At 44.7% G+C, this 135,960-nt stretch overlaps 2 protein-coding genes and 2 non-coding genes across 4 annotated transcripts in view; 2 read left to right on the top strand and 2 right to left on the bottom strand.

Annotated features, from left to right (window-relative positions):
* The first annotated feature begins 17,133 nt into the window (after nt 1-17,133).
* Nucleotides 17,134-17,205, top strand: Trnak-uuu (transfer RNA lysine (anticodon UUU)). Its single transcript has one exon. It is a non-coding gene; the product is annotated as a tRNA-Lys (tRNA).
* A 9,743-nt stretch (nt 17,206-26,948) lies between these two features.
* On the bottom strand, nt 26,949-85,741 carry LOC144141282 (uncharacterized). Its single transcript, XM_077672859.1, has 7 exons — nt 85,584-85,741; nt 84,138-84,172; nt 82,894-82,980; nt 46,423-46,504; nt 36,306-36,382; nt 28,931-29,014; nt 26,949-27,267 (listed from the first exon to the last, which is right to left on the bottom strand). The coding sequence occupies exons 1-7, from the start codon at nt 85,648-85,650 to the stop codon at nt 27,193-27,195; spliced, it is 507 nt and encodes a 168-aa protein (XP_077528985.1). The 5' UTR covers nt 85,651-85,741; the 3' UTR covers nt 26,949-27,192.
* Nucleotides 58,226-58,298, top strand: Trnat-agu (transfer RNA threonine (anticodon AGU)). The gene has a single exon. It is a non-coding gene; the product is annotated as a tRNA-Thr (tRNA).
* Nucleotides 85,742-114,924: 29,183 nt separating the features above from the next.
* LOC144143394 (uncharacterized) overlaps nt 114,925-135,960 on the bottom strand; it is a 35,654-nt gene continuing 14,618 nt past the window's right edge. The window contains exons 5-7 of the mRNA XM_077675156.1: nt 131,078-131,154; nt 115,684-115,770; nt 114,925-114,999 (exon numbers count right to left, since the gene is read on the bottom strand). Coding sequence (XP_077531282.1) covers nt 114,925-114,999; nt 115,684-115,770; nt 131,078-131,154 — 239 coding nt within the window. The remainder of the gene's footprint in view (nt 115,000-115,683; nt 115,771-131,077; nt 131,155-135,960) is intronic.

Genomic DNA, 135,960 nt, shown 5'->3' with positions numbered 1-135,960 from the left:
GCTGCTCACGTGCCTTAAACGAGGAAGCCATCAATAACTTTCACAACTTCTATACTCTTGCACAATAATTGGGTCTCTCTCTTCGCTTCTGTTTCCGTGTGCTTTTCACCAAAATACTTTTTTTTCACATGATCCCTCATATGTATTGATTTAAGTACTCTATATTGTAATGGCCTTTTCCCGACTGGGCAATGACAACATCAGTGTTTTTTGCAGATAGGGGCACCTATAAATCTTGCCCTTTGAGAACACAGGTCCGTTCCGATGTGTTTTCAACCCAGGTCTTCAGAGCAGCTGCCGGATGTTATACGACTGTGTATTTTGCACTTTTATAAACGTACAAAAAACTTGTGTTCTTCCTATCCACACAAGCACTCTCGGAGATAGGAGCAAAATCGGGCTCTGGAATTAGTTTTTTTTGCGCTTCATTAAATCAACAAAACTACGTATTGTAAACCTATAATTTGTACAATGTTGGGCAAGGCCTCCACCTTAACGTAATGAGGTATCGGAAGAACAGCATACCGCAACTGCAGAACGCACTTTTAATGGAAGCTGTCATGTGTGCCAGTCTTCTTGTTGATGTATATTCGGCTTTATTACAAAACAAATTAAAGTAAAGACAAAGGTGCATGCTCTGTCTAGCAGGCGTACTACCAATCGGTCTATTCCGCATCAAATAAGAAATAAAACCATTGCAGAAGTTTTTATTGGGAATAGCCAGGTTTCCCCGTTCTAGTTACGTAAGCATTTTGGAGTACCCCAAGGTATATTTATTGTTGTGGCACAATACTTAATTGGGCATCCGAACTGGCTCTAGCTTGTTTCTAAACATGGCTTCTTTACTCCCAACACTATTAAAAATTCTCGCGGTTCACCGTATTAACTAACAGGGGTGAATAAAGTAACTTTATTTGGTTTGAGGCGCATATTTAGCGTGTTTCCTGAGGTATCTATATTTTTAAGAATGGTTCACGAGATTCGACAATCACATGCACAGTCCTCTTGTGATTCATTACACTGGTCAACCGCATTTAGCCATCAAAACCACCTGTCAGCTGCGAATCGCCACTTGCCCGAATTAGTTTTGCAAACATGGTTCATGCAAGTGAATTTCTGTCTTTTGTGTTTTATTTGGCGCATGAGATACGACGACATTACCCATCACATCTGCCCGAACATATCAGTCATTGTTTCTTCTCCTAAAGAGTGCTTTTGATAACACATGGAGCGTATTCGCGAAATATGCTAAACTACGCAGTTTGGTCGATGACATTGACGGCGGTTTTCTCTATAGATGTTCTCTGTAATATATGTTTGATATTATGTTCTCTACAATAAAACATTTCAACTAGACATGCTCTTCCCGTGTTTCGGGCAAGATGGCAACAAGAAAAGATGATGAATACTCTTGTTACCTGTAATAAACACTTTGTGCGCGTCTTCTGATATTCACTAAAAAAGCATAAAACTTGCCAGAATTTGCGTATTGTCTTCCTCTATACCTATTTCCGCATTAGCCTACCGAGCCTTAGACTGCTCCTATTGAGGCATTGCGCTGCTGAGCGCGACGTGGCGGGTTCGACTCCCGGCCGCAGCGGCCACTTTTCTGAAGGAGGCGAAAATCGAAAACAGCCGTGTGTACGAGATTTTTTCACACGTTAAAGATCTCCAGGTGGTCAAAATTAATCAGGAGCCCTCCACTACGGCGCGCCTCGTCGCCTGCGTTGCGTCGCGGCGTTGAACCCTAGAGTCAATCAAGACTGCTTCCATCAGATTAGTCGTCGCCTGCGTCAATTATTAACTGCCATAAAAAACATTCCCGTATTGTACCTATCCAGAAATAGGTTAATAATTTTTGAGCAAAAAACAGAAAACTGGTTAGGTTTAAAAGTATTTATCTTACTAGAAAATGCGAAAAACAGCGTAATACGGAGGAGGAGGTGGGCTTACAGAAGTAGCGAAGTAAATTAATTTCTCGATGTACCTTTTAGAGTAAACTTCACCAATCTTTCTCAAGCTGTTCCAGGGGTGCCAACAGTCTAAATCTAGTTATTTTATGCCCCTGGATGGCCACACAGATATATTTGCCCGCCTAGGCCTCAGGCATAAAAACGTAGTCCCAATTATATAGCACCACCTATTTAGGAAAAAGCCCCATTGAAGCAGCTGTTTCCGAAGTGAAAACGGTATCCTTTTTGGTAAGAAATACATAGCTCGCTTAATTTTATTAGACATTTCAAACCATGAACTTGAGCCACTCTTTCACCGCTGATTCGAAACTTCACAAGACTACGACGATTAAACTTAGGAATATATACATATCTACAGCACCCGGTAGAAAAGATTTCGACCACAAAGGTTTTCAAACACTTAAAAAGCCTGCTTAGTGTAAAGAATCACCTGTATATGTGAGCCAAACCAACTGCCATGAAGGTAAATACAGCTGTTTTTCCGAATACGTCAAAATAGACTCGCTGACGCCAAACGCAACCTTCTGCCACAGACGTTTCTAAATGCTCTAATGTAATCTTAAAAAACTTTGGCATGGGGTCTCGAATTTTTAATTCAACCAAATGAACGTTGTAAAATCTGGGGTCAATTGAATCAATTTCCAACACTGCGCTTCAATATTTAATAACCACGTTGCATCGGTTTTCTAGGACTATCATACCATCACTTCTTTGTTAGCATTGCGCTCCTCCTTTCAAACAATGTCTGAAGCTCTAATCATTCCAGAGGGCATAAAAAAATTAACTTTTTCAAGGTCTTGTCCTCCTCCGCGAGTTGCAACCTTATCAATAGCAAGATATTTCAATGTACTAATTTATCGTCTAGTGAAATCTTATGCATAATACCTGATCAGTAATTATAAACGGTGACATCACAAACGACTGAAAAAAGGTGCAAACTATTTGAACCTTCAAATGTATTCGTGCATTTCCATCTATCACTCAATTTACATCCCAAGCATTCTATATCAGTTTCTTGAACACGTAAGAGGTAATAACATTACGTCACATTCAAAATTTCTTATTTTTTGTAAGTGTCAACAATGCTCCTGTAAGCTATTATCATGTGAAACCCAACAAGCAGAGTTCAGTCATGATGTTGTTCATGTAATGAGTAGCAACATTTGTACAACCGGCTTCTCTGAACTTTTTCAAACCATTCAACAGCGCTTTAATTAATGTGCTACTAGCTACGATATCTGTTCTTGGTCTTTTTCCTAACATAATGACTGCAGAAAGCATTTCAAGAAAAAAAGAAAATTAATCAGCATTACCACCAACGGCCAATCAGCGCCTTTTAATGCTTCGTGGCGTACCCTTCAGATGCCTCACTATCCTCATCTTTTATTTCTCATCGTGATAAAGAATCTCCCACATAATACAAACAATTACAGGCTTTTTTCCCAGTACTGTGCTTTTTTTTCAGCCATCAGTAGCCTGGAAGTTTCCGAAGACTTGGAGCGTCAGCCTAATACAATCTTATGCAGGCGCAAATCTTCACTGCTGCCTTCAAAATCTAAGAAAAAGCAAGCTATTGTCAGTTCTGCCCAAAAAGAGTCTTCCGTCTCCCTCTTATATACAAAATTCAGTTTGTGTTGACTGGATATACACTTACAAATACCTCGACGTTCAATGACGTCTTCGCCACCATCGACTATGCAGGTCAATATAATCTGTCCTGACCCCTCGCTCACACTTGGATCCAGAGAAAGAAACCAAAAATACACCTCCGGATATAAAGAAAACTGGCTCATTAAAATTCATCAGACCTCGACTGAAATACGCCTCTTCAATTTCTATTCCTTTACAAGAATGTCTTACGAACAGACAAAAGGCAGTCGATAGCCAAGCTGTCCGCTTTATATCTTGCAAAAATACAAATATCAACGCTATTACCTCAAAGCAACCTCATCCCCTATCTGGCTAGCTTCACGTCGAACTTTCTTTTGTGTGTGCGTACTTCGCCATGTCTTTATAACCTGCTTGAGAGGCATCCTTTTAAATACCACGAACAAAAATATCTTACCGAAAAAAGATTTCCCCCAATAGCATGCTTGCGCTTCAAAGAATAAATACAGCTTTTTCTTTACGTACAGTACATTAAAACACCCTGCCTAACGATATCGCTGCATTTTCAAACCGCACTGCCTTTACCAAAATACTGATTTTCAAATACTATTTTACAAAATTGTTGTTTAAAATGGCATCGTTATCAGTCGTAAATATATTTTTTTCAAGTTCGCTCCACACGGCTTGTCCACACTATGCAATCTATGCATGCGGTGTTTTTAAACACGGTCAGAGTAGGTATGGGTTTTTTAGTATTTAGCGAAATAGCAATGCACGCAGGAAAGAATTGGCAGTAACAGAGACTCCAGGAATTATGGAGCACATTTTCGTAGAATTTTCAAACGAGAGACAATTATTTCAAATATATGTTGATAATTTTAACTCGTGTAAAAACGGGGGAACGTAAACTCACCAGCAAATGTCAGAAAACAAATCACAAAGTAACGAGTACGGCCATTGAGACGAGAAACTGTAAAAAAGCTTGTAAACAATAAACCTTTTCTGATTCATTGATTTACCCCCCGAAAAGACAGTTTCCCGAGCCTGAGGGGCTTCTTTGCGACCAGACTAACCAGCAAGCAACATCTGCGAAAGCTCCCGCTCCAACCATTATTCAAAGCATTGAAATGCGTCCCAAAAATACCGAGAAAAACAGTGCGGCAGAAAACAACCACAGAGCTCCTATGTTGCCCTGCCCTCCCTAAGATTTATTGTTCTGTCATAAAGCCAGGCTATAGAGCATTTGCATTTTCATTTTTTAGGACCCACTAGATTTAGGACATAAAAATTGACAATAGGCTTTTCTATAACAATGTAGCTCCAGATGTTCCTCTCGTAGATGTTAGTTGCAACTTCCTCTATAAACAAACAACAACTCCTGGCCATCTACAATAACGTGAAAGCTGGTGAGAGGCGAAGCATGCAGTGTTTAGGTGTATTTATGGCGCCTTGGCGTTTTTCAAACGAAGATGGAACTGTTGGGGGTAGCGGTATGCAGCTTTGCTTCAAATGTCTCTTGTCTTGCAAACACGGAAGGCTCTAGCGTTAGGCGTAAACAAGTCGCCCGGCATTTTTATTAACCTTTACGAAGCGCTCCAGCGCGAGCCGTAAACGAGTCTCCCGGTGTTTGTTACTACACGTCACCTTCTAGTGTGAGGCCTAAACAAGTTTTCCTATGTTTAGTACCGTGACTACATAGGGCAACGAATAGGACGACGACGACGGCGACGAGAGGATACTCCAACAGCCCCAGCCCCTAATGGGTTTCGCCACTAAAAAATCGCATTTTTTAACAAACCGCCAAAGATCAAGAGAGAAGTGTTCTCTGCCGTTCGTACAGCACAAATACTCAGGCCACCACTTGCCACCCCGTAGTAATGTGAATAACGTGTAAGCAAAAAAACGAGACATTCAAGAGGCTATTCTTCACGCCAGATTTATATTTTAGGGGAAAGACACTGAAACACCAGTGCTGAGAAGATCTCTGTGGAGTTTGCCATTTCAAGTGGTTTGGGTAACCAGCTGTCCTGGAGAGAAAATGCACAATATTATTGCCTTTCTTCCATTATTGTTCATTTGTAAAGGAAGAGTTTAGTCTTAGCAAGGGGGATTTCTCAGGGTAACACAAGGTACATTAGAAATCGGTAATTAAAAACCGAACCAAACATTAGTTTACAAGGAAGCTAGGTCCAGCAGCCTAATTAGAACGAATCCCAGTACTCATCTCGATTACTGTCATTAGGTGTGCATTAGGTTGCGTAAGGCAATAATTGTGCTAAAATTAGCATGGCTGAATAGAAATGTTGATGCTTTTAAATGGTTTTGCGGCAGGTAATCTAAGGCTGTAGTTGTATTGCACATAAAACCAACACGTCTTTTCTGAAGTCGGTGCAGGTAATTGTCATTTTAAATGTAAGCCAGATTTCATTACATGCTTGAAGAAGACGTGCTGTGGCTCAGGCGAATAGTCTCGAACGTGGACTAAATCACGCGTTACATTCTGCAATGCTTAGCTCCGAGGCGACATATAGGTAACTTAGCTTGGTATTATATCCGGCTTTTTGTGTCTGTGAAGAAAGAGCAACGATGGCAGTACCCTGAGTACAAACATAAAGGAATATATGTCGCTAGGGCATAGATTTGGTAACATTTTACACTCCAGCATGCTCACCATTTGGTTTCCTCTCGCTCACGGTCACGCCACATAAACGTAGTCTTTTACTGAAGCAAGCCTGTTCCTTTGCAGAGCTAAGTAACGCTTTGGACAATTTCATTGACTCCCGTCTTTTTTAGGCGTCATGCAGCCTCGTGTGTAGCCGTGAAGTTGTTTTAAATTACGGTTAGGAGATAGGTTCTTATCTAAGGCTGCACAAAACAAGTTCGTTACGTTTACCATTAGTTTCGAGCAACTATAGCAAGCAATGCTGCGAAAAACGCCATATTAGCAATACCCATTACCCTAACAAAGCGATCCTTTTTCTAATCATCATGTTTTTTTGGTAAAAATATCTAATCTACATTTCTTTGAATGTGTGTTAGAGGAGGAAATGTTCTTAATTGTAATTGGATCACCCGCACACACTAGGGCTGCACTTTTGATAAGCTTTTTATATTGTTGTAGTACACAAATGAAAGCTTTTTGTAAACACTTCTGTAACTTGTTTGAAACAATAAACCTGGCCGCAAAGAACTGGAATACACCGTCACCAGGTGTCAGGCTACCTAAAGAAACGTGCACGTACACTGAGATTGGTGCGTTGTCGCTTGTCGCAAAAAAGAGTTATTACTTTAGAACGCTTCCTTCTTTTTAAAAGCGACATAATTGAAAGTCTTTTGTTTATAATAAATTTTAATTTATTGTGCATCATTTAGACAAAAGATTTGTTTCCTTCTGTCATTCCTGAAAAAAAACAGGAGGAAGGTAAAGTTTCTCACCGCACATTTATTTTGTCATTTTGGTATTTTGTTATAAAAACATTTTTTTAAAATATGCCGCACAAATTAGCACGATAGTTTAAAGAACTCGGATTCAGCTCATTCTGCTTGTTCGAACAGATTTGCCGCTGTATGAAAGGACAACCTTTTACGTTTCCAATCGTGCACAAACACATTTTGTTTGATGTTACTTTATCTAGACGCCTAATGTCTGTTGGATTATACAATTTTGCAGGTATCAAAATGTTCATTTGCAGAAGAGGCTGAGCATCACGAAACCAGGAATATAAAAACAACGAGGAGAACGCTGTATTACCTGTATCAAATTTTTATGACGATGTCATTCAGTTGGGCAGTATTTTGTGTTCGCCGTAGCCATGCCCCACTTGTGTTTGGCACTATGGTGGGTACAAGAACAGTAGATAACATTCTATTGAACCTGCACGAATAGTGTTTACATTTAACGACGTTAGAATTGTAGGACAAACATGGTTCTGATTGACTCTACTATAAAAAGGGGGGTAATTTTAACATTCCAATCGTCAAACCTTATGCCATGCTTCAGGATACTGTAAATACGCTGTAAATGCGTGTTGTACTCAATATTTGGCTTCTGTGCTGTGCGCCTAATATTTTTGTTGGGCTTGCCTCATTATTCTAAGATTAAACTGAAATATTTTAGCAGATATTTGAAGGTGTCTTCTCGGTTAGTTGATTGATTGATTGTAGGGTTTAACATGCCCACACACTGCAGCCGAGAAAGCGCGCCGTATTGGAGTGTTCCGCAGTATTTTGACCACTCGGGGATCTCTACGCATGCCGAAATCGCGTACGTTGGGCAGTATCAAAAAATTGGCCCCCGCGGACGGGTAACGGACCCGCGTGCTTGATTGGTTGTGAAGTTTCAGAAATTGAAACATAAGTGTTTCAATCACTTTAAATTGTGCTAATTATTTATCGCTGCCAATTCTGCACGTCAACTGAGCTATGCCAGTAATACGATCTACTTTTGCAGCGCCTACCTATGAGGCAACACACTGAGTACCAATTCATCATTTATCCGGCCTGCAAACTGGTTTTTGGAAAAAAATAAACTGTGCTATAACCTGGTTTATGCAACACATTGGAACGGCTTTCTGTAGAGTACAACTGATGTGAAGATATGGTATACATTGCTTGCTTTTCCTATTTGAGACCACGCATGCGTTGGCCAGATAATGCAATAGTCAACTTTCGTGGTGACTGTATTTTTGTCGAAATATTCCTGGTCAAATTTCATCTTAAAATTTCCAAATAAATGCGAGAAGTCGACTCTCGAAAACCAGGCGTCTGTCAGGGCTACCATATTTGTGGGCTTGGTTTTAGTGCGGTGCTAAACAAGGCTGACAAAATTCGTGTTATCATGAAAAAACAACCTAAAGCTTTCAGGATATGCTTTGGCTGAGTAAAAACGGATGCAGTTACAAAAGAGTCAGTTCTATGCTTCAGGTGCAAAAAATTAAGATGAAGTGTCGAAACGTAAAGTAACCTAAAAAACACTTTTCCCAGGGTTGTTTGTGCGCGAGTGATCAGGTTATAAAAGTAGTGAATAAAAATTGTTTTAAAAAGCGGCGACTATTGGGCGGCTCTGTGGCCCTGCCACAAACAAAATTGTGCAATAAATAAACAGTCAATATCTTTGGTAAAATATCTCGTAAAATAAAATTTATGGCGGGGCTACATGTCGCAAACACTTTATGATAGCATGAAAAATATTTGTTAGCTAGCACGTGACATAATTAGGTGGCCACGCAAGTGTTAGTGAAATGAAGCGACATTCGATAAATTACATGATGCAAGCGAACAATATTAATATTCAAGTCAAGAGTTGTGAACAAGTATCTGTGCACAAATGGTGCACAAATACGTGGTCTTCAGGTATTTCAAGTTTTTTTTTGATGCCATAATAATTTTGGTTTAAAACCAACGGCCTTCATAGAATTTATACACACTATCATATATATTTACCTAATGAGGATGTTACTAAGAGTGACCATACCCAACTCACCTAAGTTTGCTGGCGGCGCTTTCTTTTTTTTTGTGTAAAAATACTGAAGGCCCCAAAACGGTCCAAGCAGGAGGAGGGATGTTACAAGGAATATACACGCGAGCAAATGGGTAACAACACAAAGGTGAAAAATAAGGACATGTATGCAATTGAGTAAAACACAAAATCAAAATCAAACTTCATCAGAATTTTAATACTTTTTACATTTTTTTTATTTCAATACATGGTGGCTGAAGACGAGGTTTGGCGTCTTCAAAGCGCTTTTTCTTCGAACTAACTTAAAAACCTTCATTCTACGGGCACATCAAGATAAACTAATGCATTCACTTTAAGTTCATAGTATACCTAAGACATTTGTTATTAAAATCAATAAAAAGTTCACCTTTAAATACTTAACAGATAACTTACTTTATATTACTTAACATTTTTCTAACTTGCACATGTACGCAATTAAAATGAAGTTTATAGAAATTAGGCACTGTCTCATGTCTACGTGAGCCCAATAGGCGCAATTCTCACATGTCAGGCGTCGACGCGTGCCGTTTCAATCCAACTGACACCAGTACAACGCACTTACTTTGAGAGCGCACCCTCGAAACGCCTTGAAACTGCAGGCATGCCTGCTAGGAGAGGCGTTCTCCAGGTCCCCTGATTCTAAGTACACCCCACACCACCCCGGCTCAAGCTTCAAGCCTAGCTTGAGCACTATCTGTTCTTTAGCAGTCATAGTCATACCTCGGCAAAGTCTGTGTAGCTCACTCGACCTCACTCACAATTTTTTTTTCGTGTCACCACTCACTCAGACTTAGGCCAAATGCTGAGCAGCCCCTCTGCGCTCACTCACACTCGAACTAACAATGAGCGCAAATCTCAGAACTCACTTTGACTCAAAACTCAAAATGTACTCAAACTCCACATCTACTAAAACTCAAAATGAATTCAGTACTTCAAATGTACTCAAACGCAAAATGTACTCAGTACTCATATTCTTCTCAAACTCAAAATACACTCAAAAATAAAAATGTACTCAGTATTAAAAATGTACTCAAACTCAAAATGTACTCCACTCAAAATGTACTCAGTACTCAAAATGTACTCAATACTCAAAATGCACTGAAACTCAAAATTTACTCACTGCTCAAAATGTACTCAAATGCAAAATGTAATCAAAACTCAAAAATGTACTCAAAATAAAAATGTACTCAAACTCAAAATGGACTCAAAACTCAAAATCGACTCAAAACTCAAAATTAACTCAGAAAACCAAATGGGCTGAAAACTTCAAATGAATTCAGAACTCAAATGAACTCTCTCAACTTTCACGTAGTAGAAAGTTCCTCGGGTTCAGATGGACTCTGATTTCATTTGCATTGGGAGTTTTAAAATTCACGCGCGGTAAAAACATTCCAGGAGGAATTCGTGAGCTCAAACTCTTGCATTGGGTGCGAGGTTACACTGTCTCCCTCGAGGTCGGAAACTATTTTCATTGCAGATTGAATACAGCTATACATGCTGGTGGTGATGATTACCGCTAGTTGCAAGCAATTGTACGTATATATTGGATACCAAACTCTCGATGTAGGCCCCGCGTTCGTGTTCATAATAGAGGCGGTCAAGACTCGATGGTGAGCTGGGTCCCCAGGGCGAAACAAACAAGATTGGGCGAGGGGACATGCCCTGACTTCTCAATTCATTTACGTCGAAGGTGATTAGGGTTACGATTCCGTGCATTCGTGCTCTGAATCCTGAAGAAACACCTTGTGTCAAAGCGAACTGTCTCCGCGAATCTGTGAAACGCGAGGCGTTCATGGATATGCCTTTGCATTTAATAGCGTAGCATTCTTTGCCGAGTACCCCATCTGCCTCCCCCGGGCAGAATCGTGTTACGTTCTGCATTTCCACAAAAAATGCAGATATCATGGAAGCTCAACCTGCAATCATTATAAAAGCGTAAATGTAGATAATTCATCAAACGAGTTTTAAAAGATTTTAAAAAATACGAAAAAATATCAAAAATGGTGAACTGTGTAACACGGGAGTCATGAATAGCCACAGATTAGGATAAACTTCAAAGTGATCGGCCGCTAGGGTATGTGGGGTATAAAATTGAAGGTCTCGAGTAGGGAAGTCATGAGGGACAAACAAAAAATGCTTCGTCGTCATTATGACTTAGGTATCGTGAGTTATAATAATAAAGGTTGGACTTCATAATGATGACCCGTAGGCGTATGGGGTCTCAAATTTAATGTTTCGATTACGGAAATAACGTTGGACAAATAGAAAGACATCCTGGTATTAATATTACATAGTCACGGTGAATCATACAATGCTTTAAAATTCATTGGAAAGATCTCGTTGCGGGGTTTCATGTGGCAGAAAAAATTCTTCCTGGTTATAATCGCGACACAGACATGGTAAGTCGTAGATATGCTTAACATTCAAAGTGATGTGCGCTAGGGCATGCGGGGTGAAATATTGAAATACTCATTGAGGGAAATGACGTGAGGCAAATAAAAATTCCTCCTGGCCACATTCATGACAAAATCATGGTGAGTCATCGATTGGGTTAAACATCAACGTGATACCTGCCGTGAGGTAGGAAGTATCAAATTGGAAGTCTTGATGAGGGGAATCACTTGGGACAAATAAAAGTTGCTTCCTCGTTATCCTTATGCGATAGTCATGGTAAGAAATAAATTAGGGTAATAATTAAAAAAAAGTCTTACAGAGTGTGTGGGATATAATTAAAAAGGTTTCGGTGAATAAAATCATAGGGGGAGATAAAAAGGGCATCCTGCTGATCAGTACTAGTTAAGAGTATACTGCAGAAATTCATCGCATATGCTAGGACAGTAGCACAAATGGAATTGTGCCGTCTAAGGGAAGGAGTTTGAAGTAGCAAATTTTAACCGGGCAATGATCGCATCGTAATACGATTATGTGCACTCACTTCATAAGAATATATTAGGAGTTGCGTCGTAAGCTCATTGGGGCTGTACAATTACTGGTTTCCGTGTCGGGATATGCGTGTACCTAAGGCGAACACATGCTACTTAGTAATGACAAGTTCAGTTTTGAAAGACAGCATAATTGTAAGCGCGTAGCTTCGACGCGAGAAAATTTATTTACTTCACTTTCACCTTATCAACATCATGAAACACTTCGAGGAATACTTCGCCTTCTTCTGGACTGATCCTCATCATCGTTGGTTCCTCGACCGGTATTCGTAAACGGCTGTGTCGTAGAATAAACGTCCTACGTCATAAAGTGCCCAAGGACCTAAAGTTCAAAAACCTTCTTCTGGTGCTTCAGAGAGATCAATCGTGCTTGCGGCATTTGACATGACAAACTTTAAAACGGCGCTTAATCGACAACCTGCAGCTCACAATGTCTAGAAAAAAGCCCACGCAGCCACCAAAACAACGCGGTTGAACGGCCACAAGGAAAGATGAACACGAAAATCGAAATTTTTTTTTTAATGTCGGGAAGTGTCAACATATTTTTTTCCTGTGCTTGGGGTGGTAGCCAGCGCCGCTTCGACTTCTCGGGGCGAAAAAAAATTATATTGACATAAATACCCCAGAAACAGGAGGGGAGAATCGCCCTCCGGTAGCGTAGTGGTTATCGCACCAGACCGGTAATCTTGAGGTCGTGGGTTCGGACGCCACCTAGCGGGCATTTTTTCTCCCCTTTCTTTCTTTCCAAATTCTTTGTCTGTTTCAATCACCTACCACATCCTCCCCTTTGCATTCCAAAGTTTTCTTTACTGCCAACCCTTATTTCTGTCTCATTACAACTAGCCCCTCATTACCTATTCTGATTCGCTACATGCATAGCGAGGGCCTCTGTTATGGCAGTCTTGGTGACATAGGGTGCTTAAGAGGGTTCAATCTGGTCGACCACTGTCGACATGTCGTAGACACTCGAGTCACAGTCCGGGGGTTAAAAACAAGGTCCCCTTCACACCGAGAAGTCGGAGCGGCGCTAGCTACCACCGCCAAGCAGAGGAAAAAAATTACATTGACATAAATACCCCAGAAACTGGATGGGAATATCTCCCTCCGGTAGCGTAGTGGTTATAGTACCAGACCGGTATTCTGGAAGTCGTGGGTTGAGATCCCACCTGGCGGGCATTTTTTCTCCACTTTCTTTCCAAATTCTTTATCTGTTTCAATGACCAACCACATCTTCTCCTTTGCTTTCCAAGGTTTTCTTTACTGCCAACCCTTATTTCTGTCTTATTACAACCAGCCCCTCATTGTCTATTCTGATTCGCTATATATATATATATATATATATATATATATATATATATATAGTAAGGAAATGAGGGGCTCGTTGGGAAAATACAGAAAGATAGGTCGGCAGTCTACAACGCCAAAGGAGGCATAGGGGTGTGGTTAGGCTCTTTTTTTTACTACGGTTAATGAGGTTAATAATTTTTTAAATACACGGAAGATAGGAAGAAAAACCCGCGCCCATAGTGGGGACCGAACCCACGCCTTTCGATTAGATCTCGAATGCCTTACCTATTCGGCTATCTGGGCGACTGTGTTCTCCTTCACTTTCTGGGCTATTTATATTTACTAGAAGTGTATCTGATGCTTGAGGGTGGTAGCCAGCGCCACTCAGACTACACGGGGAGAAGGGGACCATCTTTTCAACCCCCGGGGCGTGACTAGAACGTCTACAGCCTGTCATGAGCGGGTAACTGGCGGGAAGCCCTCTTATGCTACCTAGGCATCAAGGCTGCCAGAACCGAGACCCTCGCTAGGCTTTCGCAGAATAATATAGTAAGGAAATGAGGGGCTGGTTGGGGAAATACAGAAAGATAGGTCGGCAGTCTACAACGCCAAAGGAGGCATAGGGGTGTGGTTAGGCTCTTTTTTTTACTTCGGGTAATGAAGTTAATACTTTTTTTAAATACACGGAAGAAAGAAAGAAAAAAAGAAAGATATATATATATATATGTATATATATATATATATATATATATATATATATATATATATATATATATATTAATGAAGATATCATGGCCACTTCCTTAAAGGGGTGTGTGCCGTGCACGTCTCGCGTCCGACGATGTATGTACTTGGATATGGGACAATCCACCACAAGTGGGTATGTGCTTGAATCTAGGCTAGACAGCCCCATCGAGAGCGCTGTGCGCGAGACTGGTGCCCCGACCCGAGAGCTCGCTTGGACGCGTTTGGACTCCGCGATAGTCAGGCCAGGCCTTGCTTTGCCTTCCTGCCAATAAACCCCACTATAACATATATGTATATATATATATATATATATATATATATATATATAAATATATATATATATATATATATATATATATATATATATATATATATATATATATATATATATATATATATATATATATATATAAATATATATATATATATATATATATATATATATATATATATAAATATATATATATATATATATATATCTCTATATATATATATATATATATATATATATATATATATATATATATATACTGGAGAAAATGGTAGACGCACGATTAAAAACAAAAACAGTGGTTTACTGACGTTTCGGCTGTAGGACCAGTCTACAGCTTCAGTAACAAGATGAAGACTGGTCCTCCAGTCGAAACGCCAGTAAACCACTGCTTTAGTTTTTAATCGTGCGTCTACCATTTTCTCAACTATATATATATATATATATTTATATATATATATAATATAGGCCGAGGGAAGATTCCACAGAAGTTGACAGCAGTACCAGCGGTCTTGGTTTTAATCCGCCCGTCAGTGACTCGACAGAACAAGTCACTAAAGACGATGATTATCTACAGATGATTTAATGGGTATGCACTAATGAGATATTGGGCCGTCCAACTGACGGTGATTAGCCACAGTATATATATGGCTCTTACAGCGCAGCAAGTGCTACATAATGTTTAAGGCGCTATGACACGCCCACACTATCTCCCCCTTCAACAGGAAGCGACCTTCTGGTTGCAGTGAGTTACGGTGTGCGCTGGTTGTATCGTTTCATGCGGGAGACGTGAACGATTTCAGTTCCACGTCTTGGGCGTCAGTAGCGGCAGCTGTCGGAGGCCCTGGATAAGTCACCGTAGATTTCTGCTCAACCACAATGTACGTACCAAGATATCGATGTAAGCATTTCTCGCATAGGCCGGGGGAGCGTACGCGAGTCCAATGTAATACTTCTTCGCCAGGGCGAAAGTGAATGAAGTAGTGAGGGGAATCGCAATGAGTTTTGCCTTCTTGCTGGGCGACTTCAGTGTGAAGACGAGACACATGGCGACAGTGGTTGAGGCGAGAGACAAACACACCGGGAAACAAGCCGGCAGGAGAGTTCAGTGCGACAAAGAAATTGGTGTCAATGATGAATGGAGGGGAGCGTCCAAAACTAGGAAAAAGGTGAGAAGCCAGTGGTGCGCTGTATTGCAGTATTTTATCCGAACGTTACAAAATGAAGAATTTGATCCCATTTGCTGCTGTCTGGTCTAATATACATGGACAGCATGTATATTAGAGTTAGATAAATGCGTTCGGTGATGCCGTTGGTTTGAGGATGGCACCCAGTGGTAGTTTTGTGCATATTATTTGCGGCAAAGCAATCCAGCCACAATTTGGGAAAAGAAGGCCCCGTCGCGGTCACTGAAACAGATGCGAGGGGCATCGTGCCGCAAGATAATATTTTGCACCACAAAATCTGCAATTTCCAGAGCCTATATAAATCACAAAGGTGGTGTTTATGCGTACCGGGTCAAATGGACGATCGCTGCCACAACCCAGCAATAGCCGGCATGTCTTCTCGGAAGTGGCCTATACAGAATAATGTCCACTGTATCATACGGCGAAGGTGGACAGGGAGCTGGTTGTAGCGTACCTATTTGGAGAGACGTAGTGCGTTTCCTGTGCTGGCATTTGTCAGAAGATGAAATGTATTTTGCCACGCTGGTCGCCATCCCAGGCCAATTGAAACGACTGCAGATTCTCCCATACATTTTTTCGAAAACAAGCTGATAAGCCGACTCGTCATCTTAGAACGCCTCTAGGATGACTGCCCTGACCTTTCGAGGTTAAGCAGTGACCCATCTTCTGCCTGCAGGATGATAACTCTAGCGGCAGAGTGCTCCATTCACAACTTATATTTCTTCAGCTGTCGGCGTAGGAGGCTGTTTGGAGGTCGTGCGGAGCCTTCAATTCTCTCTATTATTCGACGACAGCAACTGTGGTCACGTTGCAAGGCCGATAGGTTGACTTTGTCTGAAACCATGGCGTGAGGAACGGGGTGAGATGGGCAGAGCAGGCTGGATCGGTGCGGAGGCAAGGGCTCGCGATTTCGACAATGGACAACGTGAAAGGGCGTCAGAATAAAACTGCTTCTTGCAGGACTTGTATGGAACAGTAAAATTGTACTTCTGTAGACGAAAAACCCAACGGCCAAGGCGTCCGGCCAAGCACCCAGTTCGAATGTGACGTGTTGTTCATCGGCCCAAAGAGAGGCATCCACAACCGCTTCTAGCCCTGCGCACCCAGCCTGCTCGTCGATGGGGACCAACACGTGCGCGCCAACAATTGGGTGTGGACATTTTCGTGGGAATTTTGTAATAGCACTGGTATGATGTTATCTTCATGTTGATTTGTGCACCCTACTTTCTAATTTGTGCAGTATATATATGCAGTAAAAAACTATAACTCCACTAACGGACAAAAAATAGTCTAACCAATCCCCTATGCCTTCGTAGGCGTCGTAGACTGCTTACCTTTCTTTCCGCATTTTCTAACGAGCCCCTCATTTCCAAATCATATTATCCTTCGAAAGCTTAGCGAGGGCCTCGGTTCAGGCAGCCTTGATGCCAAGGTAGCATAAGAGGGTTTCCCCCCAGTTGCCCGATCATGACAGGCTGTAGACGTTCGAGTCACGCCCTGGGGTTCGAAAAGAAGGTCCCCTTCTCCCCGTATAGTCCGAGTGGCGCTGGATACCACCCTCAAGCGTCAGATACAGTTGTAGTAAATATAAATACCCGAGAAAGTGAAGGAGAACACAGTCGCCCAGATAGCCGAATTGGTAAGGCATTCGAGATTTAATCGAAAGGCGTGGGTTCGGTCCTCACTCTGGGCGCGAGTTTTTCTTTCTTTCTTTCTTTCTTTCTTTCTTTCTTTCTTTCTTTCTCTCTCTTTCTTTTTTTCTTTCTACCTAAATTAATAAAAACTATAACTTCACTAACGGTCACATAATAGTATACCCATCCCTGATGCCTTCTTTGGCGTCGTAGACTGCCCGCATTTCTTTCTGTATTTCCTAATGAGCCCCTCATTTCCAAATCATATTATCCTGCGAAACCTTAGCGAAGGCCTCGGTTCTGGCAGCCTTGATGCCAAGATAGCATAATAGGGTTTCCCGCCAGTTACCCACTCATGACAGGATGTAGACGCTCGAGTCACGCCCCGGGGTTCGAAAAGAAGGTCCCCTTCTCCCCGTATAGCCTGAGTGGTGCTGGCTACCACCCTGGAGTGTCCGATACAGTTTAGTAAGTATTGCCGCGAATCATGTACGGGTTTGTTTATTTATTGTTTGTTTTTAATGCCCGGCCACGCCCGGATGTGTTATCTGTGTCCCATACGAAGCCTGTGTTCCATTCTTTATTTTTATGCCGCATGGGCTATCTCATTCAGATAAGCAGAGTGTTTCGCCCTAACGACGCTAGCCCAGAGTAATCTTCTGTGATCTACAATGTTCTAGATGTAAATCGACGGTTCCAGAAACTCTCGGGCCGAAGGATAAAAACCTGCACAGTAGACGCCGAAGCATTCGATTCTGCGACGCTCGCCGACGCAAGTGACTTTGTTGACCGCTGCTTTGCCGCCTCTGTATTCTTTTGAGTTGTTAGGGGAGCCCAAGTTCGCTCCAATAAACTTGTTTCTCCTTCAAGACAAGTGTGTCGTCCTTGTCTTCGTGACATCTGGTGATGGTGCGGGGTACTCACCCTTTATGCTCCCCATGACATCTGGAAGCCGCCAAGCCAGTCCAACCAGAGAAAGCCGCAGACTGCAAGGATTGCTACCCGAGTTCGGTCTTATGCCAGAAGGGCCCAAGAGAAAATACGCTGCAACCAACACCATGGTGCAAGAAACAACGTCGCCAATCGTCCTGAAGCAGCCCCGGGAACCGCCATCGTTCTGGGGAGCCCCCTCTGAAGACCCCGAAGAATGGTTGGAGAAGCTGGAGTGCGTGCGGACCTTCAACAGGTGGGAAGATGAAGAAACCTTCCGGCATGTTTTCTTTTACTTGGAGGATATAGCTCGAACATGGTTCGAGAACCACGAGAGCGCCTTGACCGACTGGACGCCATTCAAAAGCGAGTTCCTTGGGACCATTACGACCGTGGTGAGAAAAGAACGAGCTGTGGTTTTACTGGAAACTCAAACGCAACACCCGAACTTAGGATTCGTAATGTTCGTTGAAGAAATGAAGCGACTATTTTGTCGCGCGGACCCGGATATGACGGAAGAAAAGAAACTGAGGTTTCTGATGCTCGAGTAAAGCAAGAACTTTTTGCTTGCCATGTCCGCAACCCCTCCAAATCGGTGGCCGAATTCGCATCCGAGGCAATCGCCATGGGGAAGACGTTGGAAATGCGGACGAAGCAGTACGACCATCCCATGAATGCGATAGTTGCCGACACGATCGATGCCCGGGCTCTTAGCTCCGACATACTACGTGATACAATCCGCGCTATCGTCAGGAAAGAACTGCGGAAACTCTTCCCAAGAACGCCGCAACCCCAAGTCACCTCTATGAGGACGTGATTCGGGAAGAAATTCAACTCGCTTTGGGAACTGCTATGCCTCCCGAAGTGCCACGTGAGCCTCAAGCTATGACCTACTCAGCGGCTGTTCGACGACCCGGCCCTGCTCCAACCCGTCTTCAAGAAGTCCCACCGTAACGCCGTTCGCTGTCGCCCGCCCGACCCCCTGCATGCCAAAACCAGTCGCCGAGGAAGACGGACGTATGGCGAACCGCCGATAATTGTCCGCTGTGCTACCACTGCGGAGAGGCCGATCACACCTACCGTCGCTGCACGTACAGGAGACTCGGACTGCGTGGTTTCTCCGTCGACGACTCGCACCCCCAACCCGGTCAGCGCCCTACTGAGATCGACGAATACCTAATTGTCCAACATTAACCGAGGCCCAGCCCGCTTCAACCGATCGCCGTCACCCTACCCATACCAGTCGCCCAACCGCCGTAGCAGTGCTGATTTCGCACGCGGAAGGTCCCCCAGCCCACGCGGGAAAAAATAAAGCAGCAACTTCTGGAGGTAATGTTGCACGATCGCGGAAAAATGAAAACCCTCCAACGACGCAACGACTCACGGAAGACAGTGATTCACGGCACGCCAACATCCCGACCACCCGACCTAACCCTGACGAGATTAACGAACACGACGACAGCTACAGGGCGCGACGCGTACCCGACCTGTCCGAGACGTCTGCTGAAAAGACGACGACAAGGACGACGCACATTGACCTACCATCAACACACACAAGCCGAGATGCGACGCCCCGACGAACCCGGAACTCGAGGAAGGCGGCATCCGACGTCAAGGTGTCCATCGACGGCTTTGACGTAGTCGCCCTCGTAGACACGGCAGCCGAATACTCAGTAATGAGCGGACCATTTGCGTCTAAGCTGAAGAAAGTTATTACCAGATGGGACGGTCCGCACATACGCACAGCGGGAGGACACCTCGTGACGCCAAGTGGAACATGCACATCCCGCGTCACCATAGACGGCATGACGTACCCTGCCGCGTTCGTCATCTTGCGTAACTGTTCCCGCGACGTAATTCTGGGAATGGACTTTTTGACGGACAACGCCGCAATAATTGATCTGCAGACCAAGTCGATAACTTTTTCATCCGATCACTCCATGACGCCGGAACCGAACCCCGAACACCGTGCAGCTGCAAGGATCGCCGATTATCATGTCACCCTGCCAACCCGCGCAAGTTTGATGATCACCATCTACTGTGAAGGTGCTGCTCCTGACGTTGACGCTATCGTAGAGAGTGACCAAAGGTTGCTTCTCGACCGCGATGTGTCCGTCGCAAGAGGCATTGCGCGGTTTAAGCAGCGCAAATCCCACGTTTTGGTCACCAATTTCACTGAGGAATACCAGTATTTAAACAAGGGGCTTCAATTGCGTTCCTCGAACAAACGCAACAAGAAAGTGACGTGATCGCGTTGCCGAATTTGAACGCGCACCAGAAGATACCTTCAAGCTTCCGAATCCCTTCGACGTGAATCCGACGTTACCGCAAGCAGAACGAAACAAATTATCGGCTTTGCTGCGTCACTGCAGGGAGTGTTTTTCCTCGAACTCAAAACTACGTCAGACACCTCTAGCGAAGCACCGAATAATAACCGAAGATGGTGCCCGACCTACCCGACAGTCACCGTACTGCGTTTCTTCGCACGAGCGGGAAGCCATACGGACTCAAGCCTACGACATGCTCAGCGATAACATTATACAGCCATCGAAAAGCCCCTGGGCTGAGCCGGTTCTACTGGTGAAGAGAAAAGACGGCACATTAAGGTTTTGCGTTGACTACCGGCGACTGAACAAAGTCACCAAAAAGGACGTATACCCCTGCCACGAATCGACGACGCCCTCGACCACCTCTGCCATATGAAGTACTTCTCATCGATGGATCTAAAGACCGGCTACTGGCAAATTGAGGTGGACGAGAGAGACCGAGAAAAGACCGCATTTATAACCCCGGACGGCCTATACGAGTTCAAGGTGATGCCGTTTGGGCTGTGCACGGCGCCAGCAACGTTTCAAAGAGTCATGGACACTGTGCTCGCTGGCCTGAAGTGGCACACCTGCCTCGTATACCTCGACGACGTTGTAGTATTCGCCCGGACTTTCGACGAACACCTTGCAAAGTTTGAATCTGTACACGAGGCCATCCGTTAGTCGGGGTTAACGCTGAAGCCCGAAAAGTGCCGCTTTGCTTCCGAGGAGGTGAAGTTTTTTGACACGTCGTCAACACCGCGGGAGTCCTGCCTCACCCGGCGAAACCATCAGCCATAGCGAACATCCCAAGACCGAAAGACAAAAAAAGCGTGCGAAGATTTCTCGGACTGTGCGCATACTAAAGGGGCTAAGTCGCAAGTTTCGCACGCATCGCAGAGCTACTCACGCGCCTGACAAAAGATAGCACCCCTTTCGCCTGGCAAAACGCACAAGAAAAAGCATTCTGCAAGCTGAAACAACGCCTGCAAAACCCACCCGTGCCCGCTCATTTCCACGACAACGCCGAAACAGAAATGCACACGGATGCCAGCGATATAGGTTTGGGGGCCGTCCTTGTCGAAAAGCAAAGCGGGTGCGAAAAGGCAATCGCCTATGCAAGCCGTTGTCTGTTGAAGGAGGAGAAATACTACTCTGCCTCCGAAAAAGACTGCCTGGCAATCAGATGGGCCATTTCAAAACTTCGCCCATACGTGTATGGTACACCATTCAAGGTTGTGACAGACCACCATGCGCGGTGTTGGCTCGCCAATTTAAAGGACCCCTCTGGCCGTCTTGGGCGGTGGATTTTGCACCTGCAAGAGTTCGACGTTACAATCGTCTACAAATCCGACAGGAAACACTCCCACGCCGACTGCTTGTCCCGCGCCCCTGTCGACCCACCACCACAACACTCCGATGAAGACAGCGCGTTCCTCGGAGTTGTTACGGAGAGCGACCTTGCGGCCCAGCAGCGTGCCGACCCCGACTTGCGCGTAATGATCGACTACCTCGAAAGACGAAACGTCGCCGTGCCAAGAGCGTTCAAGCGGAACTTACCAGCATTCACCATCAAAAACTCCGTCCTCGTGAAGAAGAATTTCTGCCCCGGAACGAGAACGAATTATCTACTTGTCATCCCCACAGACCTTCATGACGAAATTTTGGAAGCGTCCCACGACGACCCGTCTTCCGGACATCTCGGCACAGCTCGCACTATTGCAAAAATTAAGGCGAAGTACTTCTGTCCCCGCCTCACATCTTACGTCACCCACTATGTTCGGAAGTCGCCGTATCTGCCAGCGACAAAAAACGCCGCCGACAAGACCAGCCAGACTTCTGCAACCAATCGCCGTCCCGTCGAGGCCCTTTCAACAGATTGGAATAGACCATCTAGGCCCGTTCCCTACGTCACGATCAGAGAACAAGTGGATTGTCATGCGCGACAGACTACATGACGCGCTACGCAGAGACCGCCGCTCTTCCTAGGGGGACAGCACAAGAAGTCGCCAAGTTCTTTATAAACCAGGTTGTGCTGCGACATGGAGCCACTGAAGTCCTAATCACGGACCGCTGAACGGCCTTTGCCGCGGAGCTGATGGAAGGAATCTTACGCTGCAGCAACACGGATCACCCAAGAATGACGGCGTACCACCCCCAAACGAACGGACTAACGGAACGTCTGAACAAGACGATTGCGGATATGCTGTTCATGTACGTCGACGCTGAACATAATACTTGGAACGAAGTCCTCCCATATGTCACGTTTGCGTACAATACAGCGACGCAGGAAACTACGCAGATGACACCGTACGAGCTTGTCTACGGAAGACGGCCGACTACGATGCTCGACACCATGCTTCCGCATGTCGAAGACGACGACCTCAACGCCGACTTCCAAGGATACCTTCAACGTGCGGAGGAGGCTCGCCAGCTGGCTTGAATTCGTATAACAGACCACCAGCTGGTGGATGCCGGTCGCTACAACCTCCGACTCCGAGACGCAGAGTACCAACAAGGGGATTCTGTGTGGGTTTGGACTCCCATTCGTCGACGCGGACTCAGCTACAAGCTTCTGCGACGGTATTTCGGACTCTACCAGATTCTATGACGTGTTGGCCAATTAACCTACGAAGTGATCCCCAGTGGTGATTACGGCACATCACGACGACGCACGTCGGATCGATGCACGTCGGATCGTCGGATCGACGTCGGATCGATGGCATCGGGTCGATGCACTCTTAGAGGGGTGGTAATGCCGCGAACCATGTACGGGTTTGTTTATTTATTCTTTGTTTTTTATGACCAGCCGCGCCCGGCTCTGTTACCTGTGTCCCAAGCGAAGCCCGTGTTCCATTCTTTAGTTTATGCCGCATGAGCTATCTCATTCAGATAAGCAGAGTGTTTCCCCCTAACGCCGATAGCCCAGAATAATCTTCTGTGATCTACAATATTCTGGATGTGAATCGACGGTTCCAGAAACTCTCGCGCCGAAAGATAAAAGCCTGCACAGCAGACGCCGCGGCATTCGATTCGGCGAAGCTCGCCGACGCAAGTCACTTTGTTGACCGCTGCTTCGCCGCCTCTGTATTCTTTTGAGGTGTTAGGGGTGCACAAGTTCGCTCCAATAAACTTGCTTCTCCCTCAAGACTACTGCGTCGTCCTGGTCTTCGTGACAATATAAATACCCCAAAAAGTGAAGGAGAACACTGTCGCCCAGATAGCCGAATTGGTAAGGCATTCGAGATTTAATCGAAAGGCGTGGGTTCGGTCCCCAATCTGGGCGCGTGTGATTCTTTCTTTCTTTCTACCTTAATTAATAAAAAACTATAACTTCACTAACGGTCAAAAAATATTCGAACCAATCTCCTATGCCTTCCTTGGCGTCGTAGACTGCAGGCATTGCTTTCTGTATTTCTTAACGCGCCCCTCAGTTCCTTTAATATATATTTGTATATACTTATATATATATATATATATATATATATATATATATATATATATCAAGGTTGCAGTCCTAATTGCCGGTGCTGTTCGGCTTTTTTTTTAAATATTTACCAGTGCCGTATGACGTGTGTTTGTCATGTTTCCTTTTCGTTGATACGCAGATGATTAGGCGAAAGTAGAAGTAAAAAAAAAGCCGTTGTTTTTTTTTCCGGAAGCGGGAGTGGAACCCACATGTGAGCATAACGCGTGCGGTGCACTAACCATTGTGCTATTCTTCGACTGCTCCCCTCTTGACATTACCGCGGGGTTTTATAATTAAACTGCTCTGAGGCCTGTCAACAAGCGCGCCACTCGGCCACTGCGGGAAACGTAGAACGTGTTTTTCCCAGGGGAAGCAACGTCTACCGTGGTCGAATATCGGGGTTAGCAATAAGCGTTTCCATACCTCTGTTGCCCTAGCCCTCGTAATGCATGTAGCAGAACAGAAAGATACTGGACTCGGGACTCGTTAAGGACACATATAAAGTTTGCAGTCGTTATCGCCAGTTCTATTCGGCTTTTTTCGAAATATCTATCAGTGCCGAATGACGTGTGTTTGTCATATTCATTTGATACAATAATAAATAATCGAAAATATTAGCCCTGAAAAAATCTGCCGTTTTTTTTTCAGAAGCTGGAGTCGAGCCCACATCTCCGCATAACGCGTGCGGTGCACTAACCATTCCGCTATTCGGCGACGGCTCCTCTCTCGACTTTACCCTGGGGGTTTATATTTAGAACTGCTCTGAGGCCGGTGAACTAGCGCCGGCCCTTGACCACCACGGCAGATGTACAGCGTGTTTTGCCCAGCGGTCGCCACGTAAGACGTGTTCGAATATCAGAGTTAGCAATTGGCATTTCCGGACAGCTGGAGACAGAGCCCTCGTAATGCGTGTAGCAGACCAGAAAGATACCGGACGACGAACCCGTTAAGGACACATATCAAGGTTGCAGTCGTTATTGCCAGTGCTACTCTGCTTTTTTCGAAATACTTAATAGTGCCGAATGACGTGTGTTTGTCATCTTCTATTCATAGAGTGGTAAATAAAAGAAAATAAAAGTCGAGAAAACATCTGCCGGTTTTTCTCCAAAAGCGGAATATATATATATATATATATATATATATATATATATATATATATATATTTATATATATATATATATATATATATATATATATATATTCCGCATACGTTTAACGAACTCCTTTCATGAACACTGTGCCGTCTGGAACCATGCCAAGAAAACCTTGGAAAGCAAAGGGGAGGATATGGAAGGTCATTGGAACAGATAAAGAATTTGGAAAGAAATAAAGTGGAGAAAAAATGCCCGCCAATTTTTCTCCACTTTCTTTCTTTCCAAATTCTTTATCTGTTTTAATGACCTACCTTAACCCCCCTTTCGTTTGCTGAGGTTGTGTTGACTGCCACACCTTATTTCTGTCTTGTTTTCAACGAGCCCCTCATTTCCTATGCTCATTCGCTATATATATATATATATATATATATATATATATATATATATATATATATATATATTTATTTATATATATATACATATAAATATATATATATATATATATTTATATATATATATATATATATATATATGTGTGTGTAACGAAGGAGACATGGCGTCCATGAACCAACACATTTATTGGCAATGTCTTCGTCCACCACTATCGCACCGCACTGTCTCTTGGTGGCTAATCCCATTCCAGCCAACTCCCCTGCACCATCCAGCTGCAGGACGTAACACGCTTCTCCCTCCCCCAGAGAGAGCATTCAGCGTAGGGGTGGATACTATCGGCTTAGCCTCCCCACATGAACAATGTCAGCCTGACGACCACGTGTAGCCACGCGGCGGTCGATTTCGTAGTTTACCGCAGGGAGTTTGCGGAGGACAGTATACGGTGCTTCCATTATGACAGAGTTTGTCGCGTTTGGGATGCCTGGGTGTCTCATATAACACACAGTTTCCCACCTGGAGCTATGACGGAAGAAACTTCTCGCCGTAGATTAGCTTATTCTTCTCGTGATACGTCAGGGAATTGTACTCAGTGCATTGATGTGTGCGTGTCGACCTGGTGGGACGTGGTACAACTTAGCTCGGTTCAAAGCAGCCTCCACTCTAAGCACAGCTGAAAGCCACGCTGCTGGGGTAGATGGAGTAAGGCCAGCAAGAGCAATTTGCATTTCAGCAGGGCGACCATCGATGATCATTTATATAAGGCGCGCGTCCTTAGTCCAGCAAGGCGGTCCAGAAATATTTTTTCATCGTAATACTCCTTGAGGCTCTCGCCTGATTTTACACGGCAATGAATGAACTGACGGACTGAATTTGTGGTGGCACATGTGAACCATTGGGTCATGCATGCAACCTGGTCCTCCCAATCTGCGCCAGTGTCAAATACCTTGATAAGGTACCAGTGAAAGGCCTCACCTTCAAGGTAATCGGAGAAATGGCACTACTTGTCTCGCTCGGTTTATGCAGTGGCTGCAGTCTTCACCTCGAAGAGTCGGAGCCACTTGCCAAAGGGAACATCATCGCTTGCTCCCGAGTACTTGGGGATGGGGATTGTATTCTTGGATGTTGTCATGATGCATGGTTGCACGGTAGATCCTGTCGGCTAGTGTAACGCAGGAAACATGGAGTCCGTGGAACCAACACCTTTGTTCGCAACCTCTCTTCGTCCACCACTATCGCACCGCACCGTCTGTTGGAGGCTAATCTCCTATTCCTGCCAACTACCCTGCACCATCCATCTGCGGGATGTCATATATATACAGTGACTCAAATATGTTTGTAATTTTTTTATTCAGTGACTACTGGCTATGGGCAGCATCAGAAGCAACGACGAGGGTTTTTCATGCAATAAAGCTTATGAACCTTTCCAGAAAATATTTCAGATTTGGCGCAAACCTAAGGCAAGATAAAAAACGCACACCAAAAAGAAGCACATATTTTGATTCCGCATTTTTTAGGGCGTGGCTAAGTTGGATATAAACCAGACAAAGTTAATGACGAGTAATTGCGCCCTGGAGGGAGATAGGTAGGAAAAGAACAAGTCAGCAGCTGGAAGGGTAGTCAGTTGGTCTGGCTTTTATTTACAGAAGTTGTATGCGTATTTGGAAAATTTTTTTCGGGCTTTGTGCATGCTGAATTCTCCCTTATCCGCTCTTCAAACCTGTGCGGAAGAGTTCAGCGCAGTATCAGGAGAAAAAAAGCTTCAGGCAATCAGCGCCGGTCTTTTTGTTTTTACATTTTTACATGTGGTCGGGATGTTTCCACGGCCAAAAAACAATGCTTTATTACATTACTTTTTTATTTCTCACAAAATTCTTTTCGCGTATAACACTTTCCGTAACAGCAGAAACCAACTGGACGTGGACTTGCACCCTGCCAAAAAGATATAACATATGTTTTCTTTTTCGCCAGATATTAGAAATCTTTAGTATCAAACAATGCAACCCTATGTAATTTTCAAATGAGTTACTAACAGTTCAGCCGATAAATCCTTGTAATCGGCACTCAACATATTACTCAAATAGCGATAAATTGACAAGGTTACTTTTGGCGTAAGAACCCCCCATAACAAATAAAACGCAAGGTTTATAGCATATTCGTATTTTCTATTTGTATTAGCAATGACTTGAGGTTTCTGATTATCCACTGGGTAGAAAGACCATTTAATGTAATTTCATTAACAGCAGTTGACACAACAAAACTGGTGGTAGCATGAAGCTGCCTGCTTAGGTGATATGGCGTGGTAGTTAGTTTTTTCCGACATCAACGGTTGCTGTGAGCTTATCATACACAAGAAACGATTTTTTTTCTTTACAAAGATTGCTGGGGGCAATATTTTAGATACTACCTATCAGTGGGTATTTTTAATATTTACTGTGGTGTTGATGTAATCGCCGCTGAGGTGCATAAACTAATATTGTTCTTCCTTGTTATCAAGTATTTTGCAGTTTTGTTACCATTGCAGAAAAAAATTCTGTCCGCTGCTAGCAAGAGATGTCGGCACAATTTTAAAATGCTTATTCGGACTTCAAAGCTACTACACGTGACCATAAAAATATTTATTGCAGTTTTATTTCCAGATAAACCAGGTGGTTTCTTGATTAATATAGGCTCAGCAGGGAACTGCAAATTGCCCTAAAACCAGGTTAACACTCGGCGATGAGCATAAGCAGTGAAATTCAAGCTAACCGCAACTCATTAGAGGATTGATATTACTTTGTTCGTAAGCTTCACTGATCGTCGTACATGTTTCCACAGGTTTTTGGTTGATTTGTTTGAATAGTTTCCACGCATTTATTAAATTAGGGATTTTTCGTGTCCTGTCTGGTAACAGTTGCAAAAAATGCTGCAAAATATATTTTGCAGTTTGTTTTTTGCCAGGCATTATGAAATCAAGTATACTACCTAATTCATTAAAAAGCGCTGAGTATAGAGATTTGGCCGCCAACATGTCAATAGACGTTTTTATAAGTAAAAATCAGTCCAGTATTACACGTTTTCTGGACTTTTCTTGGACTTCGTAAATCAAATTTGCACAGATAACAGCCGCTTTGTTAAGAATAAAAATCAATTGCTGTTAGCACAGCTACCAAAAACAAAAGCCATAAACTACGATCATGAGCAATAATTTAGACAGCCAGGTCCGCATAAATTGAAGGAGAGCACTCCAACCTTTCCCCGTTTATTTGTTAACATGTGTCTGATGCCGATGTGCGCAAATACAGACGTTTGTGGTTGCAGATTTTGGTATTCCAATTTAGGTTGGCAGCGTGCTTTGGAAATTGCTTAGGATTATCATAAATAGTAAGGTACAAGAATAAACAAGCACATGACATAGACAATTTACACATTTCTGTAGGATATATAGCATTCGGTTTAAACCAAGCAGAAAAAAAGACAGGGCTTGAGCTTCTTGACATCCATTTGGGACAATTCCAGATGCAAGGCAAGTACATTTATAACAGTGTGTTCATTTATATTGTAATGTAAATTTAGGATACTAGTTATAACCATACTTCTGAAAACGAATACTCACCACACACCGGGTATTTCTTTTGTACCAACCATAATACCAATACCCATTTCTTCTGCAGTAATAATAGCAACTTTTAACTGGCGGCTAAAAAAAGAAATAAAACATGCTTAATGTAAATGCTGACTTTCTTAGACCATGCTTAACTCAAACTCACAAATAGCAGCACTATAAAGGAGTAATAAAGTACAGCCTTGACATTTGAAATGAAGGAATAGCTTTGATTAGATGAATGTCCATATCTCTTGTTGCACTTGTATTTCAGGTATACTAATTTGCGATCTCACTTTAATACAATGGTGCGCTTCTGCCGTACTTTTTTTTATCAAAGCAAGATTTCTCTAGAGGAAGGACATTTATGTCATCTCAGGCCAAAGAGTCGCAGTTACACTGCCTTGAAGCAAATTGCCGTTGTAAATTATACAATCACTTCTTACCTCACCGCGGCGTTTATATGGTTCACCATATTTAAAACACCCGCTGATTGTCCCCTGTTTCAAGTAGCGCTCAGGTATCGCGTAATAATGACACAGACAAAGCACGGTCGTCTCACAGCTTGAACTATTTTTCTTAGTCAGGCCATTTTGTAATATTGAACTGATCCGCACAAACGGTGATATACATCATTCCTTGCTGACGGGAATTTATGCCAAAAACTTCACCAGTGCCAAGTACAAGCAGAATTGTGTTTCACTGATTGTTTAATTTAGAAACAGTGACGTTACAACCTTTATATTCTATATTTTGTATTCTTCAATCTTTTCTAAAATGTCTGCACCTAATATTTCAACTGCTCTCTTACGTTCATTCCGGTTCTTACCTGGTTCTCACCGGAATGAGCTCAGCAATAAAACAGTCTTGTCAGGTGTTCCGCAAGAAACTGTACTGGAACTCTTTTTTTTAATACTGATCAATGAGATAAGCGAAGGAGTATCGAGCCGTCTCAGAGTGTACGCCGATCCCTGTTGTATTTCCCATGAAATGAATACTTTGAATTAAATTGTACAAATACAAAGTGACCTTCATACAATACTACTGCCGCGCAATACGTGGAAGATGACGATCAATTTTTCTAAATGTAAGATTGTCCAGTTTTCTACAAGACGACATACTTTAGATATACATACTGTCCTAAAGGTGAAAGTCTCACGATTGTATCCATCTACACGTATTTAGGTGTTTTATTTAAAAATCGCCTTTCCTGGAATGACCATATTGATTTTATAGCAGTGAAGTCTAGTCGGGTACTGAACTTCCGAATCAGAAACTTCAAGCAAGCCTCTCCTAAGTTAACGGAAATTCTGTACTTTTGAAATGTGCGCACTATATTGGAATAAGGATGTCTCTCTTGGGAGCCCAGTACACAGACGTGTGTTGCCGAATTGGAGCGGATCTAAATACGTGCAGCACGATTTGTCTCATCGAACTACAGTTTCGCAAAAAGCTTGTTTGACATACGGAACAATCAGGTGTAGCCGCTTTTGCACAAAAGGCGGAAATACATGCGCGTAAAAATATTACAGAAAATTTTATAGTTGCAACAGCCTAAAGGAAAGAAACCTATATGCTATATCATACCTGTAGATCTGCCCGCGTAGACCATTACCTGAAGGTTACAGAATAAAGGTAGGTATCTACATAAACATTATTTTTTTGCGAGGACAATCGATGATTGGAATAGTTTCCAGGAGAAAGTTGTACTGTCATTGCCGACTTCCTTTGATCAAGCCCTTGCATAATTTTTGTTTAGCTAGGTTTTATAGGACATATGCCTAACATTTGAACTTTTGGTAACCATTTGCAACTTCTGTCTTGTTTTGCACTCTGTCTTTGTATAATGTGTTGTTTTGTACTCTGTCTTTTTTTAATAATGTTAATTATGTTTAAAGTGTTATGTCTTAATTTATTTTTATGTTTTGTTGTTTTTTAATGTTCTGCAAACGGTATCCACCTATTAGTGATGTTTTGTGTTGTTTAAAGTTTTATGTATTATGTAGTATGTTTTACTATGTATTATGTATTATGTTTATTTTTAGAGTATTATGTGTTATGTTTAAAGTTTAGAGTAATATTAGAGTCATAATGTTTAGAGTAATATTGTCATCTCTTATTCTTTCATTATGTTTGGTGCCGCTCATGTGGTTTTATACTACCTGTATCTCTGGCTGCTTGTTTCCCCCCCCCCCCAATATTGCCCACTTGGGCGCTGTAGGTATCTGAATAAATAAATAAATAAAATTCTAAAAACACGTCTTATTAGAGACCTTGCTCTAACACTTAGGCATTGTATGGTTTCGCGCTTTATATTATTGGGGCTATCTGCAGGGTAAATGCAGCATAAAGCCCTGTAAAGTAACAAAATTCTGAGTTGTACCATACGCTGTATGTTTCTTTCGCCTCAACACCTCCATTTCTCCTGCAAGAAACATCAACCGAGACTCCCGCCTCATACAAAAAAACGACCCCACCCAACTCCGAACTTAAAGTATAGGAAGCTCCGATGTGGCGCATCTACAAACCCACTCCTTCCAACATCGCACGCAACTAGAGCACTTTGAACCAGACGTCTTCGTCTCTGTCAAGTTTCCGAAATGCCGCAAGCTCGACTCGCCACAGCGCCCCCTCTGTGAGTGCACCACCGAAACTTTCCTCCTCGTCCTGACCCCAGCCCATTGGAAGCAGACCTTCCGAAGCTCTTGCCTCATGGATCAACAGACCCTGACGCAACGGGCGCTATGGGCTGCTTCGGCCATCTGTGCAGAGGCCAGCTCCCCAACCTGAACTTGGGGTCTCACAAATCAAATATTTCTCTCTATTTGTCTCCCACTCAATCTGCAGTCGGGTAATTATTAGCGATTAAAAGAATGCGGAAAAATGAAGACAATAAATTAATAGCAGAAGTTTTTGCAGAAAAACTTTTTATACGGAAGATTTAGCCTATTTTATAAAGGCAATATATACACTTACATACTTTCTTTTGAACTGGAAAAAAATTCTCCAAATGGTAACCGCAGCAATACGAAAAAAAACGTGGCGACCCTTGGCTTCCGTTGTAGACGCTGCGCTCCAGTTATTTTTTTTTTGTGGACGCTAACAAGAAGATCGGCCTAAATTACTGGAAAAAGTTCATAGAGAATACCAACTGCATTGGGTTCGATGAGTTGCAAGACCTATTCCTCCAAACCCTACTATCCCGCTGGAGATGCTTTTGTGACTGCCTAAGGCTGCCGGGAGAGAACGCACTCGATATCCATGTGAACTGTTAAAAATGCCAAGCCGTATACTTTTTTTTTCAACAGCGGCCGCACGTCTGCTCGCTCCTTCCGTACACTCTGGTAGACAGTCTGCGCAATACTCTGGAAACAGGTTAGGAAGCTTTATTAGCGCAGCATGCAATTTGTTGCGAGGCCATCACTCAAACATATATCTGGTAGAATCTAATGTTCTGCGATTTGGTCAACACGTACTACTACAATCACCTTCTGTAAAGTTTACTGCGGATATATACAGTGGCTGATGCTATTCTTTATGCCAATTTGTGTAAGAAAACCAATGCGCTCGCTAAGTAGGTGTCATGAATTTGTCCCTAGTGTTATGCGAAACGACTACGGAGAGCGTAAATATCAATCGATCGCATGTACTTTGCAATAAATATAAAGACTATACACACCTATAGCGCTCCTAGCTCTCTTATCTAAGCTTGACGTTCTTTTCGTTTATGAACGTCTGCTGTACGGGCGCAGCTCATTTTCTTGTCAAGGCCGCACAAGTTTGCTAATTACCTTCGCCAAATGTGGTTTTTAAATGTTTCTCCTAGCACGTGGCTATTGATTGATCCTGTGTTAAAATTCAAAAACAAACGAGGGCTTTGCTGGTTGTAATATTGGCCTGTGAAGCACAGATTGTGACAAAGTTCATTTGCTAATGCATGGGTTTCCAAAGCATCAATCCCCACTGAACATGCGATGGGCCCATAGTAGCCGCTGCTTTGCTCGCATCAACCTTTTGACAGATTTACACTGATAGATCTCAAAATGGCGAGAAAGGTTTAATTGGTATCTTTTCGGAATCTCTACATTGGAGTTTCTCACGAATCCCGGATTACTCACCCATTTTTATGACCGAATTTTGAGCAATAGCTCTCGCTCTATGCAAGGTACGGCAGCATGTATCAAAAATCATCATATTATCTCATTCGCTCGCAGTTAGTTCGGCATTACCTTCCTCTCCAAACTCTACATTGTACCGCACACTATACTTTTTGTCCCTAGGCACGTGAAGGAGGCACGCTTGTCTTGGGTCTCTGGCCATTCGGACATCAGGGGCAATGAGCTAGCGGACCATTTAGCGGACCATTTTAGCGGACCACTTTGTGGGTACGTGCTAAAATCTTTTCGGACATCATCATCACCATCATGAGCATGATCATCACCATGAGCATGAGCATCATCATCATGAGCAAAGGACCCTCCGCAGCACAGCAGCAGGTAACCGCTGGATAGCTGCCAGAGTAAATATCCGTACAAAGTATGGAAAAACACCAGCACTTGGACCTTACAAGCCACGACGCTGCGTCATTTGACGTGTCGCAAACTTTTGCTGCATGACCGTGTGCCCAAAGTCCAATTGATTGAGAGGGCATTGTTCATTTTGCCCCACATGCTACGACCAGTACTTGCCCATACCAACGTTTTTTATAGAAGCTGCAGAGGTATATTTCGAAAACGAATGGGTTTGCAAACGATTCATGAGACGCTTTGAGACAGGCTTTCAATTTGAGCATCTGCTGACCATTCAAATTGGTTCTCATATTAGTGTTTTTGTCCCGTATGCCTCCTGTTTCCTAACCCAGGCTTGGACATCTTCGGGATACTTCCTGCAGTGTGCACATCAGCCTTCTGAAGCTGTTGTCACCTCTTGCCTTACCACTCCGGTAAGGGATGATTTCCGCTTTAGAAAGTATTTAGGATTGTCGAGAAGTGCTACCGACTCACTCGAGCTGTTACTTCTACAAGTAAAAGACGCACAAAGTTTCATCAGGACACTTGTTTGAAACACCTTATTAGGCCACCGGGTTCCATGTATGGCCTACATCATCTACTTGAGTCGAACACACCTTCAGCGATTCTTTATCGCCGTGAGCACGAAGAACACGCGTGCAACGCATTAGACATGCACAAAGCAACCGTTGTCTTGTCAGGTTGATTTTCAAGGATGGTTCAGATACTTTCCAGGGAATGGTTGCAACAAACAGTTGAATGTTTATATGTGGCTTCCGTGGGTCGACGCAAACTTTATATCAGTGGAATGAGAAATTTGACCCTAAATGAGCAAAGCTGCGTAAGGCATAAGCATCAAGAATGCTACGGGTGATCTCGACAGGGGATCTTACCATTTGGACGGAAAGCAAAAATCTCCGCTGTATTTGTTTCTGTCCCTGCCAACAACCCCTGCTACAAATGTGTATTGCTTCGCCTTGGTTCAGATAATTTTAACACGGAGCTTCTGTAAAATTAATTCTTGATAGAGACATACTCCATCGATCTAATATAAAAAATTCCTGGCATTGCATGCCGGTACACTTTTTTTCGCGCACATAATTTATATTGCCTGTTTATTTGCCACAATTGCTGTCCTTTATTGGATACACCACCAACATTCTGGTAAGTCAGCAATGAAGAATCCCGGATATGCTTCTTTCCGAAATAAGCCAACGAAATGGTTTCTGACCTAAGTGTTTTCGTTAATTTATATTATGTTGCTACGCTGTTGCCGTTGCGCTTTCCAACATCTACCAGATGAATTTGAAACCATGAATAAATCCTACATACAAGGATATGTGTCTACCCAAAATGAACAATTTTACTTAAAATATAACTCTTTCACATCTGACAAAAACACGTAAACGTAGACTTTACTCGGTAGCAGGCCTTACAAACACAACAGATTTACAATGCATTTAGACCCACCAATTGTGTATACAAACAATTAAAAAGTCTACATATGAGTGAACAACAAATAAAAAAATCACGCGCATTAGCGTAAGTTGCGATTACTTATAAATCGAATATTACAAACTTGTAGGATCCAACACAAATTTGTCGATCACCCTGTTGACTTGCAATTAATTAATGGTAATCAAAACATTTTCCCCAGAATGAGAAATAAAAAAAACGCGCGAAGCGGAACGCAATGTGTTTATTTTTGGGGTTTTTCTCCACATTTATTAGCAACGCGATAATGAAACTATGTAAAATTATCATTTCTGTTTGAAATGGTTCCAACGTTTTTGTGCGCTCCCTTTTATAGCAGTGAGAGTAGGGTAAAGAAACGAGAAATCTTGGTTGTTCGTTCAACATTCTACCGTATCGCTCTATTCCGGGCTTAAAACGAATCAACAATTAATCCACAACAAAATCCTCGGAATCCTTGACAAACGATGCAGTAAATTGTTTTAAAATGGAGGCATACATAAAATAGATTGCACACTCAAGGGTGAAACAAATATTTATTCTTCAGGTACTTTTTTTGAATTCAACGTACGAAATTTGGAGGCGCGTGAGAAATATAGAAAGGAAAGCATACTGCAGTACACATGTCTATGCATTGTCTGAAATGTTTCCGCTATAGGCAGTTAACGTATAAAAAGGCAGCACCACCAAATCTAATTTATAACCATTGCAATTTAAATTATCTGCATATTAAGAACTCGGGGAAGTTGACGTAATTGTAGGTAGTTAACATACCGCGGTTAGTTATTATGTGTATTGTAGGTTGGCGAACGAGTATTTCACTTGTTGGGTATGGCAAAATAAGGATTTCACAAAAAGTGCAATGAATGCGGCAACCATAAATTCATAGTGTATTCTTTCTTTAGATTCACTAATTGATAAGCTGCTACAAAAGAATCCTGGTTTCAAACATTTTATCGTTGGCCAATAGCGTTTTGTACGGCGTAAACATTAGTATATTTAAAACGGTATATACGAAGACAACACGTACCTTGAACCGACTGCGTTGGTTTTTACAACAGACTTTCTTAATTGGCTTAAGATCATTATAAGTGGTCCAGAACGTATGCAGTAATTCCCGCTACTAAAAACGGACACTTGTTTAAAGCCCCTTTTCGTGCGGTGATCTTTGTTGCATTTTGAGCTACCGACTTCTTTATAACCACGTCCACAGTTCCGCTCGCTAGGGTGCTTCGCAATTTCTTATAATATTGCACTTTATTCCGTTTGTGGGTACACATCCACCGACGGACAATTACGAGTGGCAAAAAGTTACAATTAAACATAACCGTTGTGCTTTTCTACTCAACCACATAAGCATTTTTTAGGAATAACCAGCATATTGGGAGCATGAAGCAGGCACTCACCCAAGTGTGCGGTTTAGCACGACATTTGTGAAGCCAATTTGGAAACGCTTTCTCTTCCACTTGAGGGTCCTTGTGCTCTGTAAGAAAACATGTATGACTCCGCGGTGAGTAATTGTTTAATTTGAAAAAAAAACTTCCCTGCCGTCGACCTGGTAGTCTGTGTGAAACAGGAAAAAAATTCGTACAGACAGATTTTTTGAACCACAATAAATTAGCGAGATGGTGGCACTTAGTGTAATAGGGATAAAAGAAAGAATGTGTAAATAAACTTTTGAGGCAACATATACCTAACACACATATCTAACACCAAATTTCAATATTACCTTTATGGAGTAACCAGACCACAAAATTGATTGAATTCGTAGTTTCTTTTAAGATTTCTGTGAACGTGGGACCACAAAGTGGCTTTGGCCTTGAATGTTCAATTTAGATTCATTGAGAGCAATTGACAATGAAGAAAGCCGCTGCTGTTATAAATATATTGGAAGTGTTTTATCAAGAATAAGTTGAAACGGACTAGCAAAGACAAAGCAGTCATCCCTTTTGTGTTGTGCTTTGATTTCAATACACGTTTAACGCAGGATTACAGCGTGTCAAACAAAAATAACGTTGCTGACGGCCGTAGTGCAAACTCGTCTTTGTGTTCAGCGGGCGGAAAACATTTTTTTTTGTGTGCAATGGGTATTGTGGCGAACCCTGACTAGTTCAGAAAAAGTTTGGCGACGTCTTTATGAAGCCTTTTTCACGCCCGCCACAAACCCTAACCCTTAGGAAAAACATAACTGCACATGAGTGCCCGTGAATACGGAGTGCATATTTCCAGCATTTTTATATATAGCATCGCTGCAATAGAACACTTTTCTACGTGTTCATTTGGTGCAATGTAGGTAACGAAGGTGATGACAATAGCCTGGTCAATTAGGTATGACTATGTGATTTTAAATACAAAACCATGGCGATAGTATTTAGTACTACGCCACATTTCCTTGTTTTCCCGTTCATCTTTGCCATTTGGTAGAAGTTACCGTAAACGGCTCTTTCTCTGCTACACAATGTCGGCGTAGTTTTGTTTTTATTTTCTTAGTGGGTATGCCTAAATTGTGGCAAGAAGGGTATGTGCAAACGGTAAAGCCTCCCCAGAAAAAGGGTTCTGCCGCCCTTTTGTGCACCTGTTTTAGTAAAGGTCCAGCACAATCGGGTATCACGCCGCACCCACGATTCTACATCTTCTGTGCTTTTAACTCACAGTTTTTTTAATTATTTCAAGCGTGAACAACTGTTCCTGAAATATCATGATTGCGGGCTATTTCTACAAAGAAAAAAAAACAACAACCACTTTTGCTTTACACACTGGCAACGCGCTGGGGTAGCTTTGGGCATACCTGGCGTCTCCTTCTATTTGGCATCAAAAAAACAGTGCGGCAGCCGGTTTCAGCGCAAAGTTTTGAATTTTACCACTAGTCTCATTTCAGACAAAAATTTTAAAGGCTGCGTTCTGGGGTATCTGCCCCCTCCCTTGGGGTGAACAAAATTGACGATTATTTAAAAGCGGGATCACTTTAGGCAAAAAACTAAATACTAATCTTTGAATTGTTGTGTTAGGGAGGCATTTTTTTAACCCGTCATCACTCCTACGAACGGGGCACAGGTTTTAAATGGCTGAAAAAATTTTTGAGGGTTGAAGCAGGGTTGTAGTCGGTATTATTAGTAATGTGAATTTGCACACGCAGCAGCAGATAACCAAGAAATAGCGGGGTGATTCTTCCGGACACCCACAAAAAAGTTTTAAAGCCAAATCAACAAATATTTTACTGAATTACGAGCGGCAATCTGCAATTGCAAAATAAATTCTGGAGGTAGAATATGATTGAGCTTCTTTAAGTTATAATAAAACTCATTTTTCGGGCATTTTGCAAGCAGTATGCAAAACGTTTGGAAGCGTACCACGACGATCCTTCTTCTGGACATCTCGTCACTGCTCGCACTATTGGCAGAATAAATCGAGGTACTACTGGCCCCAACTTAGTTCCGACATCACCCTCCACGTCAGGATCTGCCGTGACTACCAGCAACGAAAGTCACCACCGACAAGAACCTCCGGACTTCTGTTGCAGATTGGCGTCCCATCATGTCCTTTTCAACCGATTAGAATAAACCTTCTCGGCCAGGTGATGATCCGAGAACATGTCAATTGTAGCGACAGACTACATGACGCGCTATGCTGAGACTGCCGCTCGTGCGCGGGGGACTGCACGCGGAGTGGGGAACTTCTTCATAAACTGACTTGTGCTGCGCCATGGCCCCTGATGTCCTAATCACGGATCCCGGAACGGCCTTTACCGCGAAGCCTAGGCAAGACATCTTGCGGTACAGCAACACCGACCTGCAAAGAAAGACGGAGTAACACCCCAAACGATTGGACTAACGGGTGTCTCTCTACGTCGACGTTGAACATTAGACTTGGAGCGAAGTCCTTCCGTATGTCACGTTTGCGCACAACACGGCTATTCAGGAAACTATGCAGACGACATCATTCCAGCCCGCCAGCCGACTCGACCTAATACAACAGTCAAGCAGCCGGTGGAGTGAAGGCCGCTATAACCTCCGCAGCCGAGACGCCGAGTACCGTATAGGGCATCGTATGTTGGTTTCGACTCTCTCCCGACGACGTGGGCTTTGTGAAAAGATTCTGCGATGGTAGTTAGCACCCGGCCGGATTCTAGAACGTTTTGGACAAATTACCTGCTTGGTGGCCCCCCATGGTGAATCGGCGACATCATGACAACGCATGCGGCCAGAAGTCGTGCACATGGTTTGCCTGAAACCTTACTACGCAAGATGAGAGATTAATTAGTTGTGTATTATTATTGTCACTTCGTTTTAGCATCGGGTCGATGCACAATTAAATGGGAGCAATTAGACCATCCATTGGGATCGTTTATGATTTTGGGTTTTTTCCGCTCCGCTGCACCGGCCTTTGTTATCTGCGTCGTGATCGAAGTCCGGTTTGTATTGTTTATTACGCCGCATGGAATATTTCGTTTTATAGAGAGAATGTTTCACCCTATCGCCACTAGCTTAGAATTTGTCTTCTTTTATCTACAATATTTTCGACATAATTCCACGGTTTGAGAAACACCCGCTGCGAAAGATAAATGTCTACGTAGAAGACGCCACGGCATTCTATTCACCAATACTCGCTTGCGCATTAAACTTTTTTTACCGCTACTTCACCACCTGTGTATTCTGTCAGTGGTTAGGCGAGCACACCTTCGCTCCAATGAAGTGGTTTTTCCTTCAAGCCAGCTGCGTGGTCTTTGGCTACATGACAATATGATGATTATGGTACAGGTGTTTTGGCACAAGGCCAGCTGGGGCAAATGACGCCAAACAAAAGTACACAAAAGAAAAAAGTTTAAAACGAGTGTGTAAGCCAGAATAACCGTAAAATCGATATAAGGCAATGGTGATGGCTGGGGTATAGGGCCAGTTATGATTATGCATGACAGGAAATGAGGTTTAAAAACTTACCACCAGACAAATATTTAAAAATTCCTTTTACAGAAATAAATGACATTTTAAGCCAAAATAAAAGAACGGGTGCAGTGGATTGTGTTGCCTGTATAGTTTTTTGAAGTGTATGAGTCTTGGTGTGTCGAGTGCCTTGCATGTGAATAAGATGTGGACTACAAATAGCACCTCCCAACACCTGCTACACACGGGTCTTTGAGACCCAGGCAGCAGGTGTAGTGCGTCGCGTGTGTGTGGCCTATCCGTAATTTGGCCAGCGCCACTTCCGAGTGTCTTCTGCGTTTGTCCGTAGTGTGTGGTCCCAAATGTGGTAATATTAGGTGTAACTTGTCTTGGCATTCCAGTCCGGTTGCCGTGTATTGCGTAGGTGCTTTTTGATGCATGGCTTCAGTTCAGTATAGGGTATAGTTGGTACCTGGATAGTATTTCAATGTACAGAAGGAGCCGCCATCCTAACTGCGTTCTCATTACTGGCTATTCCAGAGTGGCCAGGGACCCAACACAGAGTCTGTTCAAGATTTGAGGCATATGCAGAGGTAATAGTCTTTAAGACGAGATTGCTGACATAAATTTTAGATGACTTCGTGCATGACAATGATTGCATTATTCTCAACGAGTCGGTATAAAAAAGAATTAGGGACTATATGTTCAATATTATGTTCAATATTAACATAAAAATGGCGTATGCCTCTGCCCTGAAGATACCGGTGCTTATATGCATAGTTCTATTCGAAGTTAAATTAGGAGCGTGCGCAGCATAGGACAGGATTGAGGATGTTTTGAACGCATCGCTGCAATTATGTGCACAGTGATATTATTCCTGTAAACCAGAAGTGCTGCATACTTGCGCTTCTTGGAACTCAATTTTTCGCAATTTTTATGAATAAAAAAAACGCATAGCACGGGTAGAACTTGCAACGACGGTAAAAGCGTGCTACAGGACGTTTTATAGGTATCTAGCAAGGAGAAAATCAGCTCAGACACCTCCTTTTTGACTGCGACTCCGAAAGGTGCAGAAATAGTTAGGCGATACAAAAAGATTTGGGATGTGGAAGTATCATTAGGAACACGTTTAAAACGATGGTTGTCCGTTGACGAAATTTTAATGGCATATAACAAGTCAAACTACGATTGCTGGGATTACAAGCACCATTTGAAACACTCTTTGTAAAGACTGTGGACGGGGATAGTACGGAATGCGCCAAAAGAGAGGTGAAGCCCCAAGTGAAGAAATGGGTCGAGCATTTTAAGTGCGGTTTTCGTGATTGACCCGTACACAACATTCCCGTAGTCCAAACAAGATCCAAGTCAAGGGATAAAAACACGCAGATGAAGTTGCTTATCGGCCCCGTAGGATTGGTGTGAAAGGACATTAGGAATAATATAGGCATTTATGTGCACGTTGTTTTATGTGTGGAGTGAATGTGACTTCTTCATCTAAGACTAAACTTGAAAATTTGAATTTCTCTTTAATGGGAGTCGAGTCGCCATAGAGCTTAATATCAGGGTGTGCTTGCTTCGCGCGTCTCTTGGAAAATTCAAAACCGCCACAAAATTTTAGAAAAATAAAGTTTAAACCAATTTTGGTCTGCCCATCGAGCAAGTTTCTTAGCCCCAAGCTGGACGTGACGTTCACATAAAGACATGTTACATGATTCAAAAGGTAGTCGAACGCCATCTACATACATCAAGCATGAGATGATTGGTGGCAGTACCTTTCGGAGAGAGTTCATCTTTACTGCAAACCAAGTGCAGCTGAAACCGCCACCTTGAGGCACGCGATTTTTCTGCACGTGAACGTTTGAAAGTGCCGAATGGACTCTGACATAAAATTCTCCTTCAGACAGGCATCTGGAAAGAGTTTTTAGCGTGGTAGCTCATATACCAAAGGATTTCAGATCTCTCAGAATGCCGTCGTGCCGTGCGGAATCGCTTGCCTTTTCAATATCAAGAAAATACTGTCATGCAATATTGGCTATGTATGTAGGCATCTTTAGTGTAGGGCTCCAATGGAACCAACTGATCATTGGTAGATCTCCACACCCTGAATCTTGCCTGGCAGCTCGCAAGAAGACCATTGCCTGCCAAGAAGTAGACCAGCCTCGTGTTTATGATCTTCTCGAGAAGCTTCCGCAGGCAGCTTGTGAGGGCGATCGGTCGATAGCTGGCAGGAGACGATGGGTCAGTGACTGCCTCCAGAAAAGCCACTACAATAACCCTTTCCAAGGACTTGCAATGTTCCCCAAAAGCCATATTTGGTTGCGTAGGTTTAGGAGTTTCGTGAGTGTCTGGGTGTAGGTGTTGTATCATGGTGTCTATATTCTCATTCACGCCTAGAGCTGAAGGTTTAGACGTGCTCAGGGCAGCTCTCGACTCATAGGGTGTGAATACAAAGTTGTAAGAAGTTTTTGTTTTGTCTTTGTCATGTAGGGGCCTTTTTCTCTGCAGATGTTGTGTGTTGCATGAAAATGTTAGCGTTGTGTGCTGAGTGGGACGCCTGTTCGAAGTGTTGTGCGAGTGTGTTAGCCTGGTGTACGAGTGTGTCCCCTGTAGTACCTACAAAGGGCAGGCCGTCTGTCTGCGGTTCTTTAAGTTTTCGTATTCGTGTGCAGATTTTATGTGTGTTTGTGTATCAGTTGATGGAAGTGAGGAAGGCGCGCCAACTCTGACTTTTCACCTCACGACGCACACGCTTCTTAAAAGCCTTCTCCCGTTTAAAATAAATAAGATTACCCGACGTGGGGTACCGGCGAAGGTCACCCCACGTTTTGTTCTAAGCCTCTCACGCTTTCCTACAGTCCTCATACCACCAGATCCTCCTTGGGTTACGCGACGCACTGGACGTCAGGGAATATACTTTCTGGCAGCATCGAGGAAGTGAGCAGTCAGGAGTTGGGCTGCTTCGTTTACGTGTAAGGGTGCTGTGGCTGTGTGCTCTAGTTATGATGTCTCCGTAAATGTATTCTAGTTTGCTCTTGCTTCCTTGAGCCTCTTATGGGAAGATGAACTGCTAGGGCCAGTAGCTATTTATGTTAGTGAAGTGGAGAAATGGTCACTACCACACAGGTCTGTGCCCACAACCCACTCAAGACAAGGAATTAGAACTGCGCAACCAATTGCCAATTCAAGAGTATGTGCTGTGTCCTATGTTATAGTATGTAGGTTGTTTCTTGCTGAAAAGGCATGCCCCTGTTGATATTATCAATTTCTCAATAAGGGTACCCCGGGCATCTGTAGGAACAGAGTACCAAAGAATATTGTACGCATTCAGGTACCCTATTACGATGTATGATTTGGGCAGATGGTCAACCAGCGCCTCGAAGTCGGAGCTCAAAAGTGCAAAATCGGGAGTAATGTAAATAAAGCATACCGTTATCAGCCTATTAAATAATATTGTTTGAATTGCTACAGCCTCTATGAACGTGCTAAAAGTGGTAAGGTGGCATGCTAAGGATTTCCGCGCGATTATTGCCACACCACTAGAAGAGTGTGTGGAGCCAACCCTATCCTTATGAATACTATGTACCTATTTAAGCAATTTATTTGTTTGTAATTGATGCGCCTCATCGCCTGCGTTGCGTCGGCGCGTTAAACCCTACAATCAATCAATCAATGTTTGTAATTGATGCGCGTTTCTTGGACACAAATAACACTTGGCTGATTAGTATGCAGCATCTCATGCATGTACTCAAGACTTTTTAAGAGGCCTCTGCAGTTCCAGTGAATTATGTTTTCGGTTCCGATTATTTAAATTTAAGAATTACATTAGTGTGTGTGTGCATGTGTGTAGTCATGTGTTGTCTTTCGTAGCTGTTCTTCTGGATTTAAACTTTTTGGGCCTTTCTGTTGGATTGAACGTCAGAGGCCGCACCTAGAGCTCCGTAGCAGGCAGTAGCGGTCCGACATTCATCTCCTCATCAGATGTGTGATGGGTTTCCCGACGTACCGGGCCCCTGGACTTTGCGCACTTCGGGGACCTCTCGTTGGAGCCGCCACCGCCGAGGGTGTCGGTGACACCAGAGGGTGTACGGTGGTTCGATGGCAATGAGAGGTTATGCAGCGCCCTCGATTTCCATCCTCTTGGCACCCTCCAACATGCTGAAGGACGGGGAGCATAGGCGGGAGCGGCATTGGTCCCGACTGAGACAGTGGCCACCACACCCGCCGCTGCTTAAGCAAGGGTTGGGCTACCTGAGGCAACCCAGGAGGGGAGGGAGGTGTTGGGGGCTGACGGGAAAAAGTGTGATTCCCGGTACCGAGTCCCTGTCGAAACCAGATATCACTCCGCCCCTCGGTGAGCTGCGTCGGCGCAATTCCCCAGAGGAAAAGAAGACAACCTCTATGACCCCTCTGGGAAGGTGATGCTCTCTGTGACTTTCAAGCTGATGATTTGTTTTTTCCGGTTTGAACGTCTCGCAGACCCTTTAAAATGCTGTATGGGGTCTCTGGCAGTTTACACGTGCGAAGGTTGTGGAGTTCTCGTTCTTTGTAGGGACAGGGGTTCTTTCTTTGCTCTGGTTACCCTGGTAGCGAGATAGAGCAGGAGCACTCTGCCTGGTAGACAGGCACGAAACTCTTCCCCCGGAGCTTGACCTGGGCTCCTACGGCCACGTTTGTGGTTTCTACCCTAAACCTTAGTATACCCATCCCCACGCATCGCTCCGGTTGAGCAAGACGCCGTTTTGTTCGCCAGATGTGCGAGAAAAAAAAACATGCGGTAGCAGGATCTCTTTTTGTGACGCCCATTGGATAATAAACAACCTACTTGCACGGGAATGCCGAAGCCCATGAAGGCAGGAAAGAATGCGAACGCACCAACAACCTTTGCTCCAAAACTGCGATCTTTCCGCTGCACATAAAAAACCTATAGGTTACACCATCACTTGGACCACGCAACTTTGCGATTGTTCTTGTTTAATTAGTGAACAAAAATGGTCTTTCATGGCCGCGTAATTGTAGCGAAAACATTATTTTCTAAAATAAAATATTTTTGTGGTTTTAATGCTTGCTTGATTTCTCTAGAAAGCAGATACACTGCGTAATATTGAGAACTCATTCTCGAAGCCGACTTATACTCCACCATACTAATGTGTCAAAGACAAAACTGTTTTATCAGGTGCAACCTGTATACGCATTCGGCTAGCTGTGAAGACATTTTTCTATATTGCATACGTTCACCATTCACGTTAAAACTTCACTACATTGTAAGGGATTTTGCACATTGGTAGGTAAACATTCAGTAGTGTAATCAACCTAAAATTGTGGATCACTGCTGTGCCCTGTGAAGAGAAGCAGTATTCTTCTGGAACATTTCCCAACGGACACTGAAAAAAGACATACACATCACAATGTATGGTAAACAATTTCCTCCGATTGGCAGAGACAGCGCAGCACCGTTATATCTTTCCCGTTATTTGAGGTTGTTGATTTTGCAGACCAGCCACACGATCGATCATCATGCGGACTTTCTTCGTTCAACGAAATCACGCTTTCAAGTGCAATGTGCCCGTGAAAGAGACGTGTATGCTGCCGCTGCCTGAAGTGAGCCCAATAAATAGCTCTACCATGCTGGTACAAGTGTGCGCCTTAAGAAATTTTAGTTCCAACGTTTCACTTGTTTTAACTTTTACACGTTGATGATTTTTGAACTCTCTCTAGAGTGCGCGTGATAAGCGCATCAAATTGATAATAGTAAAATATAAATAAATGAAAAAGCGTTGGGATGGCACTTACGGTTCGGGATCAGGTTGCTATAGCTGTAAAGAGGGTCCTAATAAACGAGGATCACGCGTGTGTTTTTGTGTTCTTACTGTTTACAACGGCGGCTGTTTTCTGCACAGAAGGACTGAAACGGTGCATTTTCGCCGAATAGGACCCTGAAATATTCCGCCCTAAATACCCAACAGAGCAAAGAGGATGGCTCAGCCAGAAATACGATGTGTTTGGCTATCCCGGTTTGGTAATTTGGTTTATCATCTTTTTAACGTGCCACTTTTCAAGACGTCAAACCAAACTGCTCTTGCAACAATAACCTTCGTCTTACGTAAGCAAAACACGCGCGGAGAGCCTAGCCCGGTTTCACGGCTCAGATAAATATGGGTCGGCAGTGCTCATGAATTGCTACAAAGAGTTTTGAACCAAACACCTAAAGTGTCGCATTGCGAACAGTAGCTCTTTAGCTTCTGTTGTGTTTTCGAATTCGCCAGAGAAGGCACTCTTGGCTAGATACGGTCCAAAGCAGCGCATTAAACTGCAGCGTCCTATTGCCTTCAGTTTTCACGTGATTGGCGGCTAAAACAGGTGTTTTCGTTTCCGAACGAAAGCGTCTATCTCCCCTTGCGCTGTGGTGCGGCTGCTGCGCTACGCGCTGTCCCCTTCTACGTGAATTTATTAGGCACCCAGCAGCGAAAACAAGTCTCCCGCTGACCGCACACCTCGTCTGTTGCATCGCGACTGCCATGCAGCCAACCAAGTGCGTGTCGTAATTCAGCACCATTTAATAAGTTACGTTGAAATGAAAAAAAGGTAAAAAAGCGTTGCGAAAGTGTGGCTCGGTAAACTGCTGCAGACAACAAAAAATACTTACTTAGGTCGTAGTACGGCACACAAATACCGTCCTTACACAGACCAGCATCGTCTTTCGGCTTCGTCTTTATTCTGTTGAGTTTCTGAAATAGCCAAAGTTATTTACCTTTGACGTAATTTCATTGAAGCGAACGTTGGAATCGAGGCTTTCATGCTCAATGTAAGTTTTTGGTAAATCTTTTTCAATGATGACGCACAATAGGTGCACCTGTAAAAACACACACGAGCGTATTTTCTACTATACTGGGCAACAATTCCACCAGGCTCATAAATATGGTAGGGGCCGTAAACAGCAACTTGTAACAGTCCACTTTAAAAAACAGTACTGTCATAAAAAAGTCTAGAGTCATCTGTGGCTTTGGGGTTCTCAAAAGCCAATCGTGGCTACCAGGTCGGACCCCCCCTCCTCCCCCCCCCAGCAACCTGAGGAACGAGGTTTCATTGCTTAAGCGCTCCTGAGACCCGTATAGCATGACTCTGTCTCCTGCCCCCGTCCCGATTCCCGTAATGTTTAGGAACTATGGTTTTGTTCTGTAATTGATGCAGCTTGTTTCTTGTTCCTGAGTGCAAAATTTAGCTTCGTGTGTCATCACGGGCAGTATGCACTGGTTGTAGATTTTTCTTTGTAGTGACAAAGTTAGCTTACTTTACATTATTAGGGTGTGCTTTCGGTGTGCTGCTTCGGCCATGCCTATTCTGCGCCGGATTTTTTTGTCGTTGTTGTTGTCAGCACTACCCGTCTGTTCAATGTAGTTATATTCTGTTGCTTCTTCTTCAGTTCCCTTCTTACGATAAACCAGACGTTCTTGGCTTGCTTATTCCTCAATACTTTAGAATAATGCATTATTGCTCGTAGCCCCACAGCCATGCTTTCTGGTTGTAATTTCTGCAGCATTGTTTGCGTGTGTTCTGCAGTCTCAGTATGGAAATCTATGTCGCCTGCCAACCTCAAATGACTGGAATATTCCTCCTTTATCCTTAATCTTGTCACATTTTATTCACATTTTTAAAGCTTAATCTTGTCACATCCTTGTCCCATTTTTATATACCCCCCACCAGGTGTGCTGTGAATAGGCTTAGAGAGATGGCATCTGCCTGTGTTACTCCCGTTCCGGTCCAAAACATCTCGTTGCTTGTACAGGTTTATCCCGCTCTTAAGTCTCATATATGCCTTCTAGAAGAATTCTGTAGGTTTCTTTTTTCTTGTCTTTTAGCACTCCTGAGACGGCTGCATGGAGTACGATATCCTGCTATTGTGATGTAAGCGGGTTTATTGTGCTATGGAGATTTTGTTATCACTTGGTGGACGACATTGATATCCATAGTTGAGTACCCTTTCCTAAATCCGCCTGCTCTCTAGGGGGATGGAAATACCACATCTCACGTATACGTGTAACTGAAATTTTGGTAAACAGCTTGTAAACGACGTAAGAGTTGGCTGATGGGTCTGTTTCTTGAGGGCCTTGGGGTCTGCCTTCATCTGAATTAGAAAAATGTTGTTCTTTTTAGTGGCGATAGGCTCTTATTGAGTTTTCAAGCATTCCGAAAATAGCACAGCAAACTTCTCCAGTACAATATCTCCTCCCTCCTTCAAACGATTCACGGTTGTGCCGTCGTCACCTGCTGCTTTTACTATTTGATTCCTTCAATAGCCATTCCAAATTCCCATTTACACTAGTGGAACACCGCAAGTTTACCTTGTATTCTCAGTAAAAGCATTCTCAACATCACTGGCATACAGGCTGGTGCAGAAACGTTCTCCCACCCTAAATATCTCGCTCAGGTTGTTCCTAATGTTTTCTTGCTGATCCTTTAGTCTGTAGATACTCTTTGCGAGTGACAAGCTTTCTCTTTGTTGTTTTGAAGCTCCATCCTACTTCGAGCGTACAAATCGATTCGTGCTCAGTAGCCTTAGGCACTGAGTCACCGTGGCGGGTTTTTTGTTAACATAGTAGTGAACGAGGAAACTATAAATCGGCTGAGCTCGAGGAGGCGGATTCCAGTCCTGGCTGAGGCGGCCGCTTTTCTGATGGATTCGAAAAGCAAAAACGCCCGTGTATACGAGATTTCGGCGCACGTTAAGATGCCAGGTCGTTTAAATATTTCCGGAGCACTCCACTACGGCGCGACGCATCGCTTGTGTTGCGTCGGCACGTTACACCCCACAGTGAATCAACCAATGAAGCCATTTTATCCAACACTAGTCTACTTTAATCTTTTCTAGCCCTAGTTCGCCCGAATCTAGAATGTGCATGTGCGATTAGGGATCCCCATCTAATCACTACTCTTAATGAAACACTTCAATACATACAAAATCGCACAACCACAACTCTTTATTCAGTCACCTCCTATCATACCAGCGTCACCGAACTCAAATCTCAAGCTACCATTGTTAACGTAGCATCAAACCGCAAAATTTCGAGGCTATGTTTGCCTCATAAAGATTATTATTGTGCATTGCTCGTAAACCATGTTATAATTCCAGCCCATCGTCTTTCATGCCGCATCAGCCACTCGCAAGCTGTGTATCCGCCCTGTGCGCATTTTACGGCCCATCACTATTCATTTTTTACTAGCATCAATGAAATGAAACGATCTTGCTTGTGCCATCGTGCACCACTCCTGCACCACCGATTTCAAAGAGCCATAAAAAAAATTATCATTTAGCTAACTGTGTACTTGTTAAAGTAACACCCCTCGGATGGGGTCCTTAATAAATTAAAAATAAATAGGATATATTATACTTCAATTCCTTTTGTTTTGTCTCTGTAATCATTTTTCACAGCTGAGATAATTCAACCCGCTCAAGCGTACCCAACACTTTCATGCTCTTACACTTTGCAATTACTTCCTCCGTTTTGTTAGTTAGTTTTGTAGTTTTTCTCTGCATGTTTTTTCTCCCACAGCTATTGCCGACTCACGGAGTACTGAGGTTAGGGTGTCGTTTACCCTGCTTACACTAATCTCGTTCTGCTCTTTCAAAAGCGAGAATTCGTTTTGAAGAGTCATTTTAAACTGGTTCTGTTTGGTATTGTGTGATTCCATGCGGGGGTTTCTATTTTTCACGACATTCCTTCTCTGTCTTCCAAGATTCAGCCTTAGCTTCCACCTATCTCTCCGATCACTGCAGCGCATCTTACCTAGCACACCTACACTTTTCACGATACCCAAGTGTTCACTGAGAATGAAGCCAATTATTTTTGTGTTGTATTTTTGGGGCTGCTCTATGTTTCTTTTCTATTCTTTCGTTTGTAGAAGAATGTATTCATAAGCTTTGGGGTATTTCAGCCTGCAAGTCGCACCAGTGTATACATCGACTATTGTCATTGTGTATTCCGAGTTTTTGCACTAACAGCACTGCAATTTAGTCTTTCCCAACCTTTGCCTTGGTCTCCCATAACAATAGCGAACTGTATTGTCTTATTCATTGCTTAATAGACGTCCTCGTAAAAGCAATCTGCGGCTTCATCTCCATAGCCAGTGGTTGGCAAATGCGCCTGCGCTATCACTAACCTGTATCGCTGGTTTAACTTGATCACAGTAGCCGCGACTGAATCGGTAATGCTGAAAAACTCGTCCCCATTTGCTGCTATTTCTTTTTGGAATAAAACTCCTACAGCTGCCATTTTCTTTTCGTCGTTTCCACTGTAGCACAGAATAGTGGGCTCTATGGAGCTCATAAAGCTCATAGAGCTAGTGAGCTCTATGAAGGCCTCTCTGGTGCTTCGAACTTCATTTAACCCTACAATATCTCGCCTAATTCACGAGAGCTCCTCAAGCAGTACCGATAAATTTCCCTGGGTTGACAGACAGCGTGCGTTGAACGTTGCCAGGATCAATTTTATTGTCGACCGTTCCGGCCCCATAGACACCTAGCACCCTCTGCTGTATCGCCGTACTGACCACCACCGTGGACAGGTGATCTAAAGCTGATCGGGACTGAGAACCGAGTGTTCAGTTTGTTAGTTATATTCCGTGGCGGCCAGTTACTACACCAGGGTGGGCAGATCCTTCACTGGTAAGGGAATGATATTTGTGCCCTTATGCGTCTTCCTAGCATGGTTCAACCTTCGCAATGTAGCCTGCTAAGATGCCCGATGATAATTTCTTTCGGACCTGGCAGCACTCCATACCTCCATAAATTGGACACAGACACCCGCACAAAAAATAGCGACAGAGCGAGAGACGTTTCCCGCCGACCATGATGTTGCGCACGCCTGTAGTGATACTGAGCCAACGTTAGTCGGCTTTACGTTTACACGCGCAGTTCTGAAGGAGTAAGCTGGGAGGGTGGCTTACTGGTGAGATTCACTCCCGTGTGGTAGTAAACAAAGGTAAGCTACTGGCCTGTTCAAGCGTCATCATCATAATTATCATTCTCTATTTCATCACCATCTCCACCACCAGCCTATCTACGCCCACTGCAAGGTCAAGGCATCTCCCAAGGATCTCCATATATTTCGGTCCTGTGCTAACTACGACCAATTTATTCCCCCAAAATTCTTGGGCTCATCTTTCCATCTGACTTTCTTCCGCCTCCTGAAAGGCTTGCCTTTTCTAGGGATAAACTCTGTTCCCCTAATGACTGACAGTTATCTTGCCTCTACTTTACATGCCATGCATTTTTTGTAATTTCTACTAGCATGCCAAAAACACGCGTTTGTTCTCTGACCCACTCCACTTCATTCCTATCTCTTAACGTTACAGCCAAAATCCTCGTTTCATTGCCCCAAAGTCGACCTAAATTTAAGTAGAACCCAAGATTCTGCCCCGTGCGAAGCAACTTTGATGAATTTTTTTCTTGAGAGACAGTGGTAGGCTGTCATTTATTTTCCGAGAATGTCTATCGAATACACTCAAACACAATCTGATCCTTCTAATAATTTCTGCCTCATGGTTGGCATCCGGGGTCACTACTTGTCTTAAGTAATGTATAGTCAAGTAGAGAATTCCTTGATCAAATATTTCCTTGAACCCTTCAAAGATCGTGAGATCAAAGATTTTGATCTTGAACGCTTCAAAGATAGACGAGGAGAGCGGGAAATCTTTGAAGCGTTCAAGATCAAAAAGAAAGGAGGTGCTTGTATTAGTGAGGCATCAGTGTCACTTCTGGAAAAGAAAATGCTGTACCTATCTCGAACTTTAGACTTTGTATCGGTACGTGGCGGTTCATGTTTACGAGATATCGTTTTTTTTTCGATGTGATACCTCCTAGGTCATTATCGGTCCTTCTGTTGTTTTCGTTTTTCTATATATATGTTTTCTGCTGCAATAAAGCACTCAGTTGTTCGTCAGCGCCTGTGGTTTAGTCTTGCCTTTCTTCGTCCCGTCATTTGCGCTGTTTTTCTTAGTTTAGATATATTCGCTTACCACTTCCACTGCCTCGCCATCAATCTCAAACCACTGTGCTGTCCCGAGATAACTGATGATTATTTAGTTTTCAGCATATTAATTTTCAGGCCCACGGTTCTACTCGGTTCGTCTAGTGCGGAAAGCATGCTTTTCAATTCGTCCCCTGAGTTACTTACCAAAGCAACGTAATCAGCAAATCTGAGGTTACTGAGGTATTCTCCATTACCCTTACTCCCACCTGTTCCCAATCCAACGTTCTCAATACTTCCTGTAAACATGCTGTGAATAACATTGGAGAGAACGTGTCTCCTTGTCTGACACCCTTCCTTATAGGTATTTTACAGCTTTCCTTATGGAGGATGATGGTAGCTGTGGACCCATTGCAGATATCGTCTAGTATTCTTACATAATGCTCATCTGCCCCCTGGTTCCGTAATGCCGAATGACTGCTAGGGTTTCGACCGAGTCAAATGCTTTCTCATATTCTATGAAGGCTATATAAAGGGGTTCAGTATACTCAGCGCTCTTCGCTATTACCTGACTGATCGTGTGAATATGGTCCATTGTTGAATAACCTTTACGGAACACTGCTTGTTCTTTAGGTTGACTGAAATTTAAGGTTGGAGAAATTCTGTTAGCGATTACCTTGGTAAGTACCTTGTAGACGACTGCAGTAAGCTGATCGGCCTGTAATTTTTCAAGTGCTTCACGTCGCCTTTCTTGTGGATTAGGATGATGTTGGCGTTCTTCCAAGATTCCGCTACTCTTGCGGTCATAAGGCATTGCGTATACACGTTTGCCAGTTTTTAAAGTACAATTTCTCCGCCATCCTTCAAGAGGTCTACTGTTATCTTATCCTCACCAGGTGCTTTGCCCCCTTTTATTTCTTTCAAAGCCTTCCTTACTTCTTCGGTCGTTACTTGTGGGATGTCGATCTCCCTTGAACTACTGTCTCGTTCGGCATTACCCTCGATGTCCCGGCTTCTGTACAGGTCACTATAGAACTCTTCGGCCACTGTGAATATTTTATCCCGATTTGTGATGACATTTACTTGCTTATCTTTAGGAGCATACATCTGATTTTTCCCCGCGCTAAGACGCCTCTTCACTGCTTTCAGGCTACCTCCGTTCTTTACAGCGTATTCGATCCTCTCCATAATATACTTCCGTATGTCAGCTGTCTTACGCTTATTGATTAACTTCGAAAGCTCCGCTAGTTCTATTCTGTCAGCTGCGGTAGAGATTGTCATGGTTTGCCATTTCCTAATTAGATCTTTCGTCTCCTGTGAAAGTTTGCCAGTATCCTGCACTTCTACATCCTGCACGACGCCAGGGTTATCGCATAATATGAAGTCAATTTCATTTTTATGCTCCCCATTCGGGCTCCTCCAGGTCCACTTCCGACTCTCCCGTTTACAGAAGAAAGTATTCATTATGCGTAGGTGATTCCGTTCTGCAAAGTCAACTAGTAGGTCCCCCCTGCTATTTCTACAGCCCAGACCATAGTTCCCAAGTGCCTTGTCTCCAGCCTGATTCTTGCCTACTTTATCATTTTAGTCCCCCATAACAACGGTATACTGTGTTTTTACTTGAGCCATTACCGATTCCACATCTTCATAGAAACATTCCACTACTTGTCGTCGTGGTTGGATGTGGGCGCGTAGCCCTGCACCACCTTGAGCTTGTACCTCTTATGCAGCCTAATTACAAGACATGCTGCCCTTTCGTTAATGCTATATTATTCTTCTATGTTGCCAGCTATGCTTTTGTCAACTAGAAATCCCACTCCAATTCTCTTCTGTCCTCTAGACCCCGGTTACATAGGACGTGTCCATTTTTCAGCATCGTAAATGCTTCGCCGGCCCTCCTAACCTCGCAGCGATGGCGTAGAGGTAGAGCATCCGCCTCGCGTGCAGATGGACCGTGGTTCGAATCCCGGTGCCAGACACTTCCCACCGGAAAAAAAATCTGCATATTGATGGAATGGCACAAAGGGGCTTGGGGTGCGGCTTGACCCCGGCGACCATTGCTGGTAATCCACTCCCTAACCAGAGCAGGATTGGCCACCCTGGTTTAGTAACGGCCACAACCTCCCATGAATACGTCAATTACCCTCGGCCCTCAGTCCCCAGCGGTTGCGAAGCAACTGACCACGGCGGCGTTGAGACCTGTGACGTAGCAGAGGGCGCTAAGAATCCCTGGTTCTGGATAGGCCGCCAATGGAATCTTAACCTGGCAACGTTTAACGCGAGAACCTTATCTCAGAAAGCGAGTCTAGAGGTGTTGTTCGAAGAACTAGAGGGCATAAAATGGGTTGTAATAGGGCTTAGCCAGGTTAGGAGGGCAGGCATTTACAGTGCTGAAAAAGAAATGTAAACACCTATTTCTGTGTAATTTTCAACGAACCACTCATTTGTTATTCTGATTCGCTGTTCTGGCAATCTTGGTGCCCTAGGAGGCTTAAGAGGGTTCAACGCTGGTCGACCACTCTCCACATGTACACACTCGAGTCACCGCCCGGGGGCTAAAAAGGAGTTCCCCTTTACCCTAGTAGTCCGAGTCGCGCTGGCTACCACCCCCAAGCACAGGAAACAAAAATACCTAAACATAAAATGCCCCAGAAAGTGGAGGGGAAAATCGCCCCACCGGTAGCGCAGTGGTTAATGCACCAGACTGGTATTCTGGAGGTCGTGGGTTCGCATCGCAGCTGGCGGGCATTTTTTCTCCACTTTCTTTCTTTCGTTCCAAATTCTTTTTCTGTTTCAATGACCTACCATATCCTCCCCTTCGCTTGCCGAGGTTTTCTTGACTGCCAACTCCTATTTCCGCGTATTATATATATGTGTGTGTAGTTATACATATATATATATGAGAAGTTCACATAATTCAAACTTCGAATATTTCAATATTTAAGAAAAGAATCCGGGGTTCCTTCGAGATTAAGTTACGGGAAGTCGACTGTGCATATATATATATATATATATATATATATGGTTGGCCGTCAAGAAAACCTCGGAAAGCAAAGGGGAGGTTGTGGTGGGTCATAGAAAGAGATGAAGAATTTTTTTAGTCGAAAAGAAAGTGGTGAAAAAATGCCCGGCGGGTGGGATCCGAACCCACGACCTCCAGAATACCGGTCTGGTGCGATAACCACTACGCTACCAGCGGGGCTGCTTCCCCAGCACTTTCTCAGGTATTTATGTTAAGGTATTTTTGTTTCCTGCACTTGGGTTAAGAAGAAGGTCCCCTTCACCCCGAGTAGTCCGAGTGGCGCTGGCTACCACCCCCAAGTGCAGGAAACAAAAATACCATAACATAAATACCCGAGAAAGTGCTGGGGAAGCAGCCCCGCTGGTAGCGTAGTGGTTATCGCACCAGACCGGTATTCTGGAGGTTGTGGGTTCGGATCCCACCCGGCGGGCATTTTTTCACCACTTTCTTTTCGACTAAACAAATTCTTCATCTCTTTCTATGACCCACCACAACCTCCCCTTTGCTTTCCGAGGTTTTCTTGACTGCCAACCTTATTTTCTGTCTTATTTTCACGGAGCCCCTCATTTCCCGTTTTCCGATTCGCTACATGCTTAGCGAGGGCCTCTGTTCTGGCAGTCTTGGTGCCAAAGGGAGCTTAAGAGGGTTCAACGCTGGTCGACCGCTCTCGACATGTCGTAGACACTTGAGTCACAGCCCGGGGGTTAAGAAGAAGGTCCCCTTCACCCCGAGTAGTCCGAGTGGCGCTGGCTACCACCCCCAAGTGCAGGAAACAAAAATACCTTAACATAAATACCCGAGAAAGGGCTGGGGAAGCAGCCCCGCTGGTAGCGTAGTGGTTATCGCACCAGACCGGTATTCTGGAGGTCGTGGGTTCGGATCCTACCCGGCGGGCATTTTTTCACCACTTTCTTTTCGACTAAACAAATTCTTCATCTCTTTCTATGACCCACCACAACCGAGGTTTTCCGAGGTTTTCTTGACTGCCAAACTTATTTTCTGTCTTATTTTCACGGAGCCCCTCATTTCCCATTTTCTGATTCGCTATATATATATATATATATATATATATATATAACACAGAAATAAGGGTTGGCAGTCGAGAAAACCTCGGAAAGCAAAGGGGAGGATGTGGTAGATCATTGAAACAGATTAAGAATTTGGAAAGAAAGAAAGAAAGTGAAGAAAAAATGCCCGCCAGGTGGGATCCGAACCCACGACCTCCAGAATACCGGTCTGGTGCGATAACCACTACGCTACCGGCGGGGCGATTTTCCCATTCACTTTCTGGGGTATTTATGTTAGGTATGTTTGTTTCCTGTGCTTGGGGGTGGTAGCCAGCGCCATTCAGACTAATCGGGGTGAAGGGGACCTTCTTTTTAACCCCCGGGTCGTGACTCGAGTGTCTACGACATGTCCAGAGTGGTCGACAAGCTTTGAACCCTCTTAAGCTCCCTTTGGCAACAAGACTGCCAGAACAGAGGCCCTCGCTATGCATGTAGCGAATCAGAATAGGAAATGAGGGGCTCGTTGAAAATAACACAGAAATAAGGGTTGGCAGTCGAGAAAACCTCGGAAAGCAAAGGGGAGGATGTGGTAGATCATTGAAACAGATTAAGAATTTGGAAAGAAAGAAAGAAAGTGAAGAAAAAATGCCCGCCAGGTGGGATCCGAACCCACGACCTCCAGAATACCGGTCTGGTGCGATAACCACTACGCTACCGGCGGGGCGATTTTCCCATTCACTTTCTGGGGTATTTATGTTAGGTATGTTTGTTTCCTGTGCTTGGGGGTGGTAGCCAGCGCCATTCAGACTAATCGGGGTGAAGGGGACCTTCTTTTTAACCCCCGGGTCGTGACTCGAGTGTCTACGACATGTCCAGAGTGGTCGACCAGCTTTGAACCCTCTTAAGCTCCCTTTGGCAACAAGACTGCCAGAACAGAGGCCCTCGCTATGCATGTAGCGAATCAGAATAGGAAATGAGGGGCTCGTTGAAAATAACACAGAAATAAGGGTTGGCAGTCGAGAAAACCTCGGAAAGCAAAGGGGAGGATGTGGTAGATCATTGAAACAGATTAAGAATTTGGAAAGAAAGAAAGAAAGTGAAGAAAAAATGCCCGCCAGGTGGGATCCGAACCCACGACCTCCAGAATACCGGTCTGGTGCGATAACCACTACGCTACCGGCGGGGCGATTTTCCCATTCACTTTCTGGGGTATTTATGTTAGGTATGTTTGTTTCCTGTGCTTGGGGGTGGTAGCCAGCGCCATTCAGACTAATCGGGGTGAAGGGGACCTTCTTTTTAACCCCCGGGTCGTGACTCGAGTGTCTACGACATGTCCAGAGTGGTCGACCAGCTTTGAACCCTCTTAAGCTCCCTTTGGCAACAAGACTGCCAGAACAGAGGCCCTCGCTATGCATGTAGCGAATCAGAATAGGAAATGAGGGGCTCGTTGAAAATAACACAGAAATAAGGGTTGGCAGTCAAAAAAACCTCGGAAAGCAAAGGGGAGGATGTGGTAGATCATTGAAACAGATTAAGAATTTGGAAAGAAAGAAAGAAAGTGAAGAAAAAATGCCCGCCAGGTGGGATCCGAACCCACGACCTCCAGAATACCGGTCTGGTGCGATAACCACTACGCTACCGGCGGGGCGATTTTCCCATTCACTTTCTGGGGTATTTATGTTAGGTATGTTTGTTTCCTTTGCTTGGGGGTGGTAGCCAGCGCCATTCAGACTAATCGGGGTGAAGGGGACCTTCTTTTTAACCCCCGGGTCGTGACTCGAGTGTCTACGACATGTCCAGAGTGGTCGACCAGCTTTGAACCCTCTTAAGCTCCCTTTGGCAACAAGACTGCCAGAACAGAGGCCCTCGGTATGCATGTAGCGAATCAGAATAGGAAATGAGGGGCTCGTTGAAAATAACACAGAAATAAGGGTTGGCAGTCGAGAAAACCTCGGAAAGCAAAGGGGAGGATGTGGTAGATCATTGAAACAGATTAAGAATTTGGAAAGAAAGAAAGAAAGTGAAGAAAAAATGCCCGCCAGGTGGGATCCGAACCCACGACCTCCATTTTTTCTTCACTTTCTTTCTTTCTTTCCAAATTCTTAATCTGTTTCAATGATCTACCACATCCTCCCCTTTGCTTTCCGAGGTTTTCTCGACTGCCAACCCTTATTTCTGTGTTATTTTCAACGAGCCCCTCATTTCCTATTCTGATTCGCTACATGCATAGCGAGGGCCTCTGTTCTGGCAGTCTTGTTGCCAAAGGGAGCTTAAGAGGGTTCAAAGCTGGTCGACCACTCTGGACATGTCGTAGACACTCGAGTCACGACCCGGGGGTTAAAAAGAAGGTCCCCTTCACCCCGATTAGTCTGAATGGCGCTGGCTACCACCCCCAAGCACAGGAAACAAACATACCTAACATAAATACCCCAGAAAGTGAATTGGAAAACCGCCCCGCCGGTAGCGTAGTGGTTATCGCACCAGACCAGTATTCTGGAGGTCGTGGGTTCGGATCCCACCTGGCGGGCATTTTTTCTTCACTTTCTTTCTTTCTTTCCAAATTCTTAATCTGTTTCAATGATCTACCACATCCTCCCCTTTGCTTTCCGAGGTTTTCTCGACTGCCAACCCTTATTTCTGTGTTATTTTCAACGAGCCCCTCATTTCCTATTCTGATTCGCTATATATATATATATATATATATATATATATATATATATATATATTTATATATATATATATAATATAATTTTTATATGTATGTGGGTAAGAGAAAAGGTTCCTGGATTTAAGGTTAACTGCACGATAGAAAAGTCACATTAAAAACATAATATTTACTCTAAATTTACGAACGGGGGCCAGTTTTTTTCATGGTAATGACACCAAGAAAGTAACCTTCACACTTGGGGCAATTTTGGAGGTGCATGGCCGAATGATCTGACAGGACGTTCTTTTTGCACCTCAAAAGTGCACCTCTGAGATTGCCCCAAGTGTGAAGCTGACTTCCATGGTGACATTACCATGCATAAAAACAACGATAGGCTGGCGCGCGAAATTATCGAAGCTATGGAAATTGAAGAGGGCGCCGACGATTGTGTCAGTACTACGTCGGTTGCGTTAACCTATAAAGAAAAACTATTTTTGCGCTGTGTTGCTCCGGGATCGCGTGACTAGAGGGTATAACTGTACAAGGCGAGGCGTAATAAAAATTTAGTTGTTAGTGTCAGCGCTTGTGCTTCGTCTGTCGTCATTGTCTGCGTCGCCAGTTAATATTACGCAGACCAGTATTTAATAAATTATGATCCAACTAGCTCAGATTCTGCCTATTCGTTTTATATACCCTGCAAGCTCCCGAGAATGACACTTCCTTTGGTCAGTTTGCACTACGCTCTTGCCTCCAGCAGACAGAGACCATTGCTACATTGGTTCTCATTCATTTCCCCTGTTGCCACACTGAGAGTGATAGTGTTCAATTATCTGGAGGGAAAAATGCGCGAGCGGGTACGAAGTTGATGGTACGTGAAAGAAAAAAAAGGCATGAATTGAATTGACTGTGCAATATCAAAAACGGAGGGTCGAACCATTTCGGCATGAACCCGTGCCCGTTATTTCTTTTTTAGTTTCAGTTCCGGTTCGGGTTCAGCGTGCTCAAAAAATAATTGGAAAAATATCGGTTCCGGAAAAATACCGGTTAAGTTCCGGTTCGACGCCGTTATATCATATAAATATAAATATATATATATATATATATATATATATATATATATATATATATATATATATATATATATATATATATATATATATATATATATATATATATAGGGAGAGAGAGAGCGAGAGAGAGAAAGAAAGAGAGAGAGGGGAGGGAAGAAGGGAGGGAGAGAGGGAGGGAGGGAGAGAACACCGTGGTGTGTGGTGCGCTGCGCGCCGTACATCCGTCTTGTGAACTGAGCCCTGGTATGTCGCAATCCAGGCTGGAAGGGACAAGTGGCGCCATTTCCGTGAGTAGAAGGCCCGGTAGACCCAGGAGGGGCGACAGCTATACCAGCCCTCTTTGTGAATTGTTGCAGGGCTTCAGCCTATGCGGCTGGCTTGGGAGGAGGTGGCTTGAGATCTAGTTCCTCTGGTTCTAGAGCGGCTTGCCTTAATTCCTTTCGAACCGCTTTATTAGGAGATGTGACCGCTGGCGAAGTGCTAGGCTGTTGTGATAAACGGATTCTTCCCGAACAAAAGAGCGAATTAGCTTACGTTGAGCAGCTTGGCTCTGTTACGTATTCGTTGGCTGAATGACCTACGGCTGCCGAAGAAGAGACGACCCACGCTGTGTGAAGACAATCAAGCTTATTCAGTCAGCGTCGCGCTTTTTGTGCGCTATGCAACCTATCAGAGGATGGAAAAATGTAAAAAGAGGCTCACATCCACGCTGTGAAGGTGTTTGGAAAGCAAAGCTATAAACTACACCCACAACAGCTGCCCATGCGACGTCACGTGAATTTACTCGTGACCCTACAAAGATTGAAACCAGAGATTATGCCAGCCATTGCCTGGAAGTGATAAAGTCGGCGTCCCGACCGCAGCAGCAGCATCGGCCACGGCCTGGCTACAACGGCGGACGCCACCCCTTAAGCCCGGCTGTGAGTCGGGAGGAAGAAAACGGGGTCGAGCGTCTTTCGAAAGATGAGATAGTGGAAATTGCCATGCTGATGTGCTAGCTTGGTGCTAGCACATCAGCGCAGACACCGAAACAATTCGACATGTGAGCTTTGTTGTTCCCTTCATTACCGATTGGAACTAATCAGTTTAGTAAGTTTAAAAATTGTGATAGAGTTTAGGGCGCTTTTAAAATTGCTATTTTTAAGAATCAGTTTATTCTTTCCCCTTCAGTAATACCGCCTAAAACACAACCGAATTGGTAATCCCTAATTTAGAAAATGAAGTCCCATTCGCGGCAAGCAGTGCCTTAAAGGTAGCGTTTCCCTAGCTGCTAAATGTCTGTGTGTGGTCTGTACACTTTTTTTTCCACCCTGCCAACCAATCCTTAACGTATGTTTGCCGTACGGCCACCTAATTCCATACGCTGTGGGTTACCCTGCAGATGCTGTAGAAAGAGGTAATAAAGCCGTGCGAAGGCTCCACGCAAGGGACAAGAAGCTGCACCAAAACAGGCCACGAACAGCCGTCGCTAAAGCAGATAAAATGCCGCACCGCAGACACCGCCGCCGTCGAGAAGGAACATCCGCCCGAGGAACACTGGGAAAATTCCCAGTGCCATCTCTAGTGTGCTGCGTGAGTAAAACCCTCCGCCTAACATCCTCCCCGGGCCGCCTCCTCCGACGCGTTGGGAGTTAGTTGTACCACACGCACGAAAGAACCGTTGGCTGGTACAGCTAGAAATCTCTGCTTTAAAAAGTGAAGCAGATATCGCGGCTAGCGGACAATCTTATCGAAAAGCACAAAGAAAGAGCGTGGAAAGCTCCGCGAACGTTACAGCTGGTAACCCAGGCCGCAGAGAGTACATCCTCTTGCGCTCAATTCTGACTGAGGCCACATTCACTGGCGCGCTTTTCCGGGATAGTCTCCATCGTCGTCGCCTTTTCAATAAATTTGGCTGAAGTGTGCGGTGTATTGCGGCAACACCGCCAAATAGCTGTCTTCTTTTATATACACTGTTTTTGATGTAAATCGATGGCTCGAGAAGCAGCCGATCGTAATGATGAATGCCCACAGAGCCGACGCAACGTATATTCGACTCGCCGACGCTAGCCTACACACGCAACTTGGTTGACTGATTGTTTGCCGCCTCTGTATTCTTTGCTTTGTTAGGGAAGCGTAAGGTCTCTCGAAAAAATTGCTTTCCTTGAAGGCAACTGCATCGTCCTTGACATTGAGACTACAAATATAAATATATATATATATATATATATATATATATATATATCTATAAACGTCTATATGTATATATATTTGTATATATACGTTGCCCCGTCGTGGTGAAACCTTCCCAGCTGCCTTGTTAATACAACCCCTTTCTTTTTTGTTGTTGTTGTTTTAACATAGGCATGGACCGACTGCATGCATACTGTCAGTTTCCAAAACTTCTTCCGCTGCATCACACAGTCTTCTGTAAATCTATATGAGAAATGTGTTCTGAATGTTTGTGCCAGCAAAATCATGTAACTGTGCTCTGATGAGCACACCTCAGCAACTCCTTTTGCTGTTACTTAAGTATACCTTTTTGTAATTGTTCTTGCGGTGTATCCGACTCTTTACTTATACTATACACATACACACACACACACACACACACACACATATATATATATATATATATATATATATATATATATATATATATATATATATATATAAATATATATATATATATATATATATGTATATATATATATATATGACGTGCCAACATCCAGAGACAAAACGAAAGGGTCAGGCCGCCCGCCCTAAAAATAAATGTTCAAACGCCCTCCGTAACGCAAATAATATCCTCTAGAAATACTACTACCCCACTTTAGCCAGTAATGACCGACTCAAAAACACCTTCCGGAAACACAAGGGTTACCAATGGGAAAAATAGGAATAGAAATAAAAATAGGAATAGTGCGGGCGTGCGTGTGCGTCTATGTACGCGTGCGTGTGTGTGTGAGAGTGTGTGTGTGTGCGTGCGTCAGCGTATGTGCACGTGCGTGTGTGTGTGTGTGTGTGTGTGTGCGTGTGAGTATGTGTGTGTGTGTGAGTGTGTGTGTGTGTGTGTGCGTGTGTGTGTGTGTGTGTGTGTGCGTGTGTGTGTGTGTGTGTGTGTGTGTTTGTGTGGGTGGGTAGTGGGTGGTTGGTTTTCTGTTCTTCTTTTTTCGTTGACCTAGTTATGTTCCCCCTTCTCTAAGATTTCGCTTGACCTGGTACTTGCAGATAGCTTCTGATGAGGATTCCTCTCACCGCCTGATGTGCTTCCGGTGTTTCTGAGAACCTTTCTGTAGGCCGCGCGGCGGAGCGACAAACACTCTCTCATACTTTCTCTCCAAACATTTCCCTGCATGTCAAGCCACGGCTGACTTCCCTAATACCGACTTCGCTGCTCAAACTATACAACTTCATTTCCCATCAATATTTCCCCCTACATACTTGCCAACCAATCCGTTTTCTCAATTTGACTTCCTTCTCTCCTCTCACCCGGGAACATACCCATATAAAGCTTGCCAGCCAGGCGAAGGTTTACCCTGACGAAGGCAAGTCACTTTGCTGAAACGGTGGCAACTATCGTGTTTTTCATCTTCTTCGAAGTTTTCTTTTCTTGTATATATATATAGTGATTGAGTTTCTGCCACAAAAATGTTCGCTATGAGTGAAACCATTTTAAAAGCCTAAAAAGACGAAAAACTGGTTGTGTCGATAATGAAAAGGTAGGTTCGGAAACACAACACCAAGTCTTTGGGAAACACCGCATCACAAAAAATTCGGCTCATTATTTTAAGGATTTTGTTTTTATTAACATCACCTACTTGGTTATGAACAGGGCAGCCACAGAGCTCATTGGAGATTCCGTAGTATCAATGTATGTTGTCTTGCCCCACGGTGTTGACGTTGAAATCTTTAGTCTGTTTATTACCCTCTCCGAAGCGCAAGCGTGTTAACAAGGTTTAATACACCTGCGACTCATCTCGTGGCCAGAACTGATAGTATCTTGGGGAACAGCGTGAACTAACAGGGACACAAAAAGAAAGAAGTGGACAGGACTAGCGCTGACTTTCAACTCGATTTATTGGAAAAGACGTAACTACCTATACATACACTGAATCCTCCTCCCTCACCACGCCACGTGCCCACACCAGCCAATGACATACTACCACGACCAAAACAATCCACTGTGGACAACCCACCTTTCATAACACTGGAACACCTTATCGCGACGACTGCTCCAAATAACCAAATTCTTTTTCGTGCAGGACAACTGATGTTTACTGATACATTCACTCCCCCACTTTCTGATGTAGTATGATTCCATCAACTCTCTAGAACGCCTGTCTCTATGCTTAAAAAGGATATCAGGCGCGCGGAAAAGCGGATAGCAATGGTGCTTACACGTGCGGCAATGAGTTCGCGCTGTTCCCCAAGATGCAAGTACACCAACTCGCCCAACTCGCCACCCTGCTACAGAACTGATAGATCGATCTACCAACCCTCAGACTTAAGCATGAATATCTGGCTGAATGTCTGGCTGAGAGAAAATTTCTCGACGTAGACTTGATATCCTTGGAATGGATTGCTTTCAATGCGTTGGAACCTACTTCAGTTAAGTTTTGTAAAACGTACAACAGTGAAGTTAGAAAATGGAGCAATTCGCTTTCCCAAGTTTTGGCTCATTTTTCTACCCCGTTGAAATGTTCAACTGATATTTGCTGTCATATGTGACTCGTACAAGTCTCTCAATAATAGAATTACGGCTTTAGCCTCACCAAACTCGTAGCGCAATTTTTGTTGCGGAGTAAATTGGGAGTATTTTACATCCCTTTGTCTTCTGCGGGTTTATTTTCCTGGTGGTTTTGCTTTAACAAATTTAGCCTTACACAAAGAAGTTGAGGTATTTAGTGCTATGGAGACGCTGAGCTCGAGCAGAATTTGCAGTCCCACCCGTGACAAACTCAGACATCTTAACGTGCAATATATACCAAAACCAAACTTCTTGCGGCAGTTTCCTAACAGTATGAAGCGTAACCTTTTTAGCTGTACGTGACTAATGGGGAAGACATTCTTCAATATAACCCCAGTGAGGGGAGAGTTTTCATTTATTTTTCCAAAGCTATTTGTAAACTCACTGACCGGCCAAATCTGGAACTGGTTATTACTTACACAGGTAACCCTTAAACATTTACCAATAGGTTTTGTGTAACCTTCTCTTTCACTATACATTTATTTCTAATTCCGAACCTTATTCAAAATATTTTTTTTCATTTTACCCTTAAAACAATCCCCCGAGATAAATCCAGAATATGGTCCTAGCGAACCTCCAAAAGTTCCTCAGAATTTTTGAAGTTACTCTCATCGATGATGTGAACACGGGAAAGAGGTAATATATAGAGTTTCAACACAGCCATTGGAGCAATCTAAGGCTACGCCAGTGGGTGTGACACTCCCTTGGGCAGGTGCGCATTCGCTCCACTGTGACCGGCCCCCATGCCTCGCTTCGCTCACACGTACGTTCCGGTGGGGGGCGACCACCTCACCGTCACGCGCGCATGAACAGTGGGGCGCCCATTACCCGCCACCGTAGCTTAGCGTTGTTAGCCACTATGTTAAACTCTCTAATATCACCGCAAAGCAAAAAGCGCTCAGCACCTCATTTTGAAATATCCTCAGTAGTTGGAAACTATAGTAAAGGAGCTTGCTTAAGACCACTTTTATTTACGTTACCAGATGAGCACAAAATTTGTCGTCATAGACAGTGGAAACGAGGAGAAAACGTCATATGAGGTGAAAACGTGATAAACGGTGGAAACTTTTATACAGTTCAATGAATTCGAATAAAACACTAAGTAGGTATCTGCCTTTGGTGATGTATCCTTAGAAGTATTTTATGTTGCTATGATACTTCGGAACACGGGAATTTTTTCGCAGTGGAGTAAAAACGAAAGCGTCCACTTCTGTGGGGACTCCTGATGTTTAAATTTGCTTACATACAGTGAGCAGAAGCATAGCTGTGCACACCTTAGAAAGGGGCAATGCTAAGGGGGTCATGGCCACACCGTGGACTATCAGGCAGAGGACGAAATTTGCAGTTATTATTATATAACAAAAATATCTTAGTTGTACCCCTAAGAGCCATGGCTTTCCACTTTGTGTTCAAACGACTGTGCCGATACTGCTCTGAGAGTTGCATATAACAAAAGTGCAACAATCTGTGTTGGGAACATATGTTACTATGCGTAGTATCCAATGTACACTTCACCTGGTACCCATACGTTGTAAAACCCTTTATTTTCACCAGCTCCGCCCTACTACAAAAGCCGCAATTTGAAATATTTCTGTAATTTTGCTGCGCAAAAAAGATTTCTGTGGCTAGGAGAATTATGCTACAAAGTCTCAAGGTATTATGCGCTATACTACAAGGACCGGTTATGGCGTTCAGGCTCTGAACTTTAGCATGCGCTTTCTTGTTCTTTGGTGGTGGAAGGCAACTAGGCTCAAAGAAAATTTTTCTGTTGCATTTTAGCCAGAGGTTGCCGCCAGGGGGCGACACAGGCGTACGCCCTGCGTTTCGACTCCCGCATTTCGTCTTTTATACGCTATCACTCGACGTGCACGCGCTACCCACCACCATCGATCGATTCCTAAGCATCTGAGGAACCGACCGACAGCATGTTTGACCCACTCCGACCATTAGCAGCGACACAAGCCAACCGGGAAGTCTGCCAGCGTCACCGCCGCTGCTGGGCCCACCTTCAGGCCTAGCACGAGCGGTCGCTCTCCAGCCATGCCGCAGCAAGAACTCCTGCTCGCGCCCTCCGTCACGACACCGGAGCACGTGCAACACATGCCAACCACCGCCTCCCCTGAGATGGAAACGGGCTCCGACTCGCATAGTGCGCCTACGCCTGCCGATGCGGGCGTCGAGCTCCCGCCGCCAAGCACCGACCCGCCGTCCGTCACCTCACCCGAAGAAGACGCCACACAACAAATGGCTTATGACCACCTCAGCGGCGAACGTGCCCCCGCCCAAACCCCTGGATGGAGGTCATCTACGCATGCCGAAAGAAGCCGTCAACATCTACGCCTACGCCACCCCCTGCCACCGAGACGCCTCCAAAAGCCACAAGCGGTGTGTACCATACCACCGCCGCGCTTCCCACCGACCCACTTCCTCACTGTCGTCCGCCCATATGACGGCCTTCACGTCGGCGACTGGTCTACCAGCGACCTAGCACCAGGTCTCGCCGCTGCAAGCAACATACCCGACTCGACCTTCCGCACCTTTGTCACCCTGCAAGCGCAACCAAACACCAACCTCATCGTGGCTGGTACATCCGACCCCCACCTGGCTGACCGGCTCTCCAGGATAACCGAACTAACCCTCCGCCAGACCACCTACGCTGTCAACGCCTACATGAAGCCCCCGCCAGGCACTGCACGTGGCGTGATTCATGGAGTCCTTGTAGGCGTCACCCAGGAGCAACTACTAGAACTCACGGCTACGAACCGCCCTTACATCATCCATGCCTGAATTATGGCAAAGCCAGGTCCACACTCCTCACCTTCGCCGGAACCCGCATTCCCTACCTGCACATGTTGCGGCGATATCGGGCACTGCCAAGATGTCTGCCCGCATCCCAACAAGCCACGGTGCCACAGCTGCGGCACTCCCGAACCGACACCGCAACACACCTGCACTCCTAAGCTGCAAGCTGTGCGACGGACCCCACCCAACGGCCCACCGCGACTGCCCCAAGCGCTACCGACCCACTCTTCCCCCATCTAAGAAGCACCCGCTTAACTTGACCAAGATCTCCAGCCGGCCAGCACCGATGCCCACAATTTCCCGCCGCTCCCGCCACCACAGGCATCGCTCACCCAGCATCCTAACTGGCCTCCCCTACCACAGTTGAGCTGCTCAGCTAAATTAATCGCGCCACCCACTGTTCCTACACCACCACCCCCTAACCCGTGTCAGCCCTCCTGTCCACCGGCTCACTCACCGCCGCCCTCGAAAAATTCCAACAACACTTCCACAAACAACTTGACGAACCTAAAGAACAAGTTGACGAACTCGTGCGGCTCCCCCCTCCGCAACCCACCCCTCCCTCCTCTCAGAGGACCGCATCATCGAACGTATAACTAAAATTGCCAGTGCACGCATGGCCACCCAAATTGAAGATGCCGTAGCAAAAGTTTTAAACGCCCAAGCCCAAACCCATGCTCCTGTCGTCAAGAGCTTCTAGCTTCTCGCAGAACGCCAAGCCAAATTCGAACTCGCCCTCCAACGCATCCCGGACGGCCCCTCTCTTTCCTCTGATAGTCCCCCCAAGAAACCCAAGCACAACCTGTATCATGCCTAACATCCCCGTTGACACCATAACTGTCTATCAATGGAACTGCCGCTCGTTCAACAGCAAGCGTCATCAACGTTCCCTGTTCACCCAAAACGAACCCCCTGATGCCATCGCCCTGCAGCGAACCAACGTGTCCACCCCCCGCCTATCACAATACATGGCCTTTACGCAAGATCCCCAATCCCGCAAGGCCATCCTCGTACCACACTTCCGAGCGTATAAATCCTCAACATCTACAGCGCCCCAAACGACCACCTCAAGACCATAGAACTCCTTTTTCAAGAAGCGATACAGATAGCTGGATCCCACCCCCTTCTTGTCCTTGGTGACTTCAGTGCCCCTCACTTGACTTGGGGCTACCGCTACGCCTCGAAGAAGGGTACCGGCCTGCTCCGGGCCCGCCAAAATCATCACCTCGTCCTCAAAAACGACCTAACCGTCCCGACAAGAACCGGCAATAGCGTTAGCCGTGATACGTTACCTGAGCTCACCTATACCAGACACTGCCCTACAGCCCAGTGGCACCGGCTTGACGAAAAATTCCGCAGGGATCACTACCTCATCACTCTCCGCGTACCCTTCGTTCATAAACCCCTCCAAAGAGGCACCGCACGCCTCACGAACTGGCCCAAATTTCGCAAGGATCCCACCTCCTTACCACCTATTGGCGACAACCTGGACGACTGGGCACAAGCCCTAGAACAGAGGGTTTGCGCCCTCACTCAATCTATAGCCCTCACAGACGCCACGCCGGCGGCTGATCCACACCTCCTCCGCATGTGGGATGCCCGTCGGGCCTTTCTAAAAGATGGAAGCGCCAGCGCCACAATCCCACCCTCAGAAAACGTATAGCCCACCTGAACCTACAGATCCAAACGTACTCCAGCCAGCTTCACAACCAAAACTGACGGGATTTCTGCACCCGCCTGCAAGGTACCCTTCACACCCGTAAGACCTGGAACCTCCTCCGCTTCCTCCTGGAGAACCACTCCACTCAACGTCAAGCAATGCACCGCATCCATCAACTCATCCGCAACCATTTGCAACCCCCTCGCGAGCTTCTCCGCACCATCAGGCAGCATCTCTTTGGTGAACCGGTCACTCATCCCCCTGCCCCGAACCTTCAATACAACGGACCCCCCAGCGCCGAGATGGACCTCCCCTTCACCATGACCGAACTCCACGCCATTCGTGCCCGCCTCACCCACAACACCACCCCGGGCAGAGACCGATTTACCCATAGAACTGTCGGCAACCTCCCGGGCGACACTCTTGAAGACCTCCTCAGCTATTACAACAGCAACTGGAAAGGTGGCACGTACGCCTCACAGTGGCACCACTCAGACATCATCCTTATCCCCAAGCGCAACAAACCAGTCTCCGCCACCACCCTCCGACCCATCGCCCTCACCTCCTGCCTCGGCAAGATCTATGAACAGCTAGTTCACCAGTGCCTCTCCACCTACTTTGAAGACCGTAACCTCTACCCCCTTACCATGCTCGGTTTCCGCCAACATCTCTCCACCCAAAACGTCCTAATACATAGAAAAGAGCAGCTCCTCTACCACCTCAGCCATGACACCCCCAAAACACTCCTCACCCTCGATGCCAAAGGGGCCTTCGACAACGTTACGCACCAAGCCATCCTCGATAGCTTCAATAATACCGGTTGCGGCCACCGCGTCTACCAATTCGTCTCTGCGTTCCTGCGCGACCGCATTGCCACCCTCCGGATTGGCCCTCTCCAATCCCCTACCTTCAACACCCCGGCCAAAGGCACACCGCAAGGCTCCGTTATTTCCCCATTACTTTTTACATCGCTCTGCTCCACCCCCAGTCTCCTGAATGCCATCCCCAGTATCCACCATGCGCTTTATGCCGATGACCTCACTATATGGACTACCAGTGGCTCCAGCGGCGCGCAACAAGACGCCCTCCAGCAAGCCATCGACACCACGGTCGCCTACCCCGACCCCAGACGCCTAACGGTCGAACCAAGCAAGTCTGCCTCCTCGTTCTCCGAGCCCGCACCCGCGGCCGCCCCCCACAGCCCACCCCGGACCCACAAGTGACCATCCACGGCTCTCCCATTCCCCAATTCACCATCCTTCGGGTACTCAGCGTTCCTTTTCAATACGACGGCTCCGGCGCAATTCTTCCCCACAGCTCCACAAAACAATCACCCAACTTACGTACCTCATTCGGCGCATCCGCGGCTCCACCTACGGCCTCAAAGAATCCGACACCTGCAAACTCGTTCAAGCACTCCTCACCAGTCACCTTACATACAGCTGCCTTTACGTCAACCTCAAGACACAGGAAGCTAACAAGCTGGACGCTCTGATCCGAAAGACCTACAAAGCAGCCTTAGGGCTCATCGACATACACTTCCAACACACGCCTCCTCCAGCTTGGCCTCCAGAATACCCTCAAAGAAATCTTGGAAGCCCAACGCACTTCCCACCTGCACGGACTCTCCCTCACACCGGTTGGTCGACGGGTACTTTAGGTCATCGGACGCACGGCCCCGCCACCCCACCCGCGCCGCAACGTATTCCCCTCTCCATTCGTCAACGCATCCACGTCCCTCCCGTCCCCAAGCATATGCACCCCATCTATAACCAAGGCCGCCACAACGCCCGCGTCCGATTCCTCGAAAAACGCTACGGCTCCGATCCCAACACCCGCTATACCAGCACAGCGCAGTCCTCAACCCGCCGCAGCACCACCATCGCGGTCCTCAACACGAGGGCCGAATCCCCACCGCGGCCTACTACCGGCACATCCCCACGCTCACCGCCGAGTCCCTCGCCATCGCCCACGCTGCCCTGACCCACTGCCACCAACCCTACCTGAACATAATAACCGACTCGCAGCAAGCCTGCCGCCTTTACCAAGCCGGCCTCGCCCCGCCAGCAGCAATTCACCTCCTTCAACGCCCCCCTGAAGACATTGACCTCTCCATTGGCTGGAACCCTGGCCACTCTGGCCTGGCAGGGAATGAGGCGGCCCGCGCCGCAGCCTGCGCACTCATTACCCGGGCACTTCCCTCCCCTAGCCTCGACCAAATACCTCCCCCACCCCCGACCCAGCTGCCCTGACACCTCTCGACCCCACGTACAGCTCCATTCTCTCCCACCACACTAACTCCCGACGGCGATACCCGCCCCCCACCCTTCCCTCACGGCCCAACAGGCCTACATCCTCCGCCGACTACAGACCGAAACCTACTTTAACAACATCATTCTGTCTCACATTTCCCCTCCTCTCTTTCCACCCGACTGCCCACATTGTCACATCCCTCTCAACACCTACCACCTCGTCTTCTCCTGCCCCCAAAACCCACATCCCCACCCCTCGCGTTCCCCTGAGCAGTGGGAGTCCGAGCTGACCATCTCCGCACCAGTGTGCCAGGTCGCCCTGGTGCGGCGCGCACTGGAGGCAGCCAGGACAAGAGGCCTCCTGGACTTAGGAGGCTAACCACGCTCTTATACCCCTTCCCTTTAAGCTCAATGAACGTTTTGCCACCACCACTACTGCACCATTTTAGCCGGTTCAATGTGTGTCTACCAACCCAGTAATCATAAAATGGATCCTTAAGCTGCGGACCGCAGAGTACATAATTACTTGCAGCCTCGTTTATTTGTTTTGCTGTAGCTTCCACGACACAAACTGCGGGGAGGTCGCCATTACAAGATGGCGCTCTTGACGTCGTGGTTCTCGTCGCCACACTGCCGGACAGGGCGCACGGGATATAGCAAGGGGGCGCGTCCCGTTAGGCCGGGGTAATACGCGTTTGGGCAGGACCACTATATCCCAGAGCAGTGATGGGATACACAAGCCAGAACTAGACGAGCCAATATTAGCCAGAGCTTTGACTACGTGACGGGAGTCCTGACGTCGACACTTTGATGGACGGTGCCACATGCGGCACTGAACGCGCCGTGCGGATGCCAGTGTCGAGCGGTCGCTCGAGCGCCGCAGCCGGCCACGCTGCGAGAAGCGTGCGGGGTTTCGCGGCGGTGTCAGCAAGCAGAAAACAACAGCCGGGCCGTTTCTAGAGAAAGAATATTCTTTCGGCACTTTATTATCCGTATGAAGTTGGAAATTCTATTGAAACACGTTGGAGTCAATAGGTGCAGCGGAAACTTTCTAGGCGGTGACACCAAACACCAAAGAAGCTTTTTACGTATTCATCTCAGCTTAGAAATTTCGTGTCATTACTCTCTAAAATATGTAAAATTGACTATACGCATAGCGCTCGGCGGTCATACGGGATGACAACGCTTGCGGAGCCAATACAGCTTGTAAGCTAACTCACCCCTCTGTTAATGAGAAAGCAATATAATGCAAATATTTTGTGCACAATGCAGAGCATATTCGAAGGGTCACGAAAAAGAGGGCACTCTTATAAAAACTGGCCCTATCTCTTGCTAAAATGTGCCAATAGCTAAAAATACGTAATATATAACAGAACTGCGACTCATCGTACTCAGAATTATATACTAACATACAGCTTGCCATCTTTATGCAGCATTTTGAGAAATGAAGTTCACACGTTTTCAATTGAAGCATCTATTATTCTAGAGTTGCAGCCGATTTCTGAAACCAACGTTCTCAAGAACCACTTGTACTCGCACTAGATTTTATTTTCATTTCTGTACTTATCCTAGTTCAACAAAACTATTCTACCCGCAAATGAACTTCAATATCTAGAATGAAATTGCAGCTATAAGAGTTTGCAACAGTTGGTATGACGCAAACCGTATTCTGCCTACTTTTGTCTCCTAATGACCTACTTGACGAAGTCATCAATAGATGGTGTAAGTGTATAGGTTCGCTGTTAAACACTACAATTTGTTTAGGGGAACCTTTTATCACTTTCACTTACACACAAGCAGACACTAAACTAGTTTAAATAATATATTGCCCACTTGAACATCCGCATACAAATTTTTGATTTGCTTCAAAGGAACAATTTGGGGAAACCGCAATAGGGGTAGAAAAGGTAGACCTTTAAGAAGAATTCCCTAAATTTGCGCCAGGACAGATGACGGGTACCATCCAGGAAGATGGCCATCATTCGAATGACAATTTTTACGAGGCCCCATTGAGACAGCCAGTGGTAAATATGCGCCAGACACTTTTTTTGTGGTCCTCGTCGTTGTCTTCGTCTATCTAGCTGTCCTGATGGCGCTGTGGGAAAAAGCCAGCATGTGTATCGATTTACATGTTATCGGTTGTTAGGTTGCACTTCCCCACAATTGCCGTTTCCTGTGGGTTGGTATGCCAAGCAGAACTGTTTGGCTCATTTAAAATGAAGATTTGTAGGTATGAAATCTTTTCTTTAAAGGAATCATTCATTCAGGCGAGACAAAAAAAATATTTTAGGGAACGACGAATGCAGCTACTTGCCTATGATGCAAATTTGAAACAAAGTAATAACGTTGCGCGTTTGTGCCGCTCTAGAATGGCCATATACTCCCCTATTTAGAGCCCGATATGTGTGGACGTTTTCCAAGCCGCCTGAAGGGGGTTGCAAATGCATTTTTGAACTATTTTAAAATGTTTGTGCCCTAACACTCTCAATAAAACCAAATCAGTAAGACAACCACGACCTCCTCGCCACTTTCCTGGGTGAAACAATGAACTCATCTTTTCACAATGGTGTAATAAATAGTTAAGCATTTTTACAGTCCTGGTGACCACTGCAAGGTCTACTTTTTTCAGGAAATTTATAACTGAGAGGATGTTCTAACAGAATAAACGCAAGTAGAATTATAAAGCTACTTAGATATGTAGATACATCAAGGTACTTTATTTTCAGCATTACGGCCATACGCAACGATACGTGTTACGAATTTTTTAATTGCCTTTTTCAGTTGATCTTCATTGGATTGGAACTCTGCCGTCATAGTTAATGACACTAAGTCAACAATGGTACGTCTTGATGTCAACACACAGGAAGTTATTTCCAGCTTCGTGAGTTCCCGCCTTTGTGCGCGCATTTCTTGGCGTACTCCCTAAGAACGCTTTTGTTCTACAAGCTTCAGGAGCCCAAAGTGAGGCGCTCTAAACTCGAAATTCAGGTGCTAGGAAACGTTAGGTACGCAGACAAACCGAATGTTTTTGAACCACGTGAAACATCAAACGATAAAAGCACGGACGTTGACACACAAACTCTCCGTAGGAGTTATGAGTGCGGGTACTGGTGTGTGCAAAATGGAGTGTCGTGCACGAAAAGATTTTAGGCCCATATTGAGTAAATGATGAAAGGATGAGGAAGGTATTTCCGTCATTGTGTTTGCAGTCTTCAACCTAAGAACCTACATATGCACCATTAAAGACCGTCGTCACCGATATTTTATTACTTCGATAAAAAAGTAGTCTTTTAAAGAAAATTTTCTACGTTGAACTTTTTCATCTTAGTGGAAGGAAACTAAGAATACTTTCCGCCTCTTTCCAAGCCATCCCACCCCGTTGCAAGCACAAGCATTTATATGGAAGAAACATTACTTATTCCGGCTAGTTGTAGGTTGTCATACGGGGGTCTGTAGGATCGGAAACCACAGGGCGTAAATTCGGTCATTACAAAAGCTTTCTGCTACAATTTGAACTGACACATTGAGTTCCCTTACTCCTGTACAGCTCGTGTTATTGTATGAGATATTCATTGACTTGGGCCATCCAAAAAGTGGTCCTGTTGAGGCGAGATTGTTATTTCTTGTCATACACTATACTGCTGACAATTGGCCTTTAGGACAACATCTTCGAGGGCATACCCGTTCAACAAAGGTACGTGACAGTCCTGTCATGACTAACAGCAGTCTTTTAGAGCTGTTTTTTTTCCTCCCAGCAAGAAGCAACAAGGGTTCAAGGTTAGGCTTTACAACCTACTTACGACTAATGCTTCAAACGTTGGCGTAGCATGCCCGTCGTACCAAAGTTCTGATGATCGTCAAAAGAACGCCTGAAGAGAGCTCGGCGCTTTTCTGAGTTTATTTATTTATTTATTTATTTATTTCATACATACTGCAGACCACAGTAGGTCCAAGCAGGACGGGCATTTGGTAGATATACAAGTACAAGAAAAATAACAACTCAAGGGCAACAAGACATGCGATTACTCTAAGGAATGTGCGCAGAATACGGTTCACTTAACGTGTTCCAGTCAGACACGGTCCGTGGGAAAAAGGAATACATAAACGTATCAGTTCTGGCAAAAAACGGGGTTAGTAAGTTAGAATGGAAGTGCCGAGTTGGCCTGGTTGGAAGAAAAGATAAGTACGGGAATGGGTCTACTGACAGTTTTCGGTTCAGCAACAAAAAAAGAAAATCAAGTCGCAAATCACGCCTGCGTGATTCAAGCGTGTGGATGCCGTTATCAAACATTAGCTGGGTTGGGGAATCAGTTCGTGAGTATTTGGAGTAGATAAATCGAATTGCCTTCCTTTGTATACGTTCAACTTTATTAATATTAACCTTCGTGTGCGGGTCCCATACGACACTGGCATATTCTAGTTTAGGCCCTATATATGATAAATAGCACATCAGTTTTACTTCTGAGGGAGAATTACGCAGTTTATGCCTTAAGAAACCAAGTTTACGAAGAGCGGCTGCACATACGTTTTCAATGTGCAAGTTCCAAGAGAGGGTGTTAGTAATCGTTAGTCCTAAGTATTTGTAGCTTGTTACCTCTTTTAAAAAATCACTTTCTAATTTGTATGCATGCTTTAATGGACGTTCCTTACGGGTAAGCTGCATATAGACACATTTATTAGTATTTAGCATCATTCCCCACATACTACACCATTTTGAAATATTTGCAAGGTTGTTATCAAGTTCGGTTTGATCACCAGGACAGTTAATTTCCCTGAATAGAACACAGTCGTCAGCAAACAGTCTAATCTGCACACTAGAATCAATATTATTGACGATGTCATTGATGTAGACAAGGAACAGTATTGGACCCAAGACACTTCCTTGGGGTACACCAGATGTAACATGAAGAGATGCTGATTGGTGATCATTTATAGAAACATATTGTTCCCGGTTACTCAAGAAGTCCGCGATCCAATTAAACAAAACGGATGGAAGGCCAATGCGTTGAAGTTTTATTATTAGTTTATCATGTGGAACCCTATCGAAGGCTTTACTGAAATCTAGAAATATTGCATCAATTTGTCCACTGTTATCAAAGTTTAAGGCAAAAGTGTGAATAACTGTAACTAATTGCGTAACTGTGGAATATCCCTTTCTAAAGCCATGTTGTTTATCAGATAGGATTGAATGTTCACTTAAAAAGTTGAAGAGTTGGTTTGCTATTATATGTTCGATTAGCTTGCAGCATGAAGATGTTATAGAAATAGGACGATAATTTTGAGGTGACAAGCGGTCACCTTTTTTAAATACGTGACAAGCGGTTGAGGTGACAAGCGGTCACCTTTTTTAAATATCTTGCAACACTGCAAGCCAGCCGCACTGTTTTTATATCTGTTTTGTAAGGCCAGGACTGGTTTAGTAATTGCTTCAGCAGTAGTTCACTTGTGGAGGAACGATGAAGAAACAGCCATACCACTCCCGCGTGTACAAGGTAAACAATGGCTCGAAAACGCTGCATCTAGAGCTTTTTCTCAGGAGTAACATCGATTTGCTTCTTCAAGGCACATGCGGGGATAATATATGTGTCATTCGTTCTAGCGAAAACCGGTGCCAGCGTGGTTAGACACAGCAATCTGCGGACACATTTACCCTCCTTCGGTGTTGAAAGTGTCGCCACACCTGGCGTCTGTCGTGAAGTTGGCAGGAGAGCTTCGCAGTACAGGAAGATTGGGAAAAAATGGACTCGTCACGCATTAATTGCAATGTCTTTATTTTCACTTTGACTGTGATGATTGAAATATGTTTTGCTTTGCCTTAAGTATAACAAGGCGTTCATCGATGCCACGCGTAGACAGGAAAATATCGTCAAAGTAAACAAGGCAGATATGAAAGCGTCGGCTAGTTTCCGACGAACGGAGTAGATTCTAACACGTCATGTACGACGCGACAAAAGGAAGAAGGCAAAACATCAATATTTTAGTCACGGCTGTGGTGTTGTCGCCTTCTTTTTGCGCTTGACATTTGCTTTGTTTCCTTTCTCTGACAAACAAGATAGGTCAGCCTTTTGAACTTTTCGACTTGTTATCATAAACAACGCATTAGAAAATTTATTGTCCCTTTGGTCACTGCAAATCTAAGTCCTTGGTTACCTCCTGAGTTCTCCTTGATTTTAACCTAATCCTTCTAACGTTTGTGGGATAAACAACGTTCCTATGCATCGATAGGCCGAGTACGTGCGCAGCTTTATCGCCCACTTGCTCCGGTTTACCTAAAACTTTTCAGACATCGTGTGCCCATTCAAGGACCGGTTCGCGAAGATGCCCTTGTTTTGGTGGGCCCTTACCGGGTCGACACCTTCAATACGCTAAATGCGTTGCTTACCTCCTCACCCGTTCTAGTCCTCTTTGAACCTTCCGCACTAACCTAAGCACGTATAGGAGGTGATGGGCACGGTAAAGGTGCTGTCCTGGCTCAACGTTAATCCGGATCTGATACCGTTATTCCTTACGCGAGGGCCTGCAACGCACATCATAAGCAAGTCTTCCATCCCTGAGCGCTAGTTAACTGCGCTACTTTACGCAATACCAAAGTTTTGTCCACAGCTATATGGCCTCCTTTTCTCAGTCATCACATATCCCCACACTGTGGGATTTCTTCCCTAAGAATGCCCATGGGTAGGCTGGATAGGTGGGCTTTAGGGGTCCACGATTATCCCTCATAAAGCACCCATAATTCGAGTGGTTTGCATCAAGATGCCTAATGCTTATCTCGAAATACGGTCTACCCACGCGACCTTGGTGGAGTTGACTGACTTTTGTGTCCTAGTCATTTCTGACTTACTTAGCGTAGGCCCTGAACAGCGCCGAAACGCTTCACTGTACGAGATTAAAAATCAGAAAAAATTTCCAACCGCAGATACTTTTCTCCACGCCTACGTTTTTCACAGTAGCGTGCTATGGCGCACCAATAATTTCTTCTGGTTCCCGAATATCTGCGTTTTATGGTGCTCGATGAAGTCCGGGACGTGCCCGCCGCTGGTTTCGTGGGATTACGTGCACTTAAGGTCGGAGACGGTGGTTTTTCTATTACGTTACGTCAATTCCTGTGACGCCGCCAGCAATAGAAACAGCCGATCACAGCCCTAGCTCGTATTCTCCAGGCGCTTCATGTACCTCCTGAATGTTTTTTTTTCTTCGGAAAAATTGTCCTTCTTGCTCCTTTTTCTTATTTTGTATCAGAGGATAGCTGCTGCCACGCATTGTGCTACATGGTATAATATTACACCTGCAGTTTTACCGAACCGAGGCACTGAGTTTGCAGATATTATCCTACACGACATAAGTTTCTTCCACGGTTCTCCTCGACCACTACTCCCGGACAGACGCCGCTACGTTTTATTTAAGTTGTAACCGAGACTCCCTTCTACTCTGTTCATAAGAAGCTAAAAACTGCAAACTACTCCCAAACAATTCGTCTCACTTAAAACCTCAACCGGACGCTCACAGACATCCTCTTGTAGTTGTCGGTCAACCACACGATTGGGACAGCGCTTTGGCAATGTATCCTCCGCAGATTTTTTATCTCATGAAGACCACACTTACTTTTCGCTTTTTTCACCCTGCGCAGACGTGATCCAACCTTGTCAGTGGACACCATGTCGTCATCTCTTACTTCACCGAATGAGTACGCAAGCGAGGCTCTATAGCTTGCTGACCATGCACGTCAGATAGCCCGCTCCTCACTGTCTGGTTAAAAAAGGATACAAAAGGCTAGTTATAAACTCCAGCACCATGACGTCGTTTTTAGATGCGAAGCTTGTAATGGTCGGGGCTATGTCCCTCCCTTGTCGTTGTCGTTGTTGCACCGTCCACACCCCACGGCGACTGCTCGACTTGCTGAAGGCCCGGTGCTGTCTTACCCTTCCATGGCCCTGGAGCGACAGTGGTGCCAGTGTTTTCCTGGGCCGGCACGAGACGAGCACGCTTTCCCTTTAAGTTCTCCTGGAGCGACAGTGTTGCTGGTGTCTTCCTGGAACGGTACGAGACGAGCACGCTTCACGGGCCTTCGACGTTTTATAGTCGTCGGCAGCGGCGTGCGTCTGCGAGTCTCGGCGGGCCGTGATGACAAGCAGCCCACAACCATCCGGGGAGCGTGCATCGACCTCATATTTAGCCACTTTATGGTTCATACACTATAACAGCCCTTCACTTTACATATCACAGACCATAAAAGGTGTTCATAATCAACTCATAACGCCAACCACAGCTTGACGTCACCTATGCTGAACAGGGTGGTGATAATGCCTAGACAAACTCACAACAGGGGAACCCTGGGTCGTATGCGAAACAGCCATGGAGTCAACGCAATTTTCCATTTCGTAGTTCCGGTAAGTGAAAAGTGTGGTAGTTTTCATGGAAACCAAACGGTAACTATAACGGTAGCTACGTACCTTAACCTCACCAAAACGACGAACTGAAAACTAACGGGCACTTGAATCACCCCATGCCTGCCTCGCATACTACTCAGGGTTCCCCTAAGGAAAGATGGTGTAATTTTTTAAATTTTTAGTCTGTATTTTTGGTGTAAATACTCTTGCCTTGCTATTGTCCTCGCTCGTCCTGTGGGCCTTTCTGAGAATATTCCCACGCGCACACCAGCTCTTACCGCGTTATCTTACTGACCGCGGCAACTCACATTATTGATGAAATTAGCTTTCCTATCTCTTCTATTTTTCCAAATGCACCTCCAACTGCTGTCGTCCACGTCAACCACCTCAAGCCCCACCACTTCTCCACCAGATCTCCTGATTCTTCGTAGTCACCGGTTGGGTATTTTTTTTACAAGTACTTCAGGCTCTTCTCGGGTCCGTCCAGGAGTAAACACAAAAAATGCACCCCCACAAATATAACGTAAAACTCGGCAAAATATCAATATTTGTTGGGTAATTTTAACACCGAAACAACACATAAGTGAAAGTCCTAAATAGCCAGTATCCACAAACTGTTGCTAAAAAGAAAATGCAATCATAATGCATTCCAATTTTAAACACAACCCTTCAACAAAACTGATTTTATATTACGTTGAGAAAACGCATCTAACGAAACGGAGTTCAATGTTTGTTGAGGTGTTCCAGTAAAACGTTTTCATGGAAACAGAGAGGACGTACTGTATTCAGTAAGAAAATACATAACGAAACAAAGAGAGTGCACAGGAGAACATATGACTGCTAGGTGGCCCTAAAATAATATTGTGATAGGTTCTCGCTAAACGTATGAAATTCTCTTGGACGCAGTATTTTGTGGACGATTTGAAGATTCCGTAGTGACGCTGGTAACGAAATTTTAAGCTAGATATTTCCCTACGCTGCTCGAGTGTTTGAAGGTTTGCCCTATTACCTCATCTAGTTACACTATAGTGACGCAAATAAACAGAATAAATGAAAGGAAAAACTAGATTTTGCGTTGTCTCATGTTTACTGCCCAAGTATTGTTAACAAGTGCTCTAAATATTATCTGCGTACTCAAGCTGTGGTTGTACTAGTGTTTTTTTACTATTTAATTCAACAGCAAAAGGGGTAATACGGAACTTTCCAAAAATGTTCATTTCTGTAGTGCGCGCCGACAGACGCTTTCACTGTGCATTTCCCAAGTGAGGTTACTGGTAAGTGTGACACCTACCTATTTGCATTTTGAGTTCTGTTGATGGTATAAATATTTAAAAGTAAACAAAATCGAGTCGTCTTTTTTGTTGCTGGAAGTAACAGAAACTGCCTTACTTGTGCTTATACTTAATCCCCACTTTGTACACCATGTCTCGATTCAGTGCAATGCATCTTTTTTATTTAGTTCGGTCATCTGAGGTGCTGACAGTTGTGTCTACCAAGCAGTCGTCCGCGAATTGCCTAATGACAATATGGGGTTCAACACCGAGGTAAATATTATTATATTCTAAAAGAAAAAGACGCCCAGGCAAAGTGCCCTGTGAAACACTAGAGTACACATAAAACATGTAGGAGACATTCTTTGACAAATGTAAAGCGTAGCGTCGGTTTCGACATTTGCATTGAGGGTACTCAGTATGTCAGAAGTTATTTCATCTAGTTGGGTAATGGTCGATAAACCAGTTCTGAAGCCATCATGTTTCGAATAAAGCCGAAAATATATGCCAGGTAAGCAGTGATGTTCTTAGGGATAATATGCTTGAATATGCTCGTCAGGATGAATATATTGGTCATCGTGTCCGTCGCGGCATAACGAAAATGGGGAAGTAGGTGAGAAACGGAACCTGATCAGCTATTTCGAGATGTGGTCGGTGAAGGGTTCTGTGGTTTGTGCAAATACACCAGCATTTAGGTTGGCTTTTGTGTAACAATATGATGCAGAAGCTTGGGGTGTCATCAGGTACGTTGAAAAGAAGCTTAGTTGGTCAGAAGGGCAGTCGAAATAAGAATGTCACCGAAACGCATCTGGGTAATGAAAGATATAAATATCAGTAAACTAACGTTGAGTCTGTTCAAGGTTAACTGAGGCTTACGAATTTCGGTTGGGTGTGACATTTAGAGCGAAAAATGACCTACCGGTGGATTACTTCGCTTAATAGAATGATCCACGTAGTATACGGGAGAAAGTATAGAGAAATTAAGACCAAGGTATAAAAATGACAATATTAAGGAAAATGTAACGGTGGAAAAAATTAGCAACATGAATAGTTCAAGGTGTCCGAATGAGACATAATTTTGGTTGCGATCCTGATGGAATATGAGAGCTGGAAATTGAAATTTTAGGTACCCAGCATTTTCACAATTTAGCGATTGCTGACAAGGAATGTATTGTGGCCAAGCTTGCCTTCTACGCTTATTACTAACCATAAAAACTCCTACGTGTTGTCATTGCCACAAAGACAAATGACGCATTTGAATACCTGTGGGCTTTGTTAATAAAGCACCACTCATACCATCTCGTGAGGACCTTAATGTGTTGTGAATAACTAACAAATAAATAAACAAATAAATAAAAAAGAAGATCAACGAATAAATAAATATATAATTGTTTTAACAGTCTCTACATTCCACATTAGGAAATTAGTTTTCATGACACGCTTAATTGCGAATCATTTCTTGTTTCTACCATTTTTTCTGTAGTGTATTATTTAAAATATCCTTGTAGAAAATTATCTATAACACAACGTGATGGTACGTAGAGTACCTATCGGCTTGGTGAGAGATTTAGATGCGAGAGCACTTATATCAAATTGAACTGTGAAACTGCTTTCCTTCAGCATCGACACTCTGGAGGAATTTGTGCCCTTGCGGCGAGAGACGGTAAACACGTATTGCAAACATGGTTGTTTGTTTTGTGCTTAACAGAAAAAGATTTATTAAGACAGCCAAAATTTTTTATCCGCGTATTGAGGTTCCAGTGGTTACAATGACTGTGTCAAAACATTTAGGTGTGGTTCGATCAAGAACATTTTCTACGTGATTTATTTTTTATACGTCCCTCTAAGTGTTTGCATCAGGGGTCTCTCCACCATAACAATATTTGAAAGACACCTTTCATTTCGATACAACTTGTGCATTGAGGTAAAGTTTAATTTTGCTTCTCTAACATTCTTTTTACTAAGAATGAAAAGAATCTACTATTGCCATTTCAGACTTGAGCAACCTAAATGAAACTCCTATTATTATTATAAATTTACGGCATGTATACAACTCCAGGTAATACACACTGGAATGGCGAGTTTCTTTTTTGTACCAACTCCTCGTAACTATATTTTAACCAGAATATCTGGTTGATGTAACCAGGAAATTTACGTAAGATGAAAGTGCAAAACCTAGACTGGTTACTGGCGGCGACATTTTGAGATGCCGAAGTGTTGTCTGTTACATTTCTGATGGCGCTGAGGGGGCACGTTTTTCAAATTGAATTTTGCCCTAAAATGTATTATAGTAACAAAACTTACAAGGGAAGGTGTATTATCTTTGACCTTAGGAGGCCTATTTGGATGATGCCTCGGACATTCATTTCGGCAGGATGTCGCATACCCTTTCTGAAACACAAAAGAGTGAATATCTGGATTTACATCAATATTTAGACCAATTCTTTACACTTTATCAATCTATATGTACGACATCGTTATCAAAACAATTAAGTGTAAATTACCTCTCATCAAGAATCGTATGTTTATTTCTAAAAAATAGGCTTCTTATACTAACAAGAAAACGAGCATACTGACACGTTCTGGAAGGTATGTACAGACACATTTTTTTTGTAATAAGCAATGTAAAAAGGTTTCCACATAACCGTACTGCAATCCTCTTACCCGCCATTGTTATATACTTAGAAATTAGGTGGCAATTAGTCACAAATTCGAAGTAAGATGACCAAGGTGTTGGTCCTACGCACCAGTTATCCGTGAGTTTATGCAAATAAAAATACGGATTGTGAATCTAATTTCAATTTGTAGTATTAAATAGGAAAGAATGAACCGCGGATTTTAAGGTGTACAGGCGTGTAACATTTTATTGAATGGTCATAAGCATTGTTTTCCAGACATGATAACGTACACTAAGCAAATTTTCACATTCAAAGCAACCCCTTCCATTAGGGGATCTGAAATTCGTCGATGCAACGTAGTAAATATGCACCAAACGTTTGAGAGCTTAGTAATGTAAATATGGCAAAGAATAATGAAGTTATAGTGAGCATTTTTATGGCTGTTTTGAAGCCAAATTGTGGTATAACCAAAAAATGATGTTTATACGAAAAATCCAGAAGTCTGATTTAACCATCTTTTATTCTAAAATACTTCGTATTGGGTTGAATTGGGTATTACGTTATTTAAACATGGTATTAGCACAAGTAAACAAAACACAAGAAAAGATACACGGACAAAAGCCCGTTCTTTTCCCATTTCTGTGGTCTGTTTACATTAGCTTGTCCCCACATTTTTATCATTATGTGTTCAGCACCCTAATTTCGCGGCATAAAGACTACGTGATTTGTTACCTTTCATTAGCATGCAGGTATTGCCATCTCAAATTTCTGGAACGCGTAAAACTGCTAGAATCACAAAAATGCCGTTACACCTATGGATTTCATTTGAAAGCACTTCATTTTTATTTGGGGAGTAAAATGTGCTGAAGAATTACGAACACTGCTTCGCAAGAGCCTTTTACTCTACTTTGATTATACAAAACAACTTACTTTGTGGTGCCCGTAATCGCATCGCTCATCTGAACCTGAAATATAAATATTTTAGAATGATGCTTAGAGGTATACCGTGGTCTACCCCAGAACCTGGAGTAGCTGAACGTGAAGCAGCTAGCGGCGAGTATGAATACGTTTTTCTGTAATTTATTTTGCCAGAGGACACTAAGCTTCCGTTCGCCACGTAAATGGCATTCTGGAATAAAACTGTTTACTCACACATATACTAATTTTCTGCGGGAATTGGAGCAATATTAGCAGAATGAGAATATCTATACGATAACTAAATAAGTTTTTGATTGCATTGCGCGTGGGAATCAAACATTCTAAAAGAAATTATTAGCGCTTACTAAAAACTCCTTTGATCGGCTGGTCACAAACACATGTTTTGATTACATGTGGGTTTTGTGTGACAAAGCCACACCTAGGCTATGAGGTGTGCCTTATTGCGGGGCGCGGAATAAAATTTGACCCCTTGCCCAAGTGGAACGTGTGTTATACGTAGAAAAATGGGAATACGGAGTGCATGCGGAGAGTTACACAGCAAGACATAACCAGGGCAGATAATCTCTCCGAAAAAATATTCGAACGAATTATTTTTCATCATAGAAATTATTGGCAAAATTAACGTGTTCCTTTATTATTAAAAGCGCGAAATAAGGCATCATTTGTATTCTGTAGGTTTATCGTAAGAACGGTGAATATGAATGTCCAAGAAACGATATTTTGGCGTTTGTGGTGGTGGTAAAAGTATAAAACCGGTGTCAGAATTGTTTACCATTATTGCCTATCTACAATTGTGAGGCCCGGCCTGCTATCCCTGTTTTTATTCCTGCGGCGTGTCAGGAAAGGTACAAATTTCTCGTTCCCATTTTTCCGTATACACGTCATGTTTCTGCATATTGGAGATAGTTATTTGTGGCGGAATATCAGCTGATGGGCGTTTTCGCTTTTCACCTCTTTCACAAAAGCTACAGCAGCAGTTCAAACACAGGCTCTCAAATACATTAGGTTCGTCTGCACTGGTCAAAATTGCGACAGTTGGTTCAGGCTCGTAAACTTGTTTTCTTTTTATTTACCTGCCAAGAAGATGGGTTAACTCATTGTGCGTTTTACGGAAAACTTTTCGTTGTTTGAACAAAAAAAAAACAAACAGTTCGCTCTTCCATGCACAGCAAAAATGTAAGGCTTGTTTTATCCACAAAACGCCCTAAATAAAGCAAGGTAATATGCTCAAGTATTATTAAGGTAATTGTGATTACACCAGCGCTGATATTTCGCTCAATAGCAATAAACATTACGAAAAATTCGGCAGATACTCTGTGATTGAAAACCTTCTACAGAAATGATGTAAATATTTGGATCATGATACCACTCTTGAAAACCATGTTTATGAATTTTGTTTTGCATTAAAAAGCCAGTATTACCGGGTAGAAAACTCACCAGCAAATGCCACAAAGAAAATCACGAAGTAAGGAATTTTGGTATTCATAATGTGAGCGATAAGCATGGTACGTCCGTTTGAAGCTTCTAATAGTAAGTCATCGCCACTAAAAACAAACACCCGTTTTACCGCCGGCTTCAACCTTGATTCAAAGCTTTCAGAGCTACATGAAAGTACACATAGAACAACAGTCCAAGGAACAACAGCACAAGGACTACCACAGATTTCCCCTGTTCACTTCTACCTTTATTGTTCTGTCAAAAGCCGTTTCAAATAAAGTGTTTGTTTCTATTTTTTGTCTCACTGGTTTTGGGGAAGGGAAGTGGACAATGGGCTCTTCCGCGAAAATGTGCGGCCAGATGTCCCCCCCGTGGTTGTCGGCAGCAGGTTGTAAAAAAAAAACATTACAAATTTTAACAAAATGGCGAAGGTCAAGTCCAAAAAGAACTTTGTTTGCTGTTGAACCCAAATATTAATAAGGCCAGCACTTGCCACAACGGGGCATTTTGGTCAATAACGGGCCGGCTGCGGAAACGAGGATTTGAACTAGAACCAGATCTGGGCAGATTTGCTTACTGAAAAAAAAAAGCTCAAACACCATTACTGCGAAAATCTCGGAATGCGCTTAGTATCACAACTTGGGCTGGTCCACCAGCTTCGGCTGGCGAGTAAATGCTTATTATCGTCTTTTCCAAACAATTGCTCATTTATTTGGTCAGAGTGATGTCTACACAGATTGATTTTTTAGGGTAATACAGGATACATTTCAACTTCATTAGTAGCAACCCAGCAAAATACAGGCTTTCAAGGACACTGCATTCACATAGCTGATTAAATATGATGTTGGCAGAAAAATCAGTTATCGTCAAAATTTCTCTTCGAAGTAATAACTTTGGCTAGATAAGTAAATTGTCCTTATGCTTGTAGTAACGCTGATCAAAAAATATTGATATCGTGTAGACTTTAAGGTTTCTAAGGCTTTCTTCGGTATTAAGCTCGGCATGAACACGGTTTTGTTATATTCTGCGCAGTCTTCAGCATGTGCCATAAACAGTCGTCTGAGATGTGAGCAATATCTTTTGAACATGCTTACGCAACAAGTGTTCTGGTTGAGTCTTAAAACTTCGAACTCCAGCTTTGTCGAATGCAATTTTGTGCCAAGATCAGGACAGAGCTTATATATGTGCATCTTCACTTGGTATTGTGCCCGCATATTAGTGTCTGTAAACAGAGAGGAGAATTTATGTTTTGCTGGCTAGACGTGCAAAGAAAAAATATCTTTTTAATGAATAAAGTACGAACATATAAAACTATGTATACTGCGATGTCACCATTGGGTGTTTTCTTTTAAATGGTCGCACCACATAAAAATAGTCTTGTATCGAAGTATTTCTACCTTGCAGAGAAAACTAACGTCTCGGTTTATATACTTTGGCTGCAATGTTTGTTTTTCTTAGGAGCAGGCAGTGCTCTGCATACCAATGTTATTGTTTTATTTGCAAGCAGAAGATACGCAAATATCCTGCTTCAAAAAACCTGTTAGTTACGTTCTATATTAGTGACGTACATACAAACCACACTGAGAAAATCTGCCATATCGCAGTAACTAGTGTTGCAGTAACTGCAACAAGCCAGACCTTGTAACAATCATCAGGATGTCGTCGCTCGAAAAAACGTGCCTGTTTTCAGTCTTCTTGGTAGTCAGGTCTCATTCACTAACTGCAATAATTCCGCAAAAGAGATTAAGACCATTGCACTTTCGGGAAAGCGCAAATGATAGTTTACGGAGCAATCTTTTTGAATACTGTAAGGACAGCGCGTTCTTGGATCTCCATAGGAGGCGACCACAGGGAAAAAAAGGAAATGCAGCGCAAAACTGCTTGTTGGTTTTGCGGGGTCGGGCACACGTTTACTTCTAACCATGCTCTGAACACCTCAAGAAACGTAATCGTCAAGCAGGGTATTTTGGCCCTAACTCAAATTCGTTACAATGACCCGCCCCGCTCCACCCCCTCCAACGTTCGTAGGTAACATCACGCGCCCTTTGCCCAAGTCTTCGTTCTCGCCGAAGCCTGTTGTAAGTCATAAACCTTAATGGTCTGCTACGTGGTCTGCGCTCGAGAAACCCCCTGGGCTGAGGCGAAAAGGAACCAGAGTGTGCATGTAATTACTCCAGAGGAAGCCAGAATAACGTATCCAACAAGAGAGACAACTCACTTTCTCGCAACCTTAGTCATGGTTTTCTTCTCTTCGCTAATTAGTGAATTGTAAGCTGACGTCGAGGTTGTCGTCGTAGAGTCGGATACAACGATAACTTCAGCGGCTGGCTGCATGCGACGAACCGATGCTGCCGGGAGCAGCGATACGGTCGCAAGGACTCTCTCGCACACCAAGACGTACTATACATACCATAAAAGTAATCTGACCATCGATTACTCTCGAAATGTGCACAAATCAGCGAACAGCGTATAACTCCCGCTGCCTACTTGCCAGCTTGCTAAGCCAGGGCTTCTGCTGTAAACAATAATCGCCCGCAGAATTCAGCCGGATGTTGATATCTCATGCCGTTTGCGAGCAGAACACCTTCACTGCCCAAGCAGAATGCACAATCACAGCAGAAACACAAATCTCCGTTACTTCGACTTTCGAGGGGAAGGAAGCAAAGCGGCGAAAACTGCGCAGCTTCGCAACAACATTTCTGCATCAGCATTTAACTCTCGCAGCAAGTAATATTGCAGGTAGTAACATTTGGATCGTGTGCGTAATTTTGTTATCACGCTGCACCTCGATTATCGCAGCCTAATAGTTGTTACTGAGTCAATAAGATTGATTTTATGAAAAACGTTTTCCCAGTTTTTTTTGTGCACCTTTTCGTAGCCGCTGTAGCGACAGCCCATGAACCTGACCATATTTTAAACGTCTCCAAACCAGTTGTTTAGGGATAAATATTTTTTAAAGGCGCTTCCTCACCGTTGGGAATAGAAAAGTAGTAGTATGTTAATATTCCTATATTGGAAAGGAAGGAAGGACAGGCTTTCAATGTTTACTTTTCTGTAGTGCTGTTAAAACTACCAAACACCCACACACAAGCGCACTTGTGTTGATAAGCACTATTTATTTTTGTACTCAACAAATAAAATTGTTTTGTGTAAATAAACCTGCTTACTTTAACGCGAGGGTTAAATATTGGGTTGGTACTTGTCTAGAACATTCGTTTCCTTGCCGAAAAGTGCGTGTGCAAACTGTCACCAGATGATAGATTACCTATCAGAAAGATAAGCTAAGGCTGAGGAGCTCTGCGACCATAGTCACGGCTTCTTGCAAAAAGATTTAAGATTTCAAAACGCCCCTTCCATTAAGAAGTATCCTCATTTGATTTTGGTGTAAATATAATGGGTTTTGCAATATTTAGGCAAAAAATTTCTCGGCTTTTGGCATTCTTGACAAATTTTCAGAAGAAAAAAATTATCAGGCTCATATTTCTTTTGTAAAAACTGAACATTTTGCTCATTGCGTTAGTTGTCAAAACATCCAGCAAAGTTAGTCTTCAAGCAGAAAATATGTGTATTGTGCTATCGTCACTTGTTAAAACAGGTTCGGGTCACACACTTCTATCTTCTCAATGGCGAGCAAACTCATCTTTAATATTTTAACTTATCCAGAGACAATACGTCGGGAGACGTAAAAAATTTTGGGAAGTTCGAAACTCTTATGCCGTAAAAGGAATGCGATATTACAAATCAAAAAGTAAAAAGACAGTGAGGACAGGGTTCTTTTTCATTTATTTTATCGTAACGACGAAGGCCTATTCAGCTAAGGAGTATTGTATGTACATCTCAGCACTACACAAATGTTTTTTTGCATGTTTTTTAAGACCAGAAACAAAAAAGCCGTTACTACTGAAGCTTTCGAAACACGATTTACAGCTTTACGAGCTTCCCAATGAACGGCACTTATGATTTAGTTCCGCTCGACGTAAATAGTTGTGCAATTTAGGGATTTGATTCGTCATAAAATTATTTATGCTTAGGGGTACTCTACATTTTCTCTGTTTTGGATGTTTTATAGGGTGTTTCGTAACAGTGCAGTGCGTTTATTTGTAGAACTTTTTTTTGCGGCAATGGGAATGCCTTGTACCAATATTACACATTATTAACTCTTGTAGACGTTGTTCTGGTAATTTTGCGCGGTTTAGGTATGTAGTTTTGAGTGAATATTTGATTGCGCTAGGCGGGGGTTATTATCCCTTATTATTGGTTCGCCATTATCTGATGTGCAATGGCAGCTCTTCACTCTATAGCGATTATGCGAAACCTTTGGAGATACCAATACCGCATGTCCAGTAAGCCATGCCAGTACCAGAAACAACTTTTCCAGTGGCTACGAATGAAGCTACATTACCGTTGTTCCTCAACAATACGAGGTATACGAAGTAACTAAAATGAAAGACAGTTCGATGGATAAGAGAGACAGAGTCCCACAATATAAACCGACCGGGCCGTACGATGCACCGCTGTCGCAGGCGATTCGGCTACCTGTAAAGCGTAGCTTCGTCATAGGCCAGGCAGTCTGAGACGATCACGGTGATTCGAGACCCGAGAAAACGTTGGAGACCTCCAGGGCGCGGGTCGCCGATGGTGGTGCACACACGGGCGGAAGCCGTTGTCGCATCACAAGGTCCAAACGTAGCTAATTTGCTTCGGCGGGGATTCTCTTTTTATAATTGCACCGGGGCGGAGAGAGAGGGCCCAACACACAACGCGCCAGCCACCGTCGAGCTCACAACTTCACTATTTCCCCCTTCTGGAATCATTGGCGCGCCTTAGCACTAGAAAAGCTACGCTCGCCCCCTTGAAAGAACTCGAAGCTTCCGTGAAATGTGAGCGGCGGAGCTTTTATTTTGGTATTTTATTTCCGGCGAGCCGACGAGTGGTCAGCGTTACGGCTGCTTTGTTCGAGAGAGTTCCAGTGTTTTGTCGCAGCGAATAGAACCGAACTGTATGAATCGGATGACTGTAACAAAAATTAGGCCCTGCACAGTAATATGAAAAATCTATACGGTACTTTTGGACATTGTACGCTCGAGTTTGTGACATAAACAATTTAGGAACCAAAAAAAATCCATACTACTGTACGTACAGGTATTTCCATGAACGATTGAAATGGTTGATGCGGTCGATTAACAATTTAAGCAACCCGATTCAGCAATAAAAGGGTGAAGAGCGCGACAAACAACCTCGTTGCACCAACCAAACCCGACTGGCCCGATTGACAATAAATTAGGCACTGACAAGGGACACCCAGGAGCCGGAGGGGAACCTCCAGGTAACAATTTCGGAGGGAGGACAACCGTGGGCAAGGCAACATGAAGTGGTCAATTGTTTCCTCCTCTTGACGGAAGCCGCACATGGCTCACGGCGCTATGCGTGCACGGTGTAGATACAAATTCAAATTAAGTGTTCACGCCCTAAGGCGAACAAATAAAAAGATGTTGAAAAAAATACACCATCTTCCTGTGGGGAACCCTGATGAAGATGCGAAGCATCGTGGCGGTTCCGTGTGGTTTCATTGTGTTGCCGTTATGTTGAGTGATCTGGTTTTTACTAGCACCAGAGGGAATTCCGCGTCCGGGTCCACACCGGTGGCAAAGGCACGCAAGTGCTGTTGTGTTACGGTGAGTAGGCGGTGGTTCTCGAGGCGCCGAAACTCGTCCATCATGTTCTTGTCGATGTTGTCTGTGTGGTAGAATCGGTAGTCTCCGTCAGCTTTGGTGAGGTAAAGGTTGTTGACATTGGTGCACCGGCTGAGAGAAATGTACACGCCCTTCTCTTCGCAGCTTTGTCTTCTCGTTCTTCTTCTTCTTCGGCGGTTCCCCTACGGGAAGATGACGACGGTGGTTGAACGCGAACCTATCTCGTGATGGATTCTTTGGTTGGCCAATCCCTAGGAGCATCCTGCACAATCAGCATCAGAGGCGCTGCGGACGGGGCTGGTTGAGCTGCAAGGCGCGTGGCGCTTCGGGCCACAGCTTTCCCACGGGAAATTCAGCATCCCCCTGTGAAGTTTTCAGTTCGTCATTTTCGTTGACGTTCAGCTTCGCGTGCCTTCGTTGTATCAGTAGCTTCTTGACGTAGTTTGAATGAGTCAATGACTTAAGTCACGTTAGTAGCACTTGCTCCTGTCCCGGATGTGTAGCGTAGTGGGAAGAACACCGCGTACCTCCCGTTGCGGCAAGCGAGTCGTGGGATCGAAACCGGGGGCCGCTAAGTATTTTGTTTATATAGTGCATTATCGTTGATCTGTGGGTGTAAAAGGGAGAGTTGCGCATGCGCAGTCAGCGTGTGCACGGTGCCGCCATCAACGACGGAGGACCAGGCGAGCCTAAGAAATGCTCCGCATTTAAAAACGCGTCATAGCAGGAACGAATCAACTCGAATACAAAAATACAAAAAAAAGAAAAGCAACAAAAATGTGCTAATACAATATAACAGTAAAGAACTTGCTAATACCTAATGTTGCGAGGTAGGGCAGACTGCGGACCTGTGACGATCAGAGGGACGTTTATTCTTGCAATATCCTAACGAAGGAGGCCCCAGGCCTTCCGTCGTCCGAACGAGCGTTCCGTGGACAGCCGTTCTCTACCGCTGCTCAAAGACGACTCCCCGTTTCTCTCTCCTCCGGAGGCCTCGAGTCACTCGCACCGCCGCGGCCGCGTGGTTGCGAGAAGCTGGCCTTCGGTCTCCTCTGAAGCCGCGACCCGCTGTTCCCCTGTTTCCGCCGGAGCGCTAACGGGTTCCTATTTTACCGACCGGACACACAGCCGACGGTCTAAAGCGCTGGACACATGTACGACTAGTGCACGCGATTCGCATGCGACTAATCGTTACGATTGTTCTTTAGGACCCGTTTTGGCGTCGATCGGTGGCCGGAGGAGGCTCACGACGTACGACTGGCAAGCCAGATGCAGTCGTGCCATCGTTGAGATCGTCGTGAGGCCACAGCCACTGAGAGCCCGCTGAGCCCGCAACCTGCTTGCGTTGCTCGGGCGCTCCGGCCGGCTCGGATGATGGGAAGTTTAGGCTTAGCATCCTGGCGGATATTTGATCGCCGCTATCTGTGCAGCTGCGAATGACAATCCGTAACATAACTTTTCACCACACTATCATCCCCTTTCTCGCGTGTGGGACGTTATTTAAGCTATACCTGCCGTTTGAGCGATCGGTGACCAAGACCTCTGCGTGGCCTGTTTCGATGCTTCCGCGCAGGTATTGCCATCTCTCGGCCGTTCGGCGCAACGCACGCCGCGGCGACCGGTCAGCGTAGGCTTGCATCGCGGCAGATATCTGATCGCCGCTTTTAAAATAAGCCCTGACAACAATCCCTAGCACAATTTTTCACCACACTAACACCTACTTTCTCGCACGTGGAACTTCATTTTAATGATCAGATTGATTCAGAAGAGCAGCGACAAGCGGTTGCTACCGTGGTCTGCGCCGGCTCGAGCCGCTGAGTGTGCCGAGCTGGCAGGCGCTGCCGGCGTGTGCGCGGACTGTTTCCGAAGGCAGAAAACGCTTCACGATTGCCTGCTTTATTCATTTCTTGCGAACAAATGCGCGGAATCTACACTTTCAGCTTAGCGATCGTCGTAGTTGACCATGGAGCAAAAACAGTGGGCGGAGCGACGCCAACGACTCATCGTATGCGCGCATCGGGTCATGTGTCTCAAATTCACGCGTGCGACTATTCGTGGCGAAAGTCCTAACGCTCAGTCGCATGCAAATCGCGTGTACAAATCGTGCATGTGTCCAGCGCTTAACTCACGTGCTTCTGTTCGGCCTTGGATACACTCCTAAGGTATTTCTGACGCTACGGGAATGCGCAGACGCGACAGGAATACGCAGGCCCGCCAGAGTTAATGGCCGCAGAGGTCCCCTCCAGAGTCTCACATGCAACAATATCGTCAGGCTTTCGCTTTCAAAACACGTAAGCAGACGTAGGTGCCCCGACGAAATTTCGTATCAATAAAAAAAAGGACGGATGTTTTTAAAAGCGCAATACCGAGCAGAAATAATTTTCAATGCCACCCACTTCCATTACCCGCTTTCTTTGTGGCTACTCGGGCTTAGTCCCGTGATTGCATGTGCTGCCACCGATGGCAGAAATGGGCGGAAACTGTTTTTTAGGACACAAAATGTAAAAAAAAAACTTATCTGAACGGCTGAAATAAAAAAAAAAACTTGTGGTGAAATGCAGAATAATAAAATGAAAGTGAAAGAAAGTAAAGTAGCCAGATGTGCTTCCCCCCAGTAGCCATTAGTGCAGCCGTGGAACGAGTGAACGCACTAAAAAATGAGCGACACCCTAGTGGCGCTACCTTGCAGTGCCTTGACCTGGACAACTTACGTCACCTCAATTATCAGCAAATAAGATGAATCGCACGTTAAAGAGTTGCAACACCACCTGGAAATATTATCATTAGCTTCCTATTATCACCACAGCTCGTTTTAGCCCAAGCTTCGCTCAAACGCAAGCTATCTAGAATACTACTCCAGGTTTTGAGCACAAATGTACGCGCTACACCTACGTACAAACACCACCACAGGAATAAAAAAGTGTTACGAGAAAGCGAGGAGGAAAGGGAGAAGAGGTGCCGGGGTACATAGAGCTGCGCAATCCACCCGCCCAAAAGCGCTCAGTTTCTGGTTGTGAGGAAATCGCTACGCGACACGAGGAGGGTACTCTAACAAAGCGTGAGCAAGTAACGTCTGTGAGCCAGAAATTTCAACGGGCCAGCAACCACACTATTGGCGCTCTTATCTGCGCCCTGTTTATTAAGCAGTTAATCCTATAATTTGCTGGTACCTGTTTCTGAAAACCAATATCTACAGAACAAGATCGCGCCGAGTTGATTCCAATACTACACTCCACTTTAATCCAGTCGTCATCGCTCCAACACCGGCATCGCTCTGCTCATTCATTACGGCTTTCCCGTGGAGTTGAGTATAACTGTTCTGACTGTTTTATTTCATCTATGTTTGGTGTTACCCTGGATCATGAAATCCTAATCCCATTACAATGCATATATTGTAAACTTGGATGCATTGAGCAGGACACTTTGGTGTCTAATTGGAATCAACAGCGCAGGCACCCTGCTTGTAGCTTCATTTTTTTTATCCAGATTGGTTATAAGAATCAAAATTCCACAGCATTTTACAGTCGTATGGGCTTGCTGCTGCCTTAGTGACGGAATCCTATTTGTTGGTGTTCAGAGATGCTGTGCTTCTTACCCGGCTTCTTACTGAGCATTGATGTAGAAAGTATTTTCAATCTCACCAAACATGCAACTTGTTCTTTAAAAAACACCGATGGTAGTCTGATCTGGTGTAAACACAATTCCGCTTTGCATATCAAAACCCGGTTTTACTTTCCTCTCATCAAGATAATTCAAGAACTACTGCCACATTTTGCAACTTCTTGAAGCCGGGAAGCAGATGGCTCTGGGTTTCCCCGTTGTAAAAAATCATAAGCTTTCATATTATATTTTCTCGAAACAGGAACTTGCTCGACCGATCTTAAATTCTATTTGCCGAACCTAAGTCTCGGATGATCTGGTAATCATTAACATTCCCAACAAAAATACCCTGGAGACATCTTGTGCACGTTCATGTCGGAAATTCTGACGAAACCTACACACCTCGTATTCATCCTGAAGTGAAAAGCATGACGGTCCATTCGAATTGGAGAGTCATCTTTCTTTCGACTAACTTTGCTGCACAGCTCGGCTTAGGCATCCTTCCTAGTGCTTTCGAACGGCTTGAATCTGCCTTTTAGGGGTTGCGGAGGCACTCGTTTCTACCGCCATGCTAGCCGAGGCTTGACGAAGATAAATAATTTTCCTGCTTCTTTCTCTACAGTATTCTATCTCTGCTGTACTGGCGTGGATAACCACCTCTCCCAAATGCCGTGGCTGAGCTCGTAATACTATTGAACACATCTGACGAGGAAATGCCTCGAAAGCCGCCTTTTTAAAATTGTTAATACTGAAGCCGACAAAAGAAAGCGTTTTTTTTTTTTTGCTTAAGCTTGCTTTGTTGCCCACACAACGCGATGTTGAAAAGTAACGCTTGTGACGCACTGTTTTGGAGATACTGCCGGTTGTTTTTTCCAGTAGGTCACTTCGACTTCAATCAATGATATCGAAAACAGGCATCAACGTAACATCAACGCGCGAATGGAAAAAAAATGTTATTTTGAAAGAAATAATATAACTTATAAGCTAGTGTCAACCGATAAGCTTAATACAAAATACCAGATATGAAATCGCTTTCAAAGTATCGGAAGACCACATGGAGGGCACTTCCCCTTATTGTTAATGAACTGTCGGGTTTTATAAACAAATGACAAATAGATTCGCCAAAATTAAGGGTTATATTTATTTAACATAGGGCTTTCCCGCGAGTGTGCGTATTATTAATAAAAAGCTATTACGCTTCTGCATTTTCAAGTTGACTGGTTGGCTGCTAAAAGTAGCTACGTTGATGCCTGCATTATTAACACGCGCTGCCAGGGGAACGACTGTACCAGCTGCGCTGCTTGCGATCCCGAGTTTGGGTTCCGCGTTTCCTGTGAGCACTGCATCGCAACGAAGAGCAGATGGAACCGAAAAACAGAACGAAACAGTATTTTTGCCCAAAATAAAAACGCGAGCGAAACGTTATTGACTATTTCGTTCAGAAGCTAAACAAAAAAAATGTTTCATATTTCCGTTCAGATAGAAAGTTCGTGTATTTGAGCATTCATTTGAGCTTTCCCACGTCGATGTTCAAGACTGCCGCCCGGTCACAGGCATATAAATCGCCTTTTGTTTCGCTGGCGTCCTCTTCGATTCGGCCGGCTTCCTTTGCCACTCTCTCCGTCTGTTACCATGTACCGTTTCAAAGGCCAGTGCTAAGCCCTCTGCGTGATCACTGCCCGCAGTCGGGTGCGAAGCCGACATTTGCGGCCATATTTACCTATGGAGTTAAATATTCATTTTTTTATTCATTCACTCATTATTTGAACGTTTTAATAATATAATTACCTTTTCCTAAAGCGTTGTTGAAAGGGCGTGCTACACGTAAATGAAAACAAAAGTACAGAAACACGAAATAATTGCAACAAAACACGAAAAGGAATGCTTCGTGTTTACAGCAACATGCATATTGCAGTGAAATGGGGAAACCCTTCATACAAACATGTGACACTTATGTGCGCTTCTGCGCAAATGTTGGCAGACCGCAGCCAAAACTCAATTCCGAATTTGGATAAACGGTTTTGAAGTGTACCGCGCCGACGCTTCATAGGGGATGATGCGCACCATAGTAGAGAGCCCCGGAATAATTTTGACCACCCCAGGATTTATAACGCGTGCCGAATTCTCGAAGCCACGGTAGTTTTTCCTTTTCGACTCCACCAGAAAAGTGGCCTCCGCGGCCGGGAATTGAACCCACGTCCTCGTGCTCAGCAGCACAACGCCTTAGCCACTGAGCTACAGCGGCGGGTAATTCTGAATAATCCTTGCAGGATACCACGAAACGTTTTGTAGCGTCACGAAACAGTACTGTTTTATTTGTTTTTTTTTAATCCGGAGTTGAATCGGAATGGCAGTTTTATTTATATATCTAAATACAAACCGGAACGAAAAACATTTTTTGCGGACATCAAGCTTGTCAATGCAGTTGTGGCCCAATGCAGTAAACAGTAATTTACACTTGGAGTAATTTGATATCAACATTTACCACCGTTATACACACGGCGACCACGGGGTAGTCCTGCTGATGCGTCTAAAATCATGAGTTGTAACCGAAGAAGCAGAACCAGGCATGTCCGTCTATGTCACTGAGAATCTCGTACAACCGATCACTGTTTTTTCTAACGGTGAGTTTTCGAAAAAAAAAGATGGTGTGGCCGCGGCGCCATCAATTGTATCCCTAAACATCGTAATCGGCTAATATAAATGTATGCATCAGAGTATCAGTAAGCACAAGGTCATGGGTTGGATTCCCGGCCGCGGCGGCCGCTTTTCTGATGGAGGCGAAAAGCAAAAACGCCCGTGTGTACGATATTTCGGTGCACGTTAATGATCCCCAGGTGGTCAAAATTAATCCGTAGCCCTCCACTACGGCGCGCCTCATCGCCTGCGTTGCGTCGGCGCGTTAAACCCCATAACCAATCAATCGGAGTATCAGTAACAAATAAGATTTTTTGATAGGGTGTGGCGTTTACCGACGTGACGCAGGCATTCGTGACCATGCTATTTTTTCGCGTGATGCAAATCTTCACGGTCTGGCCTAGATTTGTTGGCGCTTATTTGCAAGTCAGTGTGGCGTAACAGTACGAATTGCAGTGGCACAATTTTCTGGCAGGGTAATTGTAGTGCACGCCAAATTCGGGCTGTTCCACTTAGTGTAGTTTGCTGTAGTCGTTTAAAGATTGACCAATTGGGTATTTGTGGATAGGGCTTCATATGCGTACTGATCGACTTAAAGAAGGCGAAAAAAAGATTTAAAGATCAAAGGCACTTTATATTGCTTTTCCTGAACATATTGTATCAAACGGTTATTACTTGCTACGCTCCAAACGGAGAGTAAAAGTTCGAAAGACGTCTGACCTATTCTCACTTAGTGTCTGTAACCTAGATGATTCGCTCAAAGAAGTTGCAGTATTTTCTCACGTAAGTGACCGCGATTTCCAGGTAGTGTGATTTCAGGGTTCCAATAAAAAATAAAATAGAAAAGAACGCAGGGAAGATAACGCAGACCTATCCCAAGAAGAGCTTGGCATTCGCGTTCTTCTCTGCTATTACACTTTTTATCTGTGAACGTACCTGGTTTCTTTTTTCTGACTACTCTAGAAACTGTAATAAAAGCACGTGTTCCGCCGAACCTACTTACGCTTATATTACCTTAACATGGCACGCTAATATTACTACACCCTATTATTTAAACGATTATGTTGTAATGACTATGTTTATGTTGTCTAATGACTAATGATTAGGTTGTCATGACTCCCCGGGCTGAAGCGACCGGGGAGTCATGAGCCGTACAATTGCTTCTAGATGAACAGAAAGAAAGAAAAGTGTATACACTATAATAAGACAGGCCTAAAGAGACATGGGTACTAGTTAAGTCATTTGTTGCCGGCACAGTGGGTGAATAGTAAAGCGGAGATGAGCTCGTCGCTTCGGCGGGGGTGGCACTGTCTGTGAGGCTGCTGTGCTCACTACGTTGTGAAGCTCAGACACATGGTCCCAGGGCGAGGACCGTGGCGGTGGCAGATCGCTAGTGGCGGCAGAAGGTAGTTCACGCCTATTTTGAGACGAAGCATCGCTGCCCGCGCTCTGAGCACCGACACATCGTTTCACTCGACGGGCGGACACCTGCTTCTCTCGGCGGCGTCAAAGACAGTGGTCGGGCCTACGCGACGACGTGTGTTTATTGGGCGGCAGCGTCGGCGACGAACCTCTGGCTACATCGCGATGTGTACTGCCTCGCTACCGGCTCTCCAAACCACTTCTTTTTAGGTGTGAAGCTCCTTAAGACCTCGGAATTTCCGTCCGCCGTCCGACGGTGTCTCCCCAAGTTCCCCGTTCTGCGTGCGCAGTGAATACAGCGAGGTGCACGAGAGGGCAGTACGCGCAAACACGAGTACGGCGAGCTACACGAGAGGGCGATACGCGATAACACGCGATCACATTCAATACAGGCAAGCCGCCGTATTCCTTTGTTTCATATCGGGTCAATAAATTACACCATATCCACGTTTTGAACGATGCCGAGGGTGTGAAGCACTAACACGCGACTTGTCTTGCGTGTGGCGTTTGTCATTTGCAGTGCGCTTCCTGCACCAAAAAGCATTTAATTATCCTTGAGTGCATCATCGTTCACGGGCGATAATACTCAGCACGTTGAGCACGGGCGAGAACCGCAATGAGGAGGCGGACCAGGCGGCGTGCGCGTTCACCAGCCGCGGCGCGAGCCCCAGCCCCCAACTTGCGGCGGAGGAAGACGACGAGGTGGTGCCACTCACCACCTACAAGGACACCCTGGAGTGGAACCGGACTAACCGCCGGACGCTACCCCCACCCGACCCTAAGCTGACGCGACTCGAAGCAGTGGTGTTTAGGCAGCTGCAAACACGTGCGGTGATGACTCCAGTAATAGCTAAACACATATGCCCAGAGGTGTACCCCAGTGATGTGTGTGTGATGTGCAAGAAGGACAGGGCCACCGCGGCCCACATCCTGTGGGACTGCAGAAGACACCCGAGCGAGGCCAGTGCAGCAGAGACGTTCCCGCCGTACCTTGTCAGTGCGGCGGCGGGCAAAGACTACGTCATACAACACATGGCCGTCCAGCAAGTGTCGGACGCCCTCGAGCTTCAACGCCCGAAAGTGTCACCCCCACCCGGGGGTAGGCATGAGTAGGTGACGGAAGCCGAGTGGCCGGCTGACACGACGTGAGGCCGCGTCGCGTTTGCAGGACAAATAAAGACGTTTTCTCTCTCTCTCTCATCTACACAATACACACGTCCCAGTGTTTCGCACCCTCGGCATCGTTGATGGCGTTGAGATGGTGTGAGTGTTTTCTCTTCCTCTACCTTAGTGCAGATTTCTCTTCTGCTAGCGCTCTGTAGTCCGTTCAGCAGATTGCTAACCATCATGCCCCGGCCCATCACTATAGTCGTCTCGACCTCCTATATGTTGAAGGCGCTTATATGAGAAAGAATGGTTGAAGGCACTTATATGAGAAAGTACACGGTTCCTACCTGAAACCCGAAGCTTAAATTAGGACATCGAAAAAAGGTAATTTGTCTTTTTTGGGTTAATACCATTGAGATTAAAAGGAAAAAACTGTTCATAATTGACATTATCATGTTTGACAGCCCAATTTTCTCTATTGCAGGGCGAAAGCAGGCAAGTTAGACTTCCAAAATTTTAGGCCGTGCTCTGACGGAGCTCAATCTTTGCCTCCGCATTTTTTTATTGTGTCTCATAAAATTATGGATGTTTTAATTCTACACCCACTTCTCGATAGCCACTCTGTTTCCCTGGCTGTCCTGCGGGTTTATTTTTGTCTTTGTCCTTTCAGGGAACAAAAATGCTCACGAGGCAACTTGAGGTCGTTTCTTCGCAGACTGCCAAAAACACGTAAGACATCAGTCTGCAAGAGGGGGGGGGGGGGGTGCAGGAGAAGGGGGGGAGATCGCATGGTGAACTGTAGGGGTATAACTGACCATTAACGATTAGGGAGGCAAGAATATTCCGCAGCTCATCGCAGCTGATGAGAATGGCCGTCAGTAAAGTGGCGTATCGTAGAATCCTACGCTTTCGCGAACCCGGTGACGTACAGCCACTGTTAACCCGGGCTCAATAAAATTCTGTGAAAGTTAATCCTCCATGTTCGACATGGCGATACAAGTTGAGCGGGATTTTTGATTTTAAGAAAGGTTTCTACTGCAGCATATATTGTTCTGCACATGATATGTTCCATGTGAACGGACACTGGTGTAATAATATTGACTCAGTCCTTCCCTTTTAAAGAACACAGTTTGTAACGAGCTACGGCTGTGATTGGTACCACGGGGATCTTTCAGCAGGCGTTACTCAAGGACGAAATTCGCACAGTGGAGAATGAAGTGCAGTGTTCTCCCAGACTCGACATGGGTAAAAAAAATGATTCAGTAGTGAATCATTGGGCGAAAAGAATGAAATTCCTTTCCAGTGTATGTTTCCCTCCCTGTAGTGCATCACTATTTTTGGGACTATCACATTCATAATTTCGGATAATTAGGCTCAAGGCACTCTGCAGAGGCTTGTTTTCCAGCGAGGCTAACCAAGGTACTCAACATGCACTTTGCACACTTCTACACTCTCCTGCGCAGATGATGACATCTAGTGGAAATAGGAATTCATCCAGCCTTGCAACGAACTTGCATGTGTCTGCTGCCCGTAAGATATAAAGTATAAGATACTCGGCTGGTTCGCACAAGAGTAATTGCGTCTGATATAACTGTACACCTTTGCAGTATTGTTTTCGTGGGAATACCTGCTTCTGCACAAAGCTAACTCTTGGAATTTTGCGCTAATCTAAAGGAACGCTGGTCTTTTGTGCATTTTATCCAGCTTTGTGACAAGTTTAATGGGTCTCCTGCACAAGAAAAGGAAAATACAGTGAAACCCCTTTCGTGGAATGGCGCCGATCAAAATCCATTTATTTGATCTATACTTTGGGAGTGCCTTTTCATAGCGTTCCATGCGTTTTTCGAACTAGTAAAGCTGTTCAGAGTTATATAAGAAAAGAGCCTTTCAAAATCAGTATTGTTTTCTTTTTTGCGACAGAAACGTGATTTTTGACACGCTTTTTAATCACCCGGGTGTGGAAAAGGGCGTGGTCATCGCGCGTCACTGTTACCAACAAAGAATTCGTGCCACTCGTAATTACTCTGCACCAGCGTTTGTTTTTTGCTATCAGGGCGTGAATGATGAACAACCAAATTTTCAATCTCTGGGTTCGCGCTCTGACAGTAATATTCCCAGATATCCACTGAAAATGTAAAGCAGTTTCTGGTTGCAAACCTAATTTATGATTTTAGGCAGTTTTATTGCCTTTGCGTACGTTGTTCTAAGTTCTGTAGTAGATCTACTTGACCCAGGACCATTCGCAAACAGTTTACAACAGTTTCTGTTTTGTTTCTGCATTACAAAATTTATGTTTAGCGCTACTACGCAGTTACCCAAATTGAAGGCTAGCTGCCATGGCGCCTGGAGCGCCCGCGACGGATCCATGAACAAAGCTGAGCACTCCTGATTTCCTCCAACCCTAACCCGATTTCTGCGGCAATAACGTCAGATTCAAGTCAAAAGATCACACCCAGGCGCCAAATATCTGTTCCGCCGAGGGCAGCCTTTCAAACAGGCCTCACACAGCCATCTCTTCGCCTTTCAGTTTCGTTTCCAAGCCAGGGTATATCCGGTTATCTAATGTTGCTGCTTAGTTGAACTGTCTATTCGGACGGAGTCTCCCATATGTTTTTGTACTGTTTCATTTGAAAAACGTTAGGTGGCGATGCAATAGAGGAGGCTCGTTGTGCTGATCTTTTTCATCGCGACACTGCTACACGGCCAAAGATCGCAGCGCATGATTCTAGCTCATCGTACCTCATTTTTGCGAGCAACGCTACAATTGCGAGTAAGAAGATGATAATAAAGCTAAGATTTATGTTTTGAGAGATACCTGACTGTGAACGACAACAAGCATCAGCCATGGCGTTACGTTTGCAACTTTATTATTGTTTTTTTTTTCGCATCACGTGCTTGTCCCAAATATTGTGCTCCCTGTACATCTAAAGTCAGTCATTGAGAAGATGTTTTTACGTTATGTGGGGGCAAATTGGTACCTCTGATAATGTCAAACCGCCAGAGTTTTTCCAGGGAACCACCCGAAATTGCACATTTAGAATTGGAGGTTGGGCTTTACCGCATGACGCGAGCACAGTGCGTGCTAACATTTTTTTATGTTTGAAAAACTGTTCCGCGCAAGTCGACATTTTTTCAAGGGTGTGTTTTTGAAATGTTTCCCAACAAAATGTATTTTCTAGTTTTTTCTACTGCCGGTGGTCTGATATACACAACTCCTTTTTTATCATTTTTTTTGACAACCTGACACAAAATTTGATTTTGGTGTTTTTTTCACAACTATGATATATAACAACCTCTAAAAACAAGTGGTATCAAAAGGCCGTTAAATATTCTGCAATTTGTTGTCCTGCAATTAGTGCCTAACTAGTTTTTTTAGCGCGAAAAAATGTTTTCCTCGACCCCTAAAAATGGGTCAATTTTCCGGCGGTAGGGAAAGAGTTAATACGGTTTTCACCATACCGGGAAAATACTTACCAGCCGGGAAAACGTAAGACTGAGGAAAGCCACGAAAATGGGCCGGCGTCTAACTTGAATCATTAAATCCTCCCCTATCTAGAGCTCCATTGTTGTCACCACATCTGTATTAACGTATTAACTCTGGGCTGTCATCGTGCCTTCACATTTTAGTGGATTTCTGAAGTGTCGGTGCAGTTTGTTGACGTGCTGCGCTCCAGGCTGCCGGTCGGGGTTGCTTCAGCAGCAGCAAAGCCCGTGCGGCGGAATTTCTTCAAGGCGCTGTAGGTTCCTGACGGATTGAGGGAGTGGGAAAGCGCAATTCTACGAACAAACTTCAATTTTGTGTCACAAACATACGGCCGTGACATTCATTGTGAGCCGTCACACATATTCAACTTATATGAACACATCATGAACGGTAGAACTAAGAATACCGCGAGGTAGGTGCACCCTTAGGGAGAGCGCGGTGACCCGTATTTCCCATACCGCACCTGAGCACCTGTCGAAAAAAGACGCCAGAGCCATGCAGAAAACCACACAAAGGGAGTGTTCCGTCCTGCTAAAATGATGGGCCTTTGTGCGATAAAAGTAGCGCAAGTGGCGGTATGGGTGGTGTAGAAAACGCCGATGGTAGCAAGGAAGGAGCAGCATACGACGCACCTTGACCGATCTTAGCGCTGCAGCAGCGCCACCGCCTGGTCGGCGGTAGCACCCGACAGCACCGCGGTACAGAAAGGCTGCGCTCTTTGCCAACTGACCTAATCTAACCACGCTGCAACGCACCATTACAACCGTGCTGCGGCGCTGACATCACGCACTTCCGACGTTCCGAAGTGAAGCTTCTGTGGAAAGCAAAATGGTTATGGTGACAGCATGTTCGACCGATGGCCTTGTAATGACGGGCTCTCCACCTGGCTCGCAGTTTCGTGTGGCCAGTCCAGTAACAAAGCCAGGCCAAGACTCATTAAAAGCGAAAATGGTGGTGCCCAAGCGGCTTAGGGGTGTCAGGTTTCCACTCATCATATGGGAACGGGCCCACAGTTGCGACATCGGGGTTCCCATTCATTATATGCTATGGGAATATGCCGGGATAGATGACCAACAACGTAACATCAAGGAAAATGCAACAGTGAGGAACGTAACAGCCGGGTGCTACTGTATAGTGTTCTCGGTAGTTCTCACTTGATCATATTGCGCCTGAAAGACTTGTACGACTTCGCCATGCCGTATTGTATCAGCGACGCGAGTGGCAACAAGACTATCCCTCAGTGTACGAACGTTACGATATGGTACTTCGTGCGCATTTCAGTACAAAATACTCTCTAGGTGTGCGGTGTCCCGGCGCTAAAACAACGATGCTTGACTTCTCAGCGTCCGAATAACAACTGAATTTACTCCTTTCGCGGACTCGGTCGCCATAAGACAGCCAATTGTCCTTGTCCCAATTTTTCTGGCCGAGTATTAAAATGCCAAAGTTTAAGTTCTGGAAGATCGGGACATTACGAATTTACGACATGATTAATACCAGGAATAAAAAGAGAGCATATGTACCACAATTACATTGTATAATAATATGTGGGTAACAAACCCAAGCTTCAAACCTAAGTGTATGCATTCCTTTATATCCATGTGTTTTTAAATATTTATGCTTACTTTTATGCTCTTTCCTACTAATGCGACTACTCGAGGAGCGCAGGGCTCTCTGTGTAGGGGTAAAAACTGTTATCCCTTATTTCACTCCCTTTTGAAGCATTTGACTAGTTTGTATAGGAGTGGCGCGGGGCCGCCACAACGAAGGCGAAATACTCCTCGTGGAAGTTACTTAGTAACACCGTAGCGAGGTGTCTGAACCATGTATGAGAAGTACAATATCATCTTCACGGCAGCGTTCTGTCATTCTTTGAAAGAGTGAAGCTCTATTGGGTGCGGCGTTCCCGGATACTGCAGAGCGGAACTACATTTCCCTGTTGGAAGGCAACCCGTTACGCCCCAGCAGCGTTCTGATATTCCCAGCGAGGTAGCGTTTTTTTGTTCCGCCTGCTACCACACGCACCCTCCCGACAGTGCTGTAGACAGTTACAAGCAAATAGCAAAGTACAAGTAATTTAAAAAAAGAACAAAACTGATCAACGACCTCAGACTTAATTTTCCAAAAACATATATCACATAACAATAAGTTCGTTCTGCACTTTCACAAAAAAAAGGAAATCATTTGGAGCAATAGTATCAGGGCGTAAAAAACAGTTCCCATCGACTTCCACACAGAAAAAGACCAAGCTCCCATTTGAAACACATTCGAGAAAAAATTCAGATAAAAATCTAGCAAAGCAGCTGAAAACCCTGAAATTGCAAACTTTAGGTTGAGACAATATAAATGACATTAAAACATACAAATAAAAAAGGGACAGACATTAGCACGAAAGGCTGCAGTAGAAATGTGGCCGTAGAAGAATAGTTAACAGTATTACATTCAAATTAAACGGCCTTCTGTACATTACGGAGTGCTTACCACAGACTGGAAAGTCAGCTCTCACTTAGTGCATAATAAATACATTTGCAAATATATTTAGCAGAACAAGACACTGCGACTAAAAATGATACAGCTTCGAATACTAATAACGCATTAAAAATTCCATCAACATCAATAGGTCCAAAAGACATGGATACCATACGTGCAATATTTTGATGGGACAATAGGAAACAGCACGAGTCATTCCAACTGGGTTTTAGTAGTGGTGGTTCTAAAATGCAGGTTCGCTAGGAAGATTAAAAAAGACAGAACTTAGTATTAAAAACAAACACGTTCGAGCGGACTGCTTTGTAATGTTTTTGGCAGCCTTCAGAACTGTAGGCACCAGGGCACTGGGCTTGAGCTGAAATAATGTATCTAGGAGCAAGAAGGTGCGCTCCGCCTTTGGAGCGTATTACACACTGAATGACAGAACAGACACAACACTTTAAAGAGAGCAACAATCGGAACCCATTCACGTTGTCAAAGTCTGTAAGGTGAAGTGTCTCAAATGCGATGGCCAGTGCTGGTAATGCCACGGGGCTGTCTCCAGAAGAAAACTCTTCGTGCAAGTAGCATCTTTCCCTAGATCCTACTTGTGCAGAAAGAGTAGGACAGCAAGATATGTTCTACAGTAAAAAAACTAATCAGGTCCAGCAACGTTACATGACATTTTTTTGGTGATAGATTAGTTTTTGTATCAAGGCTACGCAGTTCACACGTATTACAATAAAATGCTGCTCGGCGCAATGACCAGTCTAGATGCGATAGTAAAGTGACCTTGGATGTGGCCACCCTCCTTGCATCATTGTTTTATGGCACCTGCCTTTACTCTTTCCCCGTATCCGTTTCCACACACCCCTTGGGACAACCACGTGATTAGACTATCCCTCCGCGAAAATGTACAGGGCCGTCCACGCTAGGTGCGAACACGGTGCAGCGTGGCCGTGATCCGCGGGGCGCCAGCGCACAAGCCGCGGCCGCGCATCGAAGCTCAGCGGCGCAGGCGCACAGGGGCTTGGAGGCGGGGCTTTGTGTCGTCTGCTATCGCGGGAGCGCGCCATGCTTGCTTTGCTGTGAAGCTCGCCCAACTCTCGGCATGCTTGTAGCGTCTTTGCGCGCCGCGACGCGTTGCGGGAAAGCGCACTTCGCTCACTGCGGCGCCTTTGTAGTTTCTGCGTAAGACAACTGAGCGCTTCCTTTTTTCCGTGCCACCATCCCAGTTCAATGCATATATTGTTACAAACATTTCTGGACTGGTTTGGTTGGGAGTATGGGGTTTAATGCCGCAAAACGACTCTGTCTATAAGACGCTGCAGAGTAGCACTCCGGATAACCACCCGAAGCTCAGCAGTGATATAGCTCAGCAAACGCGCGTTCTGGCATTTCGCCTGTTTTGAAATGCGGCACCTGCTACCGGGATTGAACATGGATCTTCCCGCTCAGTAAAGCCAAGCACCATAACCAGTGAACCGCGGCTGTGGGGCATTCTGGGGTCTTGACGACATTCTGGAACTAAAGAGGGTCACGAAGCAAAGCTTTATTTTCTTCATGTGTTCTCTAAAGCATATGGCCATATTTACCTGTATATGGCGTCTGGCTCACTTTTTTTGTTGGAGTGTTTACATGCTCTGTGCAGCTCGGAAGCGCTCGTGTGTGGCTCGACGCGACGCGTTGAGCACAAAGAAGGATTGATTTAAAGCAGTCATTTCGTGCCATGCAGTGCAGGAATGGAAAGAGGATGAACTACAGTTAGCTGTTACAATCCTTGCGATTGGGTTGAAGGCATACTGAACATACTGGTCATTTTTCTGTTCATGGCGTTGATAGGCCATGCGTTTTGGGATGGTAAGGAGAAGGACGCAGAAGTGCTGGACCGCAAGAACGGAGAAGCTGTTACACAAGGGTGGGGCATGGAACTAGTGACCAGAGCTTCATTACTCACATAGGCCTATTGCGGGGAAGTACGAATGAGAACAGAAGAAAGGCTATGTAGCAGGTGGCAAGAAAGGGTAGGTAGGGCCCCTGTGTCTCAAACATTAGCCAGGTATATGCTTCGAAACTAAAGATAAATGAACTATAACGCAGCACGCCACAGTGGGACCAGCCAAAGACTCTGCCGGAGAGTAGGATGATCGTGCTGGATGCGTGACGTCCGCTTGCTGGGCGGCTACTTGAACTATCTCGACAATGGGCGATGATCTTGTAAAAAATTGAAAAAGCTTGCCCAAGGTTACACAAGGCTTAATCCTTAGCGAAGCTGAAGGATTTCTTTCTATGTAAGCACTGAAAGACAAACCATCAAACATTGCATTAGCTTTGAAATTGTTTATTTCATGGCCTGTCGCCGCTTTCCACTTCGGTAGTAGCAGTCATCGTCATATCCATCTTCTTCCTCAGGCATGACTGGCGGGCCCGGTACGTTTTGTCGGCAGGTTTGCACATTTCGCCCAAAGTGGAATGCGTCAGGACGTGCTAAAACCGGGGGAAACCGCATTCGCGAACTGGGCGTCTGTAGAGCAAGCTGTATTGTCCCTATCTCCCTCCCGTTGAGGTGCAGACGCACGTGAACTGTTTCCTTGGTTTTTATTTAGCGAGCGCCACGCGCAAGCCTGGGCTTCTCCAAGCGCTCGTCGTGAGGTGTGGTCTCACATGAGTGGTAAACTGCTGGAGTAACCATGACCCGTAGTTTTCTGGTGAGGTCTCACACCGCACACATTTACGGCCTGCAACAACAGCACCGCTGTTAAACAAGCCAACAGATATCGAGACCAATGTCGCGGGATGGAAACCCAGCCGCATGTTGCCAAAATTCTATGGACTCGAAATGCACGGACCCTCACGTGCTGTATAATGCCAGTGCACATTAAATAAATTCTGGTGGTCAAAATTATCCGCAGCTCTCCTCTTCATTAAATAAACAAAACCCGTCCAGAAATGTTTGTAACAATATTTGCATTGAACTGGGATGGTGGCACGGAAAAAGGGAAGCGCTCAGTTGTCTTACGCAGAAACTACAAAGGCGCCGCAGTGAGCGAAGTGCGCTTTTCCGCAACGCGTCGCGGCGCGGAAAGACGCTACAAGCATGCCGAGAGTTGGGCGAGCTTCACAGCAAAGCAAGCACGGCGTGCTCCCGCGCTAGCAGACGACACGAAGCCCCGCCTCCAAGCCCCTGTACGCCTGCGCCGCTGAGCTTCGATGCGGGGCCGCGGCTTGTGCGCTGGCGCCCCGCGGAGCACGGCCACGCTGCGCCGTGTTCGCACCTAGCTTGGACGGCCCTGTATATAACACTCGATCCCCGTTTGCTAAGCTTAAAGGTCAGATTCATATTACGAGATATTCACTAAACAAGGATATTTATGGGTATATACATAGAGTAATAAAGCTTTTATTCCAAAAACAAAAGCCCCACTCACTTTACCAATGCTTTGACTGAACGGGAATGGTGCAACAGGTTACTTGGGCACTGAATACTACTGCCACCGATTAGTTGGAGCCTATGCCCAGGATGACGGATAGTCTAGCGGCAGAGGGTATAGGCCCAATAGAGTAGCCAGGCCAATGAAATATACAGGGTGAACTGACAATTCAGGACTATTATTTCTATTGCTGTACCAGAACCTACAAGAACCTTAGGCATGCCATACATTTGCCTTTATTTCATTGCTACAAATCGTTGCAGGTCAGCTTTGAACCACATAAAAATGTACTCTACGTCAAAGACCAAACTGGAACAAGATCTGACAGGGTGATAAACGAAAACTTTGTTTCAAAACCGATTGAGGAACTGATTGGTACTACACATAACATAACCTCACTCCTTCAATGGGCCATGAATATAAAATACAAGTTTGGTTCATTCAAAGGTTTTTAGGTAAGGAGTACCTTAGGACCCCACAATGTCCGTCCGCGTCCGTGCGCATAGCATTTGCAATCACAAAAATCACACCGGCGCCGGCCGGATTTGAACCTGTGTCAGGTAGACCAGACAGAGTTAGTGTTTGTAGTCTTACCCATTGGGATACGACCGTGAATTTGTACCCGACAGTCAAATGGCTTACTCCCTCGCCTGTAAACCTGTGTAGTACCTTAGGACCTCCGAACGTCCGTTCGCGTCCATCCGTGCGTACACCACCATCAAGCGAAAATCAAGCGAAATTCGATTTGAGCCGTGAGTTGCAGTTTCGTTTAAGGAAGAATCAAGGTGCAACTCACGGCCCAAATCGAATGACGGTCGGGGCGCAAATAGGATGTGACTCGCCGTGCACCTTGGATGTCATTTCGAGTCCCCCTACTCCGCACCCTCGCCATCATCCACGGAGTGCCGACGCTGCCATTTTGAACCGATAATAACAACACCAATTTTAGATGCGACGCTGAGGGCATCTCTTGTCGGCGGCCCTGTCCTTCCTGCGTGCGTCCGTCGTCGTCGTTGGCGTCCGCACTGCTGCGTCTCTCCTTCACTCTCCCCCTCTGCTCTCCGATAGCGAACACTCTCTCGCGAGGGGCATTGGATTGGTTTCGATTGCCTTGGCTTGGCTTGGCTTGGCTTGGCTTGGATTTGGATTGGATTGGATTAATTTGGATTGTGTTGGATTGTGTTGCGTCATAGCCGCGGCAGACGCACTGGCGCCTGCGCGTGCCCAGGTGAGAGCGAACACTCACTCTACCCCCTTCAGCGTCGCATCACACCAGGGTTCCCGCGAGGGAAGGTGGGCGTAATTTTTTTGCCATCTTCAAACAAACAGCTGTATTTTAAAGAAAGCGTTCAACAGTTTCCACCCTACATCCTTTTCCTGACGTGTTTTCTACGATGTCACATAATTGCATTTGTGTGGTTTACGGCGCATGCATAGGACAACCAAGAATAAAGACGGAGAGGCTGCTGATCGCAACATCTCATGACAACATATCACGACGAACTTTTGTTGGTCATGCAACACATATGCTCGTTACTGAACGATCTGAACGAGCGAACGTTAAAAGGGTAACCACATGAAGCGACGGTGCCCAGTGACGCAAAAGACGTAGCTAATTCAGTATGTAGTGGCGGCACCACCATCTGCATTATTCACCAGCGCCACTATTATCATAATTACGGCTGCCCACAATCATCATCAGCGGTGCCTGGCCAGGCCAGGAGTTTCACGCGACAGAGGAAATCGAACACAGCTGCACTTCAGGGGAGGTCGTAAGCCATCGCCGCTCTCCAGTTCCGGCCGGTGCTTGCACACCAACAACTTTTGTAGGAGAGCGACAGCGCATAACCAAGTCCACGTCTCCCTTTTCTACAAGTACATCAAACCGATGGTCTGGAAAAAAGCAAAATCAACTGAATTTCTCGCATGTACGTTAAAAGACCGAATAATAGCAGTGGGAGGCCGTACCCAACATATTTCGGCAGTGTTTGGGGCTGACTGGTGACAGTAGCTCCTCCAAAGAGATGCAGAAACCTTTTCTGAAGGGCAAATAAAGATGATTTTTTCTTCTCTCTATGACCGGCGTGCTTGATAATCTTTGGCGCAATTACAAGCACCATGTAGAGTCATGAGACACTCTGTTGGAATTAGGTATTTACAACCGAGGCCCCGTTACTAACGGCCGCTACACTTTGCACACCTCTGCGGCCTTCTAAGCAAATAATGATGCGTCGTTCATTCCGTACGGCATGGCACCAACATTACACGTGTGTGTTACGCAGAAACAATAGGTTGTAGGTAAACCAGTTCTGAAAAGCTTGTGCACCTGAGATATAGAGTTTTCGTGGCAATAACTACTCCTGCAAAAACCTACGACTCAGCATTCTACGATTTTCTGCGCTGATGATAGTCCCTCGTCAATTTTATCGAGTGATGCGCTAAACACGCGTGTGCATGGTACACGTGGGGTAAAAAGTATGAGTCGTAACTGGTTTGTGGGAGACTAAACTGCGTCTGAAAAACATGTGAGACAGCGCAAAATTGTTTCTTTGGGTCAACACGCGCTGCTGCAATAGCGTACCACTTGTTTTAACTAGCATTCGGATACCTTGGATCACCCCCATTTTTAGCAAGGCATGTCGCTGGTGTGCGATGTCGGCGCTGTACCAAAAATGGTACCTTTCTCGGTGTCCGAGTAACGGTAGATTGTGTCTGTCCAAACAGGGTCACCATGAGGCACCAAGGAGCACTCCATCCATTTGTAGGGGCCGTGCATCAGGAGGGGAACGTGAAGTTCCCTAAGATTCGGTCATGATGAGTCCGATTCCTGATTGACGGCACCTATAATGGCGAAGTCCTTACACCGCATTTTAAAATTGACTAACAGGCACGTGTTTAAAAATGTACAAGTTTCGGCCGAAACGCATACGTCCTTTATCATCTAAGTGGGTGTATATTACTTGGCAGACAATGGTGAATACTCACTTTCCCAGTATTGCGATCAGTAGGCCGGTCCGCATAGCACCTTTAATTCTGAAGCGCCAGCTCAATCTCCAGTTTCCACTCTATTTACGGGGTACCCAAATTCTTACACCCTTATAACACGCGAACCCACCTTTCAGGGCATACCTAGTAACCATGCTCAGATGAGAGCGATTCTTTCGGCACAATGTTTGCCCTTTTAAAACATTTTTATCGTGTCCATCGAAAGTGTTCCTCCGGATATTCTACCGTGAAAAGGTAGCACCCAGGCTTCAAATCACTGCGTGTTTCTTTTATTCACCTATTGTTTTATTGTCACCCACAACCTATGGAATAAATACTGTACGAGACATGCAAAAGAGCCCGTGAGGACCGCACGCTGCACCACTTTTAGAACCTATTGTATTAAAACAAAGATAAGCGACTGACAAACGTCAGGTTCCCGGTTAAGAATTGGGCCCGTTTCGTCCTGGGCAGAGATGTGTCATAAGTAAAGGCCCATCGATCTTGCGACAGTGATTAAATAGTTGTCCCTGTAATCTCACAAATTCTGAGAAGTCAAAGAGATGGGCCTTAGTCCTGACAAAATTACGATAACCGGACAAGTTTCCTAAACTCATCGCCCCCTGGGATATCTAATGCTGCTTTGTAGCTTCCCATATGCAAGCAAGCCAGACAGAGCGATCGCTCTTGGCTCTTAGTGTAACAACGGGAGGCGTTGTCGTCTCATGACGGACTGCAGTGGTTGCTCTTTTGTTGATAAAACACCTCCTTTAAAATGTCTTGATGTCGAACTTTAAAAGCTGGCAGTTCCAGCTCGTTTTTTGAAACACCGGTTTGTCTTCAGTCAATTCCTGGCAATGACAAAAGTGAATATTCCTAAGATATATAAAGTCTGTGGGTGATTTTTTATAAAAGCGTAATCATCTCGTCCACTCCCTTAGAAAAAGCACCATCGAAACACCTCGACATTCTATGCAGCATGGCAGCAAAAAAACGGAGAGGCAATTGTTTGTGTTGCTAGTGATTTTGACACGGGTATTGGGTTTTTTCATACGCGTGGCTGGCTAAAATAAAATAGGCCATGTTGTATTCGACCATTGCTCACTCTAATTTGTGCATGCCGTGTTGTTTACGTGCACACCCTCCTAAACAGGCACACAGATAAGCGATGAATGATGAATCCTGAGTGAAATTGTGCGTACGTTCCAGCGGAGATATAAAAATTACCACAGCAAACACCAACGCGCCTGCATGACGTCCACCCGTAAAAAGCAGCATTTGCACGCTCAGTTTTTTCTGATGCAGTACCCCTGTTAAATTCGTTTACCGGGGATATAAGATCATCTTGCACTTGATTATAAAAAAACTGCACGTCATTTTCAGAACTGCTGACATCAACACTGAATCATGTGCTTTAATTATTACTTTGAACCTTTCTTATCGATCTTGCGTTTTTTTCGCAAAGTTGTCTATGTCTCATTGGTGGCATGGAGCGTGAAAGCGCACTCCTTGAAAGCCAGCTTGACGCAATAGGACTCCACATGATCAGGATGATAATGACGGTGACGATGATGACGACGACGACGACGACGACACCGGTGATGGTGATGATGCTGAAGAATAAACACGATAAACGGTTCCCGTGGTTCAATTCGAAGGTGGGTTTCTCAATCTATGAAACCGGCGTCTGTCCGAAGACGTCATTGTGACAAAGTGAAAGCATTTTGGCATGTGGACTTTGACTTCGACTCAAGTTTCATATCACGTTACTATATTTTTTGCAACAAAGGGCTTTTATTTTTGTTCCTTTTTAGATTTTAAATCAAACCATTGTAATCGGTGTAGCTTTATTGTGCTTTTTTCTGTTTTTGTTAGTGTGGTGCACTGATGTACGTAAGACACTGTCGTTTTCTTTATTTAAACATTTGTGTCACTTTTACCTGTTCATGTGCTGAACCTCGTTATCCCTACATACACGTTGCCCTTAACATCAAGAAGTGACTTGGAGCGCTGGAGGAACACATAAATGAAAAGAAATTATGTTGTTTATCATGGATTTCGAGCCTACCGAGAAGATTTCACACTCCGAAGTAGCCACCCGTGACTGCAGTCGTCACCAGTTTATTGCAGGACTTTGTACAAACTGGGCGCCACCATTATCGGTCCTTCTCGAACAAGGTCATGGTGTTATAGACTGCCAATGTGGCATTATGTTACCATGGTATGGCCTGATCGAAGGATTTCGTTCCGAACAGTGGGTATGGGGTTCGCGCTTCGACAAGGGCACCGGCGACCACCTCAGATAAACGCTAGCGCCGACACTGAATGCGCCCCCACCCATTCCTTTAAAGTGTACATTGTTCCTTAGGGCGCGTAGCTGGCGTCAGTCTACAATCGTCCGACAACAACTGTAATGAGCAACAAATATATGCCGCCTACTTGAACCAATGCTTCAAGGTTCTCCTTGCCTCTAAAATCAATACCAAACTTTTTTATACTTCATTTTCTTTCCTTTATTTTTCACAAAACTCCATTCTTGTATAACACTTTCCGTAACAGCAGTACCCGACTGGGTGTGGACTGGCACCCTGAAAAGCAGATACGAGTCGGTATTCTGTAGTCTTTTTTAACAAACTCATCTTTTACTATTTTGATATCCGTACCCAGTAATTTAGGACCAAAATAGAAGCACCTAAATTTATAATTTTTACATACAAGACAAGAATCAAATAGAGATTTTAAACACTAATTATATGTTTATTCCCTACAAAACGTACAAGGTTAAAGTTAACGACAAATGAAGCGAAGTGCTTGTAGTACAGGAAATTCGGAGTCTACGGTAAGAACAAAGATTTATGTTATGAGAGCAGAAACAGGCTCAGATATTGCTTCTTTCTGTATTTTCTCTATTATATTTGTTAAATACGGCTCTCAGTTAAGATTTGAACATTTTCTCTCTTTATTTTTTCTAGGCGTTAAATGTGTGTTGTAAATATTCTATGTTCACTGAATTTATCACTATGTTTACTGCATGTTGCAGAAATATTGGTGGTGCTTCAAACAACATATGTACAACTGTTTAAATGGTCTTACTGGGGGTTTCTTTAAAATTGTTGCACTTACACCTTTAGGCCGAAAGTAAGGGTTAGATAATCAAACAACTGCAAAGGTCCCTTGTGTTATCACATGTATGATAATAGGATTCAATTTAGTAATTCTACTAAAGATTTTGAATGGTATTTAAATACACTTATTTATTGTGTGGTACTTACCCTGCATCTGGTGTTTCTAACGTAGAGACCATAATACCAATGGCCCCGTATTTCACAGTAGTAATAGCAACTTCTAACAGGTCGGGGCTAAAAGAAAAACAAAAAAGAAGAGAAAGTTGTGAAGGAATCCTTTCTTCTTTCTCTGCATAAAATTCAAACTACGCAATGACTCTGACTTCAGGACAAGTATGTTCCACTATGACACGTTTAGAGTCGATGAAGAGCCATCCGCACATTTGGTTTGCGACATTGTAGTTCATACCCAATTTCGGGCTCTGGTGCATTAACAGTGATTGCTTCATTTTTCCTGCAGTGGTTCTCTTAACATTTTTTGTTTACATACTGGAAAGCAGATAACATATGTGCTATTCCTTTAGTTCAAGGTGCAAACGACGGATTTTTGTGGAGTATACACTTTCTGTCTAAAATGAAACGGGATCACCTAAAACACCTTCAGTCAATGACTATTTCCTGGTGGCCTTAAGCGTTTGTAAGGGAAATGTTTAGTTCTTATAGCCCTAAAAGTGCTGCCAAATACTAGAATGGTAGCAACCATAACATTGATCTGTGGAGTAACATGCATTTACTTTCCGGTAGGTGGAAAGAAGTATGCAAAACGTTTCCCCGGCTAAAACAAATACAAAATGCAGGCCTTCCTATTCCTTTATGCAGGCTTCCAATCACGCAATAAACCGATGGAGTCTTTGTATACGTACGGAAGTGTCATGTTTGAACACTTCACGGTACAAAATTTCTGCCTTCAAAAAGGCTAACCTCCAATTAAATTTTTTTTTGAAATTTACTTGAAATTTCTCCGAGTTGCCGCACTATATTAAACGCTGCTTTTGATACGCACTCCCCATAAATATATTGTCCTTTTTAAACGTGCTGGTACAATGGATGAACTATCAAAGCCTAGTGACGCAGCGTAACTGCCGGTAAACATTCTTTCTTTCACTTTCTTCACTGGCAAGAACTGACGCTCCATTTTTGTTGAAAACAATAACAGCTGTTTAGTCCTCTATATTACCTGAACACAAGATTTCTGAACACGTTCGCGTGGGTTGCGCTGCTGAAACACGCCAAGAAATTGCAGCAATATTAAACGCAACTTCACCGTTGGAAGTCCGTTGCATTATTAAGAATACGAAGAGGCTCTCAGCAGCGCTATTTATAGGTGTGTAGGACTGGTGCTGTTTCCCTGGAAGAGAAGAGGGTACATTATCTAAATAGTGCCCTTTTATTGTACACTAGGCTGTTCTGTTAAAGGATGTGCCCTAAAACGTGTTGTACACCAATAACAAAAACGCTGAGGTTTATTGGTCAACTCCAATTGCACCACCTTGGTTCACATCTATATATCAGGGAAGAAGATACGATAAATCGTAAGTAATAATGGATATACGCTAATTATTACGATTCCTTTGTGGGCATGGTGGTTGATCGTTGTAATTCAAAATAGCTGCAAAGTACGGCGACAAAGTAAACACCGGCAGACAGGACACGCGCTCAGCGCCAACTACTCCATACCAAAAAAAAAAAAAAACCCTCAAAGATCAACTCAAGCAAATGTCAGCCCACAGACATGCTTACCTGCGCACGCATCATCCTAGCCTTAATTCTGCTGTAAGATCTCCTTCTGTACACTCTGTTGTATCCTGAACTCATTGTCCCTAGACACACCAAATATTTCAGAGGAGCAGTCCCCACTTCACTTTTACGGGAAGCAGTACTGAAGTGTGCTTGACAGGGTAAGACTGCTACGCCCTGCTATTACTTTTCAAAAAACATGGGGTTTTTTGGATGGGGGGTGGGGGGGCACATTATTTGGGTCCACACACCTCGGATGGCGGTGGATGGAACAAGTGTCCATAATTTGTGAGCGTGAACTCACGCCCACAAGCCCCCTCATTCAAATATCCACCGCCTTTTTACGACAGCCGATGCGGAAGACGTCTCGTAGCACGCCCATTTTGCCACCAGATACTCCACGAAGCACCTCGTATACTTTTACAAGGAAGCTGCCTCTAGTTACTGTCTCTGGTTGGTGTCAGATTAGAGAAATTCCCCCCAAACGGGATATGAGCATGCGTGAAAGAAACCGATTGTGAGGGGTGCCATGCCAGAATTGAGAAGGGTAGGTCTTGGTCTGCCCCTAGAGACGCACGTTTTCATGAAATTTGAAAGGTCATAAAAAAACAGGTCTTATTTTTGTGTTTTTTAGAAAATAATGAAAAAGCAAAAAAAGACGATGCGGCACAGATCAATACAAACTCGAAATACTTCTTTCGGCGAAAGCCTTACATGTCCCATTAAACGCGGAAAGTCACCACTGTTTCTGACATCTGCACGAATGAAACCAAAGTACGGGCACTATAAAATAGGTCAATAAAGTAAATATTGAAGCTTATGTGCGTTAGAATTATTTGAACTCGTGTCACCAGAGCCGCCGCCATTTGCGGTAACTACAGAGCTAACCCGCCACCGTGCTGGGTTGGAATGAGATGTATCCGGGCGAACGTCAGGCGCAGCAATTCAGGTTGCTGCAGTGAAGAAGTCTCCGATAATCGCTGGCTTTTCTCTTCCAATCACTTAAGAGGCTTAAGTGCCCGATGAAGTTTTTCGTTAACACTAAAACAAATACAATCGTACATGCTGCACCACAAAAATACCTGCAGAGGTGCCGCTCTCAAAATCTACGCACAGTATCACATCAAGGCATCGATTTCAGAAAACGTCTCCCTCACTGCATATTGTTTGCATCACAACAAATTTTCCCGGTGAAGATCAATTTGTTTTTTTTTTCAATGTTTACCTGGTTGAACATAAAACTAAAGCAAATGTTTTTCAACAAAGGTTTGTTGTTTATCCTCCGAAATCTCTAAACACGCGGAAAAATGCGGTATTTCCATGTTCTTGTGACGTAGTTCGCGCTGCACAAATGGAAAGATAACGCTCTCGCAGTACACCGCGCGTTTTTACCAGGAACGATGCCGCGAGCAGCATTTGGAGTCTTACCGCGGCAACGCGTAACGGAAGCGGTGGTGAGCGACCGAGCGCGGGTGCGTCCCGCAATCTGTAGCCGCCGCATTCCGACCGCTCCAGTAGAGTGTACTACAATTTACGAGTGGCCCTAACGGCAGCCTCTACCATTGTTCCTCCGGGTCGACTTTCGTGCAGAAAATAAAACCGGTATAGCTCGGTGCTGCGGCCGTCGACCACTGAAAAGGCGCCGCTCCCCGCACCACCTCTCTGCCTGCCCGCGGCAAGTTTGCGCTGCTCGCTGCGGTTTTTGGCGCTTGGGTAGCTGATTGATTGATTGATTACGAGATTGAACGTGCCGACGCTCCACATGCGATGAGGCGCGTCGCGCTGGAGGGCTCCGGAATAATTTTGACCACCTTATAATCTCTAACCAGCACCGAAATATTGAACAAAAGGGCATTTTTAGCTATTCTCCTCTATAAGAAACGCCCCTATGGCCGGGAATCAAACCCACGCCTTTCGGCAGCTGATTTAGAAAGTAGAAGCAGAACGTTGTGACTGCGAATTTGAAAATTTTAGACTACTACGGCGCAATATAAAATTATCAATGCTTGCCCCTAACGATAAATTCGCTTTTCTTTATGTGTATTCAGAAAACGCTCTCAATACACAGTAGTCTCTCGTTAACTCGAGAGACAGAGAGAGACAAAACTTTTTATTGAACTAAGGTGGGGTGATTCCTCATTTCAGGTAACCATGTGCCGTCCCTGCTCGACTGGAACTCTCGACCAGCAGAAGTGGATCTCTAGGGAGGGAGCAGGACAGCAGTATCTCCCACTGCTCCGGGGTAGGGGAAGGAAAAGGGGCTGGCAGGTCTGGGTTCTTGACACACTCCCATATTATGTGCCGTAGAGTGCCTGGTCTAGTACAGAATTTACATTGTGCGTCCAATTGGGTAGGAAATAACAGATGCATTCTGACTGGATGTGGAAGCGTATTTGTATATTAGTCTGAGTGTGGTTTCTTGGTTCCTTGAGAGCTCTGGGTGTTGTGCCGGGAATGTTCTTCTACTGAGCCTGAAGTGTTGGGTAATTTTGTGGAAGGTTCCAAGTGGCGTGGGTTCCGGTGTCTCCTCCGCGGCCTGGTAAGCGAGATCTCGGGCATGAGATGGGCGTGTTCGTTGCCTCTCGTGTAGGAGTGGGCCGGTGTCCACACAACTGCCACCTTCCTGTCCGCGTCTTGCTTTTCAGGATGCGTAGCGTCTCGGGTGACACCCATCCCGACATGAAGCTGCGGCATGCCTCTTTTGAGTCTGTGACAACGGTCGTGGTGTTGGTTTGCGTGAGGGCTAGAGCATCGGTCATACCATGCTTAATACGCCGGTTCTCGTCTATTCCAAGTCGTAAAATTATTTAAAAATTAGGAGATAAGGGGAGTTTCGAATTAAGTGAAATGCCAAAAATATGTGGCCAGGTTATAAGCTATTGCTGCTAACAGAGGGTCCACTGCCAATGGGTTTGTAATAAAGGAAAAATAAATCGCGGCAAAAGAAATTTTTATATGTTGCAGAAGAAAGAACTGCGTGATGGTCGCCTTTTTGGGGTTCGCCTCTGCATACTAAAAAAAGCGTTTCTATTGTTCAATGTATCACATCGATTGTTGGTCGCGAGCAGGCTCTGCATGGTTTTTGTTTCAGCCGTTGTAGGAGCTTCTGTGGGCTCCTTGTCACCCGCATGACCGGCTGCGTCATCCACAGGTATCTCAACAATGGGCCTCCTCGATTTACCAGTCCTGGACGATCCGCGGGCAGTCCGAGGACTGCGTTCGGACCGAAATCCCCATACGAATACAAGAGAAAATCGAGCGCCGGATCGTGTCTCGGGCAGTCCGCGGACGACCGGGACTGATAGTCGACGAGTACCGATGTAAGCGGCGGAGAGAATTTCGGTAGCGGGACGTCGGCCTTGCACAGAGCGCACTCCGCGAAAATTTGCCCTTCATGACCACGTTCGGCGAGTAGTGGGAGCTTTAGCTATTCGAACGGAGACCTCATCAACAGCCTGTAGCCGGCTACACCTCCTGTCCTCTCTCTGAACAACTATAGATATCCGTGATCCTCCGAAAAAACTTTTTGAAAAGAAGGGGGAAATGCGTAGCGCCTATGGGAGCTAAATTCACGGAGATAAATAAAAGTTTGGACTTAACAGATATTTCAACATATCTGAAGGCGAGTTACACTTTGGCGAAATGGCACCGGGAAAGTTTTTCCCTTCCCCCACTTGACTCTGTACATGAAACAAAAGCGGCGGGCGTATGGGGCATTCTATAAGCGGCATTAAGTTTACGAGGTTTTTTTCGCGTTCCTGCTTCGAACAACAGTATCAAAAGCCTTCTTCACTGGTAGCCCTACCGGTGGTGCTTGCACTGTAGTTAGTAGGCTTTTTTTCCCTTTTATTCGACATTATTCGCACAGCAATAATGCACAATGGCACAGCCATAATGGCACAGCAATAATTAAACAATAATAACGTTGCTAATTCGATGCCGCGTTTAGAGCGTGCGAGGCACCGTAATCAGAAAATAAACTAGAGTTTACTCGCGTACCTTTACTGCAAAGCAGTATATGTCTAACCCCCCAAGTTTTCATTTCGGTGTCATCGATTTACTCCGCGCAATTGCAGGGCTCCTCCTCACCACCGCTGACAACTCTTTCACAGCTATTTCCCCCCTCGCCTCCACCATTTGGCAAGTTGCGCAGTCGGCAGCTAACGGGGGTATGCGGTTATCAGAATATTGCGGAAAATGAACAGAAGCACGGATGGGCGTAAAAAATGCCCTGACGATTACTACACTCCCCGTATGAAATTTGTGCGCAGCGCGAGCTGCAGTCTTCTCGGTCACGACAAATTTCTGCGGCATCCCAGGAAGTGTTCGTGTAATCAGCGAACGTACGGCGGCGCGCGTTACTCTGCTGCTACCGCCAAGTGCGCCGCCGCCACCTGCCAGCATATTGTAAATCCTGTTTGAACCTCCCGCGCTAATTCACGTGGTTTGGATTAGCCCCGCAAAAAAGTACTGCGAAGATGTTGTTCCGTATCGTGCTTTAACCTCCCGCACTTACGTCGCGTGGTTTGAATTAGCGGAAAATGGAAGTGCGTCTGGTGAAAGTGTCAGGTGAGGGCGCTACTTGGTAGCGACACATGAAACATGTGTGACGAAAAGGCAGTGAAAGATATGACGTCGTAGCCGCACGTGTCGTAGTCCACTTCACCCTTCGCTAGACGCTCCTGTCCGTTTTCTTTCTTTCGTCACTGCTGCGTTCGCTCACTCGGTTATGCCGACATAAACAGACGCCGCTCCCACGAAGACAAGGTAACGGCTGCCAATGGCTGCCCCCTAAAACGGCCGATATCCGCCGTCGCTGTTTCCACTCAAATTAGCGTAGACAGGTTGCTGCAAATCTATGCCGGTAGAAGATAAACTTGCTCAGTTGGAAAGCCGGCTTGAGCCTACATTTCTTTTTCAGATTTGAACGCGTTACGATTGACATTTTTGCCGGTGTCTTTCGCGCCTATGTATGCGCCATCACCGGTTACCGATTTATGGGTGCACGGTTTGCGACTGCAAAAAGAATAGCGTGAACGCACAGCCAGGCGTCATGCTGCTACCGATGGAATTCCGGTTGTGCTGGCATTATGATATCGAAATTACATGGGTGTATGCGATTATTCGCCTTTCCTACTCCATCGAGCAGGTCGGATGTGGGTTGATGTGTTACACCGACGTCTTACACAAACAGTGAGATGCATACTAGCGGGAAAGAAAACGACAGCCACATGTGCGTATGTGAGAATAGAGCTCAAGGGCTTCGAGGTTTTAAATCGTTATGCCGTTCGTTTGAAGGAAGAAGAGCAAGAATCGAAGCGTTAGCCAAAACACAAGCGCGAATGGGTGCAAAAACAACGGAAAGCTGCTGACACCGCCGTTACCGCCTCAAGTTTAACTCGTGTAGTAGCGGCGAATCCCTACCCGGTCAGCAGCCAATTGTCCACTTGGAACGCCCGCTTCAGGCCTTATAACTTTTTCAGAGGGCTTTCAGGGGATATTTTCGACGGCGTCTGTCACTTCTAAGCACGTGCACATGACCGATGGCCGGTTTATACGTGCGCAGGTTTGTACTGGAGAACAGTGGAAGGGACGAGGGAGGCGTGCCCACGTAGCCACAGGTTTCAGGACGGATCTGTAGGATGGCAAGCCCCTGTGGTGGTGCGAGATTTAAACGCGGACGTTAAACGGCCAAATAAGACCTGTCCGTAGTTCTTATTGGTAGAGCGGATTGGGTTTTTGGTTGCAGCCCATGTTCACATTACAGACAAAAAACCCGGTTTGCCATCTATGGAGGTAAAAAAATGCCATGTCACGCAGTTCGATTGGCTCAGACGTCAGATGACGTAATTCTTCAGAGTTACTATAACAGTTGCAGCAACAGTCTGAAACCGGCCTTACACAAACATTGAGGTGCTTACGACGAGGGAGGGACACAGGCAGTTCCTTGTTTATCTGAAAGAACAATGCTTTGATCCGTAAGAGGTTCATACGTCTAATTAGCTTCAAAATATGCTCCTTCGCAAATTACGATAAACATGTTTTGTTTAGTGCACTCCGTGGACTGCGCTCAGCTTTGCAGGTCATCCTTCTTCACAAAGTGGAAAGGCACTAATTTTTTAAATTAATTCTTGTACCCGTTCAGCTGTGGTATTCTGTCATGCCTTTTTTCTTCATGTTTATAAAGGATATGTTGCAAAATTAAGGGAATATTGTTGGGGTATTTTGAGGAGGTTGGTATTCATTATCCACCTCTTCTATAAATACCAATTGGGCCGTTAAGTATGAATAGCAATTAAAATATCTTGAAACACTTACGATACTCCCTAATACGAAGTTTGGACGCAGCTGTTTAGCTGTTTTGACTGCGCCAAATATGTTAAGGCAAAGAATTTCACAAAGACATATAGTTTTTGGTACAGAAAGCGGCTGACGAAAAGCACGAACGTTAGCGTAACTCGCAGTTCATAACTCACTGCAGAGCGCTCCAGTGCACTGAGGAACTGCTCATTTGTCCATTCTCCCGAAGGTACCGATGATGAACCTCAGCGTTGGCGGCGCAAACCGTCTCAGGAAGGGACCCCGAACTGCGTCTCAGGAAGTGAACGCGTACCGTCGTCAAGCGCACCCCCCCCCCCCCCCCCCTCTAACGTTTTCGCGAAGCGCTGGGCATACGAGCGTCTCGTGCGGCCACAGCCTACTTCCCTAAACTCCCTCCCCCGCTGCCCTCCCCCGCAACCCATGCACACTTTCGGAGCAGCACTTGCACCGCCAAGGCGAACCGGCAACCCCTCACCATTCCGCGAAGTTTCCTTCCTTGCTTCCTTTGATTCTTCGCTGATCCCACCGTGCGCTCGGTTCAACCGCCATCAATGCCGGGAAACCTCAGATGCAGCAAGCAGAGGGCTCCACCATAAAAAATGGTGCATCTACTAGTGGTGCAGGGCCGGAGCAACCGCTAAGACAGGAGAGCTGGTTGCCCCTCTTTGTTCGTCGCCGACCCGGCTGTTGAGCCTAACATGAATTTCCTAACCTACAGGTGAAATTTCATCATGACTGACATGCACTGGTGGCTTTGTCCGCAGCCTCTACATCTCTCCCATAAATGAACGCTTTCGAACACGCAAGAACCGGCGGCGAACCGCTCTGAGAACTCAATGTTTGTAGAGCGACCTTTTGCGTGCTCCACAGTAAAGGCGAGAACGCATGTGAAGGAGCGAAAAGGAGTGTCCGCGACAGATCTCGCCCCGAACGTTGTACCGAGTGGTCCAGAAGGTAGAGTGGTGGCGGAGCACGCGATGACTTCATGTATACGCGTGGCTTTTCCCCGCGTGCGCGCCTGCGAAAATAGTTGATAGCGCATCGCGCGCGAGATATTTTTTTGGATTTTGTTGTTAATCGAACAGAGCAGGCTCAAGCCTAAATATCTCTTCTGTTAAAAAGAGAATACTGAAAGTCTTCCCCGGCGAATAACCTGAAAGCTGAGGATGTGTTTCCATGCCTGCACTGGTTTTTAGCTGAAACTCTTTTTGCCAGTTCACGCCTCTTTTTTGCGGCAGGGGGCACAAGTTGCTTGGGTGTTTTTTTATAGATTTACAGGCGTATATGAAGGACAGTGTGTGTGTAGTCATGATTGTTCCCATTCGTGGAGTAGGAAGGAAGCACAAGGCTGTTGTGGGAGGTATGGTTGTATTAGGCACACAGATACTTTTTTGAGCATATGAGCTCGTCCTTGTGACACAGAGAGACGTACATGGATTGTTCCACATAATGCCGTTACGCGGCTTTAACCAATATTACTTTTACAGTGCTGAATGATTTCGTTGGTGAGCTTCGGGTTTCAAGGGCTTGTTCGCTCAGGAATGGCAAAGTGAGGAGCCCTACGACAATTTCTGAAAAGGGTGAGTTCCCTGTCAGTAGGAAGCTTATGAGGCGTATCATTACTGAAAAATCAAACAATGTTGAAAAAGTATACCTACAGAACATTTAGATTCGCTGCAGATGACATGGCGACCAGTTCCGGCTACGCAATATAACAAACTCTCCTCTTCCTCTGCACCCGCACCGCTGCCATTCATCATGATCCTAAGCTCCCCTTCCTTGCTCCAATCACGAATGTAGTGCAGGTTTACTCGATTCAATTCAATTTCTTGTAGTTTTCCTGGATTGTCTGACAGCTGCTGGGAACTAGTTTTCTTGCCGCGAATACAATCCAAACAGTCGGTTTTTTTCTTGCCTGTATCATCTAAGCTATCTGACAGCGTTATAACCATAGTTATTCCTTATAGTAACTAAAACGTATAAGTGCATTTTATAGAGATAACTTTTATGCACCATGTTTTGCACATAGTTGTAAAAAGATACCCAATGGACCACTGCAACGCTTTTACAGGTACTTTTTAGGACGTACGCCTGCTCGTCGTATCGTTCAACTACAGACAGAAAAAGAATTTCCATTATTAAATATTAAATGTAACACACAAATATATTGTGCCATGGCATCTCTATTTAAAACCGGGGCCCTACTGCTCGCTCTCCGTTCTCCACGATGACTTCGCATAGCGACACAAATGACGGGGGCGAAAATTGTGCAGGTCAAGAAGTTTTAAGACCACGTGTTTCTGAGCTGGCGTGCTCACTTCCGCACTTCTTGATGTCGTTGTTTGGCTGCACCGCGCCAACCAGGCTAATACAGCGCAGACAAACAGAATAAAAGGGAAGTGCGAGCCAAAGTGACCGGACGGTCGCTGCACCGATGTGTGTTTTTGGGACGGTTTTTCTTACCTCTACCGTACCCTCCAAACTATTTTTGGTAGCTCGGTGGCAGTTCTTAACAAGACCTACATTAACGTTATGCCCCGGAGTATTTTAAAGGGGGGAGTGTATGCGCTGCCTTAGAAGGAAGGCAGCGCTTACACTTCCCTCTTCTAGCGCGACCTAGCTTACCTGTCACCACTTTTGAGTGCGGAAAAGAGCATCGAGCTCGTGAAAAGGTGTTTTTTTCAGCTAAAGATTGTGAACTTATACAAACGAAGACATTGAAAAGTGTCAAGAGAAAAAGTGATACTTAGGGTACGTTGGTGAATACCTGGGTGACTGAGCTTGCTTCATTGGAGTGCCGTTTAGTGACTCAGTTCAAGGGAAAGGAACTGGCGGAAGTCACGCAGTTTTTGAGGCCGAGATAAATCTTAGAAGGATTTCGCTTTGGTTTTGCTTCTAGTTCATTGCGCACAACCCTTAACCCGAAACCTGCAGGTAACAAAAATTTGTATAGGACCAAAATTTGGGAATTTTAGTCAACTTCGTTATATTCAGGTCTAACTGTCCTTGAAAGGGCACACAAGTGCTCGAACTGGCCAGTAGTGTCTGCCCACTTTTGCTATCAAAAATTGACTTTTTATCTTTTTTGTGAGAAAAAAAGTACTACTTAAAGATATATTAAGGCTGGTTTGGTCAATACAATGGCATATACAGCATGCTGCAAACTCATCCAAATGTAGCGTCGAACTGTCTCTACGTTATGTCTTCTATCGGGACGCTTCTGGAATGACGTAGCCAGGAACAAATGCCTGTATTTCTAAATTTAAAAATGGAAGAACTATATTTTTTCAGCGCTAGTGCTGAAATTTTCTTTTTGCTTCGGTGTGTGAACGACACAAAGAACAGACGCATTGCCCTAATATTACCTCTAAGACAAGCGTTGCAGTGCTTGTTTAGGTTTACCCGTTACTTAATTTTCCCGCTTACGAGGCACGCCAGAGATTCAGTATTACGGAGATGTCCCAACTACACATAATTCTTGTTCAACCACCAGATAACTTTCAACTTAGAGGTGAAAACGATCGACTGGCAACCAAGAAGCCGAAAATGTTCACGTTTTGTAGTTAAACCAGGGGCAGTCTATCCCGCTGTCACAGAGGGCAGCTGTGCATTCGCAATAACGCTCTATATCTCCGGCCGGGACAGTTATATATCGCTTGGTGAACACCAATTCGTCCGACTCCGTCATGGTAGATGGTTTAGCTGGGAAAACAGCTGCGTCAGTGGAGCAAACGAATGCGGCGACGGTGGTTTGCGGATCTGGCCGGTCGTTCACACGTAATGTACTTTCGCCGAAAGATGTGCTCACCGCGGTAGTAATATTGGAGCCAAAGTTTCCGTAGGTTTTTGCACAGCTGCGTGCAAAAACATACGGAACATATAGAAAACATATATCTATGTATTTACGTTTTCCGAACATACGGAAAACATACTCCTTGGTTAGGAAGAGGACGAGAGAAAATGCCGAAGCCTATGTGAAAAATGAGAAGCGAACATTTTTTACTCGTTATGGTGGGTACGTTTGTTCACCAACTTGTTTCAATTTTTTTAGTGGGGAGAACGCCTTAGCCCCGCCCCACCTATGTACCTATCTCAAGCATAGAAAGGAATCCCGTGGGGACATCAAACTTACAATCATACGTTGCTCAGTGCGTGTCAGAGAAGATATTCGTTACAGCAAATATTATTTCCGAGAGATTAACCTAATCTCAGGGAACAATGAGGAAAAGTAGAGGTCTTCACGTTCGTAATGTTGTGGCCCATTGGTATAAAACCTCTGCATCCTTCCATCGTTGTCTAGGCTACCAGGAATAGGTATTAGAGGGACCTTGCATTGAATAAAACCACTACAGTACGGTGTGGTGGGTGTCCCAGGCGATAGGACGACTGTACCAATTTTCGGCGGCTTTTTGTGGCCCAGGAGCTAAGGCCCCGCGCTCCTCCCCGAATGAACAGTAACGTGAGGGTTTGGTAAAGGTTCGGATGGCATAAACAACTTTTTTTATTCAAACCGATCTTTTGTTCCACAAAACAGCGCGAATCAATGTGCGTCACAGGAAGTGCGCTTAGCCCAAAATGTCAGAATAGAAGTGCTAGGAAAGCCCTAAGTGACACAAACAGCACTCCCTCACCAGAGAAGAACCAGATCACCCTGGTGTAGTAGATGGCCGCCCCCTCCAATAGCCGACCAACTCAAGTCTCGAAACAATTACAAAGTAAAATTACGTCGGCTCAACGAGCCATGGAACGAATCCTGTGATGAGAAACACTAAGGAATACGAAACGAGCAACCTTGATCAGAGGACAAACTACAGCAGATGATATCATTTTTGCAATTAAGAAAATGAAATGGACTTGGTGTGGCTGTGTAGTGACTCAAAAAGACAACAGGTAGACAATTAGAGTAACAGAGTGGATACCAAGAGATTGGTCTAGAAGTCGGGGAAGGCTAGCAATCGGTTGAAGGGATGAAATAAGGAAATTCGGGGTACACTGCGCACTCGACCAGAGCAGGACAGGAGCAGGACAGGAGCAATGGGAGAGGCATTCTTCCGGCAGTCAGCGGACATGAGTAGGCTTATGATGATGACGATGATGATTAGCGCTGACGGAGCACTTCCTCGTAGCGTTTCGAAAAAGTTTTCAGATAAACTTACCTTGCCACGAGATTGTTTGAGCCCGACATATCAGGTGTGGCAAACTTCCAATTACGGTTTTAAAATTTTCAGAAACCAGCCTAAAGCACGACAAAAGGCCACCATAGTACGGTTTTAAAATTTTCAGAAACCAGCCTAAAGCACGACAAAAGGCCACCATAGTCTGAACTCTCTGTATTGATGGGGGTTTGTGAATTACGTAACAGCACTTATCTCCGATGAACGCAAGAGAACGTTTTCCTTAAGGCAGGAATGTCCCCGTAGCGTTGTAACGACAAGCTGAAATTTTCTAAGGTGGATTTGAAATTGAATGGTTACGACAGGTCCAAACTGCTCAGTTGTACTAAATTTGTCTAATTGGGGACACAGGTGCTGATATTTTCTACGTAGCAAATGCATGTTTGACATTTGAAGAGGTGCACTGTACATAGCAATAGGCAGTCCAAATCTGCAGTCGCTTTAATTACGGAAACTGTTTGACGTGGACCTCATAGCGCCTGTCAAGTATTGCAAAAGCCATGGTTACGCCATCAGCCTCACATACCTGGAAATTCCTGATGTGAATTCAAACAAATAAAATGTTCCGTTCCCTTCAAGAAGTCAAGTGCGGTGTGATTACGCCGGAGGAAAAGTTCTTTTTATTTTGCCTGCGGTCATTCCAATATTCGTCGCAAGAGCGAATTCAGTCATACTTTTCAGTCACGAGGACAATGGAAGGCGGCTAGAAGCTGTTTAGAGTCAAATAACGTGGCACTGCTAATCTCATCTTTATATTCGTCACAGTGAAATTCACGTTTTGGAACAGGTTACCAGGTGTTTTCAGCGTTATGGGCCGCCGCGAGGGCCTACAGAGTTTGTCATTAATGTACTCAACTCATGGAAACTTTCAGGCATGGAAATCGGAGCGAAACTATTGAAGTGTTTCCTGGAGTACAGCTGTTTCAGTGGGTTCGATTGACGACTTGAATATTTCAATTGCTCGAATGAATGATTTCTGTGATAGCAGATTTTTTACTAAAAACGGAATAGATTTCGAAATATTATAGTCGATATACTTGTCTGGCACTGTTGCTACTTGAATATCTTCAACTGACAGCTTTTATTCGGCGTAGACTTAACCGCTTAGCAATATAATCGCTCTGAATCACCTAGCACCACTTACGATAACCACTTGGCGTATAAGCCTGGGTATAAGCCTACCGGTTGTGCTGGCTATCTAATGTTAATGAATTGCGTACGTGAAGGCTGTGTGCCGTGAAGACCGTGTGCTTGCGACGCCAGGCTAACCCCTCGCAACCCTAACCATATCAGACATTGTTAGGGGTTGTCAAAATAGCGGCTACTGAAAGGATTAGTCTTGTATACGTTTTATGACGTTGCTTATTTTATATTTGCACATATGAACAGGTTGATACGCTTGCGCGGCCCCGTAATACCCTGCGTGTAGCTGCCGAACGTTCGAGCAGCCTCTACAGCACGGACGAGCAAGCGTTGCTTGGAGCACAGTATTCACACGTCCGGATGGCAAACAATTTATTTGTGCTCTTATTGAACGGTGAGCTAGTGTAATGGTGAGTTTGTGGTAGCTGAATACCCAGCGGCGGAAAAAGTGGTGTAATTATCAATTTTAAAGTATTTTTTATGTCCCGGTCCCATTTGCTGTGTGGGCTTATGCGATCATCATATGACAACTAGCAAGCAGGGTCTTCCTTGTCTAGGTGAAACAAATGGCACCATGACCGTGGTGGACCACCTCAGGGTAGATTATGGCCTTAGCCACACCGCATTCGCCACCCATAACATGCGCAAACCAAACTGGACATCATAATAGATACCAGAACAAGATACTCAAACAAGTAACAAAAAACGATATATAGGGCAAAATGATATTAGAAAAATCCAATATAAAACGGTCAAAACAGCCCACCACAAAAAAAAATCATGCACATAAGCTTATCGCGACTAGCCCTCGCTCATCTAGCTAGCGGATGTCCGTTTCGCGGTTCGTGGCGGTGGTGTTGGCTTTGGGCCTTCGCTGCGCCTGACTATTTTTTGGCTTTAGACTTCGACAGTTTTCATCATGCACTTTGGGAGTGTGAGGATTATACTTTGATTTGATCTATTTTGCATTAAAAGGCTTTGTGTTTAAACCGTCTTTCGCCAAATAAGGGGTCTGTATGTCTACATTTTGTTCACCCAAATTTGAAGGAAGTAATGTACGGCCACTGTGAACTTATTCCAGATAAAACGGCGTATTTTGTACTCAAACGACGCGACAGGGTTTTCCGCACTCAAACGGACGTTTACCAAGCAGTGGTGCCACTTACCCATTGGTGACGCTTATTAGGACATTTGTGAAAACGGTGCGCAAACACCTTCTCCACCACACCAGGTTCTTGATCCTCTGCGGTAAAAAGTGTTACAGTAAAGTTAGCTTAAGCACTGATTTGCAACGGCAGTCAAGGTTTCAAGAGGGAGATTATGTGGGGGTGCTGTACACGGGGTCGAGATGTTTGGTAGACATTGCAGGGCAGGTGAAGGGGTAGGTGCGTCAAACCAATTCACTTCAAACACACAAATGTTCTGGAGACGAAGAATTCAAGTTATGATGCAGGCACTAAAAAACAATCGGAAAGCATGCACGTGACTTTATTGGGGAGGGATAGGAAGAACGTGACGACTACTCTTTTTGTGCAGTTACGCTGAAATGCGTCGCAGGAAACCCAATCACGGCTAAAGCGGCTACTCCACAGGAAACAACACATTTGGCTAGGAAGGACGGCAATTGCAGCTAGTTAAGCATATTAGTTAAAGTAAGCACAAAAAATGCGTCATATTTTTATGGGCTTACCGCCGTCAACACAAACAGTTTTGTCATTTTATGTTAGGGTCGGCTGTGTTTATAGATTTTGCTCAAGAAAAATGCATATTTCTGTTACACTGCGCATACAATACGGCTCTCTATGAGTAGGGAGCTCTGGTGATCCGAAACAGGTTCACGGTGGTTTAGCTGTCGTTCTTTCACCCTATTTTGACCCATACCCAGCTTTTGGTTGCACGTTTTCAAGTAAAAAAACACGTGCATCAGTACGCGCAAAAAAGGCAAAGTAATATTAAGTGCCACAGTACACAAATACCAGAACTGGCGGAATGTTTAGCCGGAAAGAAATTTTTGCCATGTTAAAAGGAACGCAACTACCCAACCAAGTGCAAAGGCACAACAACCACAAACTAAAAAAAAACACCAGGTGATTATTTCATATTCAGGGTAAACGAAGAGTTCAGATAAGCTTGTCAAACATTCAACTTTTGTTGGGGCGGGGCAAAGCTTTCAAGCCAGTAAGCATTCACAGTGGGATTCCCGTAGTGGTGGAATTGCGAAGGTATATTGAACCCCGTGGTTGCAAAGCGAAAAATGTGGCGAATCGCCGTAGTTAGCCCGCCGTTAACTTGACGTGAAAGAGTTTACGCCGCAAAATTCTGTAAAAAAATTCTTGCAGATATTTCGCATTCTGAAGAGCCGTGTCCGACAACGGGGCTTTCAGATCCATTCGGAAGAGATTGGTAATGCTGTATATGTTACGAAGCAAACACAATCAATAAATTGTGGCTGGGCTTACGTACCAGAGTTAAAACTACGCGGGCCGTGCAAATTCCTTACTGCGCAGTCGTTTGGCGAGAATGTGTTCAGCAAATGGATAAGTTTATTTCCCCAGGTGCTCCTCAGGAACGCTTACCATCCACACTAGAAAGGTAGGAATATCCTTCTATATTTTACCGCGAAGTGCAAAGCTCAGTTAAATTGGTTCTCCGTTTAATGCTACGTTGCTTAAGCAATGACAGAGTAGGACAACCGCATGATGGAGAATAACTTTTTTCCCACCATTTGGCTCTCACGGCTTTACCTGGGCACCAAGCTCTGCAGAGGATTGCAGTAGATTAGTTTATACTGACCCATGTTGTTTGGGAAAATGACTACCTTCATTTATCATTTACAAAACACCCTTTCTATAAAACACGCTTTTTTAAAAACATCTCTTTACAAAAAAAGATAGCGACTGTGTCATCTGCGGTACCGTCTCTGAGCTGCAGCTGAAGGTGTATTTCTGAGCGCACGACGATAATAGTTTAAAGCGATTGTCATAAAAACTACTGAAGCCGCACAAGGGTTTCCTAAATGGGCGCGCAATTCAAAGACCCTTCATTCAGTTTTCAGGCTTTGTTGTGCTAGGCGCATAGTCACGAGGTCAAGAAGTATGCACTTCGCCATCGAGGAGTAACCAAACTGGCTCACTTGCACATGTTTAAAAACGCATAAAGACCCTGAGGAAAGTTGATGGGTAAAAAGTGGCCGCCATTCCGCTCTCCTAAAATGGATGTCCAGAGAAGCTTCTGTAAACCACTACACATGCTTATGGGGCAGGGTATGAAATGTTTCTCGCCGTCTCGAACGACTTGTCACTTGCGCTCGGCTTCTCCGTCAGCAAATGAAGGGTCATGTCTAGACTGACGCATGTCGTCCTCCTCGTGGGCAAAAACTGCTTTATTTATCAACGCTTCCCCTGCCTAGCCTCCAAATAGAAGCGGCCATCATATACGTCACCAGGAACACATGGTGGGGGGTCCTATTGTTTACACGCGCCTTGTCATCCATAATGTTGTTTTATGCTTGTTTTGTGGTGTTTTAAAAGAATACTTAGCTCTACGCTGCATGGCTGATTAGTCGGACGCATTCCCTTGTTGTCGTAAGCGAGAACTGCTCTGTCCTGCTGTAGGTTTCTTGTTTACGACACAAAATGTTACACACCAACTAGAGGATAACAGCTTCACTCTAAAAAGAAGATGTCATCCAAACTTCCTTGTGATGCAGGGTATTTCCACTGCCATTGGGTATTTCAGGTGTTGTAGTCTAGATTTACAAAACCGGACCCCATGTTGCGTGTGTGAGAGCAGTTCGTGTTTCCAAAGCGGAGGTGTAAGTGGCACTTGCTAGTTTACGTCTCCACCTTCACCCGTGCCTGTGGTCTCTTTACAAAACAATAACATTGACCAACTCGCACAGCTTTCTGTCTTGATGCATGTGATCGTGTACGTACGCACAGGTATTCCACATTAAAGAAACTAGTTTTTCTTACCTTGTTCACGTGTACTCGTGCATGTGCACGAACTTAGGGTAGCCTTAAACACGCTGCAACACTTTCTATAAGCGCTTCCACTTGTAAGGCGCTATGTCGGGCAAGAGAAAGCAGCCTCAGGCAGGACAACCGTTCGTCGCAAGGCAATACAGATTCTAATTTGTGGGAACTCTGCAAGAACCCGTGTCCTCGTGCGCTCGCGAGGCCGCGCCTGTCACGCCATGTCGCTTGGGCTGCCGCACGAGGTTCGGCGCTCGATCTAGTGGTGTCGCTGGAGCTGCTGCTACACACTCTTCCCTTCGCTACTGGAACCATTGCAAAAGCTATATTATCGCCAGCACGGAGCGGCACTGCGTGATCTGGTCGTCCCAGGAGATACGCGTCCCATTTGTACTTTGCTTTGCGGCTTTTTTTAACTTACTGTAAAAAGCGTTCATTGCGGCAACTGACAGAAATTCCGCCAACAGCCGCTACACTCCTGAGTGACGTAGATCCAGCAGTCGACGTACGCCAAGATCGGAAAAGAGAGAAAAATCTTTCGAGCGTGTTTACAAGCTATGTAACGGGCATAAAGAAGTAATTTTTGGCTGAGATACTTCGGTACCCACAAATTTAAGTACTGAGTTTGTTGGGTGACTATGTTCTGCAAGCATTTAAATTTCGAAAAGTTGTAAAAAGTTTTACAGGGTCCCTTTATAGGTGGTGCACTGTAGCTCTTACACGAGGATCGGCAACAGAATTTCACAAACAAATATCCTTTCCTTATTCGATATTATTCTTTCACCGTTCGGTATATGCTACATTCACTTTGAGGCATTGCACCAGTTCATATGTTTCCAGCTTGTTGCCTAAGAAATTGTCCTCCTACATTGTCACGCACAACCGCAGTCTATCAACAAAGACGATAAACACAACCGCCTTCAGACTACTTTGATAGTAAATGCAGTTGTCTGCCCATGGAAAACGCCATAAGTTTTGGTTTCGCAATGAAAATGTAAAGAAAACGCTTATTATAACTTGTTTCTTACTGTATACCACCAGTTTTCCGAACACAAATTCACTAAAAACGTGTTTCTCGGAAAAAATACTTCAGGCACCTTATTGTAAGTTCCTTATTGTACAACGAAGCAATTGCCACCAAATCATAACGAAAAAATTCCAAGAAATAAAATTGAAAATGTCGGAATAAATGTTACTTTTGCGTCAACTACTTTCCTGAATGTTTTTAAAGGTACAACAGTACACAAGTGTTTGGTCACCTAAGTTGACGTAAAGGCTAAGTAGTATTACACAGTTCAAAGATTGTCATATTTATAAAATAAAACCATGTTTCTGAAAAGGCTCCTTATATGTATTTATCTATGGTATTACTAAAAAATGACTTTTTTATGTTTACCTAAGCAAAAGAACATTATGTAATGGCTGATCTGAGGTATTGAATGCCGTCTTTTAATCCGCGATCAACATAGAAAACTAAGTAAATAGAAAGGAAATTTACATATCCGAATAAATTCTGCACATTGAAACTATTGTTCATTCAAAATATTTTGACTACAATATTGAAGTTTTGAGGAAGAAACCACGTAACTAAATAAAAAAACGGCGTTGATATGTTCGAAGCTTTTTTCTTTGCATTGAAGAGCAATACGCTTAAAAATATACCTCTGATGAACTTTACCAGGGTGTATGTAGTTAAACGCACGCGTGAATGTTATGTGCTGAAAGTGTACACAGCCAATATATAGCGATAAAATGCCTTCCCAATTTTCCATCAGAATTGGCGATGCAACAGAGAAATTGTCCTTCAGAAAGCTTTGCGCGGCACACGTTTTGGAGCACTACATGGTTAGAAGCACGATTTTAACGTGCACTTAAGAAAGAGATGGCCACATCAATACAACCCAGATAGAAGAAGAAAAACGCCGTCGTACAATGCAACAGAGAAGCAGCAAAATTCTTCACAGTCCGAGATTTCTCATATCATAGTAGAGGATCGGGCAGTAGCACAACGGAGCAGTGGTATTATAAAACCATTTGGAATTATTATTTGGGTCGCGATTATAACCACGCTCGCT

The sequence above is a fragment of the Haemaphysalis longicornis genome, unplaced genomic scaffold, assembly GCF_048455015.1.
Source record: "Haemaphysalis longicornis isolate Haplotype H1 unplaced genomic scaffold, Haemaphysalis longicornis Haplotype H1 scaffold_6, whole genome shotgun sequence".
In the NCBI taxonomy this organism is placed as follows: domain Eukaryota; kingdom Metazoa; phylum Arthropoda; class Arachnida; order Ixodida; family Ixodidae; genus Haemaphysalis; species Haemaphysalis longicornis.
The sequence above is the reverse complement of the archived record's forward strand: the minus strand, read 5'-3'. Positions and strand labels throughout refer to the sequence as shown.

Bases quoted from the DNA above. Each gene is read 5' to 3' on its own strand.
- LOC144141282 (XM_077672859.1), bottom strand. From the start codon at position 85,650: ATGCTTATCGCTCACATTATGAATACCAAAATTCCTTACTTCGTGATT. The intron at 84,173-85,583 runs GTGAGTTTTCTA...TTTATATTTCAG, and splicing joins TTTCTTTGTGGCATTTGCTG to GTTCAGATGAGCGATGCGAT. The intron at 36,383-46,422 runs GTAAGTATTTTT...GTTTTCTTACAG, and splicing joins TGTGCCGTACTACGACCTAA to AGCACAAGGACCCTCAAGTG.